Consider the following 129,215-nt stretch of genomic DNA (forward strand, 5'->3'; position numbering starts at 1 on the left):
GAAATTCAGTTCAGAAGTTAGTGTATATGTATATATATAACTATTCTGCATCCTGTGTGTCTCAATTAAAATGTAAATGTATGTATTATATCATTGACATTTATCTTAATTTAGCTTTGAATGCCTGGTGTATTTTGCTTGTTTATTTTTGTGTGGATCTGTTGCTCATTTTGGTAAACATATTAATAGAGTAAATAAAGTCAGTTGAAATAGAGCAGCACTTTCTTGGCCTCCTTCCCTCTGTCCAGCCCCTGAGCCGCATGACAGATGTCAGGAGAATTTTAATGAAGCCTGGGTTCAAACCAGGCCCTTTCGGGCACATACCATTTAAACTCTTTATCCACACTTGAAAGTGACCCTGCTGCCACATGGCATGCCTTGCTATGAAAAAATTATCAGCAATAATTTAGATGGAAGTGTCTCTGAAGATCTAATCTGTGGTAGAGTAATGGTATGCATATTTTGTCTGGAGATGGAATTAAAGATGCTTAGAGGTCTGTGAAGCGGGAGTGAAGGGAGCGACTGGTGATAAGGTCTGTGTGGTAGTTTCAAACAGGCTTCAGCGTCACCCTGCGCTAAACAAATGTTACAACCTCTCTGGTGACTTTCAGTGTTTTTAAATGTGTGGAGATGAGCTCTGAGAGCTCACTGTTATGGCATGGGTTGTCACATAAGCTGCGTTTTTCAATAATCTTGACAAGGGAACTTCTAGTAAGTAAGTTTTTGCATTTGGATTTTTTTTTTTACCTTTGCTTATCACACTCACTCCTGGTTTCACAGACAAGGGTTAAGCCTAGACCTGGACTAAAATGCATGTTTGAGCTGTTTTAACTGAAAGCAACTTGCACTGGCATATCTTAAAATAAGTCAGTACCATTGTTTTGTCTTAATATGCACACCAGTAATGTTCTTTTCTAAGGCACATTTAAAAAACTACTTAGATGTCCTAATTAAACCATGGCCTTATCCTGGCTTAATCTAAGGCCTGTCTGTGAAATCAGGCCTCAGGGTTGTGCAAAATACATGGGTGGAAATTTGAACTGAATTGAATTGAATCCCAATCTATCATTCTTCAAGCCCTCAAACCTTTAAACTTTTTTTCAAAACGTAAAAAATATTGCTATGTCGAGTCAGCACTCAAAATTTGTATCATAACTTTGCTTTTCCTTACAGTTAAAGCTACAATATATTTTCTTTGCCGTCAGAGATCAGATTTTCAAAACAATAACAAAGACGAAGCTTGATGACGCTATAAAGGACAGTAGAACTATGAGATATGTCGTTTTTACCATCCAGAGATGTATAGAATTCATGAATCATATAAATTATATAACAGCTAGTAAAACATTTTTTTCTCTGTACGTTTGATCACACTATGTTATGTCATAGTAATGAATTAGCTGCCAGGAAGTGCATTTGAACAAACCCACAGTATTTGCAAGTAGGCTAATGACATTCTCAATTTCACTTGCCAGTTGCCATAGACTTGGTCACCGGACTTGATACATATCAAGTTTGTACTGCAGTACAAACAAAGTGCAATATAATGTGTACAATAAATCATATATATTTGCTTACCTATCTATTAAAACACATGCGAGAGCGGAGTGTCAAACAGATAAAGTCCAAGTTTGTCGCAAAGCTCTCTCCATCCTGAAAACGCCACGCTGATATTGATCTTTGTTTTATTTCTTAGTTTTTCCCAAATCCTGCTGCCTAAGTTGATCTATGTTTACGTTTTATTAGATTTTCTGTACTCCCCATAATCGTGAACTATGATGACTAAACAACACAACAGCGGTTTGCGAGATATTGTATCATAGATATGCATGCATAATTACTCATTCGCGTCTTACGTATAGCGGCCGCTAATGGGGATTCTATGTGTGTCTATGGTTTCGACAAGCGGAAACTGAGGATATCGCGGATATTACGTAATTGATAGGCGACAATGACCAGGGACAAGCCATTATTAAGAAATGGAATTTCTCTGGATTTAAAAATCCTTTAATGTAAGTAGAAAACTGCATGAAAAAAATCACACTGTGAAAGTGTTTTTTGAATATTTTATTACAAAAATCATACATATTGTACCTTTAATTCATTTTAATTTTGCTTTTAAATTTGAATTCTGCATCCTGTTTGCTATACTTTAGGATTTACAAGGAATTCCGTGATTGTTTTAAATTTTTAAATAATTCAATTCTGAATAGAACATGACCTTTTTTGCTGATTTGCTCTCAGCTCAGGTAAAACAGTTGTTCTTTTTGAATTTCTATTACTCCTTATTTGTCAAGCAAGTGCAGTGACTTAAGTGACATCGGTAATTTACACGATGATAGTATAGGAATGTTAAACAAGACTTGCGCTTCTCCAAGGCTGAGCATCTCAGATGTTTGCCAATTACTATGGCAATACATATTTAATTACTTGTTGCTCCTTTTACATTTATTAATATAGTTGGCTTCACAAATGGGTGTTCGCTGGCTTCTAATGAGGGAACACAGCACTCTGGATAGGGTAAATGATAACGACTATCAAACCTTACGACAAATGCGTAAATCTCATTTGCATATTTCAATATTTTGCTCAGCCACGAGTGATGGAGATCCTCGATTGGTGAAGGGTGTTGTTGTAGTGCATTTACATCAAAATATCAGTATGCCATACACTAATAGGACTTGAGCTTTTCTATGCGACGCACGCCCTTGGCCAGCGGTATTCCTCTGTTGTCAGCTGTGCCCTGAATATGTGTGTAGCATTTTAGTAGATCTGCCCAACCTAGTGGCCCGTCTAAGGGTGACTGGCTCCGTTTAATTAAAACCCACACACACACGGTGAAGCACGACCATGCAACAGCCTGCATAAATAATTCACAGGCTGAGGTACGGTTTTGGGCTTTCTGTAATGAGCTGAGAGCTAACCGCGGGGAGCTAAACAAACTCGTCCGAGCGCTTCATCAGAGGCCCAACCTTGGCATGGATGGCGGAGGATTCCAAATGTTTGTCCCACCACATAAGCCATGCGAAACTCCTGCTACCTGCGGTGCAGCTGCCGATAAAGCCCTAATTCTTATGTAAAACTCTGACTTGACTCAACTGTGGCAGCGAAAGTCTGACAACGGCGCTCTCAACCTCGCCACGAGAAGCTCATTAAAGTGCCTGCCACACAATGTCCCTCACGGTGGCAATTTGGTCTGGTCTCAAATCCTAGCCAGAGGTGAAACAGCCCTTTAATGAATGAAGCATTTTACCCAATGGTAGCACATTGAAAGCCAAGTTTTTAGGCTTCGAAAATGTGCCAACGCATCTCTACGGTGCTGACTGTACTAGATAATGCCCACGAAAAAGCATCCCTGCACTTATTAATGGCAATAAGACATCTAACAAGATTGTTTTCTTGTCCAAAACAGATTATCCAGGCGCAAGATCAATGTGCATTTCGGTCGCTATTTGAAACAGACTCTTTGTCAAAACTGCAATTATCCATCATGATGCCATCATAAAATTTCCAGATTTAAAGGGAAGCGGACAGGAAAGAAAAGAAAAGCCGAAAAAAGAAGATGGATCGTCACAAAAAGAGAAGAAAAAAATCTGTCAAGGGTATTATGGAAGCGGCTCAAAAAGGGAGCCATACATCAAAGCGGCAGACAGCCATTTGTTAGAGAGGAATAATAGCTGTGATACATGTCAGCCCCTGTGACCTGGGGAAACAATAAAGCAGGTTTGGAACTGCCTAAGAGCAATGACCTTGTGCCGTTGAATCCAGCCCAAAAAGAAAAAAGAGATGGAAGGTGGAGAAACAATTACAATCTATATAAAGTCTGATCCTGTCCTCTACTGCTCACTGGGGGCAGAGAAGATTGCTGTCTGGTCCTCTTTAAAAAGCCTCTTTTCCAGCAGACAGTAAGCATGGAAGTTGCAATGTTAGACGACTTGTTCCTCAACCATCTAAAATTCGGGTCCGGAATAAAGATGCTTGTTCGCTCACTTCCAAGTCGCCTGGAATCAAAGCCGTTTTATCTTTAAGTTCAGTCGTGGATTGTGAGACAGAATTTCATGAGGCAGAATTGCTTCAAAAGATGATGTAGATGTAGATCCTAATGTACCCTGTCATGCAAGCGCTTGTGGGACATCCTTGGTGTTGCACGGCTGAAAGCAAGTGCTAAAACAACCCGTAGACATAATACGATTTCTTGTGAATTTCAAGTGTCCCTCACTTCAGAGTTCAGTGGATCGGCTCTCAAAGAGCTTTCACATGTAAAAGCTTAGGTTAGAGTGAAAGTTGTGTTATGAATAACATATGGTCACTTTATCCTTTTGTTTTAAGGTAAGGAGCAATGTGAACGATCTCAATGTAAAAAAAAAAAAAAATACATCAGGGCAAGTACATCAAGACAGAATTTTAAGCTTTGAGTAAACTATTCCTTTATTCCATATTTAATTGTTTTTTAATAAGTCTAGAGGGTTTCACTCAGACGCCTTGTCCACACTAATATGTTTTCGTTTGAAAATGTATCTTTTTCTCTCCATTTTGGCCTTCCGTCCACGCTGAGACGCCGTTTTTATTAATGAAAGCGCTCTCCAAAATGGATCAATTTGAAAACGCTCTCCAAAGTGGATAAATTGGAAAACGGCGTTTTCGCTTCGTTATTATTTATTTATGTATCATCTCAGTGAGATTTTGTGTATGTTTACGCATGCGCAGTAAGGTGAATTTAGCGTTTGCTGACTTTTCAGTGTGGATGAGAAACTTTTGGAAAACGCTAGTGTGTACGGAGAGCGGTTTTAAATCGAAAACGCTGTTTCCAAATGTATCCGGATTAATGTAGACGTAGCCTCAGATTGCATGAATACTAGCTTCATAGAACTTTGATTTGAGGTAGCAAGTGCTTTGGACCCAACTGGTTGGCTGTTGCCTTTTTCCATACTGGCGAAGGCTCCCAAGCAGAAAATTCCATCTCTTTTGCACTGGAGATTGTAAGGACAAATCAAAAAGAGCCATTCACCCGGCAGAGGACAAAAGACACCCACGCAAAGCGTACTTTGTGCCATCCAGATAAAGGTCTGTGGAAATGGCAGAGCCCGACTGGCATTCACACAGTGACAAGAGGGCGAAAGGTGTGAAAGAAGCCATTGAGGAGCATCTCCCACCGCTGAATGGAGGGATAAGGGTCTTCAGCGGGAATATAAGTAGCACAGGGCTCCGACATGTCATTGGAAATGAATGAGGAAAACGCTAAGCACTAATCTCTGTGTGTGCGTGTCATCACTTAGTGTAAAATCACAATGCCGTGCATCTAACTGCAGTAATACCGGGCAGCAGAGCCTTTCTTTTGAAGGTATGACAGGGTCAAATGTAGATTTATTTGTTTGAATGCTTCAGCGGGCATTGAGATAGACCTCACTTAATGGTCTGATGGGCATCCAAAAATACCTGATCCCATAAAAGCAACCCAACCATTGTTCTATTTCTCAAATAGAGGCCCTAGTAATTAATAGCCATTTTATTGAATCATACAACCATGCTCAGTGATTATAAATGAATTAATTATGAGACAATGGAGCCCACAGCCAGTTTTCTTGGGCCTATTTCGGCATGCTCCGGACTCCCCAGAGGATTCTGGGAAGTCTTCAAGATTAAACACATGTACGAACTTGTGCAGTCGCAACTACAAGGAAGCACGTCCTCGTGAACTTACTCAAGGTGAAAACTATTACCGAAGCCTGGCCGGCAATACATTTCTATTGATTCTTCATATGAGCAACTTCTTCCAGATAAGCCCTAGAGCTGCTAAGATAATGATTTTTGCATGTGCGAGTCCATTCTCAGGCCTTCAAAACATCTGAGACGGACAAAAGAGTTTGCACACGGTAGTTGGTCCAAGTGCTCAGGAAAGTGACACAGAGTTTGTGTGGTTATTTGCTCCCTGACATGGGATATGGGCTTTTAATAATTAACGAAGAGACAGGAATAGAGTAAAACGAACAAAAACAATCATTGAGGAGGGGAATTGTTGCCAAGAACCAAGGAACAAGCACAGATAAACTATTTTAAACATCTCATTATATCAGCTAAATTGTAACGGTTAACATCAACTTTGGGAAAATGTTCGCAGACATCTTGGTGAATTAGAGAATAGTCAATTTGAAGAACTTTGATTTCCCAATGGAAATCACAGTACAATGTTGCATTTTGTCTGTAGAGTAGATAATTCTTGGCTGCTTTGTTGTGGTGTTTTAATTACTTAAAGTTGACAAGAAATCAAAACTGATGCTTTTTACTTTCTTAATGTACATTCCTGGTCTCATTTGTGCACATTCTTCCAAAGAAAGAGCCTTCTTTAATCTTTCATCAAAATGTAGAAGCATATTCTACCTCTAAAATCACAATCTTTCTGTCCATCACCAAGCCATTCATTTTATTTTAATCAAGTCCCACCCTAAAAATGTGTTTCCCCCATTGAATTAGTAAATGCATCACATTACAGAAGCAAAATGGGCGTGGACTCCATTTGAATAAAAATAGCCATATTTTCCTCCCTTTCTCTTTTTCTTTCTGAGCTGAAATCAGTGGGTGTGGCTCTGATGGATGCTGGGATACGTTGATTAGTGTGGCTGTTGGATATGTGATGTACTAGGAAGCGGGCGAGAATGTGCCCTCACGGGTCGTTGATATCATTAGCGTACGGGCCAAAGTGGGAAGGCGGAACGGCAGTCAATCTGGGCGGCTTGACTTTGTGTTTATTGGAGACGTTTGCTGAGGGACAATGCTTCATAAATACTTGTCACACATGATATACAGGAAAGCATAAAGACAAGAAAAAGGATATATTTCATTTTTCTGATATTTTGACTTCCCCCTCTTTCTTTTCACACAATATGATTATGTTGTATTTGAAGGACATTCCTGTCGAAGAAAGATGTCTTTTTTTTAGAACACGTCAAACTTATTTAAAATGAAATCTTTGAATGTTCTATTGACTATAAATATTAATAATATACTTTTATTTTGACTTTTTTCTTACTTTATTGAGCTTTTTTAAGATATTTATTGTTTGTTTGAGGTTTATTGGGTTTAACAAGTAATAATACGTTGGTGCATGTATATATATATATATAATTATCATTATTATTGCCTCTCCAATGTGAACTTTCTTTCCAAGTCTTAATAAATAATAAAACAATAAAGTATCTAAGTATATCAGTCTCTCCGATCTCAACTCACATGAGCTGTTTTATATTGTGTTTATGAGGCCTTTGCACGTATACAAGGTGAGAGAGCAGGACGGTACCCGAGTCGAATATTCCTCCTTGGATTATGAGATGAAACACCTTCATACGGAGAGCAATATTAGCGCACCATCTGGTGGGTGCCGTCCTTTGCTGTGTGGTCGGGGCTTCACCGTTGACTAATATTTCTCCAAAGAAAAATATAGAACAGAGGCATAGAGATGTGAAGGACGTGCGGAAGGTGGAGAGGAGGGATGGATGGAGGGAAAGAGGGGGGGCAAAGGAGGTATCTGTGTCTTCAGTCTAAAAACCCGCAACACGTGCGGCAAATCAATTCATCACCCAGTGAGGATGTCTTGTTCTGACACTAATTTTAGGTCCAGAGCAGTGGGTAATGAACATATTCTATGACAAATGGTGAAATCTTGCATCCGGTGCATTTGTTGGGCCTATTTGCATTCCCCGGTTTGCCTCCACAACACCTGGTGTCTGGGGTTTGAGTGTGCTGTGAAGGAAACGTCTGAGAATAGAATGGCATTAGACTGTTTGGTTATGACAGTGGAATTGTTCGCTTCGCCTTGTTTCGACTGAGCGCTTTGTTTTAATTTGAGATCTTAGAGACAAGGGCAAATGGTGAGTGGATGTGTATAAAATTTCCAGAAAACCCAAGAGCACTATACAGTTATACTGGATGCCCTTGAGTGTTGTTATATCTCAGAGGAAGAGTTTCTGGGAAAGCGTTCTCTGTGGTCTCAGACATTTTTGTACCTTATGAACTCTGTAACTTCTAATAATTGAATGTGCTTGTGTTGCAATTTAAGAAAGTATTTGTATTTGTAGGTCAAAGCAGACTTTCAAAAATAAGCTCTAGTCATCCAGACACTTTATTTTCTGTGTTAACTTTGACTTATTTGTTTATACAATTGGAACATGATGGAAAGTGAAGACATAGCCTGAGAATCAATCAATAAAACCATATTTAAAGAAAAATATGATTTGTTTGAAATATGTGTAATGTGTTTTAGTAAATTGACAGCTTTTCATGTTAGAAATGTATATATTAGACAATATTATAAATCACGTTCAAAAGTTTGGGGTCAGTAAGATTTGTCAATTTTGAAAGAAGTATTTTATGACCGCATTTATGTGATCAAAAATACTGAGAAAACAGCAATATTGTGAAATATATTACTACAACTCAACATAACCATTTTCTATTTGAATGTGTTTTATTACTAATTACTAATATTTTTCATTTCTCCAGTCTTCAGTGTCACATGATCCTTTAGAAATCATTCTAATTTTCTAATTTGGTGCTCAAGAAACATTTCTGATGATTATCAATGTTGAAAACAGTAGTGAAGTGATACATATTTTAGAGGAAACTGAGACAGATTTATTTTTCAGGATTTTTTGATGAATAGAGAGTTTAAAAAAAGTATTTATAGCCTTCACAAATGTCTTTACTTTTTGATCAATTTAATGTGTCCTTAGTGGAAAAAAAGTATTAATTTCTAAAGAATAAAGAAAGAAAGTTTATTTTGAACAGTAGGCTAGTATACCAACAAAGCAGAGAATATCGCATTTTCAAACTTTTTTATTAGTGGTATTACACAAACCCATGTTTGGGTCAAATATGGACAAACCCAAACATTGGTTTACATTTTTAAATTAAATTTTAAACCCAACACTTGGGTGTGTCCCCATTTGATCTCAAACAACCCAGCATTTTTAAGAGTGTATTATTATTACTATTTCTCAACCAATCAATATTGTTCTCCTTCAGGGTGAGCCAAACAGAACCTTGTGAAAGTTGTAGCAGCGCACTTCCCAAGAAAAGAAGTCATTCTCGCAGGCAGGTGTTTCTGTCACGTGTTGCCGTTTTATCACGGGTGCCATCTTGACAGTCTCCCTCGGCAACACTCTGATAATGGTTATTAACACAAAAAACACACAAAAAATCCATATTCCACAACTTGCTGTTTGTCAGTTTGACAGCTCTCCGCATTAACGATGGCGTCAGCCCGCAGGATGTAAAGCAATTACTTTGAGACTCTCAATTAATGAGCTTCCCAAAACTGTTGTCATTGTTATTATAGAACCTTATCAGACGTTTCCAGGGTTCTTTATTTCCCTCTCTGAAAAAGAAACGATGTGTATTTCCAGTGGATCGTTGGCATTTTCAGTCTGTCCAATGCATTTCGGAGTTTTAGGTGGGCATTGCCAAATTTTCGGGCACCTACTGACATGGTCAGTCTCAGGTCAAATAGGTGATTTTGTGAAATTCATCACATTCTGTGCACTATAACACCTTTAAACTAGACAAACTGCTACATTAATTATAGATTTAGATGTTCTCATTCATTAATAATTGATAAACGTATTTGTGCATAACTCATAATTTATTCCAAGTGACATTTTGGGTAATTTTCCTCTCAGTATTCCTTTTTTATATATATATATAGACGTGAAGGTGTTATGATTATGCAACACTTTTCAAGACAAATATTTTCATCTGGAGCATCCAAAGTCTTTGATGTCTTTCATGTTTTTACCTGGCATATCTTGATGAAACCTTGATGAAACACACATTTTGAAATATGTAGGTTTAAATCTGTTTTATCTCTCTTTAAATCCCTGCAAAGTGTAAGACTAATCATAAGTTGGAGTAGCACGTGTTTCACAGAGTTTCACCAAGTTTGAATCATTTGGCTCATCTACAACCTTATCACGTTCATTTTCATGTGTTTCCTATTTAACACGTTTATTTAATTTGGGGGGGGGGGTGAATAACATGCTGTCCAGTATATATATATATATTTGCTATGAGAAATAGTGGCATTTGTTACAGCTTGCTATCTTTGATCGTGTGATTTAATGGTTTTCATTCATTTATTAAAAGTGAATGTTTATGGAACATAATGTTTATGGAGCAAACAAGATGTCTATTGACTGTCAACATATTATCAAATGTATTGATGTAATCCCCAAAATTGCATGGGATGCATTTCTTTGTCTGTGTTCCAACAGCAGAGATGAAACGGTGATTCTCTGATTCACGAGTTGTGTAAAGCAATGCTATTTGTACAAAAGCTTTCCTTTGAGTCCCGGCTCGAATTGTCAGAGCGTTTGTGGGCTGTTCTGGCAGCCTCCAGTTAAAGGTCTTACTTTGACAGTTTTTGCCCTCGGCCATCGGCCTGCACACAATCTATCTTTTCATTCTCTTTAGATCAATCCTCTTTTATCTTGTTCCTTGGCATGGCATCATGATTTTCTTTATTTCATCAACTGATTGCTTATCTCTTTTCTTAAGATGTCTTATTGTTTTTCCCTGCAGCATTTTTCTGAGGTGGTGATGTAGCCGGAATCGAGTCTTGACAGTAAAGCATCAGAATCTGCTCATAATCTTAATGATTTATTCACAAAATCGTCCTCTCATGCTTCACATGCTGTATAAGAGCATCTGGCGTGACTCCAGATACTTCATCATCTAGCCACTCATAACATGCACCTGCGTCTTAACCCAAAATACTTGCCGTATTTCAATCCCCAAAGCGGCCGCGTCCCTTTCTGCCCATACCGTGACCCGTTTCAGCTCAGGTCATTCTTATTCAAATCAGGTCAGGGAACTCAGAGGCAATATCACGCACATTAGCAGGTCGTGTGTGTCCGTCAGTCAGTAAGTGTATGCACTTTGACTGAATACCTTATTAGTAGAGTTGTCCTGTGGTTCGTGCACTGAAAAATTAGAATGGTTAAATGGACCGAGGGCTCCTGGGGCCTTATACAATCATGCAGGCTAAATGAGGCACCCATATGAGGGGAGGGGATGGGGGGGTTCTGGAATTGAAAAAAAAAGCCTTAACTCAAAAGTGCTGACACAGCCAAAAACACAAAGATCTCTTTTTCCCTCCAAATTAGCAGAGTTATGGTGCCCGTTGATGCCAATCTAATTGCAGCTAAATTTGACGGAACTTAATGTGTCCTGGTGGAAAATTAAATTTCATGAATTACAGATATAAGCCATAGAATTAAAGAGCAATTAAGGAAGCAGATTGATGAATTGATTGAGTTCAGTATTATTGGTTGTAAAAAAATAAATAAAAATAAAAATAAAATAAAAACATATAAAGATGTGACCGGCAGCTTAAAGGGAAAGTTCACACATGAACTAAAAATTCTGTCATTATTTACTCAATAATGTCTTTTCAAACTTATGATTTTCTTGTGGAACACAAAAATAAAATATTTGTCTGTACAATACAACAACATTGGACCCCACTGACTTTCATTGGGCCAATTTTTTTTATTTATTTTTTATTCTACAGGTAAAAGAAAGTCATACAGCTTTAAAATTACATGAGGTGAGTAAATGATGACAGATTTTTTTTTCTTGATGTATTTTCTCTCAATTCTTCTCTCAATTCTCTCAATTAAAGTCAGAAGGGTTCAGTTCAGTTTTGGACCCCATTGACTTTCATTGTATATTTCACAATATTCTTTTGTGTTCCGCAGAAGAAAGTCAACCCGGTTTGGAACAACATTAGAGTGAATAAATGATTTAAATGACAGAATTTTAATTTTTGGGTGGACTATCCCTTTTAGAGGAGCTTTGACCTCTTTTGTTTAGGTCAACTCAGGTTTTTGAAATGGTCTATGACGTTGACATCAGAGTTTGGTTCATTTGGTTGTTTTAAAACCCATTCTCTGAACTTGAAAGTCACCAAACCTGAGTATGCTTGAAAACGGGGCATTAGGTTGCTGTTCATGGACCTCAGTACAGTTAGAAACTGGTATGAAACCAACCCGGCCTGATTTGCAGGAGTGAACTGCTAATAATAATGTTTCATTTGTTGGACTGGCACACAATCATCATTTCCCAGAAGATTTACATGAATAAAAAACATTTTTGACGCCTTCTCCCTCTGAGTAGGCAGTGGTAAACAGCTGCTGCTAGTACTCACGTTGGTATTGATGACGCAAATGTACCACAGTTTGGAGCCAAATCATATAATGTGAAAAGAGACCTGCGGGGGAGGAGGGTGGAATCGAAATTGGGTTTAGGCCAAGCAGTCGAACCAAATGTGAAAACATGGCTCCATTACAGAGCATATCTTGGCGTGGTTTGCAGTGTAGTAACTACAGGTAACTCGTGAGGCTACTAACTTCGCTGTATTTTTCAGTGGTGGGTAGTTCTGCTGTTTTCAAAACACTGCAGCATGGTAGATGTTTGTAATGTCAAATTGGCTTTTAATGTCAGGTTGTATTGCTCACACAGCTTTACTAAACCATTATCTTCTCTCTCAGATATATAATTGGAAAATGTGATCCATTCTTGTGAATTGGTTTGGTCTTTAATGGTCCTCTTTATCATATCTAGTGTTTAAATGTCTGAATTACAGTGAATCATATTTTTATGTGCTCAAGAAAAAATATATTAAGAAGCTCCTTCCCGACACCCTCACGACACCTCTGTTCCATCCCCGCCACCAAAAAAAAAATAGTTTCGGGGGCAGCGGTATCCAGAGAAATGCTAAATATTCGGTTGCTTTCTGCCGTGTCCCAGGATACGGGATATTTAACACTCACTCGTCAAGACGTTGCGTCACAAGACATTGCGTCACCAGACGTTGCGTCCAATTCTAGACCTTCGAGGTTTGAACCGTTCTCTGTTCCATCGTTACTATTCGTATCTCTGTGTATCAAACGCTGAAGAAGCCTTCGTTGCTGAAATTCAGATATGGTAATGGGGGTTTAATTTCCAACACATGCTGTTAGCGGTCAACCGATCACAACAGACTGGGCCGTCTGACCAATCAGAGTAGAGTAGTCTCTCAGAAAGGAGGGGTTTAGAGAAACTGACTCTTTCAGAAACTAGGTAATGTGCAATTTATATTATGATAAACTTAGTGTTTTTTGAACTTCGATGCATGTAAACATATTGTTGGAGACTTTAAAAAATAAAGGAACCTTTAAAATAGCATTGGGGCACTTTTTGACAAGCTTGTGAGTGAAGCTTGAATGACAGCTTTATAAAAGTAAGTGACCCGATCCGATCATTATTATTTGTTCTAATGTTTTAGTAGTTCAGATTAAGCATGCAGCACTCGGGTATTAGCTTGATAGCATCTCCGGCAAACTTTTTTTGCAGGTGTACTGTAATCTTCTAGTTTTCCTTTTCGGTGGGATTAGAGATATCTTCGGGGGCCTGGCAACACTTTGTGACCTTTCAAGTAAACAATTGGAGTGATAGCATTTTCACTTGTTTCAGCCTTAATCTTAACTGTGTTTTTGGACTCGTGACATTCTCTATATGAGATAAAGTGCTCTCTTAGCTTTTCATTTCAGCCCACTCACCAGCAGTGGGAAGTTCCCATGAGCCCGCTTGTTTGGGCAGAGCCAGAAGCAATGCGATTTTTCTCTCTCTCTCTCACTCGCGTTCTCTTCCTCTCCCTTTCCGACTAAAATTTCTGCTGTGTGCTGATAACCCAGGATCTACCTCTCTACATGTGTAATCTTCTGTAAATAATACGTGATGTACATTGTGTTCCAGGTACTTCATTTCAAGGAGGATTTTGTCCCTTCTGTTCTGTCACATTGCCAAGGATGCCGCCTATGCTATCTGCCTATAAGCCTCTGCATATTAGACTGCTAAACACATTACAATTTAACTTATTTGGCACGGACATACAGCAAGTAATCCTGCGTTATATATCTAATCAAATTCTTCTTTCCAGTTAAATCCTTTTTAAACACGAGCGGCACATCTGATGCGGTACGTCAAGAGAGACGCGTAAGACAAGTTATTATGACGATGACAAGAGCGGTGGATTTGACGGTTATTCAGTCAAACAGTGCGAGGATGGAGATCGGCGCTCGTCTCTCAAGAGAGGTCAAAGTCTCATTGGCGCAATTTAACTTCGCCGCTCATGTGAAATTGATTTTTGATTGATCTACTCGAATCCATATGTCAGGTTTGATTTGCATTTCCAAAACCTGGAAATTTTTGAACCTATTTTGAGCCGCCTCAGAGAACGCGGAGCTAATTGACGCTCGCTTTGCACAACCCTATACTGATTTTCATCAATTTGGCAAGGAACATTGATTACATGTCACAACATGCTGATAACTAGCGCTGAAATCAATGGAAATCAAACAAGTTTTTTACCCCGAAGGCTTAAAGAGCGAGAGCGTCCCGTCTAATTCCCTCCCAAAGCTCATTCACTTGCGCAGAGCTGCTAGGATTTGATTTAAGGCTAAGAATGACCATGCCGACTCGAGCTGCACATCCAGTGGGACAATAAAATAAAATCAGAGATTAGTTTTTCTCGGCCGCTGAAAAATCAGCCTTGACATCCTCATTTCCTGTTGAGTTGACATCAAGACCCTCATTATATATTGATAAAATTAATCTACCTAAAAAGAAATCGGGCACTTGGCTATGAAACGTTCAAAATAATGAGTTTCTGAAATCAGAGCCTCTCAGAGGCTTATGGGTAATGATAGATAGAGGAATGTTTGCTTCCATCCACGAGTGACACAAAAGCTCAGTCATATTTACTGGATGTGTATGGTTAGAATGACGGCAGGATCTTTGACGAGCAGCTGGGTTTATTTTGGCTACCGCGCAGAAGAAGAAAAAAAAAATCGAACAAAGCCGCATTGATGTTTTTTTAAACGCTTTGCTGGATTATTCTTTTCACCATAAACACCAGCCTTGAATCCTCGTTCCCATTTATACAACATTTCCAGGCAGTTTTCACCACGCACTGACAAATGATGTCAGATATCAATCCGAAGGCCAAAAGTTCAAAGCGGTCGACAACATCTTACATTTGCGCCTTTTTGACATGCAAGGCATTCCATCTTTTATACACAGTCATAATAAAGCACTGTACTTGTCTGCATCAGGTGATTAACGGTGACCTTGATGTTAAAATCACTTTCTTTTGCATTAAACTGCTCTCCTAAATCTCTTTCAGCTCTGTCTCAAACAGCAAAACATTTCATGAGCCAAGGACCGCGGGCTTTTGCATCAGGAGTGTTTAGAGAGACGCCCCAGATCCGCCACTGCAACATCACTCTTAATTTCACATGAACACGTCACGCCGACATGTCCGCGAGCCGATGACGTGTACCAGAGATTGAACAATAGAGTGGGTGTCACCGTGAGATCTCCAGATTTGATTTCTGCATGCGAACCGTATGACAGATAAAAGGGAATTGTGGGTTGAGAAGGTGCGTAGTATATAATGCTGAAAACCACGAGGCTTTTGTTTCTTGAGCATTTCGGTACATCAGATTCTCTCTCCGGGCTCTATTAAATTACACGGCGCTCAAAGTGACTTTGCTTCAGATATCCCATAAATTCAAAGGGAAATTATGCAGGAAGGTGGAGGAAGAGGAACCACCTTCGCGTAATCTCATCATCCATCGCAATGATTCGAGATCCACTGATACACGTGTTATCATGTGCATAACTTGCATTTTGAGTCATAATAATGACAACAACAGTTATTTCTTTATTTAAAATGTTTATTTTTAAAAGTTTTGTAATCATTTATAATAATTAATAATAGATACTATAATAATAATAGCAATAATAACAATATTAATATCAGTTCTTAAATCATTTTTAATTAGTCAAAATACATAATTGTTGTTGTTTATATGTTTTTGTAATATATACAATTTGAATAATAATAATAAATTTAACAATAATAATACGATTTATTGATTGCAAAACGTTTAAAAAGAAAAAAAAATCCAACAAATCAAATAAAATCAGTCCTGATATTAAAAATATTAAAAACATATTGGTGTCACGTGTGGGTGAAATAAATGTGCACAACGAAGGAGATAACGAAACAATCTTTGATGAAAAAACAACAAAACAAGGAACACTCAAGAGATTGCAGGAGATTAAATCCAATACAACCACATTAACATAGACATTGACATAAACAATACCGGACCAAGAAGCTGAGGAAATTAAGGGTATAAAGCAGGGAGATCGTGAGTAGAACAGACACAGGTGTGTAAGAACTTATTTACAGCCAGGGAAGCTAGCTAGTGAACACGGGGAAATGGGAAACTATCCAACAGAGATGAAAACGAACTATTCAACAGGACATAACAGACCATAACCTTTACAATTGGTCTGTCTCTAAAGATTATAATATCCCGAGCATTGAACATGACCAGGGAAACTACTTTTATTACAATCTCTGTGTGTTTTTTTTCTCATATCACTCAAATTTGCATTTAAATGCTTGTTCTTGACAGACACTTTCTTTCTAAAGCGACTTTACAAAGCAGTGTTTTCATTCAAAACCTGAATTTTACAAATGGCCCCAGGCTGGGATGCATGGGAGCAGGTAGATTCTGACAAATGCGATACCTTTTTCATCTCTCCAGTGGACTTCTTTTATCACTTTATTTGTATCCGAAGCTCTCTGATCTCATTTATTTATTTTTTTCCCCCTTAAATCCATTCCACGGCAGGGTTCTGTTGTTCCTCCTTCCGCCCCTCAGGATTACTGTGGATCTAATGACACTTCTAGGTCCTCAATCACTGGCACCATTGAATGGTTTAAACCCTTTTTGGTCTTAGCCCGGGCATCTGGAGAGCTGAATATGGCTTACAGTGCCGACCCAATTCCTGCAGGGATGATTGCATCACTCGCTCCTTTCCGAAAGGGCCGGGTCCAATGTTCTCAGGACAGATTTCTTTTGAAACGTTGGCTCTGCCTGTCAGATTCTTTCTCTCTTTTTTTGATCCACTTTTTCATTCGTCCCTCCTGTCGTTTCTCTTTTCAGCTATATCCTGAAGCGTGTTTTTACTGGTTGAGTGAATCTCACAGAAGCTGTCAAGGTTATATTCCACTCCAAAATTAAAAATAAAAAAAAAGTCTTAAATTAGCAACTATTTTCATGATAACATTATCTCATCCATTACTGTGATGCAATAAAACAATGTAAAGTATTTATACATAGTGTTTTGATACTGCCTTTAATTTATGCTGACAAACAATTATTATATTATTACAGTATTTTTGTATAAATGTATTACTGTAATGAATCACCACTGAAAATTGAAAACACTTTATCATCCTATTAACACATAATATAATAAATTATATTCATATTCCCAAATATAATAAAAATATATATATATATGTTTGTTTTGTTTAATTGGATTGTGGGATTAATTGTGCCCTGGACATGTTTCTTGTGAGATTCCCTCAGTTATTACTACAAATTTTATTAACCTGGGTAATTCCCAATCTAATTTATGTATTCAATCTTAATGATTTCCATAGATTTGAAGGAAATTAAAACACGCCTGCCTTGTTTTATTGATATGTTCTCAGATATGTTTACACATTCTCCTGAGAATTTTCTCCAGATGACAAATTAGCAATGTGAAATGTTATTATTATGCCATTTGTTATTTTGTGGTTTAGTGATCTAAAACAAAAAAAGAAAAAGAAGAAAACATTGTTTCAACTGGTGTAGTACCTATGCATAATAAGCAGTTTTTCCACTGTACAGCCTAAATCATACTCAATTACTGACATTGTTGTAAATTTGTTTTCATGGGTGGATTTATTACCATTCTGAGCATTCCTTCCTTTATAGCATTTTTTTCTGCTGGATTTGATAAAGTGGACAGAGAATGTGACAAGCATGCAAACATGAAATGTGAGTGTCTAAAGCGCTATAAGAATCTTGCCATCCTTTTAACGAACGCTTGCAGATATCCAATGTGATCCTTTTTATGACTCAAGCTCTCTCTCTCTCTCTCTCTCTCTCTCTCTCTCTCTCTCTCTCTCTCTCCTCTACAAATCCCTCCTAACGCTTCGTAATGCCATAAATCACGAAGTCTTCGTCACTATAACCCATTCTTGTAATGTGGCCCTGCCAAAAAAATGGTCTGTCATTTCTATGGTTAAATTCAATCCTGTCCACTTGAACATGCATCGACAGGGACCCAATGGGACGGGGACGTCATTCATCAACACTGAGTTGCCGCTGAGGCCTAAATGTGCGCTTGTTGTGTGTGTGTGTGTGTGTGTGTGTGTCTGCATTGCCCAGATTCCCTCTCTCTTAGACGCAGAGGGGAAGATGATGGGAGCGGGACGTGAGTAGCAAAGCAATCGAGCGTTTAAGCCCCCCGTCAGACGGCGTGAGATTAGGATTTTTTTTCTCTTCTCTTTTTCACAGAGGGAAAAAGAACACAAGCGTTTGCTGTTTCGCTTTCTCGAGTCTGTTCCTCCGCTAAACCCCCCCGTCCCCCCGTCCACCCCGTCCACCCCGTCGAGCTCCAATACCGCCAATTTCAAGGTCGCAGTGGGGCAGGACGCTGGATAAAGTGAAGAGGAGGTCAGGTCATACACTTGTAAATCCACCCCTGCCTGTTTGTCTTCCTTTTCCTCATCATTTAAGACAACAAGGGCTGAGATTTAGAGGGGATGGATGATGAGCCAGTCGCTGTCAGCAGAGGTTTACAGTATCGTTTTATCTCTCTTAAAGTGAATTTAGGATGGGTATGGATCAGATCACTCAACTTTGGTGCCTATATTTTATCGGCACGAAAGGAGAATTCACACAGAAGAATTGATGTTGTATGCATTGTTTTAGGACTTTTCACACTGCACTTAACCCAGGTTATCAATGTTCGAAACCCTGCTTTTAACCCCAGGTAAAAGAACGTTTGACACTTGTAATTTAGATAGAACAGTGTTAGCACCGCTTATGCAGTTAACCCCGCATTACGGTGTCAAACGTGCGGCGTGAAACGATGCAGTGTCAGAATTATACAACTAGATGCTTAGCAACCGACACCCAATCGCATGCCTCGTATTCACATGCTTTGGACAGTCACGGAAACTGTCGTTTCAGTGTTTTATGGGGGGAAATGGCAAACATTGACAGAAAACGCATCAACAGGAGTGAAGAGTTGACCGTTTCATTCTTACCTTGATAGTACAGTCATAAAATGTATAAAATGATGCTCATTGCTATAGCTTTTGGTTACATGCTTTGCTCGTACAATCAATGCAATCACACTGACACCGCAAATATCCAAATAAGGACTTTAACCCAGTCGTCTGAACGTCTGAAACGGTATTTTATGAATACCAGGATTAATTGTTAATTCCAGGTAAATTTTGAGCAGAGTGAAATGTGAAGCAAGAAAACCCGGAATTGCGTTTATCTGGGGTTCTCTTTCGAAGTGGAACTTTAAAGCTGCGTCTTGGTATTAACGGTATGGGGAAGGCCATCAGCGTGACCGGTGTCTGAGGCACATGTAAACAAAAGCTAATAATCTTTGGCAGACAGCAGTCCATGACGTCACATGCTGAGCACCCGCGAGTATAAAAGGGTGCCTGAGTTACACCATCAGCTGTTTTGTCTTCCGGTGCTGCTTGTTTGTATGCACGAAGATAAGAGTCTGTTGGAGCACGTGAGTTGAGGCATGTGTTATTAATAATCCGCCTCCTCCGCTGCCGTGCATATAAGTTTGTGAGCCATTTATTTCCTCTATATGTCCACATTGATGTGTCAAGAATAATGGAGGAATTTATATTTGGCTTGTAGTCTCTCTCATGTGTGTTCAACTCTTGAGGAAACTAAATGCGCTGTGGTGGGACGAGCTCCCCTCTCGCTTTACTTTTTCATCCTCAATCATGGGGTCACTGGTGGGTAGAGCAGAGGTTGATGTTATCAAATAAGTCTGCCTTCTCTGCCTACCATCTTGCGGCTCATGGTAAAGCATATGCAGAGGCAAGGCAGTGCCCAACAGTGCTCAGCAGTGCTGTTGGAGGGTCGTGAGCCTTTCTGACATCTCCGGTCTTCCAATGAGGTGACCGTAGAGAAGTTTACAGAACTGGGGTCTCAGTCAACAGCTTTCAGGAGCTATATCCATGAAGCTTACCCCTTTGGGGTTGATGCAAGGTGAGTGGAGTTATGTAGGGCAGTATAGATTCCCTCTACTTTGTTTACCTCCCTCCCCAACTGTACGGTTTTGAAGTAGGGATGTATGCACCCCTTTAGATGGGTGCTTTGATGGGTGCTCTACTATAGCCCCGGTTCGACAATGCTAATAAGTAGAGGAAGTTCGCTGCGGGGCGTCCCTCCTTGTTATGATCTAGTGCTCAAAGAGAAGGACAAAGTTCTATGCAATAGTGGAAGGCCATGAGGAGCTGCTCTCCGCCAATAAGAATGTGTGCCCTTTTTTGTTAAATTTTACTTGAATTATATTCTGTTTTTCTTTTTTTGCCAGTTGCTGACAGATTTGGATAGATGAATTCAACTCATTGTTAAAAATGTTTACGTTCGATCAATCTCAATGAAAGATTTTGCCCCATTTGTTTCAATTTCCCGATGTGCTGAAAAATTAAGCCTCAGTGAACAATCAAAAATGCAGTTTTTGCATCTGCTTGCTTTCATTTTCTTCCTCTAATGTAGCTGATGTAATGGATGTCAGAGTGTACATAATTTATTCAGTTTCCTCAAAGGAGAACAAGCTAAATGGGACACTTTGCCCAAAAAACAAAAAAAAAACAAAGACAATGAGGAAAAGTGTTGTAACCTAGCCTTGTTTACCCCTTTCATTATGTTTGTTTAGACATTTCAATCTTTCATAATAATCCTCTAATCAATCATCATTCTCATAATATCCACATTTGTCCCTTCATCAGCTGAAAACTGAAGGCAACTAATGTAATAGACATTGATATCTGTTATTTGTCATTGTGCTCCAGGCTTTTGGACCGTTCCAATGTTGGGGAGTAACTAACTATATACTTCAGATGTTCTTTTCAAAATAATGCAGCTTTTCCAGTAACAAGCTACTTTTCCAACCTTTTGTATGTTTAGACCTTTGACTGATGTTGTTTCAGGAACGACAGAAAGGGCCATTGATAACCATCTGTGATTCTCTCACAGGGTGTCCTATAATGACGGTTTGCAGATTAAATGTGAGGCACTGGACCCCAGCAAGGCTCTGAAATCACCCTGACCCTCACCTCAAGGACACTCCCAACATGAATCGTGATGAATCTGTGAAAGGAAAATAGACATTTTATGGCAAACTTGAGATGGGGACAGATTAATTAAAGCTTGGTAGCAGTTGAATAATGCACATTAAAGGAATCGGTCACCTAAACATTTTTACAATTATTATTTCACGTTTTTTTTTCATAATCAGAAATTGCTTTGGTCTTCCACACGGTCACCTTTTATTTCCGATTTCAGACTTTTCTCTGGGTTTATAATTTGCTTTAGCCTCTCGGTGACCTTAAGAAATGGCGATAATAATGTATAACCACCGGTGCTAATGATAAACAAGGCAAATCCTTGGCTTATGAGGCGCTATGAAATGTTAATATTGAACAAGACAAATCCATTCCATCTACCCAACGGAAAATAAACAGATGGTGGTTTCAAAGGTCAATTACGCTGTTGATTTTCTCGGTTTCAATTTTACATTTAGATTGAGTCAATAGTCTCTTTATCAATAGCGAACACAGGTTGTCCCTCAATCCGAAGATTGCAAAAACAAGGATAAAATGCATGCCTGCTAGAGTAATACACATCTGATTTCAATGCTTTTCTCCCATTGGCAAAAGTGGGGTCTCGGTGGGGCCACGCAAAACATTTATGCCTCTTTATTAGAATTATATATCTGTTTTTATGCACCCATCTCTGAAATATTTACATTAGCCAGGACACAGGGGGTTCAGGGGGCTCGCAAAGTGCCCACAATTCAAAAACAATAAAAAGCGGAGCAGGCTCCCTCTTTATGGCTGCCATTTGACAAAGTGACTGGAGGCAAAAGATGATTTTATCGACTGAGCGGAGGGCACCATTCCTACCTTTGTCACCGAAGCCTTTTAGGGCTGTTTTTATGGATTGTACTTTAACACCGCCTCATGGTAAATGCTGTCTTTGTCAACTGAAAGTGTCACATGGTTTGATGAATCTTTCTAAAATGAGGACACTTCGAGTTTGATGGCACATAGTCTTGTGTAGCCAGACCTTTGACTTAACAGCTAAATGTTCTGATTTTGATCAAAAAGAGAGAGAAAGAGAGCCTTTTGACTGAAATTTTAAGATTTTTTTTTTTTAAATATACATAATTAATTCAGAAATGTTTACATAAATATTTATATTGAAGTCATATTTTAATTGCATTCATGTATTTTGGAATACATTTATAGATAGAATACATTTTTTTTTTAAAACAGCTTTATCAATAGCTGTTTCCATCCAGTGTTGTGAATTTAAAATATGTGCAAAATGGGAATATCGCATAAAATGATTGCTAATAAAGCAGTGTTTCCATCCTATGTTTTTAAGAGAACAAAATCATCACTTCCTGGGAAGCTGGCGCAAAATATCTGTAATAAAAATGGAAGTTGTGGCAATCGGGAGGCACTGTGGATTTTTTCCTTCATCATAAATGACAAGTTGTGCCTCAGGCGTTTAATAATGGCGCAAAAAAATTATAAATTGACTAGTGCAAACTTTAGTAAATCATGTTGTGTAATACATATAAATACTCTTCTCCCATACATTTTGCGTCTGAAATGGAAACTCCTATGCATAGCCTATGCAATAAGGTCAGCTGCAAAAATAACTGTGTCCAAGCCTTTTCAGCGCAATTTTTCTCCTGCGTGTCTGTAGTAAATCCTGACAGTAGTTTTTTAACACCAAAAGAGGGCTTGCGATAATGCAAGCTGTTAGTAAATCTGGCCCTATGCATTTAATGCAACCGGCCACTGGAGTTTGGGAAAACACTCATGTGAGACACTTCTAGGAGGTCATTATACCCAACCATTTTGATGACAGAATTTGGCTCAGGCATTTTAGAATGACCAAACCAACATTTGAGATATGGGTTAGTAGTTATCCAGTCACATCTATACGGTTGAGGCAAATAAAAATTTATTTATTTATTTATGCGATATCCCTTAAAGGGATAGTTCACTTAAAAATGAAAATTCTGTCATCTTTTACTCACCCTCAAATTGTTTCAACCCTATATGAATTTCTTTCTTCTGCTGAACACAAAGCAAGATATTTTAAAGAATGTCAGTAACCAAACAGTTAACTGGTCCCATTGACTCCCATAGTAGGAAAAAAAATACTATGAAAGTCAATGGGACCAGTTAACTGTTTGGTTACCGACATTCTTCAAAATATCTTGCTCTGTGTTCAGCAGAAGAAAGAAATTCATACAGGTTTGAAACAACTTGAGGGTGAGTAAATTATGACTTCATTTTCATTTTAAATTGAACTATCCCTTTAAAGGTGCGTAAAAATAGGTGGATGGAAACATAGCTATAGTTTCCTACCTGTCTTTTATGATTTTAGGTCACTATTAAATTTTGGCAAATCTAGTGATTTGTTGTTCTTCAAAAGTCCTTCCCAGATGCTTTCCAGTTTTGTGAGCATCATGCTTTTGAGTTACTGGAGCATGTAGGTCACGCATGCGTTTTTGTCTTCTAACAAAAGCGAAGGCTTTTTAATTAGACATTTGCTACTCGTTCCTAACCAATTATATGTAATGAGTAGTTTAATTTCAGACTAATAACTCCAATCATTATTTTTTGCTCTTTTTTAGTGATTGGCTATAAAATATTTAAGCCGGTCGCAAGTGATTCATTCATTCTAAAGGCATTCAATACTCCCGACATTGGCATCTCATATTACTGCATACGCTCAGAGGACAAAACATTTCAAACACAACAAGAGAAAACAATACTACTTCTTTTCTCCCAAAGAAGCCACTTTGAAGATTTTTAACGGTCCTTCTACACGACAATTAAATGATAAACATCTCTGCAGTTTAGTTCCCTGTCTGTCCCTAATAAAGATAACTGATGTTTGCAACCCAAAGAGCTAAAACCATTATGCTCGCTCTACTCTGTGGGACCTCTCAGATAACAATATCTTCAGTGCTAGTGGAGCATTAGATCATGAGTGAGTCTAAGCACTCTGACTATTTGGGTACAATTCCTCTATAGAGAGATGCCTGGCAGGCATTCTCTAATGCCCCTCCTAATGACAGCGTTATAACGAGAGGCTAAGCACTTTGGAATGAACTCACAACGCAGCAGAGAGAGAGAAAGCGAGATGAAGCAGTCTGCAGTTCAGCTGGGATCTGGGGGTGCAGCGCTAGTTGTCTTGGTGACGTGGACCACCCTCTCGGTATAAAGATCTAACTGTCTCCATAACAACCTTATATTGTCTGTGATATTTATGGACCGTCTCTTAAACTGCGTTTCTCTTTTCTTCTAGGCATATTTACTTTGATTCACATCCATCGATATACTGAGGTTTTGTTCTGTGATATTTTCATATATCTGCATTCTAGTCTAGTCTAGGATTTTGCATTGTTTTCCCACCAAGAGGCAAATTCACTTAACAGTTGTGCTACTTTTCCATGAAGTAATTTTGTGCAAAAACCTGTTGTATGGAGCAATCAGTGTGATGCTCACAATGTGCTGGATAGCATTGCGAGTTTTTAAAATATTATTATTATTATTTTTTTGTTGTTGGTGCAAAAATATACATTTTTATGTAAGTATGCTTATTTACAAAAGTAAGCACTATTTGCTAGATTAAGTTAATGGCAGTGCTATTTTAATATCATTGACATACTAATATCGTTTTTATAATTTTTTGTTTTAATTTTAATTTTGGTTAAACTTTTAGTTTTTACTTAGTAGTTTTTTATTATTATTTATATATATATATATTATGGTATTAGTTTTAGTTAATAATAACCCTGGTTAATGGCATTGAGAAAGTATACTCGTAAACAAAGAGACAGTTGGAGACAGACAGTCAGTGGGCACCAAAAAACAAACAGCGGCCACACTTTACAGTTCCTTCTGAATAAAAAAGAAAATTGTTTATGCTAATCGTAATTACGAGATGGCAACCTGTACCTTTCTTCCTTTTCTGTTTACCTCCTCTGGGTCTGATTTTTGTGTTTCTATGTCAACACTTGTAATGCCGAAATGAATCTGCAGCAGTCAGGTGGTACAAGTAATAGCCCTGTAAGTTGTTTACATTCATTGCTATTGTGATGTTATGTGGTTTGAGAGACATGAGGTTACTTATTTCGCTTTGCTGTACGCGTTCATGTGTTTTAGAGGAGGCGTGGCTTTGGAGAAGGCGTTCTGAAGGGCTGTTGGGATCTTGTGCTTTCAAAGCTAGCTTGCTATTAGCGTCTCCGAAATTGCCTATACCCTACCTTTATTCAAAAGATAATCAAATAATGTAGAAGAGTTTTTTAACCGGACAAATATCCATTAATTTTATTCAATTATTTATTTTTAAAGTCATAGATCATATTCCGATACATCAACATCTTCAAGAGTAATCTGCACTTTGGATGTGCCTTAAGAACAAACATTATTACAGTTCACGCCATCAGCAGCTCAATAACTGATTCTCTAGTGGCTTTTCATTTTGCCTCCTACTTAGTCCCCTGATAAGAAGGTTCTGTGTTGATTGAGTTTTTACCTCTGCGGGATTGCAGACCTTTACGCCTGACTCAGGGTTTAAACGAGTTCACTCAGTTCGCACTGGCTCACCCGCACTCCTACATCAAGTATTTGTGAGCTGTTGATGAACGACTGGAGTGTTACTGTATAATGAATGTATACACTTCTACATTACACGCAGATGTTTAGAGAATTTATTGAGAGTGAACCTCACAAGTCTGCTGTAGGTTACCCCATAATTATATTTTGCATAAAGAAAATTAAGCCTATTTTAAGAGTTTAAAAAAGATAGATACATTAGGTCCTGTAGGTACTTTAGGTCTCTATGAAGCCCCGCCTTCCGATTGGTCGGCTGGACCAGTGTTTTGTGATTGGTCAATCGCTTCAAGCTGGTTTTTGGGAATCCCACGCCCCTTACCACAACTGCAAGGTTCAACACACTACTAACGCAACTCAACCTCGCCCCTTTATTTTGCAAATGCATTGTGGGGGAATTATTTAAAGTGCCCCTAGTATGCTATTTTAAAGGTGCCTAATTGTGTTATAGAGGTTTACCTAGGTTTACATGCATCCAAGATCAAAAAACACTTTAGTTTTCTAATAATATACATCGCACATCACCTCATTTCTCAAAGAGTCTGAACAGTTTGTTTGAAGATTCAGTCTCTCTAAATTGCGAGAGTCTACTCTGCTCTGATTGGCCAGATGACCCAGTCTGTTGTGATTGGTCTACCGCTTACAGCGCATTGAAAATAAAACCATAACTGAATTTCAGCTACTGAGTCTTCATCAGCACTTGATACATAATGATCCGAACAGGAACGATGTTGTCGTTTTGTCCGTATAAATTCCATCATCATTCTTTTCAACAACACAAACCAAACTCTTCCAGTCTCAGCTACACCTAGTGTTTGATGGCGGGTCAAAGATGACGTTGTTCGCAGGCAGCCAATGAAGACCATAGGCTGGTATTATGCAAATGTCTTTCGTTGTTACATAGGTATTTAACAGGAAGTTAGGCTGGAATTGCTGATGACTTATTTTCGGTCGATTATTTCGTTTAGGAGACAACTTTATTTGTTGTGCACTTTGATCTTTAAAACATTGTAGGCCTTTTACATTCACAAACAGCTATATTACACACTGCATTATAGGTAATATTCGAAAAACCATTATTTAAAAGAGAAATACTGTGATGTGTGCTCATTCCCGGAAGAAAACTCAAGACTACAATTGAGGCGTAGAGTTCAGAAACAGTGCGCACTGATACAGAGAATTACTCCCTTTGGGGTGACTTTGTAACTTTGCAGACATTTTTATCCTTTAACAGCAACATTACACAGTAAAGAAAGTTGAAAATGTAAGCATAATAGGTCTGGACTGTGAAGAAATGAGCAGTCAAATATGATGCATTACTATGACCTACGACATGCTTATGTGTAACTCAACTGCCCACTTATAAACACAGACGCGCCTCCCTTGAGCAGGATCATGTGGTTTTACTGGACAGAACTCCAGACACAGGAACATCTGCTGTACTTCTCCTCAGACTGGGGCCAAATCTCCAACCTGACCAGACTGCACACAGCAGGTCGACATGAGTAATGCACACACAGGAGGTCAGCTATTGCATAACACAAGGCCAGACACCAGCATACACATACACTAACACAGACTCTCACACACACAGTGACTATAGTGTTCATAACTTGATGTGCTTTTTATATTCTAAAATCCTGCCACATCCAGTCTCACTTCACAAAAGTTTTAAAGTTACAGTCAAGCCCTTTTGAAAAAGTAATTTGTGAAACTACATATCATATATGATAAAGTATAACTGAGTATTTAACTGCATTTCAATAGGAGGCTATATAATATTAAAATTATTTTAATAATAGTTAATACAATTGCTAGCATAAACTAGCAATGAACAAATTCAGCATTTATTAATCTTGGTTCATGTTAATCCATAGACATGTTAAACATGTATCTGCATAGTGCAAGTTATTTCTTACACTCTAAAAAATGCTGGGTTGTTTCAACCCAATTTTGGGTCAAATATGGACAAACCCAGCCGTTGGGTAAAATTTTTAAATTACATTTTTAACCCAACGTTTGGGTTTGTCCATATTTGACCCAAAATTGGGTTGAAACAACCCAGCATTTTTTAGAGTTGTGTATTTAAATTACCTGAGCAACACTGTTAATTGTTATTTCAAGTTATTTCAACTAAAGTTGATCAATTGAACTTTATTGTAAAGTGTTAATCGGTTAACTGAATATTATATAATTTAATTTAAAAAATAGTTTTTTATCAATACAAATGCAGGGGACTGCAAATGAATCAGGGAATTGATTTTTGGACCAGTCTGATTCATTGAAATGAACCAGATTTCCCAGTGCTGTACAAGGGGATTGACATGTTATGCAAACTCTTTTAATTACATCCTCAGTTCGTATGGCTATAAAGTAGAAAAAATTGTGATGCAGAGTTTCTTTGCACTACTCATTGGACGAAGTTACTGGAAAAGCTACTTTGTTTCGAAAATTGTCACCCAACTGATAATGTGGCTAAAATTAGTAACATCTATATTCTGTACTTTGCCTTAGTTCCTATTAGCGCTGCACATAACATAGACGATACTATGTACAACAATGTCGCGACGACAAAGAGTTGCATGTGCACATGTGTACACACATCATTTGCTGAATATAACCTACAAAATAGCAATTTCAGCTTCAATTTTCCCCCTGTATATCACCCGCTTCCGTCCTGTCTCTTCATTACCCCCCCACCCTCACTCTTTTCTGAGTCGCTCTTTGTCTGACAGGGTGCGATGTCATTATCTGAAGGATAGAGAAATGTTCCGGTGTGCTGTCAATTGCTGTCTCTTCCCCATCACCACGGTGCTTTTGTCTCACATTCTGGGTCGCCATCTCTTTCTCGCTGTCTTTTCCTCTTCCTCCTTTTCCCTTATCAATTTTTCAGAAGGAGGATGGACAATTTTGCCATAGCTTGTTTTGGTGGCGGGGGAAATTGCCCAACTATTTGTTAAGCCATTTTTAAAGGTTTTGAAGACGTCACTGATTTTCCTCAGTAATAAAGCATTGACTTGAATCCAATTTCAGTGGCATTTTCAGCTGGATTTTTTCATTATAAACCAAACATGCAGGTCATATCCTCAGTTTAAATTTAGGTTTGAATTTAGGTTTTGCAGTTTGTAAATCAACATCTAAAGGATTGTTCTGAGGTAAAGTCTAAGGACAGAATCAGTTTAGTGCCAAGAGTTTTTTTGAACTTTCAAAATGTAATATTCATATCTCTGATACATCAAATATTGTATTAATGATTATTGTAGGCAAAAAAGTGTTTGTCTAAAATTATATATTTCAATGAGATAGCTCTCGAGATAGCTTTAGATTATTATTGTGTGGTAATGTTCATTTATTTGTTCTTGGCTATATCTGCTATCCTGCTGATTAGAAGTATGGACTTTCTATACACAGCTCTTCGACACACAGACGTCCCTCTGTGAGCATGTAAGATATGCTTCTGCTGCTGCATGTGTAACGTTGGCCAGTAAGAGCTGCCCGTGTAAACCTCACCTGCCTTAAAGGATTAGTTCACTTTCAAAAAAAAAAAGTCCTGATAATTTACCCACCCCGATTTCATCCAAGATATCCATGTCTTTCGTTCTTCAGTCGAAAAGAAATTAAGGTTTTTGAGGAAAACATGCCAGGATTTTTCAACACAGAATGGACTTCAATAGCAACCATCTATCCCAAGGTTCAAATGTCTGTCTCAATGCAGCTTCAAAGTCTCTACACGATCACAGTCGAGAAATAAGGGTCTTATAGGGTAAAATTAGAAGTAATATTTCGCCGTTCCCTACCTTTTTGAACCGGAGTACACAGACAAATAATTTAGATGATGTGAACGTGACCTTTCCAATGTGATGGCGCAATGCGTGGCGCATCTCAGAGATGGTACACGACGGGCATTTGTGGTTAAAAAGTATATAATTGATTTTTTTGTGTGAAAATAACCGATCGTTTCGCTAGATAAGACCCTTATTTCTCGACTGGGATCGTGTCGAGCATTTGAAGCTGCATTGAGACGGACATTTGAACCTTCTTTGAACATTGGAATATTTGGTTGCCATTGAAGTCCATTAAATGGAAAAAAATCCTGGAATGTTTTCCTCAAAAACCTTAATTTCTGACTTAACTAATCCTTTAAGAGGCGCGCTAGGCTGACTCTAGTAGCAGCGGTCTTTAGCGTCCTTGTTAGCGCCTGCTTCCCATGTCAGAGAACTCGGTTCGAACCCCACTCGGTGCGGGGTCGAGTAGGACTGGTTACATTTGGTGCCATTGAGCTTTGAGCGCTTTTGAGTGGAATCGTAAACACCTTTGATTCCCCATTGTGGGCACATGCTCATCAAATATGTCTGTGATTGGCAACAATGATCAGTGCTTCAAAAACATGTAAATATACATCAATGACGCTCTTCCCCAAGCGCTTACACAGATTCAAACGCTTCCACCCCCGCTTTCAAAACACTTTCAAACACTTCCGTGCCTTGACAATTGTAGCCAATCGCAGACATATCCGATGAGAGGGGAACACAATGGCCAATCAGATTTACGATTCCACTCAACAGCATTCAAAGCGTCACATTTTTTAAATTTCACTAAATAGACACATAAATCCCTCGGCAGATCTAGGCAGGTGGAGCTGGGGGAGGTGGAGGGTTTCAGAGGAACTCTAATAGTGCGCCGCAAGACTAAATTACAGCAAATAATGAAGCAGTCTATTTAAATGTTGAACAAACAATCTCATTGACTGCAAGTTCAGCAGAGGCCAATTAGCTGTGGCATGTGGTAATGATGAAAAGGGCTGATGCGCCCTCTAGAGTTTCATGACTGAACTAGATATACATATAAATAAATATAATAACATGATGCTACATGATAGCCACATAATTATCATTACTTAATAATTTTAAATAAATCATATTTACTGAAATGCACTTTCAGTGAAAGTTTACTGGGCGAAGCATTCAAGATGGTTTAAAAGCAGAAATGTGCAACTTGTATTTTAATACTGTTATTCATCTTAAATGTGTAGGTTTTTTGGCTATACTTTCAAAAGCATTTTCCAGGTTTAATGCCTTTTAGTCTTCAATTATACAGTAAGTTCATTGTTGTAGTTTTTGTACTCCTCTTTTTTCTTTGGAAGACTTATTTTAACTCAAAACCTTCCTTTAAATTGATTCAAGTTAAATATTCAGTCAGCACTACTGAAATGTCTGTGGGTAAATGTAATGAACATGTTTCCAGCTTCTTTTGTTGAAGTAATGAATGACACAGATCCTCCAGTGAGAGATATATTTAGAGTACACACGCTTCACTTCATTCTGTTTGTCGTTTACAAAGAACTTTCATGACCCAATACAGTCACACGGATCAAAGGGAAGGCGTGTGATACGTCAGAACTGCGATCTCATATCCAGCTCTCGTGTGAATTCACCAGTTGAATTTTAATGCGAAACTCACACAGCGATTCTTTCCTCCCCTCTTTAACATTTTAATTTCAAGCCGGGCCCAAAGAGACCCCCCTCATCCCCCCCATGAAAATGCATTCAGTTATTTGTTTCGGGGTATTTGTTAAAGGCATGCATAAAATATGAAAAATAAAAAAACCTATTCTGTGATGCAAGGCCTCCCACCAAAGTGCAACATTGGCATTTCCATTTAAATTTTTAAAATCCCAAACACTATTTGTGAAAAATGCAAATGCTGTATTAATATTCCACATGAAAGAGGAGCATTAGTCATGGATTATATAATTCAAATGAAAATGTTTTGTATTAGGTAACATTTGCAATAGAGAATAATGGACAAGGCAAAGCGAGGAAAAGAAAAAACTCGAGCACAGCAGTTTTTGCGAGAGACAAGGGAACGCTACACATCCCTACCATGATGACACCTTACAGAAACCACTGACAGTGAAATACAACAAGGGGGAAAAAACTCACCCAGGTCCGAGGAACGGCTTTTTCAGTTCAGTTCAGCATTGTTGCGGAGCAGATCCCAGTACGGGAGCATCGCTGATGACACAGTAAAAACTGATTCATAATTAAGTCAGACCAGCCAAGCTTCAAGCTCCCATTATGAGGGCCGAGAATACATGTCCATTAAGAGCCACTTTACGCTGCACTGGGGAGACGCCGCTGCTCTTAATGATGAAGTTAGCTATAATTTAGACTTGTATATCATGGTCTTTCTTTCTCCCAAATGCAGGCATAATGATTTTATTGATGGAGTCGGAGATCATAGTCTCATAGCCGTGTGTGTATACGTTTTGTGCTGTCCAAACTCATATTTATATTTATTTATATTGTCAATGGATTAAAAAATGTGTACTGGAATGAATTACAACATATGGAGATTAATTAAACCAAATTAATTGTATATTGTTATATGATCCCAAAATGAGGAAAAATCAGACATGAATATTGTGGCAGACAAAATCATCAAATAAACAGTTGCTTCAATTCAATATTTTAAGCAATCTCACATGAGCAAAAGTGCAGCACAATTGCTTGTGTGGTATTTATTTTTATTCAATTAACAAGAAGTTTATAATGAGCAACTTAAGGTCACATTAGTGAGATTTTTTATGCCGAAATTTGTAGAACAATTTGACAGCACCTTGCATTTTAGAAATAACATTGCCAGTTATTTTGCCTTTTTTTAAAGCATAAAGTCAAAGCAGAATTAAGTGTAGAGCATCTCCAAGCAACACAGAATGAATCAGTTGAGGAAATGATTCAATGACTCGTTCATGAAGAGTTGCTGCGTCCGAAATCACATAGGCTACTATATAGGTAGTACTACATTTGGTTTGAAACTTGAGATCGTTAAAAAGGATGTTCTATATTATGGATGTGTGTAGTGTGAATGAAATTTGGATGTACTACATTGTCATTGTCATGTGACATATGGGTTTACTTCACTTCCATTCACAAATCCTGGCCTGTGGCTTCATGCCATGGGATAGTAAAATGTGCATTGATTGCACATTTCAGAATCTCACTGGAAGTAGTAGATCATACGGGTATACTTTTCGCCTACTGCTTAATAAATACTATGAATACTACTCGGCTCACATTCAGTAGGCTTATTCGCACGCAGCGAGTCACTTGTTCAATCCAGGATGAATCAGTGTTTTGGATGAATCATTTAACTGAATGAGTGAATCACCCACTCAGTCATAACGATTTTCTTTTCATTCTTTCATTTAATCGTATCTAATGTATGGCACAACACGGTCCAGGACTGATGCCCTCTTCAAAAATGTGCATTACATCACTAAGCATGAGCGAGCGTGAGTGAGAATATATATGTTGTGTTTTAAAGATGAAGTATAGTTGGTCAGAGGTTGATGACTAAGCACTTTTCTTTTTCAAAATCTAAAGTGCATGTTGAAGACAGAGTGGCAGTGACTGAGAAAAAATAAGCGTTAAAGGAGAACTCCGGTCAATTTTAACATTGAGCTCATTTTTTTGTAAATTTGGAGTGCTGTCAATACAGAGAACAACGAAAAAATCCTCTTTTTAAAATTTGCACCCTGTTGGCTTCAATGGGGCAAGTTTTAAACCTGCTTTTAGCCTCTTAACATCCTTGATCTGTCACTACAAGTGCCCAGCCATGTTGAGTGATTATTTTAGAGTAAACACGGTGAATCTGACTGCAGTAGATGTGAAAGATATGAATAAAAATGATGTTATATCAGCCAGCGCAAATACCTGTATTTACATCCTGTTTTCGGTCGAAGTCCAAAGTAGTTGATTGTCGAGTTCACGCGCGTGATCATAGGTAACTAAACCATAGGCACTTGTGAATGAGCTAAAATAGCTTAGGTTGGAACCAGTGAAGGCTACTTATTAATACTTACTTCTTGGGGTCGGGAGTGGAAGTCTGACATGATGATGTCACCCGGTGAGAAGAAATATGACCTACATGCACACAAAGGAGTGCGCGCGCACGCGATGCTCTCCTACACCACGAACCGTTGGATGGGATGTCATGTCACTTATCTTAAGCAGTGCAGAGATGTGTCAGGAGATGATAACACCGAGTCTGACTGAAAAACGCTGACTGCGTGGATTCATGAACGATCGCCAGGGACCAAACATCTAGAATCAAAACATGAATGCCTTTCAAGTTCTGTAAAAAAAAAAATGTTTGGGAAGTGAAAACTGAGCTTTGTGCCAAGTTCTTGATTCGCTGCCTCAACACTTGCAACTCTTCATTTGCGAATTCGGAGCGCTTGACAAATTACATTCAAAGTATTGTGCTCCCAGCTCCGACTAATTACATTTAATTATTTATTACTTCCATTTTTAACTTTAGGTTCTTACTTAACTTTCTCACTTCAGAGTATTAATTTTCAATTTTCATAGTGATTGAACATGTACAAAGTGCACGTTTTTTTTTAATGAATTCTGGATTATAGCGTGCACTTCCTCCCTTCCAGTGGGGCTTAGGGAGCGCGCGCAATCTCTTGATAATGTTGATGAGAGCATTATAGGTAATGACTTCAACAATAGCAACAGTCATACTCATTTTCATTTTCGTGATTGCGTTCAGTCTAACGTAAAGCCCTCCTCTCCTCTGTTTGCACGACGATTCAACTGAGAGCTTCCCTTAAGGGAGCTGCTTCTGATCAACCATACTGCATCATTCTGTCAACACGGACGTCTTGTTGCTTCCATTCGCGCTGCGACTACACACTTTCTCTTTCCTTCCCTAAAATATTCGTCTTTAAATGCATATGCGTTTTTGTTTGAACCCACAACTGTTTGTCAGCCCCCATTTACAAAGAGGGAACATCTATTTTAAGCTCTGCGCCATAGACCAGCCACCCACACACTGCTAGTGAAGGAGAGAGAGAGAAGGAGATAAAAGAATGAGAGAGAGAGAGAGAGAGAGAGAGAGAGAGAGAGAGAGAGAGAGAGAGAGAGAGAGAGAGAGAGAGAGAGAGAGAGACTAGCACATGTTATCAGAGGAGCAGAAGCTCTGGGGGGAGAGAAACAGAATGAGGTTTGTGTACGAGTGTCAACAGTTCATCAAAAGCAACAATGCTGTTGGCACAGCAACAGTTTATTTAACAACACAGAGGCAGATGCATTACAGATAGATGATACATTAGATATGATATTTTCTCCAAACAGAAAAGGAACAGGAAATGGAACGGTCCAGAGTTTCCAAAGTCGTATGACTTTCTGTCTTCCGAGCCGCACAAAAGGAGACCATTTTCCATGCTCTTATCCACGCAATTACAATGAATGGGGACTGAAGCTTTCAAGCTTTAAAAAGGATGCAAAATCACCATGAAAGTAGTCGACTTAATAAGAGTTTAGAAAAAAAACGTAGCATAAAAATTGTATGTAAAATGAATCAAATAAGCTAATTTGTGACATTGAGTATGTGAACCTCTTTGTACAAAAGGTCAGATTTTCTTGCTTCCATAAAGCACGTGATGCTTGGAGCACAAAATGACAACATTTAAAGACTTCTTTTTCCATGCAATTACAGTGAACAATTGACGCTTGGACCTAAAAAAAAAAAAAAAAAAGGTACAAAATATCCTTAAATGTATCATAGGCAGTGCAAGGTATTCAACATCTTAAGAAGTCACAGTGGAAGAAATGTATGCCTTTTTTTTCTACAGTCATTTGTTAAACTGAATCACTGCTTCATGTATGAATCATTCAGATCAACACTAAAAGATCTGACTCAAAAGAATGATGCTCTCTTGTGGACCTGCAAAGGAGAGCTATGTATGTTTAAATATTTTCAGTAAATAATGATTTTGAGCTTTCATATGAAATAATTTATGTGTCTTTTTGTTTAATGTGGGGGGGGGGTGGCAAGAGTGACAAAGATAATATATGTCAACATTTCCCTTTGTTTTCCACATCAAGAAAGAAACTCATACAGGTCTGCAACATGAGGGTGAATAAATGAGGACAGAATTTATTTTTGGGTCAACTACCCCTTTAACAGCCCTCTCAAGCTCTATTTAAGGGGGTCTCAGCTCCAGAAGGTAGACTATGACTATGTGTATGAGTCTGTGTGCTTGTTCCTATCTTCACATCACTCTATAACCACCAGGAAAATGACACATGCTGAACTCTGCGGTTGCGAAGAGGGCTTTTTCCCCTCACTGTGCATTCCAGCACCACGGACAGCGGAACACGCTCAGTACTGACCATGATTGCAGCCCTCGCCGAGACTCATTTTGTCCTCAAGTGCTTTCAGATTGCCTTCAACCACTGTCTGTCCATCTATCTGACTGGTCTCTCTCTCTCTCTCTCTCTCACTCTGTCCACTGCCCGGCAGAAAAAGAAGGAAAGATTGTTTTTTCTCTTGACAAGTTTATGCATAAAAGTTTGATTGACTAGGTATATAAAGTGCTCAGCAGCAGGACGGTTCTAGGATCAGGGGGTATTTGGGGGTCAGTCCAGACATTTGTGGGTGCATATGGGGTCATTCTTTGAATTATTGGAATATGATACACTTTCTTTTTCATTTTTTATGAAGTAAATCTTTCAGTATTACTGAAGCAAAAAGATTTGTCTACCTTCTCAGCCTCAAACCACCTGAAGGTCAAAAGTTGTGTGTATTTTTATGACCGTGTGTATAGTGGGGTTCAGAAATTTGAGACCACATTGAAAATCTGGGCTGTTATTTAAAGTTATGAAGATCCTTTTTGCCTTTTTTGACCAAAACACATTGGACACAGCCTTATAATATAATTGGATTGTCAGGTTTTTTTTTTCAGTTCTATTTAAAAGTTGTTACAGCAAGTACATCTTTGAGAAAAAATAAAATAGTATGTATTTGCCAAATTTCGCAAGGTTTATGGCACCATGCCTTCATAAAAGAGTTTTGCAAGAACCACAAATGGCCAGGCTGGTGTTTTAGAGTTTGCCAAAAAGAAAGAATTAGTTTTTCTTAAGTGCAGGTAATGAAGGTACAAAATTCCTTTTTTGTTTTCAGAATTAAATCTGTGACATATTTAGTGCTTAAAACATGCACAGTTGACCAAAAAATCCAAAAACATGCAATTTGAAAAAAAAAAAAAAGTCCTGTCGGCTTCTTTTTCTTCTTCAGAATAAGCCATGTGCCAGATTTTATGCCAATAGTCAGGAGTCTGTTTTGCGAGATTGGATAAGATTGTTTTATTAGTGGCCAAAAAAGGGCACAAAATGTTACTGGGAAAGACGAGGTAATAAAAACATTCAGAAGCACACCCTAGTGCTGCCCGTCTTGTCAGTCTCTGGATGATGAGTGACTGAATGCAGCTCCATGATTCAATATGGAAAAATATTCAGTCCCATTGTTTTGATGTCTATTCATGTTATGCTGCCAATATTCTTTGCATGCTATGCATCATATGCACAGTGAACTGAATACATTAGAGTATCAAATATTCATATCGGTGTTTGAATGTGTGTGGATGTTCATGCCACACATTTTATGTGTTTAGTTTGTGTGCTATCTTTGCATTTTCATGGTTTGTGTGACCTAAGGTCCTGTGCATGTGAGCAATGTTGGGGAAGCTTGCCAAACTATTCATGATTTAAAGTAGGTAAACTACAGTCAATGTACGAATGAATGAATGAATGAATGAATGAATGGATGAATGAATGAATGAATGAATGAATGAATGAATGAATGAATGAATGAATGAATGAATGAATGAATGAATGAATGAATGAATGAATGAATGAATGAATGAATGAATTGTTATTACAATATTATTTGATTTGAATTGGCCACACACAAGAGAATGTTGAATTTGAATTTCAATGGTAATATCAGGAAGAGGAGTTTACTATATTGTAATTAAAATGTTTATTAGTCCAACACAAGTGGAGCGGGGTAATAATAATAATTAATAATAATAATAATAATAAAATGTCCATTCTTCATTTAGACTTAACTATGGCTATTTATTCCATGATATGTAGAATACATTCTTTCTCTGCTAATTGGAAATTATTATTTTTTAAACTAATCTCAGTTCTGCCAAAACAATTAACATAAACATATTTTAATTCTGACATATAGCACCATGAAATGTCTGCCACATCAGCTACTCTAATTGAAGAGTTGTTGGACTCTAGAAGCTGAATTCTGATATTTAACCTTGATCTAATTAATATTCATTAGCCATTTCATGACATCAGCATGTCCCCAACCTCCACACTTCAAAACGATTCCTTGGCCACATATTAATATAAATGGAAGCGCGTGGAATTGTCTAAATCGTTCGAAGGCCGGATTACATAATTTGAACAGTGTTCTGCCACTCAGACCTTCATTCATCCTTCACACATCCTCATTTGCTTTTCATTTTCCCTTGCACTCTGCACACCAGTTCGGCAGAGGTGTGGCATCAAACTGAAGATTCACCCCGTCTCCTCAAGGCCACCTTTAACATGTGCCTCAACGTGAGGCAGAATCCTGTTTGTGGGCGGTCGGACCTGCCGAGATGGAATCCTCTATTGGAGATTGGTTTTGGAATTTGAATGGAAGTGTTGGACCCGCGGCTTGAATTGGTGAGATTGAAGTGAGATGGGTTTTAGAGGATGAGGTGGAGATGAGGTTGACCTTGACCTTTTTATCCCTCCCATCTCGAACGGCACTTCCTTTTGTCCCACCACCGCAAATGTACTTTTAACAATGAGCCTGGGAGTTAGTCTTTTTACATCTATATGTCTTTTCATCCTCTGCTTTCTCTCTCTCGCTGTCTGTCTCTGTGTGTGTGTGTGTGTGTGTGTGTGTGTGTGTGGTCATGGTAAACCCTACGTTACTTATGGGGACCCCCATAAAAAAGTAAATATCCAAAACCCTTGTCCTTGTGGGGACATTTTTGTCTATGAATGACAAATTTTTGTCATTATGTCTATGAAATGTCCCCATAAAAGTTGAAAACCGTGCGTGCGTGCGTGCGTGCGTGCGTGCGTGCGTGCGTGCGTGCGTGCGTGCGTGCGTGTGTGTGTGTGTGTGTGTGTGTGTGTGTGTGTGTGTGTGTGTGTGTGTGTGTGTGTGTGTGTGTGTGTGTGTGTGTGTGTGTGTGATGATGCATAAAGGGCCCTCTGTGCCCCTGGACTGACGTTGTACATGAAGTCGACCATTCAGAGTGAGTCAGATTTCCTGATTCATAGCCAAGACCAGGTCGCCTTGAGACACTATTGCACATGAGAGAGTGTGTGGGGGTGTGCATGTAGTATGATGTAATAGAGTGCATGTGTTTCCATTCTTATATTTTTTACAAAAACCTTCAACAATGGCAAAGGTTCTGACTAAACAGGCCATGACACGTTACTGCACACCATGAAAAAGTCTCTCTCATATCGTTTTTACCTCCTTTCACATGTTCCTTTAACTCTCAGTTATCCCCAGACCTCATTTTGGAGAATTCCATAAGGATGTTGGTTTTGCTTCACAGTCTCAGATATCAATTGCTGACTGCATGAGTAAGTTTTGTATAAAATGTTATTCTATTATGTACATTATTTTGTGAACGCATGGATGCATATTATGGAACACATCTTGTTATGTGTAACAATAATGAACTGTAACCAGCCTAACATAGAGTATTAGACCAAATATTGAATTAGCATTAGTTATATTTGAAATATAAATTTGCAGAAGGAAAAAAAGAGGTAGTTTGAATGCAGTGCTTTTGTGTCAAGAGCAAAAGTCAGATAAATATCCTATTGTTCAAAAGTTTGGGGTCATTTTTAAAAATAAATTAACATTGTATTCAGCAGGAATGCATTACATTGATTAAAAGCAACTGTAAATACTTAGACTTTGTTACAAAATATCAATATCAATGCTGTTCTTATGAACTTCATCAAAGAATCATGACAAAAAAGTAACGTTTTTCACAAAAAATAAAGCAGCGCAACAGTATTCAATGTAGATGTTAATAAGAAATGTGTTTTTTTTAGCACTAAATCAGCATAATGATTTCTGAAAGATAATGTGACACTGAAGACTGGAGTTGTGATGCTAAAATACAGTAAATATGTAAAAAATTAAATTAATAATATTCATAAAATATTCATAAAATTAATACAAAAATTCATAATATTTCACAATATTGCTGTTTTTACTATATATTTTTTTATCAAATAATGCAGCCTTCTATCAAAGAGACTTCTATCAAAAACATTAAAAACTCTTACTGACCACAAACTTTTGACTGGTATTGTAGATGGATAAATTAATGTAAGGAAGAAAAGACCATTCTCAATTTTCAAATGATATATTTCACAAGTCAGCTATTTAAATCTAAATGACAGTGATGCTATTGTAATATTTGCATATTAAATTGTGGTTGGTCTTTTCTTCCTTATATTTGTTTACACAGTCAAGTCAAGTCACCTTTATTTGCTTTATACAAAACAGCTTTACAGGGATAAACAGAAAAATACAGCGATTTAATTCTGCTGTAGAAAGAAAATAGTGTGATTGGTCAGCTGAGGTCAGTTCAGTGTTGATTCAGTTCCAATCAATAACAAGATCATCAAATATGAAATGAGTTCAATAAAGCAGCTCTGTAGAAAACAGTGATGCCATTGTTCAGCTCAGTTCAGTTCTCATCCGATCGCACACAACGAATGCACACACACGTAAGATTGAAATTATCTCCAAAACAACATCTTAGCGGTTCAAGGTGAATTCATTGAAGACAACTGTGGGGAGAAGAAAGAGAATAAGAAAGTATGAGTGATTTTAATACAGCACTGCCTTGCGTACACTGTAATTTCACCTGAGGTGAAGTGGAACGCAAGTATTTGTTTTCGCAAGACAGCAAAGAAAGCCACTACAAGCCGGCGCAAACATTCTAAAGAACATTTAAAAAAAAAAAAATCCACGGTTGATCGCCCAGAGAGCTCTTTCTGCTTTCTGCATGCATAAGAGGCCTACTCATCAAATTCTGGTGGAAGTGTTCAGTGAGATGGAGCCCAATTCTGCCAAGGTACATCAGTATACTAGATCTGTCAGCAGGCTGCATGCAGCAGACTTCTTGCATGACCTGCAGCTCGCTCTATTGTCACATCCTGTATTGCCCCTCGGGTGAAGAACTCTGATTGGCCGAGGCGGGTATAGCCGGGCTGTCACATGCTCCTGAGGAGTGTGAATGGGCCTCGGGCTAGAAGAGGGGGTGCATGCAAACAGGTAGAACACAGACAACTCTGACCCGGGGGGAGGTCACATACACACGCGTTTCACACACACATACATATGCATAACAGTACAGTGTAGAAAAAGACATGCAAGACAGAAAGTTAAACTGTGTATCGACTGTTTTTAAGGCATAGTTCACCCAAAACAAAAACTGGATACGCTTTGGTTTGAAATCAATTACAAGTGGTTTCTAGCTTCAGTGGTGTCAGAATGAGGTTCCTGTAGCTCATAGCGCTAACATAGGGAAAGCCATGGGTTTAACACTACGAGAATGCATAAAATGATACATTGTCTACTGCAAATGCAATGAAAGCCACTTGGAATTTAAGCATAGGCCACATGCTAACCGAAATTATTAAATCCCATTGCAAATCAGGTTTATTGCCAATTTTTATTTTACTTTCAGCTGTTTGCAATGAACAAATCAAACAAAAGTCATTGAAATAGCTCAACACAACAAATGTCTCAAGTGGTTTCCCCAAATTCAACTGAAAATGCAATTTTTTAATGACTTCTGACCCCAAATTTTTGAACAGTAGTGTTTATGTGTAATGCACAAGTTATACGGACTACTTTTATGACAATTTTGTGTTTGTTTTTCCTTGACAGCCCCAGTCATCACGCAGTCTCGATGTTTTGTTAGGGTTTTCAGAATGTTCTTTAAAAAAAAAAATCATATGGGTTTGATAATATTTAACAATATACCACATTACAGTGAGTAAATGATGACAGCAATTTAATTTTCGGATGAACTGTCCCTTTAAATCCCACCATCTTCGAATAATTATGAGACCATTTACAGCCACCTTGATTGTGTAATAACCTCTCAATACAAAGTGAAAGCAAGAGCACATATGCGCATTATCACTACAAAGAGTGCTGAATCACAGAGAACGACTGTCCGTTTCTTTAGCACCATGGTTTCATTATCTCTCCCATTATGCTAGCATTTAATAAACCCTGAGGATGCAAGAGAGGGAAAAGGAGAAAAAGATATGGCCTTGGTTAGTACGAAAGTCTTTTGTTTTCTAAATCACATATTTCTTTGCCATCTCTCTCTCTCTCTCTCTCTCTCTCTCTCTCTCTCTCTCTCTCTCTCTCTCTCTCTCTCTCTCTCTCTCTCTCTCTCTCTCTCTCTCTCTCTCTCTCTCTCTCTCTCTCTCTCTCTCTATCAGGATGACAAGTGCCATACCATCCTGTGAGATGTGCCAAGACAGAATGAGCATCTGTCAAAACACGTCGGTCCCAGCGGACGCTTCGCTGATGGACGCAGACATGCAGGAGAGAAAAAGATAGACGGAAAGAGAGGGAGATGGACAAGGGATGGCTGAAAAGAGTGGTGAATGATTTGGATGGGTGGGGTCTCGTCCTCACCTGCTGCGCCCACCAGCATCCTTGAACCCCGTTTCACCTCCACCGCTGCGAGGGGCGGACGCAAAGGTCCTCCACATTGTGTCTTTTCTTTCTCTCTCCATTTTGATTGTGCATGCTTACAAGCATACTAATGAACTCAACAATAGAGAATCGAGAGAGAACAAGAAGAGAAATGGAAATGAATGCTGCGGCTGAAAATACAAATAAGTAAAAACAACACATTTGGTTTCTCTTTGCAGTCCAGTGCATCCATTCAAGAGCCAAGACATTTGAATTGCAAAGGACTATTAAATATTGCTTTTGCAAATGCAACAGTAGGACAAATGTATTCAGTCCCACCGCATGTTTTCCCCCCTTCATGCTAAACTTGAATCCATTTCAACAGGTCCACTCGCTCTTATCTCCAGACAAACCAGTGGAAGATGACCCTGTGGATTTCTTGCAGGTTGTTCTCAAGAGTTTTTCGTGGAACATTTGTCTTAACATAAATAAAAATATTTTGACATACTTAGAATGGAGCTACACTTGGAATATGTAATTATCAGTATTTTTGTCTTTATTTTCAGTAAAAATCTAAATCCCTAAAGCAAAATGAATTGACTTAAACCATTTACAACACATACTGTATTAATACTTTTTATCCAATTTGTTTTATTCCAAGCAACAAATAAATAAATAATTAATAAATAAATGTGTTAACACTATAAATATATTTTGTTAATAAGACTTTAAAAAAAATAGATTAACACTTTTATTCAGCAAGGATGCATTACATTGATCAGTAATAGACATTTCAAATTATTTATGTTCTTTTAAACTTTCTATACATCAAGGAATCCTGAAAAAAATATTAAACTGTTTCTAATTTTGATAATAAGAAATGTTTATTGAGTAGCAAATCAGCATATTAGAATTATTTCTTCAGGGTCATGTGAAGACTGGAGTAATGCAGCTGAAAAAATATTTTCAAATATTTTCAAATTGCAAATAAATTCCAAAATTCGGTAATATACTGATTGTACTGTATTTTTGATCAAACAAATTTTGCTTTGGTGAGTAAAAGAGACTTTTCAAAACAGACTTTAAAAATGTAAAAAAAAAATCTTACTGGTCCCAAACCTTTTAAAGTCCGCGTGAACCGGAAGTTGCAAACGACTTTTCTCAAGTGTTGTGACGCATTTCCGAGTGAACCGGAATATTGAACAGAGGGCAGGGTTTTACTTCAGCGCTCCTCCTCTCCATCTCTCGCCCACAGCAGAGTAACGGTTTGAGGGGAGTGGCTAAGCGTTTAAACAACCCAAGTTCTCTACGTCATCAGAAAAAAGAACCATTCCAGACCCGGAAGTAACTTTTCAGACTTTGATTAAAGATAACTTCGGCAAACAATTTTTTTCCGTGTATTAACTTGCACGGATTAATTGTTCACCAGACTAGTAATATCCGCTAACAAAGTAAATAGGGTCAATTTTGATTTCATGCCGACTTTAACAGCGGTGCATATTTGCTCAAAACTGTTATGTTTTGGCTGTGTTGAGTAAAGAAGATGAGGATCGATTGCAGAAGTTATAAACATATATAAACAGTTATACACAAGATAATACAAACAGTTCAGGAAAACACAACCAACAACTAACCGAGGAAACTGAAGAGAATAAATACACAGGGATAGACGCTCAGGAATTCAGGGATTGATGAACTAAATGAGAACATACTAAAGAAAAGAGGAAATAAACACAGGAAAACCAGAACAATATAACAGGAACAGAACAGAGTCTCAGAAAGGAAATCAACTATAGCAATGACAAAAACAAGTTTCAAATATATTATGCACTTTTGCTTTTACATAGCGTAAATGTTTTGATGCTTTTACTGGAAAACAAGACAAAATACTGATTAACATTGTATTTTATAAAAATCGATGTTGATTATACAGCCCAAATAATTTGCTCTTCTTCTTAAAACTGTGAACTACCTGTTGCAACATGGACTTTGCAAGTTTGTGAGTGCTTTATCTCCCTTCTCTACTGCCTGACAAAAAAGAAAAACATTTGAAAAACTAGAGTAACATTTGTTTTTGCACTTTGAATGACACTTAAAGGGGCGGCTTGGTTACAACATCAGCAGTTTAGTAAAGGTAAAGCTGCATGCTAGGATTCTCATAGCGTTTCCGCTGCATGTGCTGACTCTGTTCCCGATGGCCACAGGCAACTCAGGGTAAATGCACAGTGGGAGATCTCCTAAAAAGACAAAGTTACATTACCAATGCAAACACTAAGTAAAGCACACCACGCTGGAAGCGTTAATTACGCCCCCAGACGCTCCGCCGCACCGCTAACGTTCGCAGCGTCACCCGGATTTATGCGAGAACGTCGTTTATTTGTAAAATGACCCTTTCGATCATTCATCCGTTCATTCATTTTTTGTTATTTACAGATTGAGGGATAAATGCGCCGCCATCTGGAAGCAACAGGCGTCCCCTGATGTCGTGCCCTTGACAAGATCATGGCAAGAAAGTCTATAATCTAAAGTTGAGCACGGCTTTTGCAACCCGCTGTTTACATTGGCGCTGATTGAGCCGATCGGAGCCGTCCCTGAGGCGGCGAGACTTATCATTCACCGCAGAGGACCCGAGAACTGACAGAAGCCTTTCCTTTTCCCCCCTCCTCAAGCAAATTACAGCCAGGTACACTAAATGTTCCCATCATCTCACACCTGCAATACAAAGACAAACAGGGGACTTTTTCTCTCTCTCTCTCGCTCTCTCTGCAGGCCTGCTAGATCCTGCTTCATTAGACGTGCAGCTGTTGAGTAGAAAGGCAGTAGAATGAGAGAGAGAACCCATGAGAGGTTAGCAGACATGTGACAGATGAAGAGAGAGAGAAAGAGAGAGGGAGCGAGAGAAAAAGGGAGGGAGGAAAACTAACAATGGCCTGTCATTCTGAGCGGCTGCCAAGCGATGCCCATAATTGATTGCTCGTCCCATTTTCAAAAAGCTTTCTAGACACGGACACACGCACACACACACACACACTGTTTGAACATAGACTATAGTAATAGAGGATGAATCAGTGCAAATCACAGACTCACACACCGTGAATTTGTGAAATGGAATATTTAGGTTTATAAAGGACAGTTCTGACTCTACATTCTGATTGGATGAACCGTGTTTGAGGCCGTTATGATGCGGATAAATGCACACCTGTGACTGCACATTCTACATCAAATACCAAGTCGGATAGTTGCTCAGCAACTGTAAATAGCTGTTCTTTTGCGAAAGAATAGTTTACTTCGATGTTAAAATAAACATTTGGTCGTTCCAAACCTGTATTACTTTTTTAGAGCTATTTTGAACAGCACCTACAATGAAAGTCAGTGGGTCCAAAACAACATTTTGGCCATTTTACACAGAACACATGCAGGAAGTGACACATTGTGGCCCACACAGCAAAAGCTGAAAGATTTTAAATGTTCTCAAGATAAAAATGTAAAAAAAATCTTCACGTAGCAGCCATCTTTACATCCAATATAAGAATATTTCACTGCTCTAAGAAGAGGGCTTGGGTGTGTGTCAGTTTACTAGGTCAATTTTAAAGTCCACGTGAACTGGAAATTGCAATGGACTTTTCGCCAGTGTTGTGACATATTTCCAAGTTAAACGGAGTATTGAACAAAGGGCAGGGTTTTACTTTAGCGCTCCCCCTCTCCATCTCTGCTCATAGCAGTCTAACGGCTTGAGAGGAGTGGTTAAGCGTTTTTAACCCAAGCCGTCAAACCTACGTCATCAGAAAAGGAACGCCATTCCAGAACGGAAGTAACTTTTCATACTTTGATTAAAGATTACCTCGGCAAACAGTTTTTTTATGTGTATTAACTTGCACGGATGAATTGTTCACCACAAGACTAATATGTGCTAACAAAGTAAATAGGGTCAATTTTGGTTTCATGTCGACTTTAAGTGAATAACAATTTTATTGTATGCTTACTTGCACTATATTTTATATTTTATTCTTAGTATATATAGTACATATCATTAAAAACTTTTCAAAGGGGGACTTTTATTATGTATTTTATTAAAGTCACAATGTAACAGAAAATGTAGGTGGTGATTGGATGGAAGCGGATCTGAGAGGAAGCTTGTGGTCGATTGTACAAAAAAACAAAAAAAACAACGGGCGGGGTTTTTGGTGGACCAAATGATTGGAGAAGTCTGCCATATGTCATCAGAGAGAAGTCTGTTGATTCACTGGACGATCATGTCATGACATTCTGATTACAAATTTCAGTCAATACATTTTTTATTTAAAATTAAACATACATGGATTAATTGTTCACGGTGAAAAGTTCTGTAATCATTAGACATTTTTATTGCACATTTAATACAAATTTGTATTAACTTTATTAAACATTGGAGTCGTTTGTTATATTGCTTATAATATATATTATATATTATATATATTATATATTATCTGCCATGTTATCAACAGGTCCATAAAATCCATTTCTCAAACGCTCTCAGCCCCATACATCATAAACTGACATCCGTGTTTAGAGAAAAGAGAAGACATGAAGATGTTTTTGTGTCTGTGTTTGGTTGTGAGGGGTCAGCAAGCAGCCCAGTGCCCGTTTGTTAGCGTGGAGGCTAGTTTGTGCTCTATTGGATGACTTAGCCTGCAGCTCTCTAAAGGGACGTCGAAATCTCCCAACCGTATACCTGCTTTAATGCTGTCTGACATGCCCGGGCCTCAAAGAACGAGCCTGCAGCTCAGGTAAGTCTCTGTTAGCCATCCGTACGCACGCACACAAACACACATGCCGGGGGAACGCATGCCAACGTACACGCACACACTCTTGTTTCCTCCCTCTCTCTCTCTCTCTCTCTCGCTCCGTCTCTCTCCTCTGGCTTTCCCTGTAGCTCTCTGGCAGTTTTGCGTCAGTGCTGGAACCGCAGGGACGGTTGACATTTCAGTCTGGCTATGTTTCCAGTCCCTGTGATCAGAGCCATGCTGCCTCTACGAACTTAAAGGTCACAGCTTGTTGTTTGTCAAAATTTCTAGAAAAAAACTAAAATAAAAAAGGTAAATCGTGAGCGTGTGTGCTGGCAAACAGTGCATCATATTCTCTATGATTTTAATGCACAATATGATTTGCTTCCAAAATAATTACACCCCAGTACATAAAAGCGGGCCAAACAGAGCTTCCCACATCGTAATGAGATTGAAACCGCAATGTTAAACACAGTTGTGTGGAAAAAAAAACATTGCCTTCAGCTTTTCATTTGAACATTTCCTCTCTATGAAATATTCTGTACCCATTGTTTAAAAGTATTTTACTCTGAGCCTTGCAGGTTATGGTCTTTTAATCAGATATGAAACTCTTTTACTCGCATAACAATTTTATCAGTTCTCATTTTTTCGTATGTTGAAAAGTTTTAAAGTCTAGGAATCTATTAACGATAATGTATGTGGAGGCAGCATTACACATTGATATATCTATGGAATTACACATATCTCCATTTTGGATGCTGTAAATTACATTGCATCATTTAAATATCTATTCTGATTGGTTAGTTAGTTTGTTGATGAGATGAGCCGACATTTATGCAGTGATTAAAAGCAAAGGCAGTGCATTGTTTTGCCTTGCTGAGACTTGGGTCTTATGGACAGGTCTGAGGGAGTGTGACTTCATCTATAATTCACCATTATTGTTCAACATACTTTTGATATTGTTAGTCATAAAACCTCTGAGGCGCATTCACTACTTCCTTTAACATTATTTGAGCAAAAATTACACATATTTAATCAGTCCTCTATGCACATTTACTGTAGCATTATTCAGACGAGGTTCAACCTCACACTTCAAACATTGATTTCTATAGTCAAAAAAGGAATAAAAACTGCACATCATCCTCAAAGCTCCGAGACATTTCTGTGTGTGTCCTCTTAAGCTCTGCTGCAGGTCTGGGATGATTTTTCTGGAATGGTTTCAAAGCCTCTTCTGTTGCCTCCAACTCACCCCAGTAGGTCCCGCTGGAAGACTTGGGGATGAAGCAGTGCTCTCTTCAAACAAGAAGGCAGGGAAAATCTTTGTGTGCAAGTGTGTGTTTGGAGATGAGATGGAAGACGTTTATCTTTGAGGTTGTTTACGGACAACAGTTTGTCAGAGGAACACACACACACACACAGTCCTCTTTCCAGCATGGTATCCTTTTCCTCTCTTCTTGCAGAGAGCAGATGCATGGAGCTACGATGTGAAAGAGAGGGAAAAGCGAGCGAATGGGCCACAGTCTTTAGGACGAGATCATCAAGCAATCCCTGGAGGTTCTCTCTGTCCTTCTCCTTCGCTAAAAATATGACTTGTCATATATCATCTGCCTCGATTTCTCCTCTTCCACTCATGTGTCCCTGAACAGGATGGGATAATCTGTGCATGTGCTTGAAACAAGCTTGGACCCTTCACCAATACACACCGCCCCTCTTTCGTACACCCAGTAGGCCTACTCATTAGTTTGATATCTGTTGCTCATACATAATCAGTCCTTTGGGAAAGAGAGTTGCATGGAACACCTGTTTGACAGGCTGAATCTCGAACATTGTTCCCAAAAGCAATAGCGTGGTTCAGCCCAATGCTCTAAAGTATCTGTTTGCTGCCTTTGTATATATACAGTATATAATGCCTGTTACAGGAAGAGATTATGTCCATATAAAGACTTTTAACATATTATTATTACAAATTTAGGGAACAAATATTTGATAGCAGAAAATAGCAAATTGCATTGGAATATTGCATTAAAAAAAAATCAACACAAATCCTTCAACATGACATATCTCAGTACACATATTTGTAACATCTGGATCGGTGGCCTTTTTTAATAAACCACACTCATTTTGTGACACACAGAAGAGATAAACAAGAAAAATGGTCTATAAAATCATCTGAGGTATATCAACTACAGTTCTGGATGAACCACAGTAAACAATTAACAAGTTTTACAAGTATATCTGCCATATGTGCTGCAATATCTTCATTTGTGCAGTGCAAAACAGTACAGATGTAATAAGATTCATGATCCCTGTAAATGGAAGTGATAGCCAACAGATAATCTATTAAGATAAATAAATAAATAAATATATATATATATATATATACATATATTAGGGCTGTAACGATTAATCGCGATTAATCGAAATCCAAAATAAAAGTTTGTGTTTACATAATAAATGTGTGTGTATTGTGTATAATTATTTTGTATATATAAATACACACACATGCTTGTATATATTTGAGAAATATTTGCATTTATATACTGCATACATATTTTTATATGATTTATATTATATATAAATAGAACTATTTTATATATAAATAACACATTTTTATTAAATATATACATGCATTGTGTGTGTGTTTATATATACAACTTAATTATACAGAATACACACACATTTATTGTGTAAACACAAACTTTTATTTTGGATTTCGATTAATCGTTACAGCCCTAACATATATATATATATATATATATATATATATATATATATATATATATATATATATATATATAATAGATGATAATATATATTTAATATATATTTCTTATCTGTATCATCTATTATATATATATATATATATATATATATATAATAATAGTTGATACAGATAAGAAATATATATAGGCTATATGAATGAATATATAGGCTATATATGTTTGAATGCAATGAGCTAGTAATCACTATTTGTATTTACTATTAAAAAAAATTTTTTTCACGACTTCAGAAGTGGCACGTGAACTCAGCATCCTTTACACATACTTTATAACCAATCAGTTGTCAGAACTGACCATGTAAGCCAATCAGCTTTCAGTAGGCCTATCACGAGACGTCTTCAAACCTCAAATCCGCCTGTTGTTAAGAAGACGGAAACTTTTGAATTTAGCCGCAGTATCGATACAAATTAAAGTATCTGAAAACAAGTAAAACCGAACGACAGATACATTTTCCATAATATATTATGAAGTTCATTTTCGAATAGGTGAGTAGATAAGATGGAATGGGGATTTCCATTCACATTAACATGTTTATTATGATCATATTCTGTATGAAGCTGCGTGATATTCACAAGGTGTTTGTTGAGAGACATTAATAACATGTCGTCATTCATTATCAGGACTATTTCGAAATGTCAGTTGGGATATTATATGTTTATGTTAGCATAATTGTGAACAACTGTATAAAAATAAGCTATCTACAACCGTTTATTTGTTTGATTAATATTGATTTGCATATCAGCCTCTTCTCAAAAATTCCCCTGCTGGCCGCAGCTGTTGCAGTCAAGTTTTTTTTTATTACATTTTGAATTTATATTTGAGTCAGTCTGAGCATAACTGAGCCAATCCAGTTTGTCAACGTCTGTCATAAGTCTGTTTCTGCAAGACTAACAAGACCCTATATTAATATAAAATAATATATCAAATATATTCCTTATGAGAGAAGCCCATCAAATGATGATTAGGTCTGAGTCAAATATGCTTTCTTCACTATACACTTTTCCCAATGCATACACACAGGTAAACACAAATGCTCAAATTGCTGTGCTAACCATTATTGCGGCATAAATAATGGCTGTCGTTATTTATGGGGGTATGAGCCTTACATTTATTTGCACATTTATTAATGAATGCGTTTTTTGCAACATCATTCAATGAGTAATGCACCAACCACGGTCCCATATGGTACAGGAAAGTTAAATATTACATTTCACCCTCTGTGCAAAACATTCAGTAGCTAACAAATTCTAGTATGTACAGCCAAATTGCATTCCTTGTGTGGAGGAAAAATATTAAAGATTCATATTTGCATTTTTGGCTGGAAAGACTGAACTTTTGAACAAAAAGTTTAAATCTCCCTGGGTATCTCTAACCTGTTCAAATGCGGCCAGAAATCTGAGTTTACAATCTGCCCAGAAAAATAAAGAGCGATAAAGCCCGGGGCAGGCCATCCGTGTTTATAACTGCATGTATTTCCTCATTTTATTAGCAGAGATAATCTAATCCATACGACAGAGAAATGCCCAGATAGGACATTTGGTTTTGTTTTTGTTTCATATTCTATATTTGGTCACCTAATTCAATTGTTGACAAAAAAAAAGAGAAAAGTGGTTCCTGCTGTCCGTTCAGGTCAATGTCAATTTTACTTTCGATTTTGGGTTGAGTTTGTGTTTGTAATTAAAATGTGTTATTTATACATTTACATTCTTTTAAATGTATTTAAAATATTTAAATGTCATGCGTATATTTAAATATGTATATATGTACACTCACACACACACACATTTTAAACATATTGAAATTTCTATTTATTTTTAAATGTTATATGTAGAACATGTTATATTTGACATTATTTTATTATATATTATTATACACATTATTTGAACAGCTCATTTTGTGCACACATGCAAACACAACCCATTTGAGTCAGAACTTAGTGACAACTCGTGGATACTAAATCTGTGTCTATGCAAATATAAGTCACGCTCTTATCTCATTGGTTCTTCTTTCGATTCCAAATTTAGTTCATGTCAACACATGATGCATAAATCCCAGAACCTTAAATTATATGACATTTATTTGGGAGGCGAATATAAATCCTTCTTAATCCAATGCATTTAGGGGGGGATTGGCTAAGAATGTATTGTGCCTCGCTGGTGTTGGTGAATCAGCGAGGGTGAGGTGAGGTGTACCACTGCTCTGGGTTTATTGAGAGCTTATCTATTGGCTCAGAGTGGTTTGTTTCCCAGCAGCATACTTTCACCGGGGTGTATGCTTCTGTTCGTGTGCGGTATGACACCTGGTGACTGCGTGTCTGTCCGTGTGTGTGTGTGTGTCTATATTTACTGTTCACCAGATGAGCTTTGATCAGGAGATGGACCATAGAATTGAGGTGTGTGTGCGTGCGTGTGCGTGTGCGCGTGCGCGTGTGTGTGTGTGTGTGCGTGGCTTATTGGGAATTTGAAGTGTGATTGACAGGGGAGAAGTCTATTAGCTGAGATTGTTAACTCCAGGGCACAGTAGAGGCTGTTATCGGCTGCAGACAGCCGTGAAAGGGCCCGGCTGATTCACAGGAAAGCCATTGTGCATTTCAAAGGTGTTGTCTGAGTGATTCGGGTCTGGGCTGACACCACAGAGAGGCAGAGAGCGGCGAAAACACAGGAGAGAATGTGCTGGAATCCACAATGATCAATGGACGTTTAGACATCCCCATATACCCCCTCTCCCTCCGGACTGCCGTCTCTCGGAGGAACTAGTGTGACAGTCGTGGATAGGCTAGGGTGAAAGGAGAGCTAAATGTTTAAAGTTAAACTGGAGTGATTTGAGGCGGTTTGTCTGGCTGCCTGCTCGCATTGGTGTGTGGGCTGTGATTGGCATTACATTGGAGTCATCCTTTTCTAGGATGGCAGCTTGTGTCTGACTTATGTTCGCGGTAGTTTGTCCATACGTGTGAATTTGTGTGTATGGGGTGCATTGGTGGCAGACTTCAAAGTGTCCTCTCTTCTTTGGTAATGATATTATCTTTTGAGCGTGATCTTCTCATTGAATCTGGTTTGCAAAATTGGTCTGAAAGATTGTATTCACGTTTAAACATTGATCAGCGTAACATAAACAGAAGCTCAACCGAACCTGCCTGGCGAGCGAGCGAGATCAAACCTCATTGGTTCTTGCAGAAGCTCAAATGTGCTGCGTAACATGAGAATGAACCTCATTTGTTTTCGCACGTCAAGCGAACATGCTTAAGCTTCCGTTTACCAACTGATGTATCAGTTGATGAATGTTTATATGTGAATAAAAGCCTAAATTCAATCTGTTCAGTGTTCATCATATAAAGCGATCGAGTCTCTTCTGAAAATAAACCGCTCAATTCATATGGATCAGATCTCTTTGTGAACTTTTTGAAGCGTCAAAGTGGTATTTGCGTAGCTGCCAATGGAGGGACAGAAATCTCTCAGAATTCATCAAAAAGATCTTCTTTTGTGTTCTGAAGATGAGCGAAAGTCTTATGGGTTTGGACAACATGAGGGCGGGTAAATGATGACAGAATTTCCACTTTTTGGGGGGAACTATCCCTTATTGGTGCCTCAGTTCACATCACATTCACACGTTAGGAAGACAAACAATTTACAATTTAAAGGGGTGATGAACTGAGAAATCAAATTTTCCTTCAGCTTTTGACATATAAGTGGTCATCATACTATTAGAATATCCTGTAAGTTCCAGAACTGAAAACTTCCTTGTTAGTCCAATAAAAGATTTTATTGACACCAGGCACAGCGAACGACAGTTTTTTCAATGTGGGGATCTATGACGTCAAAGGGTATCAAACACCGCCTCCGCAGAAGAAGATCGACGCCTACTTCAACACTGCCTGTTTAGCCCCGCCCACCGATTCGCTCATTACATGAAACTCATTATAATATGCAAAACTGTTATCCAATCATAGCAGTGGGCGTTTACTTCCTAGTCTTCAATGCGGCACGCCCATAAAAACCAGGGTAGAAAATAGCCTATTACTCATTATGATGTTTTTGAATGTAAAAACCAAGCGAATGTCATATGTTGACCTCAGACAACAATATATATATATTTTTAAAAGCCAGACCCCTTTAAATACTTATTATTATCATCATCATCATTATTATTATGCTGTCAATGTTTTATCATTTATCAGCTGAAAAAAAAAGTGAATTCAACAATATCGTTACTTTCTGCTATTATCATTATAGTTTGGACTTCCCTGTTCTCATGGAATTAGAACTAATATTGAAACTTTATAGTTTTGTCCATTGGTATGAACGGCCACAAATCACTGATTCATTGACAGGTTTGGGTTATACTGAAATACTAAAGCGTTACATATTCATTGTATCACATCTTCATTGATCATAAAGGTTGCATTATAGTTTTATTTATGAAACATGTATATATATACATATAAATATGATATTTATTATAGAGTGATCATTGACAGGATAATCAGGCACTCACACCCCCTGTCAACTTTTCATCTACTTTTTGTCGTTGAGGACAGAACTGTCCAACAGTGTTACATTAAAATAATAAATTAGTGCTTTACGCACTACTTTGTCAGGTTTTGTCATATTTATCTCTTTTACTGTTGATCATTGTCTCAACCAAATGTTTCTGCCTCTCCTGCCTTCTCTGATAAATCTGAACAGCCCTGATAAATCATTCCTGAACTACTTCTGACCCTAAGAGATGCAAACGCTGGGGTTTAGATGACAACGAGTGAGAAAGGACATGTTCGGTCAAAGACAAGGTTAGTTATCTGAACGAGCAACACCATGTTTCCTGAACGCGAACACACTTTCCACTCTTTTCTATCCTATTTGCAGCTGAAACATTTCTGCTGTCAACCTTAAAGGTAGGGTAGGTCAGAATTGTCTAAAAAAACTTTTATTCAAATTTGTTTAAACTGTCTTTATATACCAATACATAATTAAAATGCAAGTACTCTGAAATAGAGAGTATAAAAAACTGAGTGACTCTAGTGTATTTAATCTTCAATAAACACAGCTCATTAATTCCATTCACTCCCACCTAAAAACGGGCGCGCGACTGCGCGCACGTGGGCAGAGCCAATAATAGTGGCGGTAGTCATGGCGACGAAGAGTGACAGTCGCGCAAGCCAATCACTTGTTTCATCCCGAATGAAATTAATGAGCTGTGTTTTTTGAAGATTAAATACACTATAGTCACTCAATTTTTATACTCTCTTTTTCAAAGTACTTACATTTTAATTATGTATTGGTATATAAAGACAGTTTAAGCCAATTTGAAAAAAAGTTCTTTAGACAATTCTTACCTACACAACCTTTAAGTTAAGGTGTAACTAGCACATAAATCGTAGTTATACTGACTCCTATAATGCCTGTCGCGATAATTAGCCTACTATATATCGACTTATCGCACGATATATGGACATGACACTGAGTGGACACCGACAGATGAAGAAAAGGTGTTACTCGAGAGGTTTTTCAGACAACAACAGACAGTCCAAATGGACCCGGTTTCAAAGTCGCAATCCACTGTTCCAGTGCAAATATAAACGTGACAGCGCAAAATGGCACAATATCACAGATAGCGTAGGGGCCATTCACAGAGAACACGTTTTTGCATTCCATGGCATTGTTTTTTATATAGCCATTCTGTAGTATTTTCATTGTTTTTAAGTAAATGTGGGCTTGGGCTTGTGCCAAAATATGGCTTGCGCTGGCTTTTAGTAGCTAAATCTGGCCCCGAATGTACAACTTTTTGTTGAGTTTTGTTTTAGAACCCAACCTGAAGACGTTAAGAAAGTATGGAGTGTGTGCGCACATATGTGCAATTTTAACATATGCATATGTTTCTTTTTCATTAAAAAATTAATAAATACATAATTTCATCCATATCCAAAAGTATACAATGAAAATTGACCTTGCAGATTCGTTGATTAATAGGGAGGATTCTAGTTTAGTTGTGTCATGTTTCATGCTTATAGTTTTAACACAAACTTCGGTCAAATTTTGTGTTTGTGAGCATTAAATCACTCAGATTTGAAGTGTAACTGGCTTAATTTATTATAATGGAACCATTGTAGGTTGTTGTGTCATTGTGTGGCTCACTTGCAGTGTACACCAATTGATCATAATGGGTATGTTCTAGTGCTTGCTTGCAGTGTAGACGTGTCAAAGTTCAATCTAATTTGGTTGCATCATGTCTCTCACCGCTTGTTATGAGAACTAAAGCTCACTGAATATCTCTCGTTTTTGATTTAGTTTTTTTTTGTCATGTTCCTTGCTTGCTTGCACAGAATCCGGTCTTATTTAGTCACGTACCCTTTATAATGGAGTGTGTTTGTCATGGGGAATTGCTCACTTGCAGTGTAGAAAACATTGTTGATTATAATGAGAATTTCTTTTTTGGTTTTGTCATGTTATGTTGGTTGTAATGAGAGCATTCTACTTTAGTTGCAGAAGTTGCATACTTGCAAAGCATAATTAGTACTCTTGGTGTATTTTTGATAATATGGAGTGTCGCTGAAGAGCAAGAAAGAACATGCTTTACCAATTGAAATCTTTCTCTTTTTTTTCTCGTTTAAAAAGCATTCAGCGACATGCACAGCGCTTCAAAAATCATTTCCACGACACAGCAGAGGGATTGAGAGAGACATGCCACTATTTTTCCATGCTCTCCCTGCAGCACAGAGCATACTGTTCTCTAATCAGCTGCTCTCCCTGTGAGTTCGCCTCCACTGATGGCAGAATTGGCTCTCTGGAAGCGAACACTGCCTGCATTTTGTTGACTCTCAGCGGTGGAAAAAGCTTCATAAATTGAGATGCGTTCTCTCCCTCTCTCTCTCTCTCTCACTCTCTCTCTCTTTGCCTCCTCCCCAAACACATAATCGCTGTAAACAAGCGCGCTGAGAGTGAGTGCATGTGTGATTTGGATGTTGTCATGGTTTATTTTCCCCGGTTAGAGACGCTGCCAGCATCATCGTCATCCTCCCTCGTTCTCTTCCTCTCCCCACACAACCGTCGTGGCAGCAATTTCTCCCGCTGTCACAGCGCAGAGGCGGCACCTCTCTGCCTCTCGCTGGCTGTCCGCCCGGTAATTTCTTTTCATGCAAGCTGCAAATGTTTCTGTTGCTCTGACAGTGGGTAGACAGTAGATTAAGAGAAAGGAATTGCAGAGTGTGGAGGATACAGCAGCCCATCCACCTTCAACGGGAACAGACTGACTGCACGCACAAGCGCAGATAAGACATCGGGCTGACTGGAGAGCGCCAGGCCGCTGATCGCTGTGTGATTTCACCCTGCGAGCGCAACGGATGCCATCCCACAATCATAAAGCGAATTGAAAGGTTGAATGCTTTTATTAGTGTCGCTCGATATACATTAGACTCGAGTACATATATTGTTTTTCACACAGCTGATGTTATACCTGTACTGCCCATCCTTATTGCTCAACCAAGATGTTGTCTTGTGTAAAAGGGTCCTTTAAGCCTTTTTAGATATTTAATATATTTAAAGTGGCCCCAAAAGACAACTATGGCAGTCTTAAACATGTGTGAATGCCTTGCATGGTATTATAAAATATCAAACAAAGTAGTATATCAAAATATCAAACTGATGCTGACGTCGATGCTTGGAGAGCAGTGTGGCCTTTGGCGGATAAAAAGTCGTTGCGCGATTAATCGTAAAAAGATCGCAATCTCGATTCAAACACCCATGCGATCTCATGTCTATTAAACCTTTGACAAAATCACACCAGAACATTAAAATCTGCGTTTACGAGTTCCCACTTACATATCTGATATCGTATAAAGTATGCGTATTTGACGTGATGTTCGGGGCTCAGACAGGGCTCAGAACTCGGAAACCCAAAACACTCCCCTCATCCCCGGATAGGATAGGAATAATCGAGAGTGAGGAGTTGGGGTGTAAGTGAGATGCTGGAAAAACTGTTGTGGAACAGAGGTGAGTCGGCTCTATATATAAGCCTCCTCTCGCGCTGATTGGGTAGATTATCTGAGCGTGCTCCTCCCGAACTTTGTTAATAAAACATAATTTTATGCTGCTGCTCTGTGGTTGAGGAGATTCCCCACTTCCATATGTGAAGCGCTTTGAGGACCCAGAAAAGCGCTATATAAATGTAACGAATTAGGGGCTTTCATACCAGAGGAACCTTTTCATAGTTCCTATAACTAACGGCGGAAGTACCCGCTTTTTGGCGTGTTTGCACCGCAGGAACTGGGAACAAATTTAGTTTAGTTATAGGAACGCCTTTGGGGGAACTAAATTAGCTCCTACTTCAGAGTAGGGTCTAATCCCGCACAATAGGAACTAGCAGTGACGTAAGTGTATGCTGATTGGCCGAACGGACACGAAAACAGCAGCACCCGCCATTTAAAAAAAAAGACATGTACACACAGAGATTATAGCCTATTTACTCTACAAACTAACTCAACAAACATCGAAAACAGTGATAGATTTACCTCTCAAACTTTACTCTAAGGAGAAAATCCAACACAACTTGGAGGGCCATGAGCAAGCTAAACATGAGCATCAGCTAGTGGCATTGGACATCAACCACACTGCAAACGCTAATACTTTTCACATACTGTCTGCTTTCTTTGTATAACAGTTCTATCTAATAACGTATAAGACAGAACTGTTAGACAGATCGTAAACTAAGGAACACGGAGAATGAGAGCGCTGTGTGATCAGGCTCTGGAGTTCTCAGCGCCGTCAAAATAAATGTCTGCCACGCCATCAAAATAAAAGTCACAACAAGAAGTGTGGCTTACGTCTCTTCTGAGTTCCTACTGGTGGTGTGAATGGAACCAGAAAAATGGCCCTTGGGGAACATTTAGTTCTCGGGGAACCACCCTGGTGGCTAGTTCCTATAACTGTGTTCCTATAACCAAGTGCGAAAGCCCCTACTGATGTCTACGGAAGAGATCAAAAGGTGATTTGCTCTATTTTGAAAGTATTTCCAGGTGTCGACAATTGACTGTTCAAAAATGTATTTGTCATTGAATCATTCATTCAAAAATGCTGATTCATCCAGTAATGAAACAAGTGAAATCTTAATGAGCGAGTCTTTAAAGTCTTAAGAGTCTTTAGTTTATTCAATCAATAGCAGTGAGTGATTTTCTGTTTTTCTTTTGTTGTTTAATTCATATTAACAGCATATATAGCAGTAGATTCATATTACGCTGCTTTCACTTTAATACACAGATCTCCTAATACACACTCAATACATACACAGACATAACCGACTGTGTTTGTGTGAACTTTGTGTGTTTTTGACATAACCTTGTGTGTATTTGTCAGTTTAAGGGCAATAAGACATGAAAGAGAACTTGGCTTAATACTCACGCTGCTATAAAACACATTCTATAATGCATTAAATTGAATCTTAACAGAAGACATTTACATATACATTAAGTCAGATAGATGGATAGATCGATCCATAGGATGGATGGATAGATGGACAGATAGAGGGGTGGAAAGTGATATGTAAAACTAAATATCGTTTTTAGTGCAATAAACTCTGACTAACCTAATAACTGGTCCTTAGGAATGGAATTATGATATGACCCCTTTAAGATGAACAAAGTTAGTGTATAATTCAAAACAGTAAATTATCCTGAGTCAGATTCTTGAGTTTTCCCATTGTGTTCCTATATTAAGTTGTTTCCAGCACGCCCACTCCATCATAAAGATCTGTGCGGATGTACAGCGTCAGCCTCCGGCTCGTGTCCCGTGGGTCATTTCATTCAGCAACCACAAATAAATTTAGCGCTCTTTCTGAATCTCCAATGAGGAATAAAAAGAGAATTTTGAGATATATTTAGTTTGATTATATAAAGAGCAAAGTGTGCCCGCACTTCTTTTTTTCTTCTTCTCTGTCTCTGAACAACTCTGGTGTGATTTGTTCCCCATGTCCAATTCTCAAAAGGCAAAACACTGCAATCTGAAGAATTTATAAGTGCCAGCACTGCATTTGTGTACTGGTATTTACACGGGCATCTTCATAAAAACTCTGGAATATTCGATGACATTTCAAATCAAGTGTAGCCCTAAACATCCAATTTACTGTCACAATAACTCAGGGAGGTGCTAGGAAGCGAGAAGAGAGTGTAACTATGACAACATACGTATATGTGGACGCATGGGGTGAGATTCAATATAGATGGCAGGATGCAAGGATTTGGCTGAAATGAACTTGTGGCGGGGAGGGAAATGAAAGTAGCGATGGGTGGAATGAGTAAACGTGTGGGTCCATTTCCTCACGCGGCAATGGGATGGATCCCTAGATTAAAGCTTTATGTGGGAAAGAGGGGATGCGGGCCATGGCCTGGCAGAGACGATAAGAGAAGGCCTACCCTCACATCTCGGCAGATGCATTATTGATCAAGACTACCGGTAGCTGAGGGGTTCTCCCATACGGGCTCTGCCCCTCTGCTTGTGGGGATGTGCAGAAGGATGGAGACCTGCTTGAACTATCATAGGCATTTGATGTTATTACCTGCACTCGTCCGTTAAAGTGCATGTGGAATTCTATCTGTGTCCAAATTCTGTAGTTTTGTAGATGTGAGCGAAATGTTATGTTTTAAAAAAAATGATTGTCATCCCAGAAGGAAATTATATTGTTCAGTGTTTGCTCGATTCACAGCTCGGGAGATTTAAAAGTTCAAATGAAAAGTTGGCGTCAGTTCGATTTTTGGGGAACACTTTGTTTTAAGTTGATGTATAGTTAGACGTTACTACATGGACTTACTATAGTGATCACTATAAATATGCATAATTATAAGCAACTAAACCAAACCCCCTTACCGTAACTCTGGTTAGTTAATACTCAGTACTTATTTAAGTTCAATGTAACTTTTTTTAAGTAATTAATACTTTTATTCAGCAACATAGTGAATTCAGCATTATAGCTCCTGAATCTTCTGCTTTGTTATCACAAGAATAAATTACATTTTAAGTATATAAAAATCAAAAAGAGTTTTTTATGTGGAATATTGTGCAATATTACTGTTTTTATTGTATTTTTATCAAATAAATGCAGCCTTGGTGAGCATAAAAGACTTCTCTCAAAAACATTTAAAAAATATAACAAACCAACAACTTTTTTAAAGATTTTTCTCCTAAACGCTTTATTAGAAATAAAATGAGAGATTTGTGAACAAAAATTAAAAGTTTAGAGCTTTAAAATAAATGTATAATTTAGCATTGTTAGAATTTGATGGGAAATGTGAGTTCATGAGATCTTAGTTTTGTTTGGAGGTTTTAGTGTCTTGGTAAATCTGAGTATAGTTTCAGACATTGTTGAATGTTGAGATCTCTTTTAGACTGTGTAAGTGACATGTGAGATTACTGGAGTCTATTTTTAAGTGAAACATCTCAGAAAAAAGATATTTGCACTCAACATTTGGTCTCCATTTTGTCCAACTACTGTTACGGAGAAAAGTAGATATTGCATTCTTTCCTATGGGATAAATTACAAGTTAAACCTAGATTTCAGATATGATTATTTTTTAAGTCTGTACCAAAACAAATCTATTCTGTCTGTGTGTGCTGCCAGTGGAGAGACAAAAACTCCAAAATAGTTTAAAAGCTCCAGGTATTATCAAGCAACCTTGGATTTTAGTGTAGAAAGTTATGAGGAGCTCAAAACAATCTTTTAAAAGTTATAATTTCTATCCCATAAAGTGTGTGCATGTAAAAAGAAAGTAAAAAGTTTTAAAGGAGATCTGTAAAAGAGGTCTAATCAGACTCAAGGTGTCTGTTTCTCTCTCTTTTTACACTCCCTCTATCTCCCACTCTTTCTCCCTCTCTCTCTCTCACTATCAGTCTGGGAGAGTGTGCTAAGATGCACTTTTTCCTGTGCCGAGGCTCTTGGCTTTCCCTAGATTAATTGAACAGACCCAGCTGTGCTTTAATTAGTGTTAAAAGATCAATGATTTTCGATACAGAGACGCCTGCTGTTAACCCCTTTCTGCCCGCCATGTTTTTTGTATTTCCCATGATCCCTCCATCTTGTCATTTGGGTTCTCACTATCAGCAACCTGTAGTTCTGAGCATATTTTAAGCTGTTGGCATGACTTTCAAATCCCATGGCCTGATAACATACAAACGTGCACGAATTGCAAGATGTTGCTTTGCTTCTCGCCAGGACAATTAATATTCCTTTGGCGGGAGATCTAATGACAATTAAAAAGAGTTAATTATTTCTGCCACAATGATCAAGAGCATGTTAGGCATGAGGAAGAGGGAGCGTGCGCGAGGAGATTTCCTTTAACCAATGTAAAGCCTGAGGCATAGTTAACTCGCTGAATGATTCTTTCAAAGCTCTACGATTAATATATATAGTAGGACGTCTAAAACAATGCAGGACACCCTTCTAGACCCTACAGTATTTTCTAAATGCATGTTATTGATCTTATTGTGAATGATTAATCCTTGTGTATATGTTTTTTTTAACACTTTTTTTCAGTGTAAAATACACAAGGAGAAAATGTAAGTCATACTTTACTTAGTCCCCCCCCCACCACCACCACCACTTTATTGTTCTTTTAGATATTGACAGCCCCTGATCACTGTATACTTTCATTATATGGAAAAAGTACAGCATGGACATTATTTGAACTTTATCCTTTGAACAAAAGAGGGAAAGTCAAATGGGTTGACATGAGGCTGAGTAAACATTAACAATATCTCTCTAAGTTAAAGTAAATGCGGTGTAGACAGAATGTAAATGCCCTTGAAACAATGTTCTGTTTCAAGTACATAATTATAACATTGAAATGCAAAATTAGATTTTATGATTATGTGTTGATTATCTGTCTTCAAATACTGGGTTAACTCTTTCCCCGCCATGAATTGCCCCTATTGTTGTATGAATATCTGAACATGCAATGTATCAAAAGAGAGAACAGACCCTCTGCTTTTAAACAAACAAACAAAAAAGCGAAATGCGTTGCGAAAAAGCGAGAAAATTGCATTTTGGTCAAAGACTACATCTGGATCAGATTCAGAACGATGATCAAAACATAGATGGAGTAGATGGAGTCCATCAACACCCCCCAAAGCTTGCACAGTCCTAACCACTTCCTGGGTCGACATTTCATTCAGTAACATTAGGCCGTTTTGATTTATGCTGTTTATTGTTGATAATCACATTATGTTTCATATGCATCTGCTTACATACGAGATCATTCGTTTCTGCTTCTTCTTTGCCTGTGTTTTGACCTGGAGATACTGTACTCATTCAGGAGATGCGTAATAGCACCCCCTACCTTATAACCATGATGACACGGAAAGCCAGAAAATCTCGCCAATGGCAGGGAAGCATTTTCTCATTAACGACGAGATAACTTGCCTATTCCTGTCACATTTTTCTCTCTCTCTCCTGCATATGTCTTCTGCTTGTTCACCTGACTTACGCCAAGGCCTGTCCTGCTACAACATAGTGCCGTTCTATGTGTAAAGGGAGTAAATGTGTGTGAGAGACAGAAGGGAATGTGACCCAATGTGTTTTGTGCGAGGGTCTGATGGATGTGTGGTGACACATTCACTTGAGTCCAGATCCATCACGGTAACTGGAGATGCTACAGACTCTGGGAAATTAAAAGTGGAGCCCTGAGTGGCAGGGGCCAATGGCTGAGGCTAAATATGGACTCGGCTAAATAATTACTCCTGTGATTGGCCAAAACACCTTCAGATCATCTACACCAAGAGATTCTTAATGGGACTGACTTGCATTGTCTGTGATTTCCAGAAAAGATTAGGGATTATTCAGGTAGCATTCAGATCTTTTAACACCAATACAAGTGAGCAGTTTAAGTTTGGAAGTAATGTGCTTTTGCAGAGCCATACATTTTATGTTGAACGAGAATATGTGCTCTCGTGATATTTTAGACGCATCATGATGTGTTACACAACCAAGACCTAAGGTTTTTGATTGTCCAGAACAGCAAGCAATTTTACGATTAAAAAACGTCTAATAGCGTCCAAACACAGCCCTGACGTCTAGGCTAAAACTAATTAAAATGTGGGATTTCATTGAAAATGTAATAGACGTCTAACCATATCCCAAGGATAGACTAGTCATAAATTAGATAACCTGTCAAAGAAATGAAACCAAACACCTTGTAATCGCTGTTGACTTTGCTTACATGATGGAATATCATAGATCCGCAAGTTATTTTGGCAAAAATGGCATGTAACCAAATTCAATGTTATTTTGTCTAGAAGTGGGTTACTCATAGCCGGACTATCAAGTCTATAGTTAACCGAAATGGTCCAATGACGGCTATTGCTTGCTGGGGAGTGTTACCAAACATGCTTTTTTAAGTAGATTCAAAGTAATTCACATTTTTAGTACCTGTGACTCAAGCAGCCCTTGGATAAAACCAACTTTATCTGTTCTTGCTCACTTCGCAACACTTGGTTCAGGTTGCAGAGGCCACTTGCAGTGTCAAAGGTTTATAAAGCTGATGGATCAGCAAAAAAATGATTAATCAAACATCGAATAAATAGTGATATAGGGGTCCAAACTAGTCCGTTGCAGCAGTTTTAGATTATTTACAGTATATATTTGCTGACACAGCTTCTTCAAGTTCAATTCAACTTAAGGCTATTTCTGCCAAAGAGCAATGTCACCAAAAATCATGTCAAACTTCTGTATAAAAAGGTGTGCGCGGATGTACGTGTATGGGAATAAATATACTCTTGTTTTGGAGTAAAAAGGGAACATTACATTTTTTGCTCCTTTTGATTTAATAATTCATCCATAAAATAGTTCTATCCAAAGAATGTACAGAATAATAAATCAGCAAAGTGGTAGAGAGAAAAGCTGCCTGCATTGTCGGGACTTTATGTATATGCTTATATTAAATTATCCTGCCTGTGGGTTTATGAGAACACGTCAAAGCAACACACATCAATCCCAGTAATAATAGTTGAAACAGACTCTATGATATGCAAATTCACAAAATAATGCAAGAAAACTATGAATGGGAAATTATTGCACTATATTATTATACTAATAATCTAGACTTGTTGGGGGGGGGGGGGGGGTGTCTTACAGTGTGTATTTGTCGTGTGGTCTAATTCATAATACGATATTTAATCATGTTAAGATATTTGATATTGCTAATTTGCTACTGTATGTGATATTTGTGAACAATAACTCCAAGAATGATGTTGCTAATACACATATTTATAGTTGATTATATATGTGATTTATAGTTAGTCGCATAACCTTTTAGCAGCACTTCATATCCAGTCGTTTATATGAGTGAGGGGTGCTGAGATCTGTCAATACTTTCCACATGTTGAACAGAAACATTTTCATTGTCTCAGCTCTAATGTGCTTGAACCGAATTGCAAAACAGCTCAATAGCACAGAATTGGCTTTTTATGTAATGTTATGACCGTAAATGATGGAGTCATAAACCCTGGGTGAATGCTTAAGTGTTTGAATTATTGTCATAATCATCATTACATCGCTGTGTGTAATGTGTATCGCTGGAGATGGCGGAACAAAATTTGAATTTGTTATCAGTGAAAGAAGCTCTATTCTTGGAGCCGAGACCTCATTCATGAAGAGAGCGACGTTCTGTCTCTGATCCTGGATCAGAGCTCATCTCTCGCTTTCTCCTTTTTCTCTCTCTGTTGCTCTCTCTCCAATCTCCCCCCATTTTGCTCTTCGCCCAACTCTACAGGAAGCTTTCCTATCCAATTTTCTCCTTTCCGTCTCTTTTCTCTGAGTGCAGAGTTTAGATTCGGCGACAGAAAGCTTCATAAACAATTTCCTCCCCCTGCCGTCGAGCCATTTTGCCCCGGCAGTGTGTGAACGCCATTCCAATTTCCCGAATCCATACTTCACAGATATTTCTTCCTCCTTACTGCGCTTGTCTCGTAACCTTTCCTTCCCTCTCTCACTCTTTCTCAATTCTTGTTACAGTACCTGTCTGGAGATTGTTCTTGTCTCATTGCAGTGTAGTAACATTGGATAGTTATATATCCCAACCAAGGCCGGTGGTGTGCTGGTAATTTACTCCTGTGTACCAGGAACCTCCACTCCTGCATGTAGGTCTGCTCTGATCATCTATTCTCAAACCTTGCTTGTTTATACCATATATCCTGTCGTAAGGAATATAATCTGCACTGAAAAACAATGTAATTTTTTGGTTTACTTACTGTGTTCTAGCTATATTCAGGAACACGACTAATGCATCTGGATGCAGCTTTTCAACTTTGATTTACTCTTTTTTTTTTAAGTCAAACCAACAAGCATAGCAAGTATTTTCACTTTTATTACTGGAATTGGGGCATGAATAATTCGATTTTGTGGTCATGTTTAGTGATTTATTATCTTGTGATTTCAGGATATGTTTTTTCTCTACTCAAAATTATCAGTGGATTGTTACCCTTTTTGTGTTTTGCGTACTAACTGTTGAGGACCCTGTGTGGCATTGTAAGGCATTTCATGAGTTTGTGTAGTGATAGCTATTTTGACATGATTATTATTATTATTATTGGCTAATAACCATGTCCATTTGGTTAATCAACCGAGGTGTTTATCCACCTACTTTGTCAGTTCCAAATTCTTATTTATTTATTTATTTATTCTTAAAAACATTTGAGTAAATGTTGTTTGTTACATTATTTGTGTTTTCTATGCTTTGAGCGAGGTATATATCAGCATATTATCTGCCAACGACCACTGTGCATTCTATAAATATAAGCATCGATTATTGAGAAAATAATATGCGTCAACCATTGTTATTAAAACAATTTTTTGTCTCGTGATAGTTTTCTTTATTTGAAGACAACAAGCACTTCGTTCTCCATGAAATTAAAATTTCTCATAAAAACCACATTAATAACGTAGGGAACACATTACATAGACTCTATGTAACATGTTAGACATAAGGTACGGCCACATTAGCGAAATTTCATTTAAATTTTGCTGACAGAAAAGACCATTGTCTAATTGTCCATTTATGTAGCATTGCATGATGCACCACTTGTACAGAACTAATTTTTAAACCAAGCATCTTTCTTTTTGGCAATGCTGCAAATTCGCTTGACCAACTTGAACACCAACAGAATCTTTGTGAGAAACTTTTCCGCCCACATGTGAAACTTGCTTTCTTGCGGATTCCTATTGGAATGACATGATATCACTTGCAAAAAAAGTTAGCAACATAACAGAAACCCCTATATATCCCTTATATTTATCTTGTGAAAAAACGCACAAAACTTAATTTCAACATTTATTCCCCTTACACTTTCTGACATAAGATTGCATGTTGCAATCTGCTGCTACTCATTCAGTTTAAGTTCAGCTTGATCAGTTATTCAGTTCCCGTAACTTTTTTCTATCATGTAGAACTAATTTAATTTAGTTAAATTTACTGTTAGGTTTTACAGTGTGTAAGTATAATAACCTGGAAAATAGAACCCAAGACATTGGTGTTGCTAACACCAAGCTCCACTGTTTCACTTTGTGGTAACTTGACATTTTAAGTGTGTTTTCACACCTGGCTTGTTTGGAGTGTTTCTTTCCGGTCCTGGTGCGTGTTCTCCCATAGTTTGGTTTGTTTAGGCATATATGATCGCAATCGCGTTTGGATCCAAACCAAAACTACCGCTCCGAAAAAATTAACTCTGGGGCGGTTCGGTTGAGGCGAGAAAGCAATCAGACCAACAAAGTGGTATCATAATTCATAACGGGAAATATGTTATGTAAAAAGCTGCAGTGGTTGATTCTTACATTAGTTATAACATTAGTTATTGCAGTTAAAAACCAAACTTCATCTTAAAATGTTGTGTAATTGCTCTTCTCTGTGCATTGCACTGTCCCGACGAAGCCTTGATTCCTCTCTAACTGCATTATAAATGACAAATAAGGAAAGGAAACTCTGACCAATACTCAAATGGGACTTGCATAAACACATTTTGGTACCATTTGAAATGTTGCCTTGTGAAAGCTAACGGAACCAAGAAGAAAATTCAACATTGTAACAAATTAAGTCTCCGTTTCGGAACAAGGCAAACAATATACAGGTCTGAAAACACTTTAAGTGTTACGGTTGGAGGGGCTGAGAAATGCTCAAGACGAGAAAGAACGATCAAACACATGGGACCAAGGAAAAACACAGGAGAAATACCACCAAACATCAACGAGAACCGACGAAGACTGAGGGAGAACACAGGGAATCTATACATGGGACAGACAAATGACCTAAACAAGATAATTGATTACACACATCTGAACCAAATGAACTAATGATGATGACGGTGATGATGGAAACAAGGAGTGGCGGGAACCTGAACAAAAGAAACACAGAAGAAAGTCCAAAAACAAACTGACATGTAACACTAAGTTCACTCAAGACATTAACATGAACAACAAGTTAATTAATCTGACATTCCTGTACCTTCCAAATGTGTTGATGTAATGAAAAGGCTCTGTTGCCTTTGTTTCAGTTCTATAAGCAGGTTTTTTTTCAGTGTATAGATGCCCTGTGGACATCTGATCTCATAAACCTTATGTTTATACTGTAGATCCTTTTGCAAAATAATAATCTGGTCTCCATCTCAGTCATTGTGATTTTCCTCATGGGAAAAATCCAATGAGATGCAGCAATAACAACTGTAGAAAGTATAGAGCCTGAGGCGACAGCTCTCTGTTTGGAAGTCACATTTGCTCTCATTCCCTTGGTGGACGGGCCTGACTAAATCTCCCGTAACATTATGAGCCATGCATCATTGCAAGGTTGTGTTTATTAGATGCTGTATATGACTGGATTGTCTCTGACCTCGACAGGAGACAAAAGGTGAGGGGGAAAACGGACAAGCTGCTGTAAACGGGAATTAGAATAAGACAAAGGAGGCGCCGTCGCTGGTTCTTCTAGGGGTGAATAAAGATGAATGGTGTTCGTGAACCGTGAGTCCAGATTGCAGGATCTTCAGCGTCTGCCTGTTGCAAATATGTGTCCTGATGAGGGCAGCTGGTACGTGTTTTTGTCTGGGGTATTATCATGTGTAGCAGGACCATGTGCACTCATTCTCTCCATAGTGAAAGGAGAGAAGAGAGAACAGCGTTGCCGCAGTGTCATAATGGTCATGGCAGATTTTCTGACTTGTCTCAAATGAAGAGTGATGAAAACATGCGTATGTCTGTCTTTTAATTTTAGATTAGATTTTTAGGAATAGCCCTCTCAGAAATAAATATTGACATCATTTCCTCACACTCATGTTGTTCCAAACCTATGACAAAAGAAGTTGGGCAGCTCTTTAAGGCAAGAAACCGGTGAATAGGATAAAAAAATATCTCGCCATACTTCGCTAGTTGAATAATTACATTAAGAATTGCTAACTTTTTTTTGTATTGCAGGTTTTATGAATTATGTTTAATTATGAAAATGAGAAAAATCTCATTTTGAGAAACAGCCTTTAAAGATATGTATTTTAATTGGAATCTACTGACGCAAATAGATAAAGTGTAATAAAATGTGCATATAACATTTAGAAGTGTATTTTGCATATTTTCCTTCCACTATTCTGAATAAACATCTTATGAAAAGCCAAATTCTCAAAATTAAAATGCCATAAATGTTGACCTCATGTCTTAGACACTGTATTCTGAAATCAAATTATAATTTTTTGTGATGAACAGACAGAAATCAAGTTCTTCACTGAAAATACCTCCACTGTTGTTTGGTGTCATTGACGTTTTTGTATCCGGGTAGAATTGTGGTGGAGAGGGGTATATTCAGTGAAAATGTATTTAGATTTCAGTATGTTCCTCACACAGAGCTATCATATCAGAAGACTGAATGTAGTGTATGAGTCCTATAATCGTATTTTACAGTGCTTTTGGGATGTAAAGTTGCTTGCATTGCATGTAAAAGAGCTGCCTAACATCTCATTTTGTGCTCCATGCAAAATAAGGGTAAGTAAATGATGAAAGATTTTTAATTTGGATGAAATACTTCTTGAGAACAAAATGCACAATCCAGAGATGTACAGTAGAAAGTTCTGTAGCTGAAACCTGAGGAATGAGACCCTAAGGAACGTTAAACATACTTCTACATTCAGGACTATTTGTAAAAGCGTACTGCGGAGCAAAAATCACTTTTTTTAGTTTTTTTCTGTGTGGTCTGGGCCCTTGTCTGTACCATCTCTGCATCTGAATGCATGTGTGTTAGCCAGAGGGCAGTTAATGAAGTTTATTCCTAATGACAGCTTGCAGGACCTTCACACACACACACACACTCTCTCACTCTCTCTCTCTTCGGTTCTCTTATTTTTTTTGGTTGGACCAAAAAAGAAAATGATATATTTAGTTCACACTTGGCATGTTTGGTTAGATTAAAACGAACCCTGGTGTGATTGCTCTGTTAATGCGTTTCAATTGAATAAGTGTGATCTCCGAAGCCTGGTGCGCACCAAACAAGCAGGCCAAGACCGCTGAAAAGATGGGTCTCGGTCCGCTTCCAAACAAACTCTGTTGCGTTTCGAATTAAATATGAAGGCAACACGTACCAAAGACATGTAAATGAACCAAAGATGGGACACAAGATGCGACCCTTAAAAGGACAGAATTATCAAGCATACCTGTTTTTTCTCGTCATAGTCACAATGTTACCCATCAAAGTTCGGTTCAGACATCAGAACCGCGTTTCCTTGCAGCAGATCTTAGTTTGTGTGTGTGCGCTGTGGTTTTGACTCTTTTACACATCACCACCTTGGAATTATAAGGTTCTATCTGCATTCTGACTGGTTTTGAATGGTTTATTTTCTAAATAAAAAGTTCCAAAATATAAATTTTAATGTTGTTAAAAAACAACATCACATAATGTAAATAAATTGTCACAGAATAAGAATATGTGAGTAACTCAATTTTGACAAAAATGTCAGATAGAACCTTATAATTCCAAGGGGACGACATTTTATAAGCTCTTCATGAGTTCTCAGCTTCATGGTCAAAATACCATCATATGTAGGCTACGCAAACAGCATTGTTTTGGATGTTCTGAAAGTTCCGTTGCGAAATATACATACTAAACACCGACCGATCAGGTTGTGATGTGAACATAACCCTATGCCTTTAGGTTGAATTCATATTTCAGTCAAACCGCACCAGAGTTCGTTTGGCACTTGTTTGGTGTGTGCCAGCATTTGGATGGCAGCGTTCACACTTACTGCACTCAAATGAACCGCACTAACAGAGCAATCACACCAGAGTTTGTTTTAATTGAACCAAACCTGCCAAGTGTGAACACACCCTAATGAAGTACCGGTACAATTAATCTTTACATGGTATCCGATTTTTATGGCAGCTCTCCATACACGCATCTAGTATTTTTAGGAATCTCCAGGCAACACTTAGACAATGTCTTTGTCCTGTTTGCACCTTGACGGAGAGCTTGAGCTTTGCGTCTTAATAAACGAAACTCTCCATGCAGCTAAAAGGGTGAAATTCCCGTCATCATAACAGTCGATATATTTGAAATAACACGGTCATGTTCAGTCATAAGCACAATGAGACAAGCGTCATTCGGTGGTGCCATAAAACCTTATGAGCGGTAAAATTCAAAGTAACTGGTGTGTTAATCGTCCTAAATGAACATCGATAAAGCATATAGCTAATTGCCCTTAAAATGGCAGAGCAAGATCGCGAATCCCAGCGAGCTTTTGTTTTTAGGCTGCCTAGCGCCCCTCATAATCACTGTATTAGAGCTCTGTTGAGAGATGTCTGTCTGCGCCAGGTTATAAGATAGAGTGGCCTTTCTGCACGCTTTTCCATCAGCAGTGCTGAGGCGAGAATGAGTATTTTCAGAGGCTAATTAACTGGGGGCCGTCTTCATCACATGGCCATTATAGTGAGAGGCAGGGCCTAGAGGGGCGCCCGTCTCTCTCTACGCACTTAGCCCCGCTACTGCTTTAATTGTGCAGAAAATGTAATTTGTGTCTCAGTTCAAGTTCCCTCGGAGAGCGCTGTTCACTGTGGGAGACTCCAGTCACATGAATAGCTCTGCCATTCAACCATCCAGGGGTCAGGTGGTGGGAGTAGGCGGGTTCGACGTGCGTGAGTGTGTGTGTGTGTGTGCAGTGTCCTTGTGTAAACCACGACACGGTTGCCACGACAACCTGTCAGTCACATGAGATCGCAGCAATAACAAACCACAACGATTCAACCATCCAATCAATTCCAAATGGACAAAATCAAGTCCTGCCCTAGATTTGTGTTTTGTTCGAGAAGCTCTCAATACATATATTTCCAGGAATCGCCAGGAATCATTCTGACAATGTGTTTGTCCTGTTTGCTCCTTCACAGTGAGCTTGAGCTTCCCTTTTTTAATACATGAAACTGTGGCTAAACCAGTGCACGTTCACCGTACGTTGCAACGCCACCTCTTTCAAAATCACACTGAGCGAGATTCGCTGCTAGCCACACTAAAAAGCATAGCAATCATTAGCTGAATTGTTACTTCTTTCGTAATTAATAATTGCAGACACTGAGAAGATAATAGGCTGGATCTAGTTTCATTTTTTGTTGTTGTTGAAAAAGACAGCACAATGAGTAACTGGATTTTTAAAACAAATGCCACGTGTGCCGCAATCAGTCCCTTGTTGGCAGGAAAATATGGCGGAAAGAGGGCCGGGGTGGGATACAAGGGGAATTGCATTGTGCGGGACTGGTGTGAAACACAATACGTGGCGTAGTTTTAAAAGAGATGCCATGATCTTAGCTGGTTATCATCTAATAGGCTGTGACAGCAAGGCATTATGGGAGTTCAGAGGAGAGCAGGGGTTTAGGCTCTCAGAGAAAGAGAGAGAATTGGGAGGGGGATTGGTTAAGGGGTAGAAAAAGAAAAAGTGTTCGGAGAAAAGGAGGGAGGCTGAAGGACGAAAAGATGAAAGCGAGAGGAAGGAAAGGAACGAGAGAGACCGTCGCGGGAGAAATCCTCTACACTTGTCACTCTTTACCTGGATCTACTATTCCTGTGGTGGAAAAGTGCTGATGGGTGGTGTTCCAGTGAGCTTTTCAGCTCAGAAAAAAAAGTGCTTACTGGCTCTCGCTGGAACGAAGAAGGGCTTGAGGAACTCTTCCCTCGCTTCACGCTTTTGTCTGAAGACTTTGCAGCGGCTAGCATTTTCTATCTTCTCCTCCTATCTGCTCTCATTTTCATTTTCTTATTTATTCCTTTCACTCTCCTGTCTCTCTGCTCTCTTGCAATGATGTCACAGTAAAGTGTGTTCTGTTTCTTTTTTCTTTCCATCGTTTCTTTAAACCTTTATATTTTCTGGCCCATTTCTAGGACATATCATGGAAACAGGATTTGATTTGCTCTAAAAGAGTGTGTGCTCTGTGGAGATGCTCTAATGTGCACATACTGTAGCAAACCTCTCTCCTCAATCTGCCCATGGGCTTTTGTTTAAACTAGGATGTAAAAACGGCCAGGAGGACATTAACATATGACCGCCCACGTTTATATAGCAACGCCTAATCAATATTCATCAATTTGGCCGGCAGTTATGGAAGACAATCATAACCCAGGTCATTTACATGTAGAAGTCTTAAAGGTATAGTAGCAAAACTTAATTAAAGGTCAGCAAGGGCAGAAAGTGTTCATGCAAAAGTAGATTTAGGCTGTTTTGGTGCGAGAAACCTTGACTAACATTACCCTTGAAGTGTTACTCGAGTCATATGTTTCTGTATTGGTTTTGTTAACTAACAGCCATAGTTATGCACAACCGTTCAAAACAAGCGTGCCGTACAAGCCCTGAAAAGTGAAGCCAAAACACATCGATCGCCCCCTGGTGGCTGGTTCTAGTATAGATCATAAACCCCGCCTCCCCATGTTATTCAACGGGACATGAGACCAACTAAACAATTAAATTACACTTCAAATATATTTTTTTCAAAGGTGGTTTCTGTCGTTTTTATCACGCTGCTATAAGTTCAAGTGTCTGTTTTTAAAATAAGTTTGTTTGTTAGTTACGTGATGCTATAAAAACGGTATTTATATACGTTGATTTCAAGGCTTTACTTCCTGCTCACTACTGCGCAGGTCTGGTCCCGAGATCGCTACTGCGCAGACTTAAATCCCAAGATGTCAGCGCCAAATCAGGACAGTGACGGCTTCATTTCTCACCAATGGAAGAGAGCGAAGGGGCGTCGTCCATCTTTTTTCACAGTCTATGGTTCAAAACTGTCCGTAAGATTTTTTTTTTATTCAGCAAGGATGAAATCAGAAATCAGGATTAAAATCAGTTAAAAGTGACAGTAAAGCAATCTATAATTGTACAAAATATTTATATTTTAAATAAATGCTTTTGCTTTTTAACTTTCATCAAGAATACTGAAAAAAAAATGTATCAGAGTTTCCACGAAGAAAACATTAAGCACCACAACTGTTTTTAATATGTGACCCTGGATAACAACATGGGTGAAATTTTTTTTATGTATGTATGGTTTGTTAGGATTGGACAATATTTGGCCGAGATACAACTATTTGAAAATCTGGAATCTGAGGGTGCAAACAAATCGAAACATTGAGAAAATGGCCTTTAAAGTTGTCCATTTATGTTCACGATTGTGTTGAATTCACTCACTAAAATAAATGTTTTATATATTTACGGTAGGAAATGTACTAAATATCTTCATGGAACATGATCTTTACTTAATATCCTCATGATGTTTGGCATAAATTTCTCATAAAAGAAAAATCGGTAATTTTGACCCATACAATGTTTTGTTGGCTGTTGCCACAAAAATACCTGTGCTACTTGTGACTGGTTTTGTGATCCAGGGTCACATATTGATAATAACAACACAAATTGTTTCTTGAGCACAAAATGAGTATGCTACAATTATTTCTGAAGGATCATGTGATACTAAAGACTGAAATCATGGCTGTTGAAAATTCAGCTTTGCCATTAGACAAATAAATTACACTTTTAAAATATATTAAAATAAAAAATGGTTATTTAAAATTGTAATACTATTTTGCAGTATTACTGTTTTTACTGTATGTGTGCAGCCTTAGTCCCTAGTCTCCAGGAAGTTGCTTTTTTGATTGAAGCTCTCAATTTTCACAAGTGCTTACCAGTTTATTGTGCAATATGCATCAGGCAGTCAGTGAAAGGGCTGTAGGCGGTCCGTAGGTGTTCCGTCTGAGGCTGAGACTTTATCACTGATATTGCAAGTTTATTTATAAAGACTGATCTGTTCTGTACTAAAATTACGATGTGGCCTGTTCCTTTTGTTTTACTTTAAAGTCTTTTTTTCTAGAAAACATCTTACTGTGACATCAAGTTTGGACAAAACACATTCCTATGATCGAAAACGATTTTCTTTCATTCGTAGATGTTTTTTGTGTAAACAGTGTTATCTTGCTTTCTTTTTCAGTCTGTCTCCTCTTTCTGCTTTTTAGGTCTCATTCACTCTCGACCCTGTTATAAGCCAAAATCTTGATCTGGGTGTCCATTACTAATCGATTTAAAGTAGAGAGTGCAATGTGAAATAATAGCTCATCCATGAGGAGAAAGAACAAGGGAATTATCCCATCGCAAGGTTTGTCTACCCATTCAGAAACCCCTATGGCTTTGTAATCAGTCTTTATAAACCACCTTAATCTTTTAATTCACTTGTATCACTCCACCGGCTGGCCTTCTTTTATTTCTGGCGGGCACTTTGTAGCCGTTAATCCTCTAAACTGCGGGAGATTTCCTCCCCGTTTCCGAACCACCACCCTGACACCTTACAAGACGGGACCCACATGAAAATTAAGTACAAAATTAATTGTGGTTTTAAATATCGGTGTGTCATTTAAAGGCAGGCCTCTTAAAGCAGAACACTTGGTTTGTTTCAGTGTATGTGGACAGCACCCTAAGAAAGAATTGCATGGTTCAAACTGTTCATTAATGATGCATGTTAAATGAGGGTTGAACATCCCTTTGTATGATAATAGAGTCTGATCAGTTGCTTTGTGATTGCAATAAAAAAGGATTAAAATAATTACATGGTTAAGGACACAAAGTACATAAACACACACACACAGCCGCCTTCTATAAATCGTTTGAAGTTTAGCTAATCGGGATGCTAAAGCAATAAACATCTTATTTTGTTAGATCCCATTTTCGCCATTTGCCACTAGCTTTCATTTGCCTTTAAATAATAGAGAACAATTTGAACTTCTTCTGACGTCTGAAATAAATTGCATGTACAAGATCCAAATTACATTGTTTAACCTCAGAATTATTGGCCCGCACTTATCTCCTGTGGCCCCGCCGCTCAATGATGTATGGCTTCAGTTTACTCTCCGCAAATCCCAGGGTGCACTGCAGCCCCCCGGGTGGGCGGAGGGCGCGGCTGCTCGGATGGAGCGGCCTTTTATGTTTTATAAGCCCCCCTGCACTCCTCTTTAATTTAGAAATATGAGAGTATGTGTGAAAAAAGAGGATTATTAGCTACTACTAATCTCCATGTTTGCTGTTGTACCCTCCGTCCTCCAAATCTCCACTGGTGGGAGAACAGAGAGAGAGAGAGAGAAGGAGAAGAGAGGCTGGAGTGAGGAATTAAGAAGCAAACAAACAAACAAACAAAAAGGAAGAAAGTAGAAAAAGTAAACGGATGGATGATGGATGGATGGATGGATGGATACATACATACATACATACGCATTCATTCATACATACATACATACATGCATACAGTACATACATACATACATACATACACACATACATGCATACAGTACATACATGCATACATACATTTATTTATTTACATGTCCATATTGGAGTGTGGATCGCCTGTGACTTACTGTATTCGATATGACTGTGTGCACCGAACCATGACACTCATGCCGTGACGTTTGGTACGAATACATGTACCGTTATCCATCAATCCATCCATCTGGCCATATCTGCTCATAATTATCTATGAGTAGATATGGGTAAATATACAGGTGCTGGTAATAAAATTAGAATATCATCAATAAGTTGATTTATTTCAAGAATTCAACTTAACAGGTGAAACTAATATATTATATAGATATTTTCTGATGAGAGCAAATTTTGCATCTCATTTGGAAACAAAGGTCCCAGAGTCTGGAGGAAGAATGGAGAGGCACAGAATCCAAGATGCTTGAAGTCCAGTGTGAAGTTTCCACAGTCTGTGTTGGTTTGGGGAGCCATGTCATCGGCTGGAGTTGCAAATGAGATGCAAAATTTGCTCTCATCAGAAAAGAGGACTTTGGTCCACTGTGCTTTAGAGTCAACGCAGCCGTCTACCAGGACATTTCAGAGCACTTCATGCTTCCTTCATTTTACAGCAGGATTTGCACCTGCCCACACTGCCAAAAGAACCAAAACCTGGTTCACTGACCATGGTATTACTGTGTAATTACTGTGTGATTTCATGTAATATTCAAATTTTTTGATTTCGTGGGTTTCATAAGCTCTAAGCCATAATCATCAAAATTATAACAAATAAAGGCTCAGTTTCTCACTTTGCTTGCAATGAGTCTATATAATGTATTAGTTTCACCTGTTAAGTTAAATTCTTGAAATAAATCAACTTTTTGATGATATTCTAATTTTATGACCAGCACCTGTAGATATAGACAGACAAGACAGACCGATCCATGTTATTTTTATTGTTATTTTTTTGTAAATAAAGATAGGCAAATGGATAGATATGTGAATATATGGATAGATAATACAGAAGGCAGAGATTTACCTGTAGTAGAATGATAGATAGATGGCTACTAGATAGATGAATCTATGGATGGACAGACTGATAGCCGGATTGATAAAACGATGGATTGTCTGATGGATGGATGCTTATTTTGATTGTAAATTAAGATATATAGACAAATGTATCTGTATTTTGTTGTAAATCAGCACAAAAGTTGGATGGATGTACTGATAGGTGGATGGTCCAACAGATAGATGAACCGACAAAAAGATGACTGGATACACAGATAGATAGATAGATAGATAGATAGATAGATAGATAGATAGATAGATAGATAGATAGATAGATAGATAGATAGATAGATAGATAGATAGATAGATAGACAGACCTCTTCTTATGGATGGGTGGGTAGATAGATAGATGGATGGATGGATGGATAGACCTCTTCTTATGGATGGGTAGATAGATAGATAGATAGATAGATAGATAGATAGTTTTTGAGACCGACAGATAGACAGACGGAGATACATAGATAGATAGATAGATAGATAGATAGATAGATAGATAGATAGATAGATAGATAGATAGATAGATAGATATATAGATAGATAGATAGATAGTTTTTGAGACCGACAGATAGACAGACGTAGATAGATAGATAGATAGATAGATAGATAGATAGATAGATAGATAGATAGATAGATAGATAGATAGATAGATAGATAGATAGATAGATAGATAGATAGATAGATAGATAGATAGTTTTTGAGACCGACAGATAGACAGACAGAGACAGACAGATAGATGAGCTGAGTTTGAGAGTGGTGTCACAGAGAGCGCTGGAGGGGGGAGATCCACTCTTTCATTGAGGCAGCTGTGCAGTCTGTATTTAAAGGGGAGGAGACAAGCTGACAGAAACACTGCCCTCTCTCCACTCACCCTTTTGTGAGGAGATTGCAGCGGCCGTCATAATTACACACAGACAAAAGACGAGAGCTGCGGTGACCGTGTGATGGAACACTCTCGGCCTGACAGGCTTTTCACCTTTTCATCCATCTATCAACACACCACTGTCATTTGTTTCAGGTCCAAAACATAACAGAGGCACCGCAAGGCTTTTTAGATATATATTTATATACATATTAGTCACACGCTTTTTTTTTTTTTTTTTGCTGCTTCTTGCAGAAACTTGTTAAAAAAGACGCCCACACATGACAGAGACACTTTGCACAAATCAATGGTGTGCGTAATGAACGCCGGTGATGAGCAAAAAAATGTCCCCATTTAGAACACGACGCACCGGCGAACGTGCGCTTACCTGTGTCTGCGGATTCAGCACATCACCATGGCAATTACAGCCTCTGTTTCCTCTCCGAGGCTGGGTGACCAAAGAAAGAGGGCCGTTTATTAGCCCCAGCGGGTGGCCAACTTTGGAATGCACACTCTGTTTATTCCCAGTTTCTGTTCCCGCTGACAGCCCGCGTCGCCCAAACTCTTCCAGGGCAGGACCCAGCCTTAGCGCTTTTTATGAATTCAAATACCTAGAAAGAGCCATCTGGATGGGAAGATATTAATGACACACACGGATCCCAGCATGCATCCCAGTTCTAATCAGGCGGCGCTTGCTCCGCAGCTCTGTTTTCCAGGGAATTGGGGGGTGTCTGTGCGGGCAAGTTTAGGGGGGCCGCCTGTACGCAAAGCACGATTGATGCTTTGTGTGGTATGTGAATACAAATGAAGGATTTGTCAAACCGCAATATTTGGGTCCCCATAGATTAGCATACGGCAGTTGGGTAATTATACTCACACTTGATTGAATGGAGTCAAAACAGGGGGATGAGTAAACTTCTGACAGCTTTTGATTTCAATGGAAATGGGGGTAACTATAGATGCATAATACATACACGCACACTTTCAAACAAATGGCCTCCATTTTGTGTTTTGCTATGACAGATGTGTCCTTTTAGGTAGATAGATTGATACTTATGGATGCATTGAAAAAAAAGTTAAATGCTTTGTTCGTTTCAAGTGTAGACCTTCTGCGGAGCGAATTATTTTATCTAACAACAAAAAGCCATTTATAGCTGATGGAATTACATTTACTTTTATTGAGTCATATGTTATTGTAATAATATTCAGAATGGTGGTACTTCAGGTTGTTTCTGGTTACACTTGTAAGCTGTCCTTCGGTTCCTGCTGTTTTAGTAAAGCCCAGAGGGACGTCATCTAAATAGACTGAATTAAATCACACTGAGATTTGAGAAGCATGTAATTTGTATTTTTTAATAGGTTTGAGAGGTTGACGCTGGACTTCGGCGTCTTCTGGTGAACGAGAACTCGAAGGTTAAACAGGAATTTAAATAAGAATGTACAGTAATTTAGTTCTATTTGATTAATGCTGTATTCCCCCAAAAAGCCAATCGTAGTTTTTTTTTCATCTTCTTATTTTAATTCATGTTTCTTTTGATTACTATTCCAACAGAATTAAACCCAGCATGATCTAAATCCCTGAGGAATTTAATATTTTATTATCAAACAGACGTGCACACACAAACTCTTTCACATCAGTGGATTTTATCATGTTTCCTTTGTTCAAATGATTTCGCTTTAATTTATTTCTGTAATCATCAGAGGCGCTTTCTTTTATTTTCACTTCGTATTTTATTTTAGTATCTTTTATTTTTTTAGCAAATAAATTTATTCCAAACATAAAAGGCGATTTATAAAAATAAAAAAAACACTGCAGCTTTTAATCAAAAGAAAATTGCGACACGTTCTTCAATGTCAACACAAAATTAATTTGGCAGATTAATCCAAGTAATGAGGGGAAAGCCTGAAAGCATGTTCCTTCTTACTTACTGTCTCTGTCTATGACCTGTAGAATGTTTTGGAGGGAATTTCCCAGGACTTCTCCGAGATATTGCTACTATATTATTTTATGTTTTACTAATAGTTTATTATTAAATCATTATTATTTATAAATTGGTAGGACAAAATTGTAATGCTTGCTACGCCATACTGCTAAATCTATCCGTACCATGTAATACAAAAAATAAAACAGTCACATTATGAGACATTGACTTTTTTTTTAAAACTATTATTTGAGACCTGAATAGTGTCTAGGCATGAGCAGGAACTATTAGCCCAGGCTGACTCGAGCTGTACTCTATTGCATCAGCGATGCGTCTGTGACAGACTGTTCTATTCCCCAGGTTCCTCGGAGGCGGCTGGCGCTCTCATTCTGAAGCCCGTCCGGTGTTCTTTCTTTCTCTCTGTAGTTGGCAGGGCCATTTTGAGAAGCTACTGTGCATGGCGGCCTTTAGCAGAGAATGTAATTTCAGGCTCCAACGGGGGAATAAAAAAAAAAAAGGGAGAGAAGAATGATAATACTGTGGAAGGTCAAATATTGATCATGCTATAGAGAGTAGCTTAAGGCAGGCTCACCATGAGAACTTTCAACAGGCTTTCTCTCTCTCTCTCTCTCTCTCTCTCTCTCTCTCTCTCTCTCTCTCTCTCTCTCTCTCTCTCTCTCTCTTCCACTCAGGGATTCGTCCTTCATCTCGGGGGGGAGAGTGAATGAGGGAGGAAAAAGTGAGATCGAGAAAGAAAGATATAGCAAGAGAACATTTGGGCCGAGTGAATGAACGCCGTGCGCCTCCTCTGCTGATTTGAGTGAGTGTAGGGAAAGAGAGTGCTCTTCAATTCCACGCCTGTCCAATAGTGTTTACGCCAGGTGGGAATATCCAGGCTGTGTCCTTGTAAGACAAGAGGCCCCAGCGGATTCAGATGAGGTGGTTCACTGCCGTTGCATACATCGGCTCGCCGCATATATCCCGGTGCTTTATCCTGGCCAGAGAGAGGCTTGAGACCAGAAGAAATGTCCTCGACAATCAGCAGAAACCCCCTCAACCTTGGGCTCTCTGCCGACCTGAGCCCTCGTCTCTATGAGAGTAACTGAAAGAGACACGCAGACAGGGGCTGTTAGCAAGTCTTATTTACGTACTTGGAAATCACAGCCAGTGTTAAAACACTCCATTCCAGAAACATCTGGCCAACTGACACAGGCCTTTTACAATTTCTTTCTTGCCCACAGTTTTAAGAATTTGGTCCATAGAAAGGATTTTGTTGGTAGGTTACCGAAACCCATTTGTTTTCGAGTGGTGCTGTCTATTTGTCACTTCAGCATCCGTAAACCCTAACGCTCAAAATAGTTAATTGGTTTGAGTAGGACAAACTTAAATTAAACTAATTAGTTCAGTCAAATTAACTTTTATGAGTACTTATCACTTTCTTTTTCTTTCAAGTTCACAGAACTGATATATTTTAAGTAAATTGATCTGTTTCATTGTTTTGAGGTTTATGAAATTATTTATTTTAATTTAGACGAACTTAAGTTTAACTGAAACGGCGGGATGTCTATTTCCCAGCATGCTTTGCCGATGGCACTCGAAAGGGAGATGCTAAAATTAAGTGTAATATAATGTGTGTGTTTTTTTTGTTTTTTTTGCAAGATTAATGTTAAGTGGGAGATTTAGTAGTGATTAATGTTTTGTTATGCTAATTTACAAGACTTTCTGTTAATGTTGGTTTTAGGATAGTTACCATCATGGTGACAAGTGGTGCATGAGATTGATTTGAGAGCAAATAATACCTTTATATAGTTGCACTTATACAGCAAGTGCTTCTGTATAACACTATTGCTAATATGTTAGCAAATTTGTATGTTAGCAGATTAGCTTGTTAAAACGAACTAAGTTTATACTAATAAAAGTGTTTGCATTGAGATTACATGAAAGTTGTAAGTTAATTGTATGAATTAGTGTACTCATACATTTTAATTTTTCTTAACTTGAAATGTTTAAGTACAAAATAAAAATCTGCTAGTTCTGCTAACTTAAACTTTGAATTGCATAACTTAAAAAATTGAGGCAATTGATTGAAATAATACAATGACATACTTGTATGATGACCATGGACATTGTCCTTCTAATTACATATTTAGCATTTTATTTATTCTAAATACACACAATTAAATTATATTTGATCACTTTTGCAAGTTTCTTTGGAAATATATTTTGTGATAATTACCTTGATTTATCATGCTTTATTCCTTTCCCCACCCCCTGATTTCATTGGTTTAGATTGCACTTTAAGAAATGTATTAGATGAATACTCTGGTGGACAGATTTATGCCCATTTACAGTCTATTTACTTAAAGGACGGCTGACACGTCCTCATTATGCCGCCATATGAGATGACAGAAGTCTAAATGGCATTTATGTTAAGGTCACTCTATTTTGTTTACTCAACTGAGGCCTCCAAGAGCATTTGAGTCTGTTGATCTATTGTTCGCATTGGGAGAGTTAAGTAACTTAGCCTTTCTCCACAAGAACGCTCACAGTCGCCGCAAAGCAGATTTCCAGTCACTTAACATTCGGCTCACTGAGCAGCGAAGAGCAGTCATTTACAAAATGGCCAAAAGATGCTAAGAAGTAACCTTAGAAAACTGCAATTTAGCATAAATAGCTATATGGTTTGTTTTAAGGAAATTTGTTTATGGTGTTCACTCACTGAGACGTATGTGATGTGTAGAGCGTAAGAACGATTTAGCAAATATCCAAACAGTTGATAATTGCTGAAACTTAATAACTTCAGAGGAGGAAGGGTCATGGGGAGTGAACGCAGTTGAGGGCAATAGTATTCAAAGAAACGTTCAGTAACATTCTCATTATGATAGAATATGAAAGTGTAGAATATGAATAGAATATATCAGTTGATGGAATATGAAAATATATTTAAAACCAGGGATGAACTTGCTAGTGAAAGCCTCTTTTGTGAGTTTTGTGGGTTATGATGGACCAGTGTTGGTCTCGAGCTGATTTAGTTAGTCGCAGTCCATCATTGCTAGTTTGTTTTTTTGCTACTCTATAACTTGCTGTGTTTGGTGGGATACCGATGAATCTGAACTTTTTATTCCAAATTAATCTCTTACTCACCATGCAATTCAAAGGTCAAGAGATCCCCTGTACATTTAGACTTCATCCTGTATATATTTAAACTCCAGTTCAGTCATTACCACAAACTAGACTCCAAGGACTGAGATCTATCACCTCTGATATATTCAGAGCAGAGGCTGGAGGACACCGGGCCTGTAAAACACCACCGCGGTGATCCGCTTGTAAAATATGCGGTGATTTCATGAACTGAGGAGCATCAGGTATGTAAGATATATGGTAGCGGCATAGCAGCTTAAGCCGCGTTTCCACCGTGGGAACTTTCCCCAGGAACTAGGAACTTTGGGCTGGTACTCGGTGTGTTTACACCGCAGGAACCAGGGTCTAAATGAAGTTCCAGGTAAATATTTCCCCCTCAGAAAGTCCCTGCTGGCGAGGTAGTACTTTTTCAAAGTTCAGGAACTTTCGGGGGTGGGACTTGTGCGCTGAACGTGCTGATTGGTTGTGTTCACGCCGCATATTGACTGGAGGACTCCACGCAGCATTCTATTTTAACCGGCATTTTTAAAAATCTATTGCGGTTCGTGGCTTCATGCATTAAGAGTTGTCTGTCTGCAAATATGGAATTTAATTATAAAAAAACACTGGACCGACGACGAGGTTCAGGCTTTATTAGGTTACGCGTATTTGTGTAACAGGACATTTTCTGCGCATTCGTCCCAGCCATCTCACATTCAATGTCCGCAATACATCACAAACAACTACAGCACAGTTTGAATCTCCTCCATACTTATTATAAATGTGGCGCTCAAAATTGATTACTGTCCGTCGCAGACTGGGAGGAGCAGTCGCGCGCAGTTTATAATCTTCCCGGTACTTTAGACCGCGGTGTAAACGCAGAAAGTAACCGGTCTGGGGCAAAAAAAGTTCCTGGGAAAAAAGTTCCTGGGACAAATTGTTCCGGGTAATTTCGGTGGAAACGCGGCTTTAGTATAAGATTGTGGGTTTCTTTTGAACCTGAAAGAAAAGTGTATGACTGAATGTATAAGAAAAGCATTTTAGGCCATATAAAAATGCCATTTCAGCAAAGCTTGAACACCAAAATAACATGTCAAAAATACAAAGTCATGGAGTGCTCATTGATATTTAAGAGAAATTAGAAAAATGGGATTAAATCAGACTTCTGTATTAAAATAGTTTAATTAAAAGATTTATTTAACTGCCCCTATTATGCTTTTTCAAATATACCTTTGATGCAAAAGAATGAATTGATGTGCCAATTCCAGTATCACTTCCTGTTGCATACCTCGTAGCAACCATAAACTGTAAAAAAAACATGGACGTAGTGTCCGTGACGTCACCCGTAGGTTTCTGAAGAGCATTTTTGAAGCCCAAAGTGGGCGGAGCCGGCCGTCGCCATCTTGGCAGCGCGTTACTTGCGCAATCCACCTGTCACTCAAGTGGCCACACCCTTAATTATGCAGAACTTTAAGGCTTAATATAATTTTAAAAAATTCACCCCCTCACAGTTGTCATGAAGGGCAGAATTAGCTATATAGACCAAAACCACTTTTTGTATCTGTAAAAAAAAAAAAATCTGCTGTAAAGTTGGACATATTAACATGGGGGTATATGGGATTGACTCTCTTTTGGAGCCTGTCTCTAGCGGCCAGTCGATGAATTGCAGTTCAAGTCACTTCCATGTTGGATTCAAGAGAGAGACCGGAAGGTTGCCGCTTGGTAGCAACATAACAAATTAGCATAAAGCCAGCCTATGTTCTTCATTGGTTGCCCGTGAAAAACATCTACTTTGACCCGCCCTCAAACACTGTAGTTGTAGCTGAGGCCTGGCAGAGTTCGGTTTCTATGTGATTTTGTGATCCCCCCCATTAATTTTTCTATTTAGCTTTGTTTTATTTCGGTTTTAATTTTTAGTCATTGTAGTACTTCAACTTCAACTTATTTTATAATAACTGGTTGTCAATGCAACATTTCAAATTTTAATTTGTTTGTTTTTACTGTTTTTTTTTTTTAACAAACATGAATAGTAAACATTTTAGTTAACAATAACAACACTGATTTGCAGCCCTTTTACAGTATGTTTTTAAATTCATATTTCTACTATGAATCAACTGTTTGAATAAAAAAGGCTTTGCGCTATTTTCACATTAGAGTTTGCCTTTGACCCATTCAAGTCAAAACATGTTTGTTTCAAATAGTTAGGAAAATTCACGATAAAAATTCAGATATTTGATTGACTAATTTCATTAATTATTCTGTTTACAGGTTGAACTTGTCCACTGTGCCAGTTCACTGGTTTCGTAACATTGTGCGGATATGGGTGTTATTGTACAACACCCAAGCACTGCAGTGCGGTGCAGTTAGCGGGAAATAACGACAAATTGAAGTGTGCAAATAAAAAGCTGTCTGCGAGCTCACTGTGGGCACTCGCTGACCGGTAAAGTGTAATTATGTACAACTCTTTAAGCAGTTCTCATCCAAGATGGGTTTGCAGAAAAACAAGTCGCTGTATGAAGACGGAGAGCTTCTATTAGCGCACGAGTGTGTAAACGCACAATAGGCAAGTTTGAAAACTTAAATCTTACTTTGCCTGCCGACGGTGTAAACTGGAGGCTGAGTAAAGTGGTTTATGCGGCATCGGCGGTTTATTCTGTCTGAATGAGTAATCGAACGTGCCCTGAGTGATTCAGTTTGTAACGGAATTCATTATTCATGGCGAATAGCTCATTTACCGGTAATTTCTAATGGCTTTATTTGGATGTGACTTTTGAAATTCTACTAAATGTTCCTCTGCCACCGCTTATTAGTGTAATGCATTTATGAGCCAGTAATTTTTGTTAATGTTTGTGTGCTTTGAAAATGCGTGTGGCCATGCCATGCTAATGCTCATGCAAGAGGAGGGGAAAATGGTTCAATAACGATTTGTTTACTAAAAGTCATTGTGGGCCATTCTCATCTTATACACCCCCCCATCCTTCCCAACATTCATTAGAGTGACTGGACTAATTAAAAGCACCACTTTTGAGTGTGTCTTTGTGTGTGTTTGTTCTCCGTTATCTCTGTGAGTTCCTCTGGCCGCAGTGGAGAGAGCCGAATAACCTTCTAAATGTGCTCGTTTAGAACCTGAGAGAAGCTTTATGTTTCTTCCTCCTGCACAGTGTGGAAAGGGAAAAGATATCGAAGCTGTAGGGCAGTTTTTCCTATATATATTAGACGTCAAACTGCAGATAAAGATTCAAGCCACTGGCTAACCGCTTTGACAGCTGCTATAGAGGATATTTTGTCTATGAAATGCAGTCAGGAGCACTTCAGGAGACGAAGGGAGAGAGAGAGAAAGAAGCTGAGAAACCAGCATTGGCCCGAAATATTCGCTATTTAAATAATGTGAACGCAAATATGCAAATGCTTCTAGAAATGCAAGCAATTCGTCTGTCTTTGAGTTGCAAAATGTGGCATGCCGCGTACGGTGCATATACAGTAACAGGAGAATTCTGGCTTTTTTATATTACAATGTCATTTTCACCACATGTCAACTTCTTAGTGATAGCATTTTGTGGTAAAAATGACTCTTGGCTAACAGATACACAGATTTTTTTCCGACTCCTTTGTGTTGCTAAGCCTAATTTAGCTACACAGTGAAAAATATCCTGTTAAATTTAGGGTAAATAACACAGGTATACTTGCCAGAAACTCACTGAGGCTCAAATCCGTTCATTTCATGCATTACGGATTGGCATATTGTGGTCTGTACTTATAACCTTATAACCATAGTTTTTCATCAAATATGGTAAAACCAATTAACAGGTTTTTATTGTAACATACTGTAACAACAGGATTTTCCTTTTTTTTACAGTGTAGGAAACATTGATGCTTATATTTGTAAAAAAAAAAAAAAAAAAAAGACATGAAAAAGACAGCAAATGCAGATGGCAGAACATTGAATGAGGGTTGATTGAATGATCAACATGAGGGTGATTAAATGATGATTTTCATTTTTGGACACTTACTAAAATGTTGCTATAGATGGTATGCATGTGACGTCACCACCGGCCAGAGACTGTGGCAGCATTGGTTTTCAGCGTGAATGCAGTGAAAAACACACAAAACACACCTAAAAAGGGAAAGAGCTTTGAGATTGACTGTACAGATAGATTTGACAAGAAATTGGTCTGTATTTTTACAGACTGCTGAAAGCTACTGAAAAAGAGAAGCACTGATCGCTGCAATTCATAGAAACCACTGGACTCCAGGCAAGGAAATGTGGATTTGCAGTTATCATTTTGTGATGTTGAATGTTGGGGTGAAATCTACCCTAGAAATGTGTATAATTGTAGTTATATATTGCATTGACAACTCATCAATTCAATATTTACCAGACATTTAATGCATAATCTGTCGATCCATTCAGTACTTAAGTTTATCACGTCTACAGCAACGCAAGCACACACGTTTAACAGACCTTGCTTGCGATGTGTTAGCCAAACATTTATGTTTCTGGCCTTACCTCCTCATGACCCCGATCATTTAAAGAACTCAACATTTGATATTAATAATTGTACTGCAGCCATTTGAAACATCCACCCAAGATTGTCTGTCCTTTATGGGGGTTTGAAATGTGCAGTGCTGGAATTTTTACAGTGCTGCTGACCATGGCTTAGCATACTCATAAAATATTTTATGAGTGTGCTATTTTTTTTCATCTTTAATATTTAATATCACAAGTCCTATAAAAGGTAATATTTGTTGTAAAAATGTAACGTTTTCAAATATGTACTTTACAATCTAAGGCATCAAGTTTGGGCCCAGTCAGCGAAAAATAACGTTTCACTTTGAACCTGTTATTCCCAGCTGACTAGTTATGCAGCAACTGTCAGTAATATCATTTGTCTGTGACAGTTATTCAAGAGTTTGATTGATTATTTGAGGATTTGCGGCTACTACAGCTGCAGGGTCCAAAGAAAAACACAATTTTAATGTAGGACGTAATGCAAGACTCCCGCGTCTACAAGATTTTTCTCCTGCATTGACGTTGCACGTCTGCCTTCATTTCTTTCTTCATCTGTGATGCTGCAACCTCCAGATGCAAAAGTTAGCACAGCGTCGGTGTGGTCCATATAATGCATATAATATGTATTCATAAATCTGTCCTCGTCTTCTATTCATTTTTAGTCAGAAAATGTGTGTGCGCTAAGTCGCTTTATTGTTTGTGAGTACACGTGTGTGTGTATGTGTGAGTGTGTGTGTGTGCGTCTGTAAAAAAAAAAAAAAGACAGGAGAGATTTTTAGAGTGTCTATGAACCCACAGAACGCCTAATTAAATTCCTATTCAAATCCAGCAGTATTTCATGACAGCTTGTGATAAAAACCCCATTGTGTGTAATGATATGCTTTGTGAATGTGTGTGAGGAGAGATGGAACAGAAAGCTTTGGGGGGAAGTGGGAGGAGGGAAAGCTCAGAGCTTCCTACAGTCGAAAGAGAAAATGGTAATACAAACATGAAAGTAGCCCTTGAACTACTTTTTCACCTCTGTTACAAACCCAGAATTTCTGAATCAGCAAGCGTCTTTTTCTCCAGGTGTCCATGATCCGCTCACTGTATATTGATTAGGGAATATGAGCAGGAAGCTCATCTAATTTGCCCTGGAGTTTTATAGAGTATGGTATGCTATAACTGACAGGTTCAATGATTTATAATATAAAAGTCCCTTGCCGTTAAAACACCCTGTAAATTGACTTTAATACCCAGTAAATGTAGCATCTCCTTTATACTGTATTAAATATAATTATGGTTCCCTTCACTGCTCTGTCACTCCGGATTGGGTATGTTAAATATTTGTAAAATAAAAGTAAGCGATAATGTGACTAATACAATAATTATATATATTATAATGAGCTGATGAACGTTCAAATCATTGACAGTCAAACAAGCTTGAGCATTTAAAGTGGCAGATGACAAAACACCAGCATGCCCTTATAATAAACAAAATGTTATTGTGTGCTGGTGTGGATGTCAATACGGTTGTACTGTAATATTCTATAAAGAGTTGGTGAGTATGATTCAGTGAATCACTGATTCTATGGATGAGTTAAAACACATTCAGTGAATCAATTAGACAAAACTTTGATTCACACATTGTTGCACATGTAAGTACCTGTTTGCCATTTTTCAAGTATTAAAACTATTTATCTAGTTAAATATTGCTATTTATTGATATGAAATGTTTTATTTGTGCATGTAAGTGACAATTGTTCAATATCATTCTTCTTGATTCATTTAAATCTAGTTAACAACACAAGATGGTGGCATTTTCTTCTCATCTTCTGCTATCCTGACAATGATGATAGTTATAGTTAGTTATTTTATAGTTAATAGTTAGTTTAACTTTATTAATTGCATTTTAGCATTGTTTCTTCTCGGCTGTCTGTAGCCAATCAGAACACACCTGCAACCACAGTTGTAGCTATTGAAGATCACGAAAAATATTATGAGACATATAGATATTATATAGCTATATCATCCAGCAACTCTAGTTACCCTTCCTTCTCAAGCTCGCTTGAACTCGTTCTCTCGGTCTCTCCATCTCTTTCCTGTCTTTTTCGCTCGGACAGTCTCCTGTTTTCAGCTGGAGGCAGAGTTCTGTCTGTAAACCTCTGGAGACGCGCTCTCTCTATCTCTCTCGCTCGTTTCTCTCGCTCTGTCTCTCTGACAACTGCTGCAGGGGTAAAGGCCCGTTGTGTTTCTTGGTGTTTGTTTTAGGAGGCTGCATGTTAAGTGACCTGTCCATCCAAAACACTCTCTCCATCTGATCTCTCTTTACATCTCAGTCAAACGTTCAGCTTGGACAGCGGTATTCATTAATATAGTAGCAACCTATACGGCACACTCGCATAACCCATTGCACACGCGCGCACACACACACACATGCACGCAGACCAGCAGCAATGAAACAGAACACCTCCGGAAAGCAGTTTGTGTCACACTCTCTGTACACCCTAAGGGAGTTGATAGTACAGCGGAGAGAAAGAGACGTCCGCTACACTGTAAACAGCAGACTAGATGTGTGAAGAAAATGTAAGTGGTGTTTGTGCAAGAGCTTGTTACCTTGGTGTGTTGCTAGTGTGTTGTTTGCTGGTGGTTATAGTTTGTTAAGGTGGTTCACTATAAAATAAAATAAAAGAAACTTTTTTATATGTATTTATTTCAGGTAACTTATGTGCTTCATGTGGTAATACCTAAATTGACTGTTTTTATTCAAATAAAAAAAATAATTTCATATGACAAAATCACAGGAGTGAATCACGCACATCTTATTTATGTTACGGGTGCTGGATCACAAATATGATCATGTAGTAGAAAGTGACAGATCCGCACACCGAATAAGCTCCCATTCAAACAAAATTTATTGGTGACGTTTCGGGCCTACATGGCCCTTCCTCAGACTAACGTTAGTCTGAGGAAGGGCCATGTAGGCCCGAAACGTCACCAATAAATTTTGTTTGAATGGGAGCTTATTCGGTGTGCGGATCTGTCACTTTCTACTATATGACAAAATCAACCTAACTATTTTACTACTTTCATTTTTCCCAAATTCCATTTTTTCCATTTAAAATGTTCTTGATTCCGTTTAAATGGTTAAAAAAATGTTTTGGGTATTTTTAGTTAGTTTATTTATTAAGTTTAGTTTATTTATTTATTTTTAATTCCATGTTTTCTGTTTATTTTTGTGTGGATTATATTTTAATGGTTGAATTATACTTTAATAATCAAATAATTTGTAATCAATTGAATTCATAAAACTAACAATTTAATAATTTATAAACTTTTTTTTATTTTTTACATAATAATAGGGCCCTATGGAATGTTTTATTTTTCAAAAATCCTATATTGTCTGTTTAATTTTACTTATTGATTTAATTTCCCTTTTTATGACTGGATTTCATGATTCCGTTCAGGTTTTCAAATCACGGAAATCATAAGGCTCTACATCAAGTTGCTCAAAGGTAGGCTAAATTTAAGGGTCAGAAAGTAAGACTAAGTCTGTCTAGTGATTTGTGGTGTTGGGTTATTAAAAAAAAGAAATATTAAAAATATTATATGAAATATTTTTTTATTATTAAAAAACAAAAAAATGTTTAACGTTGTTTTAATTAAAATATTTAAAATATTCTAAAAAATATTTGAATATAGTATATAATACAGTAATAACTTGTTCGATCATTTAAAAAAGTTACCATTTTATTCCGAAAGTAAAAACAGGGTGAGTTAAGCGGTGAAGTTCAATACTTAGCATTAAGAGTTTCCTGAAACCCAAACCTTTAGTATGAGCAATAGTAGTGATGCTTCCCTTAGCAAGCACCACTAATAAGGCACAGGTCCTGTTGTGTCCCCTCCTGTGTGTTTGCGTTCCCCTAGCTAAATGATGTGGCCTGTGTGGCGATACAATGAACCTTGACATGTGCTGTGGAACATTTATTCTCATTAGGGCTGGTCTTTAATGCAGCTGTGCTGCACCACTGTATGACACTCCATCACGGTCTCTCCAGGCGCAATGACATCCCTGTTACACCAGACACACATGAAACCACCAATTTAAGACCTTTTTTTTGTGCAATGATTGAGTCACACTAACAATTTATTTCTATGAAGTGCAAGAATTGGTGTGCTTTCATGAGAAACCTATTACATCAAGAGTTTTAGTAAAAAGATAAATAGCAGTGGTTCTCAGAGAGCTAGTGGCTTTGTGACTCTATTCACACAAATGTAGGAGAGACCAGGGCTAGTTGTCACACAGGGGGACATTGTCAGAATTTTCTTCTCAAATACCTATAAACGAAAAATATATCCAAATTTTTGCTTTAGCTGTTAAAAAAAGTGAATAAATTGAAACCTACATAAGTATCGGCCTTGTTTTTTGTCTTTTTCTCTCCATGTATGCCCTCCATCCACATTGAGACGGCGACGAAGATTTTTGAAAACACTCTACCAAGTGGATACATTTGAAAACGTTGTTTTTGCGTTGTGTGGACTGTGAAAACAGAGGTATTTGAAAATAATGACGCACGCATGCTTAGTCATCTAAAGCATTTTGTACCCATAAAGAGAAATCTTATTTTGTACAGTCTTAATATTGCATTCCTGCAAAGGGGACTGAAAGTGTACTTGACAGCAATTGCTGTTCTGCGGCAAAACATGACGATTGTGTTTTAGACCATGTGACCTAGATTTTTCCATATTTTTCTAATAAAGGGATTGTCCAAGAAGAATAGCGTGAGAACTTTATTATGTCTGCTCTCTCGGTATCATCTTGTGAACTTTTAGTATGAAAACGGTAGTGTGGACCGGGAGCATTTTGAAATGAAAAAACAACAATTAGACAACACCATTAGACAACAGTTATTGTTGAAAGTCTGAATTGTTCTCAGGTTTTATAGGTCAGATCAAACAACACTTTTTTTATTGGCAGGTTGTCACATGTATTTTATATGCTACAAACGTATGCAATCATATATTTAATGAGTGTTTATATTTATTGTAAATAATTAAATATCAGAATTTTTTGTAAATATGTATTGGTCAGAACCTACCAATTTATATTTTTTGTACATTACCTTTTATATTTCATAAAATTTGTATCATTATCGTTAAAGTTGCAGTGAAACGGAGGTTGGGATTGTCTCATCTTCCATATTGTGAAATGTATCCAAGTGAAATGTTTTCTCGGACAAGAAAAATGATTTGTCTGTTGGGAATTGATTGGATGTTAGATGGTTGTGGTCTGCGATTGGTCGATCTCATGTGTGTGACAGAGGTTGTAAACACGTCATCAGAGAAAGGTCGCTGCGAGATGGAGGGGAAAATATTTGTATTAATATTATGAGGGCACCTGAGTCTTAAAAAAGAGTGATGTGCGCAGATAAATAATTTATAATAAATACTTAACTATTATCAGTTTATAGGCTGCTTGCAGAATTTATTATAAATGATTATATAATCAGCTGTTTAATGGCAGGTTCCACTGTGACAACTTTCCCCATATAATATTGGGCATGTTGTCAAAAGATACAAAAGGTCAATGTGTTTTATATTTTTCATTTGAGATTTTCCTAGGCAATAACAGTGGAAAGGTTCATATATTTTTTGTAGACTTTAAAGTTGAAGGTTTTCTCAGTAAGGGAGATGGTCAGAGCCAAGCAGAGTTCACAGGCCTGTGGGGCCAGGGATGGGTGAGCGTACCCAGGTGGAAGATGAACAAACAGCCTGTCAAGGTCAATCACATCCACCCATGTGAAGACCTCTAGCTCTGACAGTCTCTGCCCCAGCAGGAGACTCTCACTAGCCCAGACCCGGGAAGGGAAGGTGCTGGGGGAGCGCTCCTGACAGTCCAAACATGTTAGAACAACAGATATACTTGTATTTCCGTCTGAATACAACAAGTGTGTGTGTGTGTGTGTGTGTGTGTGTGTGTGTGTGTGTGTGTGTGTGTGTGTGTGTGTGTGTGTGTGTGTGTGTGTGTGTGTGTGTGTGTGTGTGTGTGTGTTGTTATGAAGAATGTGTTGGTGTAGATTTAAGGGTGTACAGTATGTCCTTTCCAATGCCAAGAAACCTGTATTAGTCTCTAACAATAACGCTAATGATAAAATTTAAGTGGATATGTGCATATTTTGGTAGACTGAACCTGTAAAAAACATTGATCCTGTTACAAATTTGCGGGGACCAATCACAAACTGGCTTATCCACCTGGCACGCTATTGGCGGGTTTAACACGTTGACGATAGAGAAGCGACCAATCCAATTCCTTTTAACCTCTCGATGATGCTCAATGGCTTCTTTAGTTTAAAACAAATCGCTCGAGTGGGTAAATACTCACTTTCATGTTTTTTTTGCACAACCTGCAAAAATCGCTCGATGCCATTGCTGCTTCTTCAAACCGCTGATCAATGCTACAAACCAACACGTTTGTTGACACGTTTCCTGCCTGGAGTTTTTGCGTCTGATTGGTTGAAGGACTATCCAATTGCATACAGAGTCATTTGAACTATGTCCGTTGATCTCGCCTCTTGTGCATATAAATACAGAGCAGACTCCCCAGACCAGTGTTCAATCTTAAACGTTTGAGCTTGGTCTGGTGATAGCCAGACTAACTATTTGGTCATTTCTACCACAAAAATAAGGCTCTTCAAGATTGAACAGATTTTGAGAATGACTCCATGTTGCACATGCAACTTAAAGGGATAGTTCACCCCAAAATGGAAATTGTCATCATTTACTTACCCTCCAAACATGTTGTTCCAAACCTGTATGAATTTCTTTCTTCTGCTGAACTATTGACTTCCATAGTATGAGGGAAATAATACTATGGGTGCCAATGGGGCCCCATCAACTGTTTGGTTATGCATATACAAGTTTAGAACAACTTGAGGGTGAATAAATGATTTTCATTTTTGGGTGAACTATCCCTTTAAACTCACTATAGTTTGCCATGTAAATCTAAACAAACTAGGCCTTACAATGTGAAAAAATATCAATGTGCAGTTGTTTAACTATTACTTTTCTACCAGACTGACCCTTACAATTTACATAAATTATATGGTTTATATACTTTATAACATTATATTATTTCTTAGGAAAGCTTTGTGTCAAGCAAAGCCATTATGCGATCAAAAGGGTCGTCCTTATATCCTTATATCTTTCAAACACACCTATGCTAATTACTGCATGAATCTAGCGTCGTCATTTGATGTACAAATCATTGTAAAAAAAGGAAAGATACTGTATGACATTTTAACGTGTGGTTTCATAATGGTATTGCTCAGTATATTAAATACCTATATGAAGGTTTTAACTTATCAAACATATCCACCATCCAAACAAGGCTAATAATGCTTATCGGCGTAATTGAGTCTTCAGATGTCATTTTTCAAATGAAGGTCATATCTGGTTAGAGGAGTGGCTTAGCAGTTCCCACTGTATCTTTAGCTCTCTCTATCGTTCTCTCTCTCTTCTCCCCCACTCTCTCTATCTAGAGGGAAATGTAATTACTTTTGGGATCAAGTAAAATAGCAAAAAATGTGGCTGCACTGCGGGCTATCTGTGAGATTAGTCATTTTACAGGAGATGTGTTCTGTAATTAGTTTGCGTCTCTGCGCTACAATATTGAATATCCTACTTTGAACGATTATATTTGATAGCAATAAGGATCCATAACATGCATAAATATAATTCTGTCATTCATAGGCAGTACATCATGAGAAGAGTTTTCAGGAGAATACTTCAGGAGAAAATAAATAAAAATCACTGATTCAGTGAATACATCATTGGGTATTATATAATAATCATGCATATCATGGATTTTGATTTAATAAATTATTTTGTTGAAAAGATTGACAGCCGTGTCCATGATCATCTGTGTAGAACATTTCATAATATTGTATGCCTGAGTAGGCTTTCTTCTTTTACTCTGTAAGGCTCTCTTTTGTCAGGTGAAGTGTATAATATTAATAATAATATCGATAACAATATTGATAACAACAAATATTATTAAACCGTATTATTATTATTATTATTATTATATTTTTACATACTAAAATACTAAAAATAATGATGATAATAATACAATTATTATTTGCATTGTTGTTGTTGCTCTCTTTTGTCAGGTTTTATTAATAATAATTAGTGTTATTATTAATTATTATTACTTATAGTGCTCTCCTTTTTGTTAGGTATTAATAATAATACATTAGTCATTATTATATTATCATATTTGTAAAGACTAAAAACAAACAACTAATAAATAGTATCCACATTTTTATTGATATTCTTATCAATATTGATATTATTATTATCAATATTATTGCTCTCTTTTGTCAGGTATTAATAATAATAATAATAATTTATTATTATTATATTGATAAAGACTAAAACACTTTTCATAATATTGCATGCCTATGCAGGCTTTCTTCCTCTGCTCGATAATGTTCTCCTTTGTCTGGTGACCCGATGACATGAAAAGAGATGGTCACAATAACAGACTATGAGCGTGCGACTGAGTACATTTCACTCAGATATGGCACAATAGACGCAATTATGAGACAAAAGTGTGACGCGTGGCTTTTATGTAATTAGAATCTATTATCAAATGCACACGAATGGCCTTGGTTTCCTCGCCCTCTTTACTGCTGTTCAACAATAGGTTCATCACAATTCTTTAGAGAGAGAGAAAAACACACATAATATGCTGCTTATCAGATCTCACCTTGTGCTGAGCTTCTTGGTCTGGTAACTGTGTCCGTAATTATCTTGCTTTTAGTATTTTGCCAAACCCAGAGAGAGACTCTTATGGCTTGCAGATGCATACAGTATGAGGAACAGTGTTGCTATTATGTCAGGGCCTCCACGAACGCTGTTCCGTTACGCCCCAGTCAGTTCCTTACCTCCGAACACATTATACGTATGGTCATTCACCAGAACATTTGTCTTGAAAACGCTTTGTTCAATTACCAATCAATTTTCCGAACGTTTCCCAGGGCTGAACATTTCAAAACAGATTCCAGTCGAACCTGCGCCCAGAGGACATCTCGAGACCCGGTCCTCTCTCTACGGTATGCGTGTTTTTCTTTGAACAATAAACAACACAATTTTCAAACCAATTTCCCCCTCCCGAAACAATTCGTGTCTAATGGAGCAGGACAGGAAACAGTTCCTTCACTCCTCTTGAAATATTGAAAAAAAGAAAAAAAATCAAAGAAAGTTGTCTCCATGCTGGAGAATACAATGCGAGCTTGATAGAAAACAATAGAACAATCTCTTGACTGGAGACGCGACTCGGGCTCTGATTGTTTCTTCGCCGTGCCTGCTATTGTTTCCAGGAATGCCCCCGCACGCGCTGTGACACAAACAAATTCAAATTCGCATGCTTAGTTTGCACGATTTGCCGTTTTGACAGCCGATCATCGTGCAGTTTATTTGTACACAGCCTCACACGGAGAACGGAACTAGCGTTTGCCTTTTCCAGCGACAACCCGAGAAAAAGGCCTTTGTGTTCCTCGCGCAGGTGTAGCGACAGCAATAAAAGGGATTGAACAAAATGTCCTGTGATTGAAAAACACTTCGTATCAAATTGCTTTTTATTTACATCTGCTCTGATTTTGTGTAGGTTCTTGCTGCTTGTTCTCTTCCCCTTTACAAGATCTAAGTGATCTTCGCTGCAGGGGCTTCTATGTTTCCCTATAGCGCTTTGCTATCACTTTAATGATGAGCCTACAACAGAAGCCACAGTTTGCAGCCACGGGCAGGACAGTTACGGTAGTTCGTCGTAATGTATTGGGACCTGGGATGCAAGAGATAACTTTGGGCCACGGAGGCGATGCTTCCAGCTCCCGTCGTTCCTGTTTGCATCCCCCTGTTACCTTGTGAGCACCGGGGCTTTGAGTTATAGACCTCCTAAAACCACAAAACCCATCATGGAGGTGAGTTGCCCTATCTATCCTCTTATTTCCCCCGCCCTACAAGGTTACCCTAATAGATTCCCTCCCTGACAATACGTACACATGATTATACTGATGCTGTAATAGTTCGCTCCGTTCTCATAACTCTAGCCTCATTTGCTTTGCATGAATAGGCACTATATTAACAATGACATCACAGGTGTGAAGGAAAGTTGTAAAGTCCCCCTGTAGTCAATCATTTTATCCCTTAAAACTCATCTTTGATCACTAAAATTACATATTTAAATGTTTTTTTTCCTTGAATTTTTTTTATTCATGCCTTATAATTGCTTGAATGTAACTCTACACCTTTGCCTCATTTAGTATATGCGGTTCTATGAATATGCAATTTAGCCCCGCCTCCACTCATTCACACCAGCTCAGAGATCCACTCGTTGATGATCACATGTTGACGTGATTGGTTACAAGGTAGTTTGTGACGTCATAAACACCATGATTTCAAACCGCGTTTTTGAGACTGTCTTTGGTTCACTGGAGTTTAAAGGAGAAAATACTCACTGGGGTTAGTATTTCCGTTTTTTAGTTTAGCTTTTTAAACCATTTTTAAACTGGAAGTGGGTGCAAAGGTTGAGAGAAAAATATTTTGGTAACACTATAGTTTTGGGTCCAATTCTCACTATTTACTAGTTGCTTATTAGGATACATATTAGTCAGATATTGGCTGTTTATTAGTACTTATAACGCACACATTAACGCCTTATGACCATATTGGCCATATTCTACATCCCTTAATCCTACCCAATACCTAAACTTAACAACTACCTTACTAACCATTAATAATTTAGGAGTTTATTGAGGAAAAAGTCGTAGTTAATAGTTTGTTAGTGAAAATCGGACCCGAATCTAAAGTGTGACCTTTATTTATTTACTTACATTTATTTGCCAAATGTGATATTGTTGTTTATATTATCAATTTTTTTATCTTAATTTGTATATTATATTAATAATATCATATCATATAATAAATACATTGATATTAATATATGAATTTAATAATATTTCTTTGAAAACCAAAACAGAAATCATAAAGTATGCTTTCCAATAAAATAATAGTAATTAATGTCATGATTTCCAACTAGTATTTTTTATTGTAATATATTATTATTATTATTTATAATTTGCATTTATTTGCTAATGCCTCTTACCTTTATGTTTTAGAAATGGTACCTCACAATATAAATATCATATTTGAGGATTCTTGGCCTTTTTTTGTGATTTTAATTTCTAAAACAAATTTAAAAAAAAACAAAAAAACATTAGACTTGGATTGAAGAATAAACCCAAGCCATATCTTCTAAATATTTTAGAGACTCGATGGTTGGATCTTTGGACTTGGACCAGCAAGTAACCACCCAAAACACCCTAGTAACCACTTATCAATGTCTTAGCAACCACCTAGATCACCCAAGCAAACGCAGTCTATGTATTGATATGAAAATGTTTCAATTGCTTAATACTTTTATTGAAGCAGTTTGTCCCATTGTATCTCTGTGAAATGTGTTTGTGTGAGAGCACTTTAGCCCATGCTTTCATGTAGTGCTCTATAGTAAAGGTAATTGCTTTGATACTGTTCCATGTGTGGGATTTCTTGTACGTTTGAACGACACCGTGCGCATATCTCTGTGTCAATAGCTTGTTGCCTGAAAGTCTATTCATGTTGAAAATGAAGCCAGTGGAGAGGAAAGGAAAGAAAGAGAGAGAGAATTTCTGTCACAAATCTCATCTGTCTGACAGCTGTCATCACTCACTTTTTGCTAGAAAAAAAGACTGGTTTAATTCTGCGGATAGATGGAGAAAATGGTATTGAATAACCCCCTTGGTCAAATATTTTTTTTCAGGATTTCAGGCAGTGTGATAAATTAGGTGCCCCCTGGATCAATACCTGCTTCTTTCTTCATAGCTCAAGATGGGATTTGTCAAAATAGGAACTAAAGGAAAGTCTATTGAGTTCAGTGTCTAGGTGCGACCGTAATTTCTAGAAAAGTTGAAAGCGATAGGAAGATATGCCTATATTTAAGTGTTGTACATGCACATGAGTTTGTGTGGCTATGTGGTGTTAAGTGAAGTGGCTTAATTTTTTTTGGCTTAATTCCAGTCCTGTAATGCAGCGGAATATGTGTATGTATAATAATATTTTTTTTTAAATAGTTGAAAAATATTTAATTAAGTAGCTATTAAGAATTGAAACTCAAACTATGAATGTCAATGGAATAAAATAATGATGATGCATGTCATGATTTTCAACAATCTTTTGAAAGCAGAATGGATTTATTTTTTATTTTTTATACATCATCTGAATGCTGACTAAATAAGCTTTCCATTGATGTGTGTTTGTTAGTATAGGACAATATTTGGCCGAGATACAACTATGAAAATCTTGAATCTGAGGGTCCAAAAAATCACCTTTAAAGTTGTCCATTTATGTTGGCGATTGTGCTGCATCCACTCACAAAAATGATTATTTTATATATTTAAGGTAGGATATGTACAAAATATCTCCATGGATCATGATCTTTACTTAATATCCTAATGATTTTTGGCATAAAAGAAAAATCATTTTGACCCATACAATGTATTGTTGGCTTTTGCCACAAATAAATCCGTGCAACTTATGACTGGTTTTGTGGTCCAGGGTCACGTTTCATTTGTTTTATTTTTATTTTTGTATTTCTCCATTGGGGGTCCCCAGACCCTTTTGAAAACCCCTGTTCTAATGTAAGTGTTCAAGAACTATTAACTATTATAAAAGTAGAAGCATGACTAATCATTTGTGTGCCTGTGTTGGCAGTGATTTTGAAGATGTCATAGAAAATGTATGGGTTGGGAAAATCATAGCTTCTGTCACCAACTTTTATGCTCTCTGCTTTCCTTACTTTACCCTTTCGAAACATTTTCTTATCGCTTCTTTCCTTGTTTTTTCTCCTCAGGTCATGGTTCATGTTTACAAAAAAAAGGAAGCCCATCTACACCGTTCCTAGTATTTCATGAATTTACATTAGGTGTCTTTTTCCCCCCACAATTCCGTGCATGTTAATGGGAGATTCTTAATTAAAATGTCAAGGTAGCGTGATGTCCCTTTACATTTCTTTGCCTCCCTCCACCATCTCGCTCGCTTTGAACCTCCCCAGAGGCCTATTAAGCGCTGGCCGGAGTGATTGAAGTTCAAAGGGGTGAGGCTGAAGATTGTGCCTCTCCTTCCGTGCGTCCCAACATCCTCCCTGCCTGACCTTTAGCAGACAGCCGTCCCGGCTAATGCGCTTGCATATCTAATGAGAGGGTCAGAGATGCCCTGACAGTCTATGCGCGCGATAAGACGCAGCCTCCCACTGCCGGGCTGTCTTTAAATGTTAGATCCTCTCTGAGTCTATCCTTCTCTCGTTCTCTCCCTATCACTCCCTCTGTTCTTTTGTCTCTCTGTTCGAGAAAAAGGTTAGTAGGAAGGACAGGGCACTGCCTGCTTTTCATAAATGGGTAGTTTCTGTCAGCGAGTAGAAGGCAAATTCTAATGAGGCTTTCTCTTACACATGTAATATAGTTTTGGCCTCATAAATCACGAGCTGTTGGAGGCATCAATGATGTTTATGTGGCCATTAACAGTTGGGCTTGCACTGATTGTTTGATGTCCTTGCCAGGCTGCTGAGATGGTCAAGGTGGATTGCTCTTTCAAAAGAGGGCAGTAATCTCTTTACAGAGGGGCTAGTTGTGCTGCTATTACTTGTTTGGTGTTTGGCAGTGTTCACCAAGTCCAGTTCAGATAGTGATTACTGAACACAAGTCACGTTTATTTCGAGAAATCGTTTTTTAAAGTTCTTCTCAGTAAGCTCTGTAGTCACATGCGCATGTAAATACATCGCAGCATAATATCCTCAGCTCTTTTCCATGCAATGAATGGAGATTTCAATCTCAGAAAGGGTGCAAAAGGTCCATAAAATATCATAAAAGGGGTAAATATAACTCTAAATCGCAAGTAGTCTAAAGCCAATGCAAAAGTTTTAGATAGAAACGGACAAACAATTTTCAATAATTGCTAAATAATTAAATAGGCCGTATTGGTTTTGGGGTCTACTATAGTTTTCATGCTTGAATGTCCAAAAAGCAGCTTATTTTTCAGATATTTTACATTGATGCAGCACCTCTCTTCGCAGTCTGTCACTAACGTTCTGTTTAGTTCCTGTCTCTGTGAAGCCCCTCCCTCTAAAAAGCACAATGCGCTCTGATTGGTCAGCTGGACCAGTGTGTTGTGTTTGGTCAACTGCTTTGTTTGCGGTTCGGAAATATCCTTACCGTTACCGTAAAGTTTCAACGTAGGCCTACTATTAACTACTGTATCAGGTCTCGCCCCTTTTTTGCATACGCCTTGAGCGGGAATTATTTAAATGAGGAATATTGTGAAATGTACATTCTTGGAGGAAAACTCAATATTACAATTCAGTGAGTTCAGAAACGCATATAAAGAGTAACCCCCCTTTGGAGTTGACTGTAGATTGTAACTTTTATTTAACATTTTGACCATAGAAGACTTGGAATATAGTGTACAAGCTGAGTGGACTACTTTATTTCTGTATATTAAATATATATTCACACTGACATCAGAATCCTCTCTTTTATCACCACCACCCTGTCATAGAGTTTACACTAGACTTTTATTGTGTAATTTCCTGACGCCCACCTGTTTAGCGTTGATGCGCTTGCATTGTCCATTTTTTATGATTACTATACATCAAGTCAGTGAAATTGACAAGTCAGTTAATATTAGCATATTTCTGAGTACACATGCCCGCAGACTTGTGAGGTAATCTATGAATAATTCATCTCTGTTTTTTTTTTTTTTTTTAAGAGCAGCATCAATGAGTCACATCTGTGTATCTCAGCCTTGAAGTGTGTGACAAACTTTAAGATTAGAAAAATACCTTTTCCTGGAAGTGAATGCATTTCATGTTGTCGATGCTACAAGTCACGTTCGGTTCTTCCTTCATCAGGGATGAAGCCTCCCCTGATAAATCTCTCCCTGCTGCTCTTTGGCCCCTCTGGCGTACCTGCAGGCCTTCGCTGAGACCGCCTGCCCGGGACCTGCAACTTTTCTTCTGACCCCCTCTCAGACAATTATCCCCGAGACTGCCATCGAGCTTCACCGTCGGCCCTGTTTAATGAAGTGTGCAGCCGTGGCTAGGCCCGTAATCACTGCAGTATGCAAACGTTCACCTTCTACGGCTCATCACCGGAGATTACATTCACAAATCAATGAGGGGTGCCTCGCCCTAAAAACGCTACATTTCATTCGCGTGCCGCGGGTTATAGCTTATCTTCAGCCCTTTGTGTTGACAAGCATGGCCTGCGCAATGTTTCGGGGGATGGGGGGTGGTTTCCGTTCGCTGTTTTAGAGGCGGCCGTGACCCCCGGACGAGGTTGGCGTAAACCGGCCGTCGGCTGTAAATGCATTTGTCCTTTTAAAATCGAATCATTCGCCATACTCAAGCTGCTAAAATTCCAATCAAGAACCAAATGCCGTCTCCATTTCATGCCTTAGATATTAAAAACCGAGACTCTGTAATCTTAGACCTGCAAGGAACATAACCTGAGCTATAAGAGCGCGCGCACACACACACAAGCGTGTGCGCGTGTACAGACAGAGCTGTGTTCAGCACTATCCCCTGCTTCACTGGTCCTATCTTATTAAAGGCTGTCGGTGCAGCTACTGAGGAGCTATCATAAGCTTTTCATTATTGACTGAGAAAATATGATAATTTGGAAATCAAATGCTGCCTTCCAAAGGCTCCGCTGTCACTTTCAATTTTAGATTCTCTCCTCCACTTATATGAGCAATGTGATAGTGGCGACTTCATACGCTTCTCAAGTTTCCTTCTCCATTTTGTACATTTATTTATTTATTTATTTGTGTGCCTGTGTTTTTTTTTTTTTTAATTACAATGTTATAATTGAGGTCTCTCACCTATTGCACCTTGGTAAAAAAAAAAAAAAACACTAAAACAAATTTAATTAAAAGCTGTATCTCCTTTCATAGCTGAAATTGAATTATGTTTGAAGTGGAAGAGATTGCAAACTGACAACATGTTTTCTTTATTAACTCCCCTCCTCTCCATTTCATTTTCTTTCCTGGGAACACCTGACAAAATTTCCATGCAATTTAGTTTTTTTATCGTTCTTTTTTTACACTTCGCTAATTTAACAGTAATAATCTTATGAGTCAAGAGAAAGTCATTTGCCATTTCATACAGTAGGTGGAAATGCGGCCCTGAATGCTATTAAAACGAAACCGATAGGCCTGAAATGTTTTAATGAATAACCGATAACAGTATTTTCAACTGCGCCGGGGATTCTTTTTGCTGTGTCCCAATTCGACTTCATATGCTATGCCATGAAAGTATTCTCTTTTTGAGAATTGGGTGTATAGCAGAGTAGTCAAGCTTTGGGACATACTTCCAAATTATAAAATTGCACTCTGTCGCATAGTTACAGTACGTGCAATTTGTCACTGTAAACCGGCCTGTCAATCATCCTGTCACACAGTATAAGCACTTCACATATAGAACCCTCATTTATATAAACATTCCACGTTTTATTTAATTAAATGTACACAACTCAAACTATTCGAAAAAAATCTGTCAACCATATTGGAGACAAACAAGTAGAACATTGATCTGCTAGTGCATCAGAGGAAAATTCAGCTTATGATTTTTGCATTATGATCCATTTAATAGTGTCCAAACTTGTTCTGCTATAGTTAGTATCTTTATAAGAGATATTAGGTTAGATATTGACTTATTAAATCAAGCCCTTCACTCACACGCACCATGCTTGGAGTTATTTTTATTGTGTTTGTAGTTCTAAAACAAATCCTCCTCAAAAGCACAATGGGTTCTGGGCAATATTAGCCATTAGAGTGTGCATGGATCCACATTTCCTGAAATAATAGACCATTCGTGGACTTTTAGCAATATTTTCTCAACACACTGTGCTTTGGGACACACTTATTCTAATCTCACATGCTATTTAGGATGGATAGTATGCACATTGGGATGCAGGGTCTTTCTATACATCCGTCACCCCATCCAAAGCATCATATATTACGTCTATAGTACCACTATTCGCACTCATCCCTAGGATTCCCGGAAATCCCGACATAATCCTTGCTGTGGCATATTCCGGGCCAGCCGGAAACATATCAGGCCCTGCTGAGTAATTCTTTCACCCCCGCCATCCTCTTGGTGCTGGATTGTGCTGACTCTAGGAAGTGTGATAGCCTGTAAGCTTCCCTCTGTCGGGATAAGGAGCCAGGCCTTTTTCCCAGGACAGCGCTGAGGTAAGAGGGGAAGAGCTTCTCCGGCTGGCCAGCGGAGCCCAGGATAAGCTTGATCCGTGCTAATCCTTCACACACGCCGCTCCTCGCAGATAATGGCGGCACTCTCTCTAGTCCTTATCAATCCGGCGCTGCTGCGGCATTACCTGGTGTGCGCTTGGCCTGATGGGAGATTTCTTGCTTAAATCCCATGCGGTGGTTGCTATGGTGTGCGGGGGAGACGAGAAATGAAAACAGGCTAATTCGTGAGATTATTTTTATTAGGGATGATAATCAGGCGACCCAAAACTAAAGGTCTGGAAGGATTAGACAAGAAATGGGAATTAATCTTCGGAACATAAAAGGGGTTCTGCCTTTTTTTTGGGCCTTGTTTACCTCAAATAATAATATATTTAGAAGTGCTTTTCGCACTAATGGCATATGCTTTTGGCGTAATGAACCTGGTGATTTATCCTGGTTCGGCTAATATTCAACCTAGACCTGCTATTAACATTCAAGCATTCGGGATGCACTTAAAGCGATGCTCTTCTAATGAGAAGCTTTTGGATTTGTGTGATCAGTAAACCTCCTTTGTACCTATTCCCTGATAACCCAACATAAATATTCATGAGCGCATAACTCTGTCTCTTTTCTTATAGGCCCCTTCGCTGATTGGCTGAATAACCTCACTACAAGGAAAGTGTAAGTGAGAAATCTGTCAGGTTAATGCTGTTTGGTGTCTCTTGTAATTTCAGGCATATAACAATGACTTAATCAGCATTTATGGAGAGAAACCACATCTGTGCTGGATGGGACCTGTAGGTTGTTATGGAAAACAGATGCATTTACGGCCACAGGGAGTCTCTCTCTCTCTCTCTCTCTCTCTCTCTCTCTCTCTCTCTCTCTCTCTCTCTCTCTCTCTCTCTCTCTCTCTCTCGCGGCAAGATCTTAAGCAGAGAAAAGTGAAACGTGGAGAATTGGTGGAGGCGAACGGAGGTGAGCTAATGGATCAAAATTACCCCCGTCTGAAAGTTTTGACGAACGCTGACGAAATTGCTTTTCTTCCCCTCTCTCCCCAACCGCCCCCCTCCCCCCTTCTCAATAGGAGACGCAGACAGAGAAATCCATCTGTAACACAGGCATTGTCATCGCCTTGCAATTTACACCCATTCCTCTCAACAGTGGTTCTTGTGCTTGATGGCGTGATAAATTAATCTTTTTCTGTGCCACTGCGTCGATTCTTTTAAAAGAATACATTAAGGGGCGTTAGAGACTTTTTTCTTTTTTTTTTCCCTCCCGGAGTAAACATTTTTTCTTTCTTTCTCTCTCTCAGTCACCATGACAAATCATATTCTCTGGAGATGAAGAGAAAAGGCCATGGAAATAGGAAAAATGAGAGAAGGATGGAGGAATGGAGAGGCAAAAAGCCATTTTTGGAAAGCCGTCGTGCCAGCCGGATCAGTCTGAGCGCTGTGTTTGACAGAGTGCTCTGTGGAAACCATCACACACACTGCCGATGATAGTTGTGGTTGTTGTTGAAGAATTAAGTATGACCTTCACTCTAATTGTGTTAGACATTGGAAGGAAAGCGTCTAATCATCAATCACTCAGCAGTCAGCAGCGTGGAAAGATCACCCAACTCAAACACAGCAGGGACAAACAACAGCATGCGGGGCTGTGACTATACCGGCCCACCTTTACCATTGCCGCCAGGATTGTCCTCCGCTTATAATCTCCAAGTGCTGCTGTTTTAATGGCCTACTGTATGTGGCAGGAAGGTTTCTCAGCTGGTGGGTTGTAACCCATTATTGTATAATACATATTAAAAAAGGAGTATGCTTAATTTTATTTTATTCATGGTTTATATTTATTATTTGTATATGTAGAAGCCCCTCTGTGTAGAAGCACCTATGTAGTCCTACTTGTAATTCCTCCGTGGGTTTCAAAAAAGTTGTGAACTGAACTAAAACTCACAGGAACTATATAATCATTCACTTTTATAATGTCAAAATAAATGTAGATTTGTCAAAAGGAGGAGAGAAAAAAAAAGGAGGAGAAAACATCTTTATATTTTGATTAAAAGCCTGTGAGTTCAATCAGACTCTTCTCTATGTTGAACGCATGACCGTGACGTTTATAGTTTCATGCTCTGCCACAAAATCTTTACAGGACCATTACCATCCGAGACACCAACACATTGCACACCATGGGCTCCTCTTTGAAACCATGAACAAAACTGCGCAAGGTAGGACAAAGTCATGATTACATAAAATATGGGTTTCAGCATAATTTGTGTTGTGTTGTGTTGTACTGTAAATGTTATATTTTTGGACTTTTGCCTTTTATTTTGGCAGGACTGTTCAAAAAAAGACAGGAAGAGATAGGAGAGAAGAGAGGGGAACGAGGCTAGTAAATGACCACGAGATGGTACTCAAAGTCAGGTTGTGCTACAGTACAGTTGTACTACAATACAGTACAGTAAGGCTTTTAATGTTTTTGAAATAAGTATCTTATGTTACCAATGACTAGCATAATTGGTCCCACTTTATATTAAGTGGCTTTAACTACTATGTACTAACATTGAAATTAATAATTTGATACAATGGACTTATTGTGTACATATGTTTTTACATTGTACTTATATTTTAAAAATACCTTCTTGTAATTACAGCTGTAATTAATGTATGTAATTACATTTGTACCACACAGTTGACCCTTCCCTTACACCTTAAACCACCCTTAAACCTACCCATATCAGCACACCTGTCCCTAACCTTACCCGTATCACACCTCAATAACAGAAAAAGTATTTTACAATACAACATGAACACAATAAGTACATTGTACTTATTTTTCGATGTAAGTACATAGCACTTAAAGCCACTTAATATAAAGTGGGACCCAATAGGTCGATCAAAATTACAGTAAAATATTTTATATTCTGACTATTTAAAATAACTATTCTATGTTAATATATTTAAAAAATGTGATTTATTCCTGTGGCTTTTTAATTTTTTTATTGTGATAAATGTTAAAAACAGTTGTGCTGAAAGTCCCCATGTTTTTGGCTTTTAGTATGAGTATGTTAGCCTTACTGTTCCCTACACTTAATGCTGCGCTTAATTCAAACATTGGGAAAACCTTATTCTTCGCGTGTCTTTGTGCCCTTGACTTCAACTTATTTGACTATCGTGGGTGCAAGGGCGTGTGGTTATACGATGATGCCCCAGTCCGAAGAGATCTCTTCCCTGGAGCTCATCGTCACTTAAAAAGTCAGCTCTCTTCACCAAGCCGTGCAAACTAACATCCATGCTGGTGGGGAAGTCTGGTTTCAGGTTAGTGTCACGTGAACCGGCACACTAACGGAGGACACTGCGGCTTTACCGAGTTCAACTTCTCTGGCCGAGCTGTCTGTGATATAAACAGAATGCTATTGGCTATTTTTTTAAATGGGAGGAGCTTTTCGATATGTCCCTCCCTGTCTACCTGTTTCAGTGGAAATTACGTCAACACATTGAATAATGCTACATGTTTCAAGGCACTTCAGTGGGCCTTTAATGTTTTTGTGGAAACAGTATTCAAATGGCCACGCACACACTGTAAAGATTCAGGTGTGACAACCACATTTAAATGCAGTATTGTTCCGTGCGTGTAAGGAATACGACTCACTCCCAAAACTGAGATGATTGAAACTGTAGTAACCCTAGCAACTTTTTTGGCATCTTGCGTTTGCTGCTATTCTGACTAAAGAAATATTACAGCCACAAAAGACTTGTTGTGTTCAGCAATTTTAACTAAAGCATAGTCAACGGAGGCGTCTTGTTTTGTTTATGCTCGGAAAGGCACCTACACTTGCAGTGTTGCCATGTTCACTAATTATAAGCCTTTTTGGGCTTGTTGTTTAAGCTTGGCTCATAAAGCGATCACGTTTATGGAGTTATTAAAGTGAGCAAGTGCAGGTCATGATATTTTGATAGTTTCAGCATAAAGCATTTGGATTTATTTCAGTTTATTGTGAGCTTGTTCTTTTTCGGTTTTTCTAGCGAGATCTGGCAACACGTATGATTCAGAGCTCCCTGTGATTTCTTGCACATAAAGAAGAGAGAAACATGATGCATTTTACCCAAATTGACAACCAAATTTAGCTGCAGTGTGTACGAGGCCATGAATAGAAAGTGCAAACGTATTTATATATGTCTCCTGTCACTTTTGATTAATTTAATGCATTCTCTCTGAATAAAAGTATTAATTTATTTAAAGGGAACCTATTATGCTTCTTTTTACAAAATGTAATATAAGTCTCAGGTTTCCCCAGAATGTGTCTGTGAAGTTTCAGCTCAAAATACCCCAGATAATTTATAATACCATGTTGTAAATGCCCATATTTTAGTGGATAGAGCAACATGCTGTTTTCGTGCCTGTATCTTTAAATGCAAATGAGCTTTCCAGAAGAGGGCGGAGCCTTTACAGCTCGTGCCTGGGAAACTAACATAAAAACATCTGTTTGGTTTTGATTATCATCTCTATCGCGGTCACGCTCACGTGACACTGCAGTTCTTCATCATCGCGAAAGTTTATCTGCGTGCGTTTCAAAGCCATATCAGTCTAAACTTATGATGTATGGTTTTCTGAGCACACAGATCCGAAGCACGTGCACAGAAAGCTGGATATCAGATGGTGCTTCCCGTGAGTATTAAAATAAGTTCTCTTCTTGCGCTTTTAATTTTAATACTGTTGTACCAAATATCCAATATAGAGCCAAACTAGTTGAGAACCACTGTTGTGCCTGCCTGGCGTGCAGTAAGAATCAGGCTGAATATCCATCCTGATCCTTATTTTAAATCTCCCTAGAGAAAAAGAGAGAGAGAGAGCGAGAGAGAGAGAGAGAGAGAGAGAGAGAGAGAGAGAGAGAGAGAGAGGCAGGCAGGCAGGTGAAGCATGGGGCCGAATGCAGATGTGACGCAAGTTCAGAGGGCTTGTGCTCCCTGCGGACATCCCTCTGCCTCCGAGCAGCAATAGCGCATCACTTACCCAAGCCCACTGCGGTGCCCCACTCATAAAAGACTCACTTTTAAGGGGATGAGAGGCAAATAAATCTCCTTTACTGGGGTTATAAAAGTAAAATGCAGGATTAAGGCTGCCCTGCACAACCAGTGCACATACACAAACATATATATACATCATTTCCCTCTTTTTTTTCCAGAGCATAACCTACTGTGATTTCAAAGTGACCCCCACGGGGTCCTCAGGACACGTTTTGAATGTCAACATATGGTGGACAGCTGGAATAAGGCCTTTAGGACACACCGCCATGAGACGAGGTCAATTTACTTTGAGTGACCATAAAGAACCAATACAGTTTTGATCTGTCTGCCCGTATGTGTCTGCAGATATGCGCAGATCTATTTTTATTCCTGACAGTTTTTTCATGCCGCTGCTTTAACCACAGCTCGCTTTAGATGGATCCACTTTCTTTCCCTTTTTTTTCCCCTCACGCTCTTTCCCTCTCTATCCCTCAGCTCCCTATCTCTATTTAAATACAAATGGAGGGCTCTTAAAAAAGAAATTGTCCTCAAAATGCTGGAGTCCCTGTTGTATTTCACACTCAGGGAGCATGTCGCACCAGCCGCACACGTGTTGAAAGTGTGTGCCGAGAATTATTGGCGCCTGTGCCTCGTTTCCAAGGTTACAGGTTATTATTGGTTTGAGTGGGCTTCACGTGGCATGATGCAGCACTGGCTCTGAGAGGTGTTTATGGCAGCAGAAAAGGATCCAAATTTTAAAAGCAGCATTAGAAGGTTTGGCCCAGAGCACATGTTGTGAGTTGTGAGCTCATGACCTGTACTATTTATTTGAGATAAACTGATTTATTTCCCTGATACTTAGTCACAGTGATTTGCATTCTTTATAGGTGCCTACTCCTTCCCTTCAACTGGTTTTGTTGTGTCTCTTTGAGGAACAGTGGCCAGAGAGGTGAATTGATTTACTTGATGTGTGTTTGGAGGTTGCTTCAGATTATTTTTAGATGAGTACAGAGCATCCGGATCAGAATGTCCACGCAGGCACAAACTGAATGGCATGTTCCTCTTTAGAGTTTTGAGCCAAGTGAATTTAAATGCAATATCCAAAAATAAATAAATATTTTTTTCCCCCTATGAATGCATTAAATTGATCAAAAGCGTTAATTGACCCTTCGCAGGGAGCTTGATTGACAGGTGATCTGACCAATCATACTTCGCCATCCGCCATTTTGTCCAACAAAGCAGTCAGGAGAGTCTAACATTGATTAGAGTGAAAAGATTAACATTGGATTTGAACTTGATAAACGGAGTGTACTGACGTCTTTCCGCGGTTAAAACATCTTGATCGGTTCACGAGCAGCTTTAGCTCTACAGCGATCTGACAGACACATTAAAGAGCCACAAAACGGTATTTATTGTTTCAATTTATTTTAAAAAATGACCAAATTTGAAAAGTGAGACTTTGTTTAATACGTTTAATATCAAAAGTAACCGAAAAGTAGCCTGGTCTGTCCTGTCTGTCAGCGTGTTATCAGTCTCCTCTCTGCTCCGCGATGTATTTCTCACTGCGTGAGAACATGGTGTGGCGTGAGAGCGGCGTAGCTTGTTGGGCATAGCGACAGTAACTAAGGGGGGCGGGTCTTTGCGAACGGTCAATTAAAGGCTCGTTCACACCAATAACAATAATATCATCTATCAATTTTAGCGTCCACACCAGCAGACGATATCTTTCAGTTTATTTTAAGCGTTCACTTGAAATGCTCAACTTCTTTAAAGCAGGGTGGATTCTGATTGGCTGTCAAATTTGTTGTTGTTCTTTAGATGGTAAAAAATATCCAACAATATGTTTATCGGCACCGTTATAGTTGTGGTGTGGGCTCTGCTATTCTTTTATATTTAGAATGTAAAAATGATATATTTTTCGTCATTGTTATAGTTATCCTCCTTGCTGTGAACAGTCCTTTTAGACTTCTTGTTGTTACAAAAGATTTCAAATATATATACTGTACATATATGATTTGATTTGGCCTCAATATGAACTGAGCTATTCTATCCACGTATATACATGTCAGTAATTGTCCTTGTGTCTTTATTTATGTCTCCTAAAGAATGTTTAGGGAAAGCATCTGACGCAGAGTTGATAGTTAAATGAAACACCTGAGAATTCCATTAAGTCTCTTGAGCTGTGAAAAGAGCAATAAGCCTTTCCTCTGAGAAACGATTGGATGTTTTAAATTGAACAGCAAACGAACTGACGTCCTCAAAAGACAACAAGATTCGATGGCAAAGATGAGAGAAATGGATCTGTGAGGTTTTGTGACCACAGAGCAGGACTCCCGTCGAGAAGGACTGAAGCGTCTGTCTGTGTTTGGCTGGCTTCAGGGGGCAGGTGCGTGGCAGGCTCCAATCCTTTCGCTATGCTTTCTCCTCCTGTACGTCTTTGTACAATGAGAAAGCGAGGAGGGGGGGAGAGGGACCTTGTGAAGACGAAGCCTCCTGCAAAGAAGCAATTAACAGCATAGCCCTGTCAAATTCTCTCTCTCTCTTTCTCCTCAGTCTCCTCTAACAAGGCCACGAAATGACTCACCTCTCATTGGGCGGGTGAGATGCCCTGAGAAACAGCACAGAGCATCACACCAGAGTATTTTTTTTAACTTTTCAGAACCACCGAGATTCATTCCTCCTCGTCTTCAAGACTCTTCTGTGAAAATGAATGCAGTCGGCCAAGGTCAGTAATACGGTGATCTTGTGCAAAACTCGGAATATGAAATATAAACCTAGCAGCTTTAATGTAGAGGAGAGGAAGTAGAAATCCCTGGTTGGAAGCTTGGATTGTGAAAACCACTCTCATTGCGTGTTATGTATGCATATGTGCGATGCAAACACATGAATTATGCATTGCATAAATGACAGCAATGACGGGACAGAACTCGAGTTCTGTTCAACAGCTGAACTGAAATGGCAGAGGACTGTGTTAGTCCGTAGAATTCTTTGGGAAGATCCCCCTTCAACCCCATGTGATGCTATTTTGTGATGCATATCATTGTTGTGATAAAACTATAAATTGCTTAACAACACGGCATGTTGTGAGAGTAGATTTGCATGCAGTTGCTGAGCAGATTACTTACAGAACAACTTTGACCAGAAAGGTTAAGTTCGTGCTGATCATTGAATGAAGTGTGTGTGTGTGTGTGTGTGTGTGTGTGTGTGTGTGTGTGTGTGTGTGTGTGTGTGTGTGTGTGTGTGTGTGTGTGTGTGTGTGTGTGTGTGTGTGTGTGTGTGTGTGTGTGTGTGTGTGTGTGTGTGTGTGTGTGTGTGTGTGTGATGGGTAGGTTTAGGGATAGGGGCAGTGTAAGGGGATAGAATATACAGTTTGTACAGTATAAAAACCATTACGCCTATGGAATGTCCTCACAAGGATAGAAATGAAAAACTGTGTGTGTGTGTGTGTGTGTGTGTGTGTGTGTGTGGAGGGGCAGGTATATCCTATGTTGCAATATCTGCAATCCTTGTCCTTATGGGACATTTTTGGTCCCCATGAGGAAAACATAAATTATGTTTTTCGATAAGAGTACACCTTTTGTACTGTACAAAAATCATTATGTCTTTGGAAAGTCCGCATAAAACATTTTCACTTTGGGGTTATATGTATATATATATATATATATATATATATATATATATATATATATATATATATATATATATATATATATATATATATATCACACCATAAATAAATCTCCACCATGCCTTCACATAAACCCTTTTTGGGTTCCACTTTTTTGGAGCCTATGTACTGTATGCACTTGTATGTTATTAGAGAACTATCACACATAACTGATCCAGAGTAGGTTTGAAAATGGATTAGAAATGATCAGACTGCACAGGGACTGCCGCACTCTCTCATGCAGTTTCATAATTCAGAGATTCATCAACTGTTTTAGTGTTGCATCAATTCACCGTTCATTACAAAGGTCTTGAATTGTGTTTTGTCTCATATGGTATAGCACATTACCCATTACCTTGAATATGATATATGGTAATTTGACAGATACTAGATTATAAGCAAATGAAAAGTTAATTTTAGAAATGTGCTGGAACAATTTTGTTGAACTCGATGATAAAAAAAGGTTTATAAGACAGTTTTGCATTCTAGTAGCCTACTCCTGCATGTAAACACCAAAAAACTATTAGATCCCATTTTTTATTATTTCTCATATCACTTGTCAAAATATTTGATTACAAGTGGCAGGTGAATTAGGATTTAACTTTTAAAAATACATTATATTATCTCCCCTTTTCACTGTTCTCATCTATTTGACATCTTAAAAAAAAAAAAAAAAAAAACGGTTTCCGGAATATATCAGTCCAGGCTCGCGGGCCTGAAAACAGGGATATATTCTGGCCGCCATTTTTCGTTAAGATGTAGACAGTGAAGATAAGTGAAGTGTGAGGATTTTGTGTATGTATGCATGTGTGTCTGTGTTTGTATGCCGTCGCCACTGCTCTCTGCCAAAGGGAGGAGGGACCGTGTGTAATTTGGCTGCGGGAAGAGCGGCAGAAAACAATTATGTGCACGAGGTGGCCGCGGAGATGAGGCAATCGGCGCACGCTGTAATGGAGAGGACGGCTGACACATGGGCTTTATCCTGCTCTGGTATTGTTTGAATGTGGGCAAAATTACTCCGCTATATTGTCAGGACCTAAAATGAATTGCCAATTATATCCGATGGCATCCCATTGGAGAGTAGGTAACATTTAAAGTGATGGATAGAGACAGTGAGGATCTTTAGTGGATGCCTTTTTTATTCAGAAATGGTGAAAATTTCCTCACATTGCGAGTCTGGTGAGCAAGTTAATTTGGGAATGTGAAATAAACAGTGAACAAACAACAGCTTTAAACAGACGTTCATTGAATCATATGGTTGCTGTCATAGGTAAATCGATTTTGAAGTTCCAATTTTATATTTTTGTTTTATATAAGTTGAAATCTGGCTCTCCCTGTTGTTTGTGTCTTCAAGGTGGTGTAGAAGAAGGCTTTTTTTTTCTTTGAGAAATCACCGTTCTCAAATAGCAGTTGTTTGCCTTGTTTTTGACATCTTTATAGTGCAATTTGTGTTTTATTCACCAGGCAATACATCTATAAGCTTATGCTCTTTATAACTTACAAGTATTCTCAGATGATAGTTGTTGTAAGGCCGTTTTTTGTGTGTATTTCAAATCTTGCTCACTCAAGAGTCCTACTGTAAACTGAACAAGCAAATTATTTAGAGCTTATGAGTATGTGCTTATCATCCAATAATCTCAATTTCCATAATAATATTTCTGCACATCAGTTTCATCAGTGATTTCTTTTTTGGAAGTGCAGAAACTGAGAGAGAAACTATTCCTCCCACCTCAGAGTGCAGCTGTGTGAGTGAAACTCAGCTAATAAGCAGGATCAACCATGTTTCATTCCAACTTATTTAAGTACATCTCCAAATGCCAAGATAATTTTTTCACATGTTCCATTTTTCGACATTCCTCACTTTTTACCTGTTCTCATTCTCACACTTTTCATATTCTTTGTGTTAGCACGGCAGATTTATGTCTGGTACATCCTGTCTCTGTATCAACCCTGTTACATCCATTTCTGGCATTAATTTCACTTTCATTTAGACTGTTATGCTGACACATGTGAGATTCTCCTAAAATCCTAATATTATAAGGTCAAATCTTACGAAACATGCAGAGTATGGGTCATATCTTGACCTAAAAAATCTCATACAATCTACATGTATACCATTCAAACGTTTGGTGTCAGTGAGATTTTTTTTATTTTATTTTTTATGAAAGTATTATTTAAGTTAACATTAGAATCCTGAAAAACAAATAATTTGGGCAGCACAACTGTTTTCAACATTGATAATAAAAAGGAATGTTACTTCAAAATCAGCAAATTAGAGTGATTTCAGAAGACGCACCAATATTTTCAACATTGAGAATAAGAAATGTTCCCTGAGCTCCAAATCAGCATATCAGAAGGTTTTCTGAAAGCTGGAGTAATTCAGATTTGCCATCACAGGAATATAAACAATATATTTTAAAATATATAATAATAGAAAACGGTTATTTTACATTGGAATATTATTTCACAGTATTATTTTTAATGCATTTTTGATCGAATAAATGCAGACTCGGTGAGCACAAAAAAAAACCTTTAAAAAAATGTGAATGATAATTTAAGTATGCTTATCATTATTTGCATATATTTTTATTTGTTTGCATATTTTTAAGTAAAACTAAATATTCAGCAGTAAATAATGTACTGCAACACTTGATTATATCCATTGGGACTTGTAAAAACTATTTTATTTATAGCATTTTTTTGTAGACCAAGGTTGTGGGTTCAATTCCCAGGAAACTACTGTAAAGGCATTTATATTGAATGCACTGTAAGCTGTTTTAGATTTTTTTTTTTATGTCTGCCAGTAAATAGTAATAATTTTGTAGATCAAACAGTAATACATTAAAACAATGACGCTTTATTGTTCTTTTACATATAACACTCTACGTGTACTTCGACTTCCACGCGCTGCAGGTGCCTCGAACAGCCCAAAATCCCCATCCTGACACGTGTGACTGACTGACAGAGAGGACAGACGCAGGGAGAATGATGCATTGTATGTCTAACCGCCCCACAACCTTCTGGAACGCCCTGCAAGAGCTGGGAGTCATTAACTTTTAAAGCAGGTAGACTGAGCGAGAGCGGCGGAAAGAGAGGGGTCAGACACACACAGGGGCCAGTGTCCATACCGCTGCTCTGCGGCATACCAATCCCTCCCAAAACCCCTTCAAACCGCTCTGACGGACAAGAGCGAGAGGGCAGGGCGCAACCTGGCAATAGCGGGGTGTCGCTGCTGTCATCTGCCATGGCACAGGTGGCACAGGTGGCATTGAGGATACGGGCAGGTATGGCCGCATCAGAGGAACAAGAGGGGTGATTGACAGGTCTCATCAGAGACAGTCTAATGACACCCCCAACCACCAATTAAGGCTCATCAAGGTCCCCAATTGAATGTCGCTGATAAATAATGTATGCCCTCAGTAATTCCACATAATCTTGATACTGGAGAGTCAAAGGTGTATGCATTATTAATGGGGCCAAATTGGACTTTAATAACTGCCTCAGTGAATCCTACACGGTGGAGGAATTCACTTATGTTAATATGGCTTTATTATTAATGGGGTGACGCTTTTCTAAAATGTTAACTGACTGAAGCACTCCAGAGGCAATTCCCAAGATTGACGAGTCCACCGTCCGGGAGAACTGGAGCGTTCTTATTTATTTACCGGCCTACCTGTGGTGCGTCTGCCCAGACCATTAGATCAATAATTTGTTCATCAAATCATTAGCTTGTATCAGAGTGGCACAATTATGCGGGCGGCACGTTCGGATGACAGGGCGTCGTTAATCGCATATTAGCTCGAGACGGACTGGCTTACTCTTAACAAACACCGATGTGATGATAAAGGTAGCGCTATATAGTTTGTTTGGAGCGTTGCCGTTGCCGTAATTGGCTGACAGTGAGTCGGCTGATGGGATCCTGGAGAATATCACTAAACGATGTCACTAAATGATGAGCTTTTAATCTGAAAAGATCTCCCGGGGATTAAAGCACCAGCACATCATGGTGTTTTGAGTAAAAAGTCTAATATTTGCTGTAAACCTGCTTAGTCGTTAGACTGAGGAGCAATTTTCTTATCCGTTCCCACTCTGGAGGGCCTGATACAGGAGCACTTTGTAAACACAACTTGCAGGGGAAGTTTCTGTGGGTCTAAAACTGGTTCTTAGCTTCTGTAAGCTTGTTGAAACTTCAGATATCATGTCTGTGCATGCATCCCAGACTGAAAGGAAAGTGATTGAATTGTTTGTGCGTTCCCCCGTGCATTTGCATACGTCCACGGCGCATCAGAAGCGCGGTTCTGCTTCGCTTCTCTGAGCTAATCTACCTGGCAGAGGCTCTGAGATGTTGCTGGCACGTACACGGATCACAGCCCAGTTGCACAACATCACAAAGAAGCCAAATGAAAATATGTGTTTTCCATTTGTGTCCGGAAACCTCTGTGATGATTAAGAGATGCTTGTTTTTGAACTTATTCGGATTTTGGAGGTACAAAGCTCTAAATCAATTACGCAGCGTAAACATCGAGCTTCAGTGTGAGCACAAACGGATGCATACAAACAACAAGTTTCAAGGGTACGGGTATAACTTTTTAGTTTTTCTGTTTGTAAAAAAAAATTGTTATCTCTTTTGTGACATGGCGCTTTAATGGTTTATTCTGTCATTTTTTCCTCCAAAAGTGGCTTATGGACTTTGTTCCTTTTTACCAGTTTCTTGTGATTTTCTTTCTCCTTATCTTGTAAAACTGCAGTTCTCTAAAGACCAGAAGTGTTCCTGAAAAGGATCAAGTGTGTGTTTCAGTGGACTATGCGTGGTGCCCAACCAATTAAGAAGCAATAAAATCTCCTGGATATCAGATACTGGTGTCCTTACAGATGCAGCATGCATGTATCACATTATTTTGATATTTTAAGAGATCATTAACACCAAGAACTGAATCCATCACTTCGCTGTCACAGTTCAATTCAAATAAATCCATCTTTTGTGATGTTTCCTGTTGAGTGTGTTGCAGAGATGCTGCAGTGTGTTCAGCAGATTTCCAGGAGCCTGGAGTGTTTTGAGATCTGCATGTGCATGTATCAGGTCGGTCTAATCTAGGTAACCGTGGTTGCCTGGGAAACGCTATTGTTTGTGGGCTTAATTAATGAGAAATATTAGATGGCAGACATTAGCGCAGCTGGAGTTGCTCTCTTTCTACCTTGTTAACCTCTTCTTGCACTCACTCTCACTCCATCCCCCACTTCCTCTCTCTTCATTACATGTTCATCTGGCCGTGCGACTTGGCTTCGTGTGTGCGGCTGATACGGCAGATCGAACAGGACAGGTGTTTTCCGTTTCATCACGGCCCGCGTCTGAGGTTCGGGCAGTTGGAGGAACGGAAAAGCGTCAGGAGGGGGCAGATAGACGCAGGGCTGGCAGTTCATCGTCTGCATGCGGCAGAAGCCTAACAGACTTCCTGACATCCCATCGATATATTGACAGCCGCTGTCACTTGGGCGGCTTTAGTGATGTGCAGAGCTCTGGCACATGAGGCTGATGGCTCGGCTTCGATTGGTTGTGTGTTTTTCCACGCCGTCTTAATACCAACAGCATTCTGGGCAGGTCATTTCGATGGCAGCACGGACACTCGCTTTGCCAACATTTGTGCGAGTGCTCGCTTTTAGATTAAAACGGCCTTTTTCATCTCAGCTTAATGCTTTTACTGGCCTAGGCTATCTCTTTTGTCTGTTCGTTCCCTGCGGTAAATTTAGCCATGGATTTCACAGTAAACCTTGCTCATCAAGCAAGTCTGAATTACTTACGCCACGTTTAGATGGGTCTGAACATCCAGTTCCTTTGTTCTCCATCTTCTTCCAACCTATAAGAATCGCTCCACATAAATTACTTCTTAACCACCCCAGCTTTCTGTTTTTGGCCAGCAGTGAAAGTTTCAAATGAAATGGTACTTGATCTTTTTCCTCTCACTTTTCATATAATAATGCTGCTTTAGAATTTGTTCAAAAGATGTCATCTTCCGCAAATAGTTCCGTTTGAAACAAATTTCTGTCTTGTCTTGGTTCTCTGCGTTAGGTTTTGAAGCAGTGCTTCTCCCACACGAAGGAAGTAAATTTGTTTCTTTGCCATGTTTTTAGTCACCCTACTCTTTGTTCTGAGAGGAAGCAAGAGAAGAGGGCTTTTACAACCAGTGATGTCACGGTCTGAGGAAGCTTAACCCAAGTAAGGGTGTCTGAGTGTAGAGTCAACGACTGAGAGCAGATCCTAAATTTCCGTTGACATTTACAGAAGGGCTGCTTCCAATTAACCTTCAAGTGTCTCCTCACCTCCTCGTGCTGATTACATTTTTCCCTAACAAACAGGCTAATTTGTTATTAGCAGGCTGTTGGAGAACGTGCGTTCATTTTTCATCAATAGGAAATTGCGATGGAGGAGTGATTGCTTGGATTTCTTTCTGTCAGTTGGCATGCATTGTTCGATTTTTCCCTATATTCATCTACTTCCGCTACCAGTAGCACCGCTGGGATCAGTTTAAATGGTATTGCTGCTGCTGCTGTACACACCACAATATACTCTCACTTAGACACACTTCCTCTTTCCTCAATTCTCCCAGCACTGATATTTAGCTCTGGAGAGAGACAATTGTTTCCCACCTGCAATTCCACTCTTCTGAATTCACTCTCGCTGAAACATACAAACCGAAACATGCAGATGTTTAGCATGGCGAATGGGGAGATTGCTCCCGTAGGCAGGAAGGCACAGCAGGGGTGCACGTTCGTTCGCACAGTTCTGCCAGGTGAGAGAAAGTAAAACTGAGAGGGAAAGTAAAAAAAAGCAGGGGGAGGGGAGTGTACACCCAGCCTGCCTTGTGCTGCCCTGATAACGCTCCCCTCCTCTCCTCGCCGCAGGCCTGTGGAGGAGGGCGCAGAGGCCCTTGCCTGCAGACAACCCACCCAGGAATCTTATCTTTCCTGCAGCCTGTGCTGCTGCCTGAAACCCCATCAGACCCTGGGACTTGGTCACTCACCACACAAATAATACAGGTTTGCAGATGGTCACATGTGCTACAGATGCATACCAAATTGCTTGGTCAAAGAGACCAAAACAAAGCTCTACCACAATCAGCAAACCGACAGTATACACAACTGATATTCCAGTTTTGTGTGCAATTCAGAATTGAATTGAGAATGTACTTTCAATTCCTTCGCCGTTTCAGGGTGCAGAATTGCAACTGGAACTATAATTAAGATTAATTGAAATTCCAAGAAAAAAATGACAAATTCATATAACTTAATATATATTTTTAGCCACAAAAAGACAGACTTTGAGAAAAAGACAACAATGCTTTGTATGCTATAGTAAATTGTAACCAGCCTTTTACATGTTGAGCAGCAAGCTCATTGGCTGCAGATGCAACATGAACCAATCAGCTTGTGCCAGTAATTAATGTTGTAAATATCATCAGCTTGTGTTAAGGACCCATCAGAGTTCCATCTAGAGTTTCATGACAGAACTATGTACCGTATTTTCCGGACTATAAGTCGCTCCGTAATATAAGTCGCATCAGTAAAAAAATGCGTCATGAAGAGGGAAAAAAACATATATAAGTCGCACTGGACTATAAGTCGCATTTATTTCGAAATTTATTTCACAAAATCCAAGACCAAGAACAGACATTTAATCTGGAAAGGCAAGTTATTCAACTACACAATAGCACACAGAACAACAGGCTGCATAGGTGTCAAGCATGTTAACGTAACACATTAACAGTTATTCAGCTATACAATAGTACACAGAACAACAGGCTGAATAGGTGTCCGGCATGTTAACGTAACACATTAACAGTTATTCAGCTACACAATAGCATAAAGAACATTATACCTGGGAGGCTGAATAGGCTAAATTAACATTCCAACAAGTTACCGGTAAGGCGGTAAGTTCACCAAGCTCCCGCGATCTCATTCCACATCACTGAATCCATTGAATTCATCCTCTGTGTCGCTTCTGAACAACTCCACTAACTAGAGCGCCCTCTCGCGGCTGTAGACGGTAATGTTTTCTCTTGGTTCACCTCAGTCAGTATGAATTAATTTTGATATATAAGTCGCACCTGACTATAAGTCGCAGGACCAGCCAAACTATGAAAAAAGGTACTACTTATAGTCCGGAAAATAAGGTATTTGTCATTGAAATACATTCATTCAAGAGATTTGTTCAAAAACACTAATTCATCTAGCCTGGGAAAACCCAGACCACTCTCAGTTGTAACTGAGTTAGGGTCTGGCAAAGCTCCATAGACAATTCATTTCCACAGGGGCGTCACCAACGGACGTAGCTCAAATGGCTCTGGGCACAATTGGATAGAACTAAAACCAATCAGAGCGACGGAGAAACATCTGAGACTCTCAGCAATTCTCTGTTTGTGTTTTTCAGGAAGATGTAGCAATGGCTTCTGACGACTTTTGCCGTTTTTGTAAATGACAATTTTAAATCACTTGAAATCGAGATAGCTGATTCGAACGAGTGATGTTCCACGGCGGCATCCTTGTCTGTAATGTACAAAATATGCGTCACCGTCGCTGCTCTGTCGTCATCGTGTAAAGCCCGCCCCAACGTTTCTGATTGGTGCCGCGATTTCGATGGATTGGAAATGGGTTTCAATGGGCTCTTTGCCAGACCCACTTGCAGAGCAAATCTAAATTTGCCGGAAGCGGTCTGGGTTTTCCCAGGCTATAATTCATCCAGTAATGACACAATCCAGTAACCGATTGTTTAAAAAAAAAAAAAAAACGTTCAAATTAATTAAATATTTGTTAGTCTATTCAGAATCATCATTTAAAAAAAAAATGGTGATCCTTAATTTATTTTTAAATGTCCAGCTCTGAGATAGATAGATAGATAGATAGATAGATAGATAGATAGATAGATAGATAGATAGATAGATAGATAGATAGATAGATAGATAGATAGATAGATAGATAGATAGATAGATAGATGTCATGTTCATGTTCATGTTGAAATCTTTGCATGTGCATGACAGCTGTGAGTTTCTCAGAGGCACTTTTTCTCTCGACGTTTCGGTGGGGCATCTGTCATGCTGTGAGCCAGGTGACTCCTGCCTGCTTCCCTACTCTCCCGAAATGCGTATTGACATCTCGCTTTCCTTCTAAACTGTGTCTTGACAAGGCAAGGGAATCCGAGCCAAAAGACACAGACTGCAGCTGTGTGAGTTTAGGAAACTGGGTTTTTGGGAGCCTAACTGTACAAAGCCTTTCTTTTAATCATTCCTGTCTTGTCCTGATGATGATTCTGACAGATTACACGTAAAAATCAGAACAGAAACAGCAGATTGTCAATGGCTAAATGCTTGTCGTGTTTGTTTGGGTCTGTTAGGCCTATTGCTGAAATTGCTTATTCTGCTTAACTGCTAAGGAGCTCCTGTAGCTCAACTTGTGGAGTTTGGTGCTAGCAATGGCAAGGTCATGCCATATATTAATTGGGAACATGCATACTAATAAAATGTATAATTATAAAAGTTTCTAGAAAAAAACATAAACCTAGATGTTAGGATGGCAGAGATTCACACATTATAAGGCACTGTGAACCACATGGACTTTATCACTGTTTAGACCTGTATTAGCATCTGTCTAGCGTGATCCAATCATGTTTGGTCATCAAAACCAATTGCTGTTTACACATGGTATAAACGTGCATCTCAAATGCATTTCTAGTGACCACTTGTGATTGGATTTAATCAAGGGGAGGGTGTGTGATTTCATGATAAATCCATAGACTGTAAACAAACATGAACGTAGTGTCCGTGACATCACCCGAAGGTTTCTGAAGAGCGTTTTTGAAGCCCAAAGTCGGCGGAGCTGGCCATCGCCATCTTGGCAGCGCGTCACCGGGCGTCACTCCTGGATAAACGCGAATGGACAATGAGGCGGGATTAGCTGAGGTGAAGTGACAACTAACAAACGGCTAGTAGTGACACCAACGACAACCCACCTGTCACTCAAGTGGCCACGCCCTTAATTATGCAGAAATTCAAGGCTTAATATAATTTAAACGGATGAGTTATAACAAAATTCACCCCATCACAGTTGTCATAAAGGGTAAAATGAGCTATATAGCTATATATTTTTCTGGGTCAATGTGACATAAATTGATGGATCAGGTCACATGTTCTTATTATTATCAGTATTTAAAAGGGTTGTGTTTTTTTTTCTTTATAGAAACTGTGAAACATGTTTCAGGATTCTTTGATGAACGGAACGCATTTATTTGAAACAGAAAACTTTTTAGCTAAAATTATAAATGTATTTACTGTAACTTTTGATCATTTGAATGCATCCAAGCCAAATAAAAGTATTAATGTATTTTTTTAAAAATCGTACTGATCACAAACTTTTGAACGGTAGTGTGTTTCAGATTCAATAGCCACTTTTCCACGGTCCGCCCAAACCATTCTCATTGCTAAACCGTTCCATTCCATGCCGATCCGGCCCAGCCGGTACGGGTATGATTTAATTTCCCACTGTGGGGCTGATAACGGAGCTCTTTTGAATGTAATACAGATGCGTCAGTCATTGCCTTGGTAACGCAAGAGTTTACAGATATGAAATGTAAATAGGATGATCAGATATTTCTTTTAATTCTATTATCAATTTGTGTCTACGTCGCTCAAATAGCGTGCTAAGCCAGCTACAGAGAAACTGGCAGGCAGGCAACAGACAAATGACAACATTCTGAGTGGCGACGTCACTACACGTATTCTATCAGCGTGGTTCCGCACATTTAGCCGACCGTGCTGAGAATTCCGGCCCGAGAACAGTTTGTAATCGTGCTGTGCCGTACCAGACTCAACTGGAAATATAACGGGAGCTATTCCTTACCGTTCTTAGAACCGTACGGCCTCGAAAGTGGAAAGTGGCTTATTTTCAGATTTAATCAGGTTTACCGCTATTTTCTGCTCTATTAAATGTTGGTTAAGAGATCTGCTCCACCTCTTTCAGTCTAATCGTTCGAATCAAGCTTAAGGAGATATTTGTTTTCTTTCCATGATGTTTTTTTTGTTTGTTTCAGTAAGTTTAACACATTATTAGGCGACATGTGACTAAACCCTAATTGACCACATTACTGGTTAAACTTAACAGGTTACTCCTACAAGTGTTTTTTAGGGGTCAAATGAGCTAGAAATCCATCAGAATTTGTTCAGTTATTTACATTATTTTTGTAAATGAGGCGGACTGTGTCAAAATAAAATTCTATTGATTGCAATGAATCACACTGGAAAAGTGTTGCGCTGAGATTTCGGTATCGTATCTCTCTGGAGATGATGCCATGCGAGTCTCGTTGTTTCTCTTGTGTTTATGTGGCGGTCCTGCAGCATTGGAAACCCCCCCTGAGCATTGAACAAATTACTGACGCATTAGAGTGATGATCTCTTTGTGTGTATGTGCAATTTAAGGAGCTCTGGGAGCACAGGGGCTTGTCCCCAAACTTCATCTCTAATTAATATTGCCCCTCGACTACAACTTACAAAACACGCTCAGGCTACGACCACTCTGGTTGTTCTGAGTGAAAAATATCAAGTTCAACAGCAGTCAGCGTGCTTTCAAGGCAGCCTGTGAGTTGAGACATCAAGGCGACACTAAAAGGGGTCAATGTTCTGGGATACTGGACACTTGACCTGCTTTTATATGGTAATTAGGTACATTCACGTACAACTCCCATATGGCACAGGAGGAGATCTGATAGAATAAGAGCATCTGAGTCACCACCGCAGGCACTTTCAGACACCTGTGTGTGTGTGTGTGTGTGTGTGTGTGTGTGTGTGTGTGTGTGTGTGTGTGTGTGTGTGTGTGTGTGTGTGTGTGTGTGTGTGTGAGAGCCTCTGTCCCCACGAGACTGCTCGTCAGGGGGCCGTAGTTGACGATCCATGCTATTTTGATGTGTGTGTGCGTGTGTGTGTGTGTGTGTGTGTGTGTGTGTGATAGATATATGGAGGTCATTAGGAGGAGGAAGCACAACTGGAGATGGACCTCAACAGCTGTGTCCACATTACATACATCTGTTTCAGAGGGAAAACTCAGTGTGATCTAAACGGAGTGTGTGTACGCGTGTTTGTGTGTGAGAGCTCTTATGTAAGGGGGAAGTGCAACTTTTCTCGCTTTCCGTCAAGTTACCAAGGAAATAACCTACTGATGTATCACATGGCGAAGCATTTCTTAATGAGTTGCATTTTACTGGATTTCTGCTAATTAAGATGTTTGAGAAGCCAATTACAGTAAATATCATCTTCCTCTGCCTTCCTAATTACAGATAGAGGAGGTGGAAGGATATGAAAAAGAATAGCAGTCCTTTATAAAAGATTTGTCCTTTCATCTTAAGGGTTTGTTTGCCGACCTTATTTGCATACTCTAGCATTCGCCAAATGAAAAGCAGAAATCTAAATGTGGACTTTAAATGATATTTTAAACTTAATTATAACTAGAGCTGCAATTAGTCCTCGCAAAATATGAAAATTATTAAAATGACTGTTTGTAAATGTTTTTTCTGCTTGAATTTGAATCTACTCTACGTATGAAAGCTTAAAAGTAATAGTTCACCCCAAAATAAATATGTAATTCAATCACCTTCATGTCACGCCAGTCCCATATGACTTGTATTGATGTCTAAGCTGTTGTGACATGTTTTGAATATTTTAAAATATGTTGTATGTTTTTGTAGGAAGGAAATAGTCATACCGCTTTGGAGCAACATGAAGGTGAGTAAATATTTTCATTTCAGGTCAAATAACCCTCTAATTTGTTACTAGAATATTTGTCTGTCAGTGTACATGCAGTACTGTACTATAAGAAGAAAGACAACACAAAGAGTGGCATAACCTTATTACCCATAATTCAACAGACTACTAGATTACACCAGTTTAGCTTATATCTGCTGCCTAATTTGGAGGAAAGATACTAATGAGGGTGTTTTCAAGAAAACAGTGAGCAATCTCTACATCCTGTGAAAGTCATGAAATGATTAATTTGCCTCCCTCCCTTCCTCTGTTACCGTCTCTCTTCATCTCTCGTTCTCTCATTCTGTATTCTGCCGGCGTATTGCACTTATTGTATGATAATACTGAAGGTAGATTGTTGTGTTATCTTGTCTACAGTCCATATATAAATGTTAATGTCATCTGTGCATGACTCAGACACACACACATTCATGCAGAGCACATTTCGCATTTGTTGCAAGAGATGATGCAAGAGCAGTGTTAAATTCAGTCACCGAACATTTCCATGTACGGTATATTGTGAGCACATTATAATCAGCTCCACTGTAGTCAAGCAACTTCTGTTCACCCATAAATGAAACTACTATGATTATTTACTCATCCTCATTTTATTTTAAAGATATATGACTTTCATTCTGCCGAACACAAAAGGAGATATTTCACTGTCCGAATTGCTTATATATATATATATATATATGGACTGCATTTATATATAGCGCTTTCACAGACCCAATGGCCACCAAATCGCTTTACATATTGCCTCACATTAACCCATTCACACACCGACGGCGGTGTCAGCCATGCAAGGCGCCATCCAGCTTGTCGGGAGGAAATATATATATATATATATATATATATATATATATATATATATATATAAAGTGAATGACCAGCACTGCTACAGTATGCTAACCTTTCACTTTCATTAAACTTTTTGAAATACTTAAATTAATACTTATATTATTATACATTATAGTATTGTATATAATGCTAGGTTATTTTGGGTTTCATTTACTAAATATACTATACAGATATACTGTATGGAACGACATGAATGTGAGTAAATGATGAAAATGACGATATAATTAATTTAGTTTTTTTAAATATTCATTAATTTATTTATTAATAAATTCTCAATAATAATTAAAAACATAGGCTATTTAAATCAATAATTGTATAAAATATAATATTTGTAATATTAAATATAAAAATATAAAATGAAATATATAACATTTATTTGAGAAAACCTTAATAACAATTTAAATATATATATAATAATATTTAAATGAATTAAATAACGAATTTTATCAAATCAATTATATTTATATTTGAACTTTTTATTTATTTAAAAAAAAACATCACATTTTAAACATCCAGGATCCGCTTAGCATACATTGTAAAAAGTCAGCAGATCCTCTAACAGAAGTGAGCGTTAGCTGCGCGACTCTTTGAACTAGTTGCAGTGACTTCAGACGACAGTGCAAACCAGTTTAAAGATATCTGGCAGATGTTTCTGGAGGAGACGTGATGAAAGAGGTGTGTGTGTGTGTGTGTGTGTGTGTGTGTGTGTGTGTGTGTGTCAGGGGCGGGCAGCTCTTCGCTGCCGTCTCCCGGGCGGCTGGCATTTGATGCAAGCTATCTCATCATTCCCCATTCTCATGCTAATGAAGCTAAAGATCATGGCTGTGACGGATGGACGGGTGGAGTGGGAAGAGGGGCTGTGGGAGCGCGCTGTTCGGTGTCACTGTCCTGACACACACACACACACACACATATATAGACCCGTCACAAAGAGCATCATAACTGAGAGGGCCAATGAACTCAACTGAACTTAGTCAGACATTTAGGCTCAGTCCACTGTCACAAATGGCTTAATGTCGGCTGATTGGTTGGTTAAAATGTCTCAGGCTTGGTTTCCATGTGTGGACAAATGGCATTGTGTAAACCAGTTAAACTTTAGAAATTTCTATTCATCAAATAATCCTGAACAAATGTATCCGTTTCTACGAAAATATGATTTAATAACAAATTTTTTTTTTTATAGTAATAAGATTTTTTTTTTTTGAAAACAACATAATGTAATGATTTCTGAAGGATCATGTGACACTGACGACCGCAGTAATGATTTTTGTTTTGATAAAAAAAAAAAAAGAAATTGATCCTAAATTCCTATACTGACTGTCCAAGATGCTGGAGAGACATCAGCATCAACAAGACCAAACAACTCTGCATATCTTCACAAGTTTACAGATCCCACTATGGAAAAGGCTTATGA

General features: G+C 38.5%; 2 long non-coding RNA genes across 4 annotated transcripts; both read left to right on the forward strand.

The window, feature by feature from the left end:
- Positions 1 to 50,276: 50,276 nt before the first annotated feature.
- Positions 50,277 to 107,716, forward strand: LOC306985048. Of its 3 annotated transcripts, XR_013794739.1 has the most exons (5): positions 50,306 to 50,437; positions 54,635 to 54,735; positions 106,130 to 106,466; positions 106,804 to 107,260; positions 107,640 to 107,716. It is a non-coding gene; the product is annotated as an uncharacterized lncRNA (long non-coding RNA). The 3 variants fall into 3 exon arrangements; XR_013794737.1 differs by having other exon boundaries at positions 50,277 to 50,437; positions 106,804 to 107,710; XR_013794738.1 differs by having other exon boundaries at positions 50,280 to 50,437; positions 106,130 to 106,172; positions 106,804 to 107,710.
- A 112-nt stretch (positions 107,717 to 107,828) lies between these two features.
- On the forward strand, positions 107,829 to 113,497 carry LOC306985000. Its single transcript, XR_013794717.1, has 3 exons — positions 107,829 to 107,948; positions 112,600 to 112,880; positions 113,048 to 113,497. It is a non-coding gene; the product is annotated as an uncharacterized lncRNA (long non-coding RNA).
- Positions 113,498 to 129,215: the final 15,718 nt, after the last annotated feature.

This window comes from Phoxinus phoxinus, assembly GCF_949152265.1.
Source record: "Phoxinus phoxinus genome assembly, chromosome: 17".
In the NCBI taxonomy this organism is placed as follows: Eukaryota; Metazoa; Chordata; class Actinopteri; order Cypriniformes; family Leuciscidae; genus Phoxinus; species Phoxinus phoxinus.